At 42.9% G+C, this 144,179-nt stretch overlaps 5 protein-coding genes across 16 annotated transcripts; 4 read left to right on the top strand and 1 right to left on the bottom strand.

The window, feature by feature from the left end:
- The first annotated feature begins 36,329 nt into the window (after window positions 1-36,329).
- On the top strand, window positions 36,330-44,200 carry LOC110985094 (uncharacterized). The gene is made up of 11 exons (XM_022245849.2): window positions 36,330-36,853; window positions 38,360-38,590; window positions 38,996-39,108; window positions 39,594-39,688; window positions 40,084-40,248; window positions 40,808-40,905; window positions 41,444-41,562; window positions 41,953-42,089; window positions 42,564-42,667; window positions 43,289-43,404; window positions 43,871-44,200. The coding sequence occupies exons 1-11, from the start codon at window positions 36,404-36,406 to the stop codon at window positions 43,992-43,994; spliced, it is 1,752 nt and encodes a 583-aa protein (XP_022101541.2). The 5' UTR covers window positions 36,330-36,403; the 3' UTR covers window positions 43,995-44,200.
- A 1,255-nt stretch (window positions 44,201-45,455) lies between these two features.
- LOC110985090 (uncharacterized) lies at window positions 45,456-68,680 on the top strand. Of its 3 annotated transcripts, XM_087144742.1 has the most exons (13): window positions 45,456-45,590; window positions 48,560-48,711; window positions 49,689-49,820; window positions 50,658-51,716; window positions 53,609-53,792; window positions 55,063-55,325; window positions 55,858-55,986; window positions 57,358-57,428; window positions 60,363-60,521; window positions 61,437-61,585; window positions 62,414-62,760; window positions 63,347-64,205; window positions 64,712-68,680. In XM_087144742.1, exons 3-13 carry the CDS (start codon window positions 49,700-49,702, stop codon window positions 66,144-66,146), a joined length of 4,776 nt encoding a protein of 1,591 aa, XP_087000868.1. In that variant the 5' UTR covers window positions 45,456-45,590; window positions 48,560-48,711; window positions 49,689-49,699; the 3' UTR covers window positions 66,147-68,680. The 3 variants fall into 3 exon arrangements, with proteins under 3 accessions (XP_087000868.1, XP_022101532.2, XP_087000869.1); XM_022245840.2 differs by lacking the exon at window positions 48,560-48,711 and having other exon boundaries at window positions 45,493-45,590; XM_087144743.1 differs by lacking the exons at window positions 45,456-45,590; window positions 48,560-48,711 and having other exon boundaries at window positions 49,695-49,826.
- On the bottom strand, window positions 68,542-99,300 carry LOC110985089 (exocyst complex component 6B-like). 4 transcript variants are annotated; one of them, XM_087144744.1, is made up of 18 exons: window positions 99,142-99,300; window positions 92,355-92,520; window positions 91,696-91,834; window positions 87,100-87,145; window positions 84,095-84,299; window positions 82,974-83,105; window positions 82,219-82,371; window positions 80,860-80,906; window positions 80,465-80,585; window positions 79,720-79,791; window positions 78,812-78,909; window positions 78,139-78,244; window positions 77,288-77,509; window positions 75,824-75,903; window positions 74,583-74,817; window positions 73,745-73,886; window positions 72,012-72,198; window positions 68,542-71,433 (listed from the first exon to the last, which is right to left on the bottom strand). In XM_087144744.1, the coding sequence occupies exons 1-18, from the start codon at window positions 99,276-99,278 to the stop codon at window positions 71,295-71,297; spliced, it is 2,427 nt and encodes an 808-aa protein (XP_087000870.1). In that variant the 5' UTR covers window positions 99,279-99,300; the 3' UTR covers window positions 68,542-71,294. The 4 variants fall into 4 exon arrangements, with proteins under 4 accessions (XP_087000870.1, XP_087000873.1, XP_087000871.1 ...); XM_087144747.1 differs by lacking the exon at window positions 99,142-99,300 and adding an exon at window positions 98,921-99,034; XM_087144745.1 differs by lacking the exon at window positions 99,142-99,300 and adding an exon at window positions 96,615-98,060.
- A 2,062-nt stretch (window positions 99,301-101,362) lies between these two features.
- On the top strand, window positions 101,363-117,135 carry LOC110985088 (drebrin-like protein B). Its single transcript, XM_022245838.2, has 11 exons — window positions 101,363-101,852; window positions 103,615-103,670; window positions 104,837-104,949; window positions 105,710-105,784; window positions 106,289-106,507; window positions 108,035-108,186; window positions 108,575-108,629; window positions 109,172-109,234; window positions 110,785-111,109; window positions 111,430-111,522; window positions 112,708-117,135. Exons 1-11 carry the CDS (start codon window positions 101,770-101,772, stop codon window positions 112,845-112,847), a joined length of 1,374 nt encoding a protein of 457 aa, XP_022101530.2. The 5' UTR covers window positions 101,363-101,769; the 3' UTR covers window positions 112,848-117,135.
- A 1,946-nt stretch (window positions 117,136-119,081) lies between these two features.
- Window positions 119,082-143,607, top strand: LOC147796987 (alpha-1,6-mannosyl-glycoprotein 2-beta-N-acetylglucosaminyltransferase-like). 7 transcript variants are annotated; one of them, XM_087145021.1, is made up of 11 exons: window positions 119,123-119,396; window positions 127,039-127,692; window positions 127,999-128,096; window positions 131,892-131,991; window positions 133,131-133,261; window positions 133,430-133,505; window positions 135,554-135,643; window positions 138,163-138,287; window positions 138,756-139,045; window positions 139,796-139,884; window positions 140,253-143,607. In XM_087145021.1, the coding sequence occupies exons 2-9, from the start codon at window positions 127,138-127,140 to the stop codon at window positions 138,985-138,987; spliced, it is 1,407 nt and encodes a 468-aa protein (XP_087001147.1). In that variant the 5' UTR covers window positions 119,123-119,396; window positions 127,039-127,137; the 3' UTR covers window positions 138,988-139,045; window positions 139,796-139,884; window positions 140,253-143,607. The 7 variants fall into 7 exon arrangements, with proteins under 7 accessions (XP_087001146.1, XP_087001147.1, XP_087001145.1 ...); XM_087145020.1 differs by having other exon boundaries at window positions 119,082-119,242; window positions 139,796-143,607; XM_087145019.1 differs by having other exon boundaries at window positions 119,123-119,316; window positions 139,796-143,607.
- The last annotated feature ends 572 nt before the right edge of the window (window positions 143,608-144,179 follow it).

Here is a 144,179-nt window from a genome sequence, read left to right as displayed (position 1 = left end):
CTGGACGCAGACAGTCGGCAAAATTGAACCGGGCTCAGCTTGCCGATCCGTCTGGGGTATGGAACGACAAAGAGGCAAAAACTTGGAGGCAACGCATCGATCGTTCTTCTGTATCAATCGATCGTTCTTCTACATCGATCAATCGTTCCCAACATCGATCGATCGTTCCCCTACATCGATCGATCGATCTCTTTTGATCGATGAAGAAAGACCGATGAAGAAAGACCGATGAAGCTACATCGATGCCAACGTTAAGTAACCTCCTCCAGCACCAAATAACACGTGTTCCCTGTAACCATAGCCGACCAGCACACAAGGCCACCTGTGTTCAGTACCTGTAAGTCTGGTCCCAAGCCAATTGAGTTGTTAGATGGGTGTTTACATCTAGTTTCCTTGTCATGAAACCACTGAGGATATTTCTATTTTCCCCTGGATGGGATGCCAGTTCATTATGGGTCGCTCCCTAGCCACTGTGGGCAAATGTATCTACTCCAGGTGGATACGAATTTTATTTTCCACACTGGTAACATCCTGGCGAAACCGGCTGAACCAGTGGAACTATTCTGTCATTCATCGGCCTACTTAACTAGCTATGCACTTCCATAACACTGATGAACACACAATGCCCGTCTGAATTTAAAATATCTTGATCTAATTTGTCAACCTGTTTCAATACGACCCTTCCTATTTTCATTCCTGATCCCCTGAGACCCCAAGCTAATACCGATGAGGTCAAAAATAACAAACAAAATAAGCATATTGTTACGCGTCAACAAAGAGAGCGTCTAATCTCGGCCGTCTCATCGATCTTAAAAGACTATCGCCCGGATGTTTAGAGAAAACAAAGGATTAATTCGTAGCATTTGGACTACAACCGCTGATACCATCTCTGGACATCATCGTGTGACCGATGAGTGAGTAAGAAAGGATCGAAATGAACATCCAAAGAAACTTCAGAAGTCTTGTAACCTGTTATTATTACAAATTAAAAAAAGAGAAAAACGTGAACGTTTCTTTGGTGCTCTGTAAGCATTAACTAAGATTAAGATGAACTTGCGCCAGATAATGTCGATGAGGCCTATGAGAATTTCTCAAATTGTGTATGACAAAAATTTTCCACAGTGTGAGCACTGAAGTCATATTAATAAGTCAAAACCACCTTGGATAACAGAAGGAATCTATAACTCAATCAGAGAAAACAATCTGCATGAAAATATCTTCAAAATCCTACAGTTCATGATAAATCTGCCACCATAAAGTTTAAAAACAAATTAACATGTGTTATAAGAATGGCAAAGAAAATTACTTAGGTAAACAATGTAATAAAGAAAGACATAATGTTAAAGGTACATGCTCGGTAAAACGAACGTTAAACAAAATCCGTCCTATCATACGTAAAATGATGCTGAAATTGATTTTTACATTGAAATTGCTAATGCTTTCAATGATTATTTCATTAACATTGGCAAGAAAATAGCAAGTGAACTTCCTCAGTCAAGAAGTTCATTTGAACACTTTCTTGATGAAAGATGTGCACATTCTTTATTTTTCGTTCCTGTTACCGAAGCAGATGTGGCACTTAGTATTTCCAAACCTACCTTTAATCATCCCAATCTGCTTCCATTCTTTCTTAATCTGGTCTCAACATCTTGCACATCTGTCTTTAACTGTTGTCTATCCTGCCAGTGTATCAAGCTGTCTTGTCTCGTGTCTCCTGTCTTATGTTTCTTGTCCAGTCTGAACCATTGTTCGTGTAAATAGGGAAAGCCAAAAAGCATACGCTTCTCTTTTCCCTACATGTTGGTCAGAATTTAGACTATGTACAACAGTATTATCAAACTTAATACACCAGTTCCCATTATTTGTTTAATTTAAGAAATTTCACTATGCATGTATGATTTTGAGGTACTTGGGATTCCTAAAAAACTCTACAATTATAGTTTAATTTCCTTTGGCACTGAGCGTCATGAGGGTTTGAGTAGCATTCTGACAGAATAGTTCCGCCGGAATGCTACTAGTGTGGAAAAGAAAATTCGAGTCATTAGGAGTAAGAATAGGTGCCCATAGTGGCTAGGGAGCGACCCATAATGAACTGGCATCCCACAAGGAAACTAGAAATAAACACCCATCTGACAACTCAATTGGCTCGGGACCAGACTTACAGGTACTGAACACGGGTGGCCTTGTGTGCTTGTGGCCATGGTTACAAGGAACACGTGTTATTTGGTGCTAGAAGAGGTTACGTAAAGTTGGCATCGATGTAGCTTCATCGGTCTTTCTTCATCGGTCTTTCTTCATCGCTCTTTTTTCATCGCTCTTTCCTCATCGATCAAAAGAGATCGATTAATCGATGTAGGGAACGATCGATCGATGTAGGGGAACGATCGATCGGTGTTGAAGGACAATCGATGTGTTGCCTCCAAGTTTTTGCCTCTTTGGCGTTCCATACTGGAGCTGGTTTGCGTATGTTATGGTCTGGGTTATTGGCGACACTTCCGTTTGACATGTTCCCATATGTCTGCTTTGCAGTTTGCATCTTGATTGCGTTGCTGTCTGCGTTTCTTTTCGTCGATATGGAAAGCAGGCTTTACTCAAACAGCAGACATGAGCGCTTCTTTTGATGGTTTCTAAGGTTTTTGAAGGCGACTTATATATGTATGTCACAGACTAACAGAACATTAGCGCAATGTTTGCAGTATTGGATGGTATCATTTCTTGTTAAAGGTATTAAAGTTGTCCCTCAGCGTACATTGAAGACCTGAATAACATCACTTATTTTCGATTTTTTTTTACATATCACAAAAAGGTGCACATGCGCCTTACTGATGAAACTTGACACTAATGTGTACGTAAACACTTTTATATATACGGAGCTGTTGTACGTACGCCAATAAGGTACCTTTCCGTAGGCGCGTCAACACTTGTGCTAAGCGTTGCGTTCGGCCCTCAATATCGCTCCCGGGGCGATTTTGACGGACGAACGCAACGCACACGTGTGTTACCGGTACCTTATTAAACGGAGTCGGTTTTTGTGTCCGTGAAAGTGAAAAGTATGAACACATCGTGTACGCAACGCACCCCGGAAAAAACGTACATATGGAAAGGCGCCTTCAGTCAGTTTACCTCTCGGGTATACACGACGCCATTCTTGTCGTATACCTACATCTTTTACTGCATAGAGTGAGTTCACGTTTCTTATATAGTGTGCATGCATGTCGTGTACACAGAACATGATACATTTTTAAAATTTAAGATACTAACGACCGCGATAATGACATGCTGTGTGTATTGTCATGAACGCGGCAAAAATTGTTCGTCATGAGGTTGACGAAATCAGTACGCAGCTTAAAAGGTATTCTGAGAAACGGGTTGTTTTCCCCATTACCTTCCAATTTATTATGTGTTTAAGACACAAAACTGGTCTCGGTAACATCTCTTTCGATGAAGTGTGCATCTCGCAAGAGATGCCTCAGTCTCGCCATTCGCGTCATTCTGTCTCTAGGAGTGCGACGAGAAAGCTTAGTCCATGAGCTTGTCCTTCAGCGCACACACGACATCGTTATCTTTAATGTGACTTAGCTAGTGGTCGGGATATATATACCCTTCGCAAATGACATTCCAGAGACATCGGTAATTCTCATCATCGGGCCCGGATCTCACAAGCCAGTTCACCACGGACCACCGCACGCCCAGTGCTCTCCTGGCGTGTTTTGTTAGCGGGACGAGTGGCCCCTTCCTCCTGGAGTGGGTCGGGATCAACGTTGATGGACTGCGGAAGCAATGTTTACAGTCAAACAGAGCGAGTCTTCGTCCCCGCTCGCCGCGTAACCTCAAAGTGGCCGGTGGAGTGGGCCAGCGCGATTCCACCTGTCAGACGCTCATGAAATATGCACAGTGTGTACTCGTCCTACTCTGCAAAGTCACCGGCCTGCCTCGTCTCTGCCCGTCCCCCCTCCCCACTTCCATTCACAATGACAAGGTTGTTCTGTGCCGTTGTTTTTCTCAATAGGAAATCTGAAACTCTACGAACCTACCACGCCGGGTTCCTGCATAAACTGGTCTCAAGAGTGCCTCATACATAAAGCCTGGATGGAAATATTCCTCAGATTGAGATAGTTCGTCTCCATCTTAAGTACGTAGTCTGGACTTTTTCTCTCTGTATAGCTTCTATATTTGCCCAAATTTCCCAAGATAAGAGCGTCCACTAACCAATTTTTGTGGTTATTTGCATATGTTTAATTTGATTGGAAATGCCATCAGATATAAATGAATTCACTTTACATCTTTTATCATCTGAAATGAATAGTGAATGTTCATGTATTTACTTTTGTAAAAGACATATTATTCTTTGTGTCGTATTTAATAATAATGCTAATAGTTTTGCCATGTACATCTTCCCAGGCATTGAGAAAACTGTGCGGCACGTGTTTGGTTTATTTTGTCAATATATTTTTAAATTGTTCATTTTGTTAATATATTTACATTCTCGGTGCCAGTTGGTTAAGTGATCCTTCCAGCCTAAAACACGCCTCTATTTTGGTATGAACGTGCTTTATTTTCAAGTCTGCAACTACCTCTCTTACTTCCACATTTTGTAGCTTCGATAACGTTCAAAACAATACCGGCCCAACCTAGGCCCATGTAAACGTTGCTCTTTAGGCGTACTCTCGTGCAGCGAGCAGCCCTTATTCGTGTGATAAAGTGTCGTCGACGCGATTTCTACCTTGACGAAACCATCCTATGAGGTATCCCTGGAATGGATCCCTCCCAAACAAATAAAATATTAGGTCTCAGTCTGAGAAAGTCTTGAAATGTGCACTGCCTGTGCACGGCGCTTATCATCTCACTGCCTTGAAATCAGACTCCAAATGATGACGTGTACAGCTTCATCCGCTTGATGTCTCCCCGACGTTGACAGTTAAGAACCCGAGACGCCTAGGACTGATTGAAATCGATTGGAGAGTAAACACTTCTTTTTCTCTTTTCTTTGCACGCTCTGGTACAACCGACCAAACCGTCCGCGTAATGAAAGGTGCCGTAAATTGGCCACGATGACGGGAACAGAATCCCCAACACTTCCGCACGCTTCCCGGCACAACAAGGTGCGTCGGTATTGATTCGGTAAGAAGTCTTGCAGTAACTTGTCAGTTCTGATAAGAAACAGGGTAAGGTTGGGCGCGCGGGTCTTTGACAAGCGGTGTCTGGAGTGGCGTTCCGTGAGCGCTAATGGCAGTCTCTACGGCTATTCACTGGAGTCCCAGAAGAGGCTATGGAGACAGCGGGAGACAATATTCATGGAATTAATATCTTTGTATCAAGGCACCTTCTGCAACACAATTCCGTATTTTATAAAGTGTGATCGTTACCATGAGTCATGTTACATGCTTTGCCGCAAAAGCCATTACGAAGTTTTTGTGTGTGTTTTCCCCAGCCGAATATTTTCAGAAGGATGTCAAGACCAATCGACTGCCAGACAACCATTAATTACTATCCCAGCTTTTTGTCAACAGTAGTCAGTGGGGTTTGATGGTTTCATTATTTGCGCAATGAAATATAACAACTATCTGAATGCAGACGACTGACTGGCCAGGCTTTCTGTGCTGTGAATCAACTCAACTGATGTTCTACATTGTTTTCAGGCCCAGCATTAATATAGCTGACCGCCCTCTGAAATATGTAAAAGAACTAGTCTGTAGGAAAAGCAGCCACAGGCATCTGTTGACCGGTTCAATATTGACTCTCGGCTTGCGAATCCAGCCACGTCACGCATGGCCTGCTCGCATGTCAAAACGGCAGATTTACAAAGCTGGAGCAGAGCGCTCCAGAGACCTCATTGAGCACGAACCGAGCGAAGAACTTTCACGAACCTCACCCAACCTTGACCCGTTGCAAAAAGACGTGACGCTTGGGGCGCAGACTGCACAGCCTCGTTAAACTAGATGCGCGCACTATAGTGCGAGATTCACCACGGCGTTATCCTCCCTCCCCGACGCGACGGAGTGACACGACGGTCTTTCTTCCAAGGGTTGTGCAATTGGGTGGATTATCAAATGTAACGCCGAATCTGACTTCAATACTCCAGATTTAATACTTCACACTCTAAAAAGCGTGATCATTTAAGCAGGTTTCATCTTGGGTTTTCTCCACGAAACCTACCGCTAGGCCCCCTATAATTCGTATGGAATGCTTGTACCAAACGTAACCCTCTCCAAAAACCTGTCTATTGTTGCTTCCCTTATTTTCTAAATTCAGTCACATTATCAAAGTCTGGAAACATTTCTCCTCAAGTCGACGGTATTTCCACGAGATGAAAAAAAAAATCAAAAAGACATTCTGAGAAGAAATTTAATGCATTTGAAAATAATCCCTTTTCACACATTCTCCACTTGTTTGCTTTGGTGGGTTTTGGACATACTATGAAGTTAACATGTGACATGTCCATACATTTTCAGGACCATTACAAGTGTTCTGTCAGTAGGTTTAATCGCCATAGAAAATGTGTACATCTGTGTACCAAATTAGAATGTTTTGACTCTCTGACAAAATGGTATTCATATGAATGGAGAATTAATATGTGCTTTTGGTTCGAGCCATTATCAGCGTCCGTCCTGCTGATCCGGTCTTAAACAAAAATGTAAGTTCTGCCAAGCACCTAGTTATTCCCTTCATAAAAGATGAGCCATATTCTTCCAGCGAAAGTTTACATTTTGAATGCACAAAAGGTAATGATGAATCGGACCAGACACACAAAAACAGTGACAGGAAAGTTGTCGAAATCGTGTTGTGCAGAGGCTTAATACCCCGACTGGGAGATACGGCTGAAGTTACACCGCGAAAGTAACACAAAGCTGCCCTAGATATGATTGAAGACACCCAGCCGATGAAATTTCGTTATTTATACCCGATTGAAAGTACCGAAATTACAGGCGCTCCACTATCGATGTCGTGTAATAACGATTCCCGTGACACGCTTGGTCATGTCGTGGCACCAACCTTGATAATGGCAGCCTCGCCAGAGCTGATCTGGCTCTGACACCCGACCCTGGCCAAGTGGAACGGATATCTATTGAAAAGAATCTCCCCTTCGATGTAATCTTCGAGCGCGATTCCCGAAATGAGGATTGACACTGGACGGCAGAATCGGAAGTATAGCTTTCCAATCCAGCAAGTCCTTTTTAGTGAGGGTGCTTTGGTCGGACCGAAATGACTGGGCCTTCGGTCGCGGGTAATCTGGCCGCGACATAATACACGCCGTCATCGCTCATGTTACGGTCTCAACGAAGGACTAAGGTGTCAACCATGTCTGTTCTACCTTCAGGAAGGGCTGCAGGCCTGGAAACAAGGCCAGGAGAGTGCGCCCCTCTGTCCTCTATCATTTGTTAGTTGACATTTTAACGCAATATCAGTGACTTGCGAGGCGATACGTGGGGCGACATCAGGCTGATTACGTCTGGTAAGAAAACACATTGGCGTAAATTGGAGGTAGCTAGAGTCGTGGCTTCATGATTGCGCCACATACGTAGTTCTTTGTCTAGGATTTCGAATGACTGTTACACTATAGCTTAGCCTACAAATGTTTTCAAAGTTGCTTAAGGAAACAATAGAAGCGATGGAAGTGATGCAACAGTATGGTGAGAGAAACTTGTAAAGAACTCAAACTTTCGAGTTTGAGTTCAAGAAGTTCTAAGAGATTGCAAATCTTGCCACACCCTATTAGTCTTATACGCAACAAAGTTGAGACGACACAAAGAGTGTATATTTGAAGTCTTAAATGGTAGTAGTGTTTTTGTTGACCCTGATTATTACCGCCACAAGACAGTGGGCAATCTACACACTCTATGGTTTTCAGTAGTCGAGATTTCCTGAAAGACAGAGTATTACTGCTTAGGGGGTGAGTTCTACCGCTCTAGTCAGTCACGCCGTTTTCCAGCATTTCCAATCGACCCAGCGGCAATTAATAAAGACTGTGCTCTGACGACAAGCGGCAAATGGGTAAACATAGTTCTTGTTTACATACCAACTTGCAATTTTCAACATAATCATTTAGCTTCCGGGTATAAATGTTGAGGCACGCATCAGCAGCTGCATGCCCGTCACCTGCGCGTTGAGGCCCTGACGAAAAGCTACTTGCAGCTCGTTCAGCGCCGATCGGCGCGCTCCAACGCTGAGCGGACGAGTATCCGATGACTGATTCTCGAGATCCTCCGTGGAGATGAGTTCGTCCGGCTGACAGTGGCAAGTGCATCGACCCTCGGCCTCTTGACAGTGTTGAGGGAGGGGGGGTCTCTGCGGGGCACTCATAGGCCCCCTCTGACACAGATCTCGGTAAGATCGAGAGGGATAACAGCCCGTTGATGCACCGAGATGCTCTCCGATAACTGTGTTACTAGGTTACTGCCATTTGTGGGGCTTGACGTGTAAAAGCGTCATATTCGCCCCCCTAAACAGCTGTACAGAAAGCTACATTTTGTCTGAAACCATGGAAGGCAAAACGTGATACTGAGCACACATATTGACAATGACCGGAAACCTCATTGGAGCTGAGGGGAAGTGTGGAATTCTGTTTACCTCCCGCACTGACTGCATTATGTCTATACACATCATTGAGAAAAACATGATGTGAAAGTGCCTCTTTATAATACTCTCCAAAATATCTACACATTTTGCACCACCTAGTCGGAAATAATCTTTCGAGCTGAATGTTACCCATAATCCTGGGCACGTCTTGCCTTTCTAATTGTTACCATTTATAATTAAAGAAGTCATATTTCAAAGTTTAGAAGCATGCTGGTCTGGATCATCGTTTTAGAGAGTGGGACTGAAACTAATATGCAATATTTGTAAGGCTGTTATATATTTCCATGGTAGAAGAACAAGGTTGATCAGCGGCGTATCCAGCTTTTTTTTTTGGATGGGGTGTAATTCAAAAGTGAATGCGGCTTAAGTTTTATTCAACATTACGTTGAGGAAGAAAAATATAAAAAGCCTTCCTCAAGGTCCCGACATCCTTGGTTTTATTTTATGGGGTTGTTTTCCAATAAGGTCTTGATTCTAATATTTCATAAATAAACTTTTGTTATTAATGTACGTATTTGATAAAAATTACGACGGGGGCAGGCTCCCCCCCCCGATACGCCACTGAGGTTGATCTAGAAGGTGGATCATCTCGTGACAGTTATTTCCAATATTATGCCCTCGGATTCCATTCCACGGGTATGCAGCCGTGTCAGGATACTGTTCAACGTCGTGGCGGGGAAGTCATTCCACCTTCCACGTGCACTGAACAACAACTGTCTGGTTTGAATTAGTCATTTGTTAAGTGACATGCTCAGGAATATTTCAGTCTGAGATAAGTTGAAAGGAAAAGAACATGTATACGCAGAGGATTTGCTGGAGTCTGAAAATGAGATTTATCACCCAATTAAGCAACTGTAATATTGATGGTAAACATGTGAAAGATTTGTGAAACCACAACGCCCCACTGGTGACGTGTTGATGATAGCGTCTACTTGGCGATAATATATTATCGAATCTGCCAATTGGCCAAAAATCTGAATCCGAAAGGCAGTACCGGAAGAATGGTCTAGAACTATTGTTTCCACTGTCGTATACCTTGAGAATCGACAGTGAATATCATACCTATCTCGTCTTACTAAACCACAATGAGGCCTTTGACTTTTTAACTGCACAGCCGATCGTCAGCTTCTTTTCAGGTCTAACCCTAATGTTTCATTTTACTTTTTAAAATGAACCAATTATATGGCTGATATTACCACGACTGATATGCCTCATTTTCCAAAACGAGATGATGCGTGGTCGAAATTAAGTCTGCGGTGACGTTTGTAGGACACCCTGAACTATATCCATGCGCCTCGAGGGAAATAGTGTCCTTCATATTCAATTCCGCATTTATAATCGCCTAGGTTTAGGTGATAAAAGAGAGAGGGATGAGCGAAAGAGGCATTTTAATTGGAGTTTCATGCCGTCGCTGGGCCAAACAACTAGGGCGATAATGTTGCCCCGATCTGCTGTATTGAAATTGTTAGCACGTGCCCGGTTCTCTCGAGGTCTCGTTAATTCGAGTTCCCGCTTTGGGTTCCAGAGCGACTGGCGAGCCGCGCATGTGCTACAGCACATCAGGCGACTGCGCGGTTCCAAATTTGGCGGCCCAACTGACCTAATTTGTTGCGGAGGGGCATCACTTTATCGTTACTTTTTCAAAGCGTGAGGTTGGCGGATTGATCTTAAGTTAATTACATAATGCGGCAGTGGTATCAGGAAGAACGTGAGTCATCCCGCTGATTTAGGGTTTTGTCGTTCCTAATGATAATGTCACTAACCTCCACGATATGGTCACAAAAGTTACTTGGTCTTCCTGCATGAGCTTCTTGGCGTCAGAACTGGCAAGCAGTATGCGTTAAATCCGAAGACAGAAACGGGTACTTGCCCAGCAGTGCATTGCCACTAACAATGGCTGATCTGTTGGCAGATTAGAAGGCCACAGCTGAGCGCAAAATCCTTGACACAAAAGACGGTGACAACATAGTGGGGTATACTGTTGGCAGAAAACGTTCTTAATAGGCAGGATTGTCATTTATCATTGACTTGATGAGGAGACTTTCAAGTGCTTGACCGACTATGAGCTTTGGGCCTTAACAGCTGGGAACACAAATGGATTCCAGACTCCGTCTGTATCAGTAGTGAAACAGTTTCAACGTTCAACGCGTGGATCAATAGTTCATGTACTCTATGACACTACTGTCAAATTGAAGAGTAAAAGAGAATAATATCGCACTATATCTTTGCAAATATACTTAAAGTGACACACCCAGGATTTAATTCCTAGATTTTGTTAAATATTATCCAGCACAACATTAATCATGTTTGTATGGTCCTATAACCGATGTAACAAAGAGTGTCGGAGGTGCAAAAAACCTGTAGTAATGATAAACGACAAGAAAGCCTCTGTAGGCCTCGTCATCAATTAAACTTGACAACGGTAATGAAAATACCTTGGTTGAGGGAGTGGTTATTAATCACACTCCCATGTCATGTCTTGAAATAAACAATCTTTTCTCTCTGGAGAGATCATCTAGAAGCCATTATGTCGAGATATTACGCTTCAGAATGCAGCACAATTTTGATGTTCGTTCATCACGATAGTGTTTCAGCGCGCTGCTGTGGTTGAAATATTCTGAAGTAGGAAGTGCAACGTGTTTTGGAAACCTCAACCATGAACATGCTTCAGCTTTGGTGACTGGTTGAGCGTTTTCTCGACTTAGGTTATGCCTCTGTGACGTCACTGTTCCGACAGGCCGACGAAACGAAAATAGCAGGTGCGAGTTGGTTCAATTGTCGCCTCTCAAATGATTAAATTGTACAATTCAACATCTGTTGTTATATGCAGAGAATTCAAAGAAATACCTTCTTCTAGAACGTACGTGAAAAGCTTGACGTCAGAAACATGTTTCTAGTTAGGGGTCACCAAAACACACCCCTTAAAGAACCCTCACACGGTACCATTAACGGAATGGCCTCATTGTGGCGGTACCTTCGGCTGTGAGAAATGCAGCGCAATCGTTTCGTCTCAATCAGTACCGACTCGTTCCTGTCACGCTTTGTACAGTGTTTAACGAATAAGCGCATGTTAGCTTAGCTTCGTTCCCATACATAAATAACTGGGTGGTGCCGGTACACGTGGGTAATGCGTGCGTTCTGCCTGGGGGCTGCCATTATCTGGTGAACATGCCAAATATATACACGCAAAATCAGTCGCAGCATAAGTGCATCCAATTACAAAAGTGAAAACTTGGGATATGTTTTAACAGTAATAATCCTTCATTTGACGCGTCACGAATTCTAGTTTTGTTTTAAGTTCTCTTTGTGGCCTTTTGTCCACAACAAACAAGCCAAATGTGTGCTATCACAGCACACCAACCCTCGTGCAGTTCTACGACAAACCGTACAGACACACCAACGGGCCACCGTAATGTCACGCGCATCGAACCTCCGTATTGCCATCATGCACACACGTACGTTCATATCATGCGCTAGCCGTCGACACAGCATGTATCCCTTCATCGGTTGAAAGGGGCCATGTTGGTTTGGAGTGTTTGTTGTTGTTGGTAGCTACGCGACCGCAACGCACGTAGTTCATAGCAGTTTGCGAACCAGCGAAGTGCTGTACCCCCCAACCAAAGGAGCCTCCGTTGCTAGGAAAATTGCGCCCTCTCCTGGTCCCGCTCGGGGTAATAATTCTTGAATGAGCGCTGTGCGGTGGAGTTTGCAAGCACACTACACAAGACAATGGGCAGTGTCAACGGGTTTTATACAATAAATCCTCGTCATCTGATTTGTGGATCGTGGATCAGATGTCAATGAATTGCATGTATTTGTTATATTCAACGGTACCCTTTGAACTGGTTCCCGCCCCCATTTCACCATAATTTCTTTTCCAGTAGGAAGGAGGTAAATTTAATTGGAGGGTCGGGAACCATGCAATCTAACATTGCACGGCCAGTGCCGTGGCCGCGCTTCAGACACGAATTTGTTTCGCGAAACGGCGGACCGTTTGGAAGAAATGATAAGGGAGATTTATGCCGGTATTGAATGTAATGAATAGGCCTACTTCACTTTCGAGCAATGGTAAGACCAATTTCATGAGGTGACAGACAAAATGTTCCTGTTCACCAGGCGAAGCCGAGTGGAATGGAACAGTAATCTGTCATCTCATGAAATTATTCATAACATTGCACTCATAAACATTCATGAGTGTTGTTACAGGTTTTGCATATACTTACGATAGGCCACTGTTTAGGGGTTAATTTTATCATCGGCGGGTCAACTGTATTAACAAAAAGACGGGCCCAACGCCCTCGTCAAGGTCATGTGAATTTGTGGAGACTCCATTGATGGAGCGACTCCACCGAAGCCGCAGATCATTTGCATAAGAATTCTTTCCAGATGAACTCGCAAACAACTGCACAGCCTGCCTCACTCTCACACACTCTCTATTTTTCCTCACTGACTTCGGACACGGTGGTTGCTTCACTCTCCAGCGTTTACCTGCAGTGTGCTGATATTGTTTCCTCGCCGTGGTGGTCCATTTGGCAGTAGTACACAGCTAAGGGTAAGCCACGGAGACGTGACCTATCAGTGACTTGTATCCTTTTAATAATTTGTTATTATTTATTGTAATTGTTTTGATAAAGAAAGCACGTGGAACTGCGAATAATCCCAGGTGGATCATTTCTTTTTTAAAAAATTTTTATCTTGCTTTCGACATAAGTCTGCCAAAACTTAACCTTCTGTTTCTGGGCAAAGCAGCCCTCAGGGGATACAGACATCACTGTGGTTTAAAGCTAGACCATTTAAAAGTAGTTTGAATACAAATTCATGTGACTTTAGGGAGAGAAACCTTTTGGGAACAAGGAACGATGCGTGTTATATACGTTTCCAACGTAGCTACGACCGTGACCGGTTGCTGATGAGAAAACACTTAGGCCTAATGGTAAATGCATGGAGCCACTGGTCAGCGGCTTCTGTAGGCGCGTGTGTCATTTTTAGCCATAGCCAAGCAGTTTGGACATGGCTTCGTCCATGCGGTATAGCCGCGTGCGCGTGCGAACAAGGGTGCGCACGCTATGCATCCTTCAGCTGGTAAATCATCAGTTTGCCCTGTGGCACTATAGGTAGTCTGTGATCCTCGGTGTAATCTCAGGAGCCAGCGGACTCATCCCCATACCCAGGTCAAAAAAGAAAGGGTAAAAAACCGGACGCTAGTTCAAAGATCGTTATATTTTTTGGAGGGGGAGGGGCTGAAATAATTGGTTGAACGTTGTACTAGTCAGTATCTAATTGTACTTAGGAGAGCGTTTAAATTCTTTAAAACTGCTGATGTTCCTTATAAAAGAGCCTGGAAAGGCTATGTAAACTGTTGTGCTCCTCACCAAAATATACATAAGTTCTTTTTAAAGAACTTATGAAGAAGATTGCTTGTACTCGTCTGTCTTTCAGAGGAAGTAACGTATTTAAATGAATTCAGTAACTTTTCTGCTGTTCCTCAATCAGCCCAAATGTGTACGCTTGATCTCACGACCAGCGCAGATGGGGCACGGCCGACCTAGATTTGGGGACTAAACGCAAGGCCACCTGCTCGCCCGAGAATCTCCCTTCCATGCCCCTTACCCACCTAATCTGGCCCTGGACCGCCTATTAATCACTTCACTAGCCTGGTCACTTTTTGGGGTCTCTGACTTGGAATCCTTCCATCAGGTGCAAGACGCTCAAGTGGCAATTTTCCTCGCTCTTGATCCGTGTAATGGCATTAACTTGCGATCCGGTTATGGAGGGTCTGGGCTTACTCTCGACCTCGCTTGCCCAGTCCACTGTAGGTATACTCGAAAGGTGAAGACAGGAATGAGGACAGATGAGCTTTTGAGAGAGAGAGAGAAGAAACGGCACATAAATTCCACACGCCGAGGAAAACAAGGCGATGCAGGCATGTTCCATTCCCCCTTAGGACTTGAGAAACGTCAGCTCGCCCGACTCTCCTGGGAACAAAGTTAATCAGAATAACTGTCAATGGTGAAAACAGCCCCCGCACTTGAATCCTGTGATTTCAATAGTAGGGCAACAGAAAACTCAAAAATGTGATAAGCACCAGCCGAAATGTTTCATGCAAAATGTACATAGGAAACTTAATTTCTTGTTTTTAAACTTTAGAATAAGACCTAGGAGGATAGAATTACATTTTTACCAACATGAATTATCATTCGTTTTTCCTATTGCATTGGTATGTTTAACTGTGCATTTTGTTTTCCTTTTTTTAATATGGCAATACGGCCGTTTCACAATAGCGCGCCACCAAGAGTTTGCAATGCGTTGGCCAGTCACAGTGCGCGAAATTTGTCGACCCAATGCGCGTTTAGAAAGGGTTGACAAATTTCGCGCGTTACGATTGGCCAACGTGTTGCAAACTCTTGGTGGCGCACTATCGTGAATCGCCCGTATTGGATTAATTTCTTCAGGAGGTTTTAAACCTCAGTCAATATCTAAAAGTATAATTTACAAACTCCCGGCCTCTGTGTTGAGGCGGCGATTACAGCTGAAACGGAAATGTTCGTGAGTTTTAGTAATCCCGTTTTATTTCAAAATTTGCCTCAAAAATTTCCATGCCACGACGATCAATATTTCACAGACGTACACATGCCCTAAATGTTTGGAGTCAGTTCGCTCGATAACCAAGTGGATCAGATAAAATCTCATTTTTCAAACTAGGAACGTTCCCAAGATTCCAGACATATTTTGTGATTGTTTCAAGTATCCCTTCACCAAGGCTTTCGTTGACGTTCAGCGAAGTGGTGAGGCCCTATTCGCTCCGAGCGGAACAAAAGGGTGTGTTTTTTGGTACTCACCGCATATAGGCGCGCAACAAGCGCCCAAGTATATGCATGTTTGACGCGGAGCACGCTGAGTATGCGTAACTAATTTATTCCGGCTTGTATGGTCTTTGAGTACACGCAGAACACGTGCTTGAACGCAGAGCCCGCTTGTAACCACCTGTCTTTCGTTCGCCGATTTGGGGCGCACTTCAGCTCGTGGAGGATAAGATCTCTCGTATACACCGCTAACAGGTGCGCTTGCGCACAGTGTGCAAAATGTTCAAAACTTGCGCGCGTGCTGATCAAAATCTGTTCGAAATACAGCGCGGCCGATGTTGGTTATGAAAATTGAAACAAAAAGGTCGATGCACGTGGCAATCTGTAGGAAGTGACGTCATTTGAGTACCAAAGTGTGAGGTCACTGTGAACGAGAAAGTGCAGTGCAGGGTCGCTCTATTGCCTTTACAAACACACCTGTACGCAGGACGAAGTAACTTCGGTACCCTATACTTTAGGCAGTTTCCCTATTCAACAACGTGCAACGTCACGATTTAATTATTAACATTATTATCTTCCAGCAAACTTGATTTCTCAGTTCTGATTGGTTGATCAATGGCAACAAACAGTGTGCCATTTAACTGTTGCACGATCTAACCCCAAGTAATGCGCCGTTCTCACTCAACGCACTGCGCTGTTTTTTCCCCACAAGCAAAACGCACAACGGCAGCAGTTACTGTAAATTCAAAGGTGGTGCGTCTACGCTCAAAGGCCCCTGTAAACTCTTAACTGCGCGTTCAAGTTTTACTGCGCGTCCAAGAAGATAAATTCGTTTGCTGAACGAACCCAAAATCCCCCTCTTAAAAAGATAATGAATTTTAGCAACTTTTAATACAGTGAAGATCTGTAATTCTGATGCGTTTGCCACACGTATTCCTGAACATGGAACTTATTCTTTAATAGCATTATCCAGTCAGACTGGCCTTAAATTCCACCCTTCATGCAAAAAATATTGATGTGCAGTTGAAGGAATGCTTAAAATGCTTTTAAAAAGTTCTGATACACATCTTTTTGAAAATGTTGGGTATACCACCGCTGCAGTGAGAAAAATTGTTAACACTCTTAACTCTTGTCGTGCATGTATTGCCCTCAAAGTTAGCTGGGATCAGATAAGAGAAACATTTCCAAACACCTGCTTTAACTGAATACATGCTTGGATATTTACTGCAAAGACGGCATAATTTGTCAGGATTTCTCTAATTCCATTGCATTCAGCGACTCGACACCAGAAGTGCTTCGTGCGATTCGACGGCCATTCGGGACCTAGGGAACACGACGTCCGTTAATAACGGTCAACGGCTTAACCCACGACACCCACGCTGCATCGGCCGTAAAATCGATCGATGTGGCAACGGGGACCGGGGTTGAATCCTGGCTTTGAGACTTCTGACGTCCCTGCACGGTGGCAGTGAACTCCCGGTAGTGAACTCCGTGCGAGGCGAGTGAACCCTCCCAAGTTTGCATTTTTCCCGTTTCCTGAAGAGCCCTCTGCTATTCTTTGTGGACCAGGAGAGATTTGAGAGCTCCATCTGGGAATAAAAAGGAACGGGTCCTGTAGAAAGTCGCCGGATTATAACATGATTTCCCAGATGAAAGCGTGGATGCCTCATTGGAAGGGCTGGAAGATTTATACTCACTGGAACCAATTATGGCATCTCTGCAGCAAAGTTGTCACCGGCAGATTACCTATATGAGGACTGTGCCACACCGCATTTAATTCCACTCATATAGCCCTTGAGTAGAAGGAAAATACCACTCATTTCCCAACGGCATCGGGTCTTATTTCTGGGTTGTTTTTAGAGTCGTTTTGACATTATATTGCCGAGAATCGTTGCAAGGCCATTTCTTTCGCAGGAGAAGACTTCGGACATTGAACTGTCCAGATCCGTCGTTGTCACTCCGTAATATACACCGACAATTCATCAATCATGTCACACCAGGTCATTCCGGCCTGGAAAATGGTGTAACGTAGATGTCTTTTTTCGGGGGGGGGGTTGGAGAAGGAGCAGAGGCCGATGTGAAATCTTCATCTTCCCGCCCATAATGGTTTGAGATCTAACGTCAGTTCGTCGGTGGCATTTCAGAAAAGAGGTTCCCTGTGCGAGCACACCAATTTCATCAGCTCCCCGGCAGTAAATCTGTCCCAAGTCTTGGGAATTCGTGCAAATGCCACTAACGTGGACATATCAGCTTTAAAATAAAAAAGTTTCCCTTTATAGTCAGCTCCTTTAACATGAGTCCACGTTTTTAACTCACACAGAGTGAAACTGGTGGTTTGAGTACGTGCATGAAAGCCGGAAATGAAGGACTGGGGATAAGACCATACCAAAAAGCATAGTGTCAACGCCAAAATTGCAATGCAAACAAGTCTGAAGCGCCTTTGCGTTTCTGCCATTCCAGCTATCAAGTGTCATTTTTATCTGAAAATGAACAATTGAGAAAGCTCTAGAAGAATAAAGTAAAAGTAAACACTAAATATATTTCGCGTTGGATATATAGGTCAGAACGGAAAATAAACTGAACTTCCATGCCTTGAAGGTGAAAGAAAGGTTCTTGCACTGCAAAGAGGTTGGTCAACTTTGGGTTGCTATTTTGCCCAATAATGGTAAAAATATCAGCTCAGCAACCTTAGGCAAATTATTCCAAATATTTCACCAATGTCTGACTAACTGTGATGGAAATTGACCTATATGGTTACTTTTAACAAGGTTGGGCAAATAACTGTTATTTGAAGTTAACACAGTAAATGGTCGATTTCGGATATAATAAATGGTAATCACCAGCTGTTGTTTGAGCGTCGTTGCTGCAGAAGTAAAATATGCTACTCTTTTTGAGAATGCTTGGGAACAGGTTGAGCAAGAATTACAGATATATTGAGGGTAAGTTTTCAGGTCAAATTGATGTGACAATACGGACCTGTCGTTGTGATTATTTTTAGCTTTCGGAAAAGTTCAACCTTTAAATCAACTTGAACCTTACCCCTATGGTATGCAAGCACACTCTTGCTGAAGGTGATCAATGAATACTACAAGACGTTTTTCTTCTCAAAGATTCCATTCAGCCAATTTGGTGTCATTTGACCAATCAATTTGGCGTGCAAATCTACTGATGACGTTGCCCCTGTATGCTCCCCAAAGTGCTCTTCTGAAAAAAATCTAGCGCCTTGATCCGGCCGGACCTTCTCCGGTCGTTTGAAGCAAAACAGGGAAGCACGCGCCGTGAAAATGGCTCACCCAGCGGGGAAACAAACGTAAGCCAAATATTTTAGCGTGTGTCCCGCCTTATTATCGATTCATCGGAGTGCATCTGAGAAAACATGCCCGGAGTAATACCACTTCGTGAGGAGTGCACAGATTGTGGAGTACTGCCCCCAAAGTCCCTGGAGCTTCATTTTTTTTTTCACTTTTCCCACGCAACTCCTGCTTCAAAGCCTCCCTTTAACCGATGTGGTCTCCACCTAGTCTAGCCTTTCTAACGACTGGGGATGGACGGGGTGCTATGCAAGTTGTAGCTTGAATGTATCAATGATTTGGGCCGGCCGGAGGGGCGTCTGGCTGAAAGAAGCAAAATGGCAAAGTGTTCATGGGAATTATTCATTGATTTTGTTATCTACAAATAGAATCGTGGAGCCTTTTCCGTAAACTGAGACCATCCATTAGCTCCAACATACACAAATGTTCCTTGCCTATTCAATGATTCCATTTCCATAACTGTGCCAGTCATTGCCTTTCGTATACACTGTAATTCATGCTTGATATACCGAACCAAGAACGTGCCTTCCTAAAAGACTGCTTTTAAAACGCCTGCACACTCATGAAGAGAATATCGAACTCCAAATATCTTTTTCCCTTTTAAAGTTCTCTTTCCTTCATATCAACACATTAAAGGCTTTTAGGGCCATCATATTAACATATTAAAGCTTTTCGGTTTTTTCTTTCCATCTTTTTTCACTAGCGTTCCAACCGAAAACTGAAGAGGGCGGATCGATTGAGGCTTTGTACTTTAAACAATGCCAATGACTAATGTCTAGCAGAGAAATTATAATTTACCAGTTTCCACTTAGTACTTTTCTGGTCAAAAAAAGAGAACTATTTATACAGTTGTGAAAATGGTGAAAAACGTGATGGCCCCTAGTGGCACGGCATAAGATCTTTGCGTTTTCACTCGTACAAGACTGAAAGACCAGCAATAACTCGATCCAGAAGCACGATCTAAAGAGCAACTCTAAGGAAAACGTGTTTTCTTTATTTGGCATGCACAAGGGTTTATCCCCTACGCACATAGGGCGAGGTTTCCCCTCGTTTTCCCTGCTTTCTTCGAATGACGCAGTCTACATTCAGAATTCGCATCTTGGCATGAACAGAAATAAAACCCTTTTTAGCTTGTTATATAGTTGAGCTCTAAAGGCAAATTACACTGCGTTCGATTTGGATGGTTCTAGATTTATTTGCACAGATAAAATCAGAGAAAACATGTTTCCCTTTGAGTTGCTGCATGTGTAAGAATGCTACTACTAAAAGAAACGAATAATAAACTAAAATCACACATGACGTGAATCTCAAAGTGCCGGTAACACCGAAAACCTCTTGTTGAGAGGTTGAAATCTAAGGCCTCATATTTTATATCTTCTGCTTCCACACTTGTTTTTAAAGACTCGTCTCCGCCCATGGTTATTGTATTTGGGACGGCGCACAAAGGAAGTCGCATATCGTCTTACTTTGTCGACATTTTCCCCGCTGCCTTTTTGCAGCATGGGCCGCAGTGCTCGTCGGCTTGAGTTTCGCTCGAATCGAAATTGGCGGCAAACTACATTGGGGAGGGTGAGACTTTCGATTTCAGATAACTGGAGTGTTCTCAGCGCGCATATTTATTATGTAATCCTCCAGCGATAGAATTCCGTTGGGTGAATGGGGTATCGTTTTCGGCATTCGGCGTGCGCAGGGCCCCACACAGGTGGGCTCCTCCGTGTGATCTCTTTCTGTTTTTTGGAAGGGACCGGCCGTGCCTTCAGGTGTTTGCTTTGGTATCGCGGTCACATTGAAACAAGAGAACTCCTGCAGACAGCGTGTTTGCATAGAAACAATGCACGTCGCCACCGTGCCATGACGGAATCATCGTGCAGAGTCGTGAGGGTGCTAGACGTGACCACGAGTGCGACACATGGCACGTACGGCCCTCCCCATGGTGCCCGTCGGTTCCGCGCGTCAATCAATGAATTCGGTCTTTTTTTATGAGGATTCTTAAAACCTTTGCATTTTGTAGCCACGCAAATCCATAATTTGCAAACTGGAGAAAGTTCATTTCCTGCAATGAGAACATTAAATCGTTCCTACTTGTACGTTTAAACCAACCTGAATTTATGCAACATATATGTACATACTGTACGTCTTCCATTCTGTGAACAACGGGATGCGGGGTCTTCAGGGTCTTCAGATGAGAGTAAAGGTAAAATCGTGCCGATAATGCCACGAGAAGTTACGTTGCCGCCCCGACTTGCAGACAGACGGCCATCAAAAACAGGAAGAACTTACTGCCGTGATGACGATAATAAGTTGTACCTACAAATGTCATGGCAATGTGCACAAAAAGCGGTCGTGCATTCCCTCAGTCAATTTGGGCCAAGACTGGACCAGACAGCTCATTACGCGCACCGTTCAACGCACCGTTCAGTGACTTCTCCCTTCGGATATCAAATGTCGCGGGTAATTCTCATGTCGACTGGACGTTAATTGCGGCTATGCTGTCTCCCCGCGCATTCGAATTTGCTATGACTATAAGCAGAAGTTGTGTGGATGCGTGTGTGTCGAGACCTGCGGTCACCACGGCTCCAGAGTGTCACTGCAAGTTGTCACTTCATCCTCGAAAGTTAAGGGTAGTGGCCATCAACATAAAAACTGCACACGATTTCATAGATTAATCGGATGAATGACCGAAACATTTCTACCTCGATGACTGAGGTTAACCTTTTTTTCTCGCTAGTAGGTTATTTAGTCAAATGCATGCCTCAGACTTTAATTTTCTTCCCTCTCAACATTTGACGCCCAAGGCTTGCACTCAGCGCCAACTCTTGCGACCAGTGCAAAGGAATGGAATCAAACGTTTTGAGTAAGTTCAACAGTCATTCAATAAGTTCTGGGTCATTGAACAGTTCCAAGTTAATTTTTGTCCTGATACCCTGATTAACCTGCCACAATCTGCTATACTTTGAGGTGGTCCTTTTTCAAAGTAAATACAGTTTAAAGCTCTTTGTCTCTTGCTCTTTTTTCTCAGATTCATCACGCGTGTGCGCACATGCGTGTTTTGCCCAAGGGCAAACTGAGAATGGGGCAGTCTCAGAACGGTATAATGGGTTCCCCTGCTGGTTCGAATCCAGTGCCGCAATCCCTGCCGCGTGAACGTAAGTGCTTTCCTACCTTACAGCGCACTCGCTTTGGCCTCGTCAGAAATTGTTTGCCGGAGTGTGTCTACGTGGATGATCCCCACGAGTAATTATTGCGGATTAAAAGAGAATGCTTAGGTTACATGGGGCAGCGATCGGCGTATTACGTGTTTATGTACTGCAGCTGCATCAGATTTTCGAGTTTGCAGTTGCGATTTGAGTCGACGGCTATTTTATGACGGGATATAGGCCTCAGGATGAAAAAAAAGAACTAAAGCTTTCATCAATATAAAACAAAATGCTCACACCAAGTTTCACCATTGCTTTGTTTATTTTGTTATTAATCATGAAAACCTGAACGTTAAATATGTTTTCATAACCAATATTTATCTGCATCATCGATATCATAAATGCTATTTTTCCACCGTTTCCTGTAGTTATTATGGTCATTATGAACGCGCAAAACTTTACCCGTTCGCTTAGAACAGTCTTCAAAACTTTGAAGAGGGGCGTTGACCGCTCTGCCAAGGAAATCGTGTCAGGGCTGCCAGTAGCCAGCGGTCGAATTCATCGGACGAGTAATCCGATTGGTACGAGTTGATGACCGTCAGTTTGTCTCTAAACTTAGCTTCTCTTCCCCCTCCTCCCGAACCAGAACAAAGAGACGTAAATGAATTAGTTCCAGACGATTCAAGCCCGTAATGTTATCTGCTGAGCCGACGGCCGCGGGGCCCAAGCATGACGGGGGCGAGAGAAAAGAGTTGTCGGTTGTGTAAACCTACATTACCAATAAAATGAATTTGAAGTCCCGGTATACACCGAACAGTTAAGGACACTACGACGCGTCAAATACGAAAACGGGGAATCGGATATAATCAAGAACCAAACGTTATACGAAACGTGCCGCTGCAAAATCCAGCGCGCACATGATACGCGAAGAAAGGAAGGTTGATATCCATTTTAAATAACCCGTAAGCAACACTGGCGCCAGGCAACATTTATAAGCGCACTGCCGGCCAACATCACACAGGCTGGTCTTTCCGTGATCTGTGACAGGGGAAGCCAGTCTAATCAGCTTAATTAAGGTCTTTCCATTTAATGGACAACTTGCGTATTTGCCCATTGAAAGTGATCCCAACAAGTCAGACCTACACACCCTGATTGTTTCATTGTTCAGTTAAATTGGATGATGCGATTAATGGATACGGCGTAAGTAGCTCAGTGTCCAACATACTCTTTAGATGATTTTCGTGTACCGACCTGCAAATTCCTCCATTAACCGTCGCGATCGAGCGCGGTGTAGTTAATGCAATTAGGTATAACTTTGAGCTGTTTCCGTCGCTTATCTTTTCACCAGTTTTCGTTGCCGATAAAGGGATTGCAGGAATTCGTTTGCAAGTAACAAATACACTGAACCAATTCGCTGATGTACAATCTCTGCGTGTTCAAAATTCAGGAACGTGTGATGTATTGCAAGCACAATGGCTGAAACATGCACTTCAACAATATACAAAAGCAACCGAGGCAAAACAAACCTCTCGTTGTCAAAAGAAGATTCTCTCCGTAGGAATGTGCACGTGTTCGCTGGAACCGAAGGTGTTTTTTTGTTTTGTTTTTTTGTTGCAATTGAGAATGCGCCATTTAATGCGCCTATACACAGTTCAGACTACAGTTGTGCATCCTCGACGTGGGGGGGGGGCATTTATATGGTGTGTTGATTCGTATGATCACATCGTCCTTTCTTTGAGGTTAATCCGGATACCGGCTGCATCGTTGAGGCAGAGCGGTAACCAACAATTCCAACTCACTTATACCCCCTTGCAGTCAAGGTTCGCGCTTATATGAACTCGCTGGCGCCTGATACCGCCTCGAGCAGAAGCAACCCCCACATCGGTTGAACAGAGACGTTGGCAATGTCGGTAGCAATGCTCCCGTGACGCGTGTGTGTTTTAGTCTTTCGTGAACCAGCGAAGTTCGGTCCCGACCAAAGGAGCCTTCGTTGCTGAGAAAATAGCGCCCTCTCTTCGTTTAGCTCCGAAGTCCAGACTCGCTTTGTTCATAGTGTTAGTATGAACGCTTCGCGTATCAACACAGACATTTTCCCCGGCGGAAATCGCCTTCTGTCTTCTCACTTATCAATTTGTCGGAAAAGCGGGCCCAGGCAGAATCAGGTTTCTCATGAATCTGAAATTCGGGGTTTATGCGCCCGAGTGATTTCTAGTCACACGCTCGGTCGTGAGCGGGAAAAAACCGGCGATGAAGGGACTCTGACGTCGACTGCGGTAAAAACACTGCGTTGTGCCGTGCATTGGGCGAACAGGCCACTTGCCGCTCTCTGCGAGTCTCGATAACAAGAGTGCATAATTAACGGCAAATTGCATCTTAGGTTTCCAGCGAGGTCCTCGGCGCTCACAATCAGCCGGTGCGTGACAATGCCATGCAACTGGGTCGAGAGGGCGTCCGGGCCGCGTGTAATGAAACTCAGGGCTCCAAGAGATCGCTTGAATAAAGCCTCGGCAGAAAACGATAAATGCCGGACTATACTGGGTACGATATATTTTGCTCATCAACAAACCATATGGGGAAACTAACGAGGTGCTTAGGCCTACAGGACAATCAGAAAGAAGAACAAAGAAATTGGCCGGAGTGGGGTAATTATTTTTCAGGAGACACGACGGACCACGATAGCGGTTCAAGTCAACAATAGGCTCGCCGCTGATACGAAATTTCTATTTTAATGAATACTTTGCATTTCTCCAGCATTTTAGGAGTACTTCACTGTGGACATGGTACAAGTTTTGGACATCTGTCAGTGGACAACAGGTATATTGCTTCAATTTTCCGTAAGTCCGAGTAAAATTTTATATTTGGGCAAAAAGTCAACCTAAATTGCTCCCCCTTTTTTAGAGACAGAGAGAGAGCAAGGCTCAGTCCAGCATCTACATGCAGACGGGCAAAACAGTCACGAATATAAGCCGAAATGTTTGAAACTGATTTTTCAATCCTACCTGAACAAACGTCGCAATGTTAATTTTGTTCATCTGAATCTATGTGATCATATCTCGTTTACTATAGATGTTATGCAAACCCAGGAATTTGAGGTAACATCGTTTGAGGATAACGCATCTGGTACAAATGCGTACATCAGGTTGGGTTGTTTTCACCGAAGTTGCATTGTCCCTTTTAAAACGACCAACCATCATGTGTGCTTCGTTCCCTTTATTCAAGAGAATCTGCCTGTCCATTAATACCTGAATAAATTTCTTGCCCAGATCTCTGTAGCTGTGGGAGAGTAAAACTGCGTCAAACATGGTAGTCGCTCAAGGGGAATGGACTGTGTTGAATCAGTGAATCCATCCATATGCCCGACCTGTTAAACTTATTCTGAAAAAGAATAACAATCACTTTGCAAACTGTCACCTCCAGAAAATCTCGAAATGGCCGGTGTAGCACCTCAAAGTTGACGGCTATTTGCCCGAGGAGAAGAGTGAATGGGTCCCCTTATTTACAAGTCTTGCGTGTTTACGTCCGTGCTTTCTCGTCGCAGGTTGTGCTCCACGCTTCATTGGGGAAAACAAGAAATCGAGCGTCAAATGGAGCACTCCTCTTGACGTGGACATTCCATTTTTCGCCCCCCCCCCTAAAAAAAAAGACAGAAGCTTCCTTGTGGACTACTGGAACATGAATGTGTTTTTCTCCACTGACAAAATGCTGCACGCGTATTCCCGATCCCCCGAAAGACACACGGCAGCGATAACGACAAACATCATCTGTTAAAAAAGATGACAGCTGCTCCTCCATTGATTTTGCTTCTTGTGGGGAAGAAAAGTTTTTTTCTGATCAGATCAACGACATTATCACGACAGAAGTAGGAAGCTGAACACTAAGTCCTTTACAATATTTCCAGTTCATCACGGCACTAATGATGGTAAAGTCGTGCGCATCAAGTTGTCAAGTCATCAGACACAAAAGCGAAGATCATCTGTCAAAAGCCTCAACACATTGCCTCGCTCACAACTTTTCATTCCACTCTTATGAGCAAAGGGAGTGCGGAGACAAAGACACAGAGGTGGTAGCAAACCAATGTTCGCAAGTCCAAATCAAGTCAATTTTGGCAAGTCTAAGCTAAGTTATAAGTCATTTGGTCCCCTGCCAATGTGGCAAAGTGTACATCGGCGAGACCGGAGGGGACCTCCCTATCAGACTCAGTGAACACAAAGTCCATGGCAGGAAAGGGGAATACGACAAGTCTGCCATCATCAAGCACTCCTACATCGAAGACCACAAGATCGACTGAAGCAAAGAGCAAAGCCGAACTCCTCACCCGCATCAAGCACTGGTACCTGCACTGCATCAGAGAAGCCATCGAAATCACGAACAACACATTACCACAAGACATCGGTTTCCACATCAGCGACATCTGGCGTCCCATCCTCACATCCCAGTCCAGTGGGTCCCCTATACCCTAGAGCATTTCTACCCTTGGCTACCTTCCCCAACACTTCCCTCCCTCACACTGACACGCCTCACTGGTTTGCCAGCAGCCCAGTGACTTCAGTTGGATCCGGAGTTAGCACCTTTTTCACACCTCACTCCCCTGCTGCCTCATCACTGGACCCTCTGCAGCCTCCTGACAACGTACAGAACCCACTTCGTTTAGTTTAGTATCTAGTTTACCTGCTACATCCACCATGGAAAGCTTCAAATCTCATCTAAATCTCTTTGTCCAGGTACAATTCAAGTTGTGCGGCGTGGGATTTCAAGCCACAACCAGGTGATTTAGACGTGGCCTTAGGAAGACAAGATCGAAGTAGAAGTCTCGAGCCGAACGAAATCTTACCCTAATTATTTTAAGAACGCAAAGCGTAAGTTGATAAGCCTAATTTAAAAATTTAATTGAGTAGTGCTCTGAATTGCGTTGGTAGCAAGTCATAATGTGCAAGTCAAGTCAAAAGTAAATTTTGTGAACGTCCAATTGCAAGTAAAAAACTGATAGTTACAAGTTGGGTCAGAAGTCACAATAAGGGCGACTGGATTCCAACTCAAGTCCAAGTCAAGTGAGTGAGTCTACAACTCTGCAAAGAAAATAAAAAAACCGAACGACATGTATCAGAATCTACAAAAATGGAGGACTTTCTGGTTGGTGTACAAACCAACGTAACATTGAAGCTTCATTCTTTCTGGCATGACATCACAGTTTTGCTTGTGAATATAGAAATATACGTGAGCATAAAACCAAATCAGCAGTAAAATACCCTTTGAAATAGTGAAACACAAATTTGGAACAAGGCTAACTGAGACACGGAGGCGTATTCTGAAGGTTGCATGTATTTTTGTATTTGTTTAGCCTTTATTTTACTTTCAGCAATTCTCTGACATATGTACCGCGATCTCACAAAATGAATCTTGTGGGCACTTTGTTTTTCAGGAAGTTTACCTTAGTTTGTAATAGAGAGAGGGTGGGGGAAACTGAAATGAGCACTCTGGTTTGGTTCCTGCTGATTTCCACCGTGCAAGATTATTTTAAATTCTTTTAATTAACCCAAAGCTGGCTGTATACTGACTGGACACCCATTAATTAAAGTGGGTCACATAATCAAGTCTATAATGATGCAACGAAAAGAGCGTTCAGATCGAAGACCGCCCATTAACCTGTAGATTGCAACCAGTTAACAGATGTCTATAACTTATCGTGTATATACCTATGGCGAGCTGATCACGTGACTGGGTAAAAATGGCGCGCTCAATTTATCAGGGAAACCGGTAATACTTTCGCCATGATATATGGAGATTTGAACGAGCACGCAGCGCCCTCATCAATAGCAACAGCCTCGGCTAGTGGTCTTCCGTGCTTCTGTCAATGCTGAGGAATTCTGTATATCACGCCAATTCCATGGCGAAAAACGAAAAATCTACCAATCTACTTATAAATTTAGCATCTCTCTGTACAGGCCACGAGGTCACATGACATGTGCGTAGGTCAACTGACACATTCCAACCAGTTCGGCAGCAATTATGGTGCTGTTTTCCACCAAGCCGCATCTGTTCGAGGTCATGGTCCGCTGAGCTGGAGTATGTGGTGCGCGGGGGCCGGGGGGGGCTATGTAAATTATCATTTGCAGGCATGTCCGAGTCAGACGTTGGTGACAATCAAACAGGCACCCGTAGGAGGGTGATGAATGATAATACGTGGACAACACCTTAAGGTTTGACGTTAGAAAACAGATATGGTCATATTGTAACGACCTATTCCTTCGCAAATACTCAATTTGAAAGGGATATGGTTTCTCTATACATGCTTTAGTATAATTCCTACAAGCTCTCCGTGGGAAAAACCCCAAAAGACTGAGAGAGGATCAATCAAATCCCAGCAATTTTATGCCTCATCTTCTGTTCATCACATTGCCAGTAGCGCCCCCTTTTGAGCACGTGTGGCTTTCTTGCGTGCATAATCCCCGCCGCGGGCTTCTCGACTGGCTGACGTAAGCCACGACGCGTCAGGCGCACTAGTTACCAGGACCTTGCCCCGGGGAGCGTATAAGAGAGTACAACCGCCCTTACCAAAAGTGACGTTTCAAATGCAAAGCGAAAGGGTGAGATTTAGTCTGGTGCGTGCATAAGGCACTATTAAACATTACGGTGTGTGTGCACATACTGGCAGTGCATTTCCATGCCTAATGTTTGTTTCCTTAAGACACAAAACAGCAGTTGTATTGCTATAGCGTTAAGGCTTCACTCCCACATGGATTGAAACTATGAAATTCAAAGACAAACCAACGGTGTCAATGAACTGTCTGATGTACAATTTTCGTGCCTGAATACAGAGGGGGGAAAGTTTGCCACAAAAGGGGTGAGCAGGAGCTCCACTTACACATGGGAATAAACTGCACTGAACACTGCTGTAACCGAGTTACACTGACATTCGATAGCCACGTAATACAATCCTGGAGACATTGTGGGTCGCACACATGTATATTGTCCCAGCGAAGATATTGCTCATCATGTAAAATTCCTGCTGACACAGAGGTGGCTTGCGGGCGCACGATATCAAATATTTACCCGTTTTTCAAGAAGGGCGCTATTACTGATCGTGAATTGCTCTTACCCAAAATATTTCACTGCACGTTTGTTAATGAACGCTCAGATGCAAGTGCTGGGCTGTTAAAAAATGCACTTGCACAAATGCGGTGTTATCTTGAAAGGCGGTTCGTGCAGGGGAAATATGCGGTGATACGAATGTGCATGCACATTTGTAATGTTTTTCGTAATGCTTTTCTCTATGGTTTTCACTCTACCAAGGAATTTGAAACCCAAACTTGCTAAGTAGAGAATTAAGGCGTAGCTGGCAAACTTGAAATGCGTCCATATGGAACTCTTAAGCCAGACACGAATTATTTGACAAAATAATCCCTTATGAGAAGGTTAAAGAAATATATATTGCAATGGACATCAGTCAACGCAAAAGATGACCAAGGGATGTACGATTTTCCTAAGTCAGTCATCATTTGAAATGATGAAAAAAGGCAAGAAATCAAGGACTTCTCATCACCTCATCAAGTCACATCAAAAATAAAATTCACTGAACGAGGGAATTTGTAACTATGACAGCCCTTACTGGTGTCATAGTACAGGATTGATTTAGTATTGTTATTCTAAAATTTAATGTTTCACTGAAAAAGGGTCACATTTGAATGTTTGAATATTTGAATGTGACTGTGAATTTCTCCTGCACCCTTACATCCAGCATTGTGGTTCATTGTATCTTATTTTACATCTACTCCAAAAACACGTGCGCGATTCACAATATAGTCTGGATACCAGACCCGATGATTCTGACTCCTCTACGAATCACTCAATGTCCACGTGACCAAGACTGGAGGAATTCCTCCAGTTTTCTAGAAATAGCCAAAATATCCCGAAGTCGTCCCATCTATATTCAGCATGTTCGGATGGTACCGTTGATGTTCGGTTATTCCCGGCCAGGTAGGTTGGCTAGCTGTTGAACGTACTCCCGTATCCCAATGACAACTGCTGATCCTTCATTTTGACTTTATACACTGAAATCAAAGGTCGCCCTGGCCAAAATGCAGAATATAACTTTCTCAATGCAGGCTTGTGCCTGAAACATGCTCTCAGTGGGGATACACTTGCAGTTTTGCACACTGGATACGGGAAAAGCATCATTTTTGAGATGTTGCCACTGATGAATCCGAAACACCTGGGCTCTCAACTTGTAACCCCTGACCCTTGCGTTATATCTATTTATATCCGTGGGTGATGCCTGACCTAAGATTTTTTAGGTCGTCAGAGTATCTTTGGTCAGGGACCCAGACTAATCACAATAGTGCGCTTGCAAGAGTTTGCGACGCATTGTGATTGGCCAACGCGTTGCAAACACTTGGAGGCGCACTATTGTGAAACGCCTTCGGTTGCACTACACCAAATATGCGCCCATAGAAAACAGTGCAAAATGGGACCGAAATAGCGCAACCTGTTGACTTTGGTGAAGAGGTTGGCCTCCGTTTTTTTTTACTGGAAATTCAAGATTATGACCAGAAGATCACTTTTCCTTTCAATTTCATGGGGGTTAGCCACGAAAATCTTTTTTTATTCGCCTTTCAAGGAAGATACCCCCAAAACAGCAGTAAAACTAAGCGCTCATTTCTGAATGTAGCCGCCCGTACCTGTCTCAAATACGCCCGCAAGTTGGGGATTTTTGTGAAAGAAATACCCTCAACTGGAAAATATCAGTCCCAAATTCGAAATTTAGAGAAATATTTCTATGATGCCTCCTGATTATGGCATGTCTTATTGTAAAAACCCCGTGGGATCACAAAATATTAATAAGCTCGCGCGCAGAAATACAACCATTTGGTGGAATGCACCCTTAGGTATTTTGGTATCAGAGGAAGCTAAAGGTCATCCAACACATATTGCCCTGTAATGCAGTCGCGTCTTAACGGAAAATATACGATGAATTAAGTCGCGAATTTCCACGCCATCACGTCAAGCCAACTTTTGTATCTGTTTTAATGCCAATATGACTCTGTATAGGATTTGGTTGTGCATGGGGAAAAAGTACAGGTAATGGTTAAGAGTCTGTGACACCAATATCCCCTATCCCTTTAAGACTTGTGGCTTTGAGAAGGTTTGGGAAAGACGTAAGGGTCTTCTAAGAGGTGCACTTCTCCAAGAAGACGATCGATGTTCCACACCGTGCTAGCTACGGCAAACACTTAAACTTTTCTGGAGCAACCCACCTGCACTTATCTTTACCTAAACGATCCCTGTGCGTATACGTGTTCTGTTTCTGTGAACAAATCAAGTTAATAATAGGTAGGAGGTTTGCGGAGACACCATGTGGACTATCTCTTACCACACACCACACATACGAAAGAGATAATTCACATGGCGTCTTCGTGAACCGCAAACCATGCAAACCTTCAATCATTCTCTCACAAAACAATGGAACACCCTCTTAGCTTGGAACAAAAAACAATAACCACACCATACCAATTCTTGTAGTGCCAATTTCTAATCCTTTCTCGTGCTCACCGCTCCTACACAGGGCATTGAGAGGGGATAATCCCTCTACAATTTGCATTGTGAGTCGTTTCTTAATCGCTGTATGTCTGTGATGGATGTCATTTAGCATGTTCTTGATACTCACATCCTGGTAATTACGCACAGTATGTCACGTGACCTATTCTGGGCATCAAATATCGACAAACATGGCGTCCTCCTACGCCAAAATGTTAAATGAAGTGTCATTTACCAAAAATAAAGATGACAGCCGGTTCAGTGCGCAGACTTCTGATGTGCTGGTGCTGTACTAAAAATCAGCTTCATATTTGGTGAACCCTTAACACACACTTTGCTATGGGATGGGACGCCATGTTTGTTGATACCTGCTATAGGTCAAGTGACTCATTGGGCTCAATCGGAACATTATTCATAAGATCTCTACCCAATTAGGGCTTGAAGAAATTACACCATGTACTGTATATGCCAAAGAATAAGGTCGGTGGACCCGAGTGAATTTCCAGTCTTGGAGTAGCCACTTGTTTCGCTCGGCTTCCACGCATGTCTAGATGATGGCTAGATAGTCGACCAGACGCCATCATCCCGTGGAACATCGGGGGATCATAACCTCCCATTCAGGTGAAGACAGACAAGCTCAAGTCTAAACCCACTCGAGACGTAATTGCCGCTGGACTCTGCCATGCTCATAATACAGTCCCGGCGCTGAGCCTGTGTCCGAATGTTTGAGATTCAACACATAATCTGTTTGTCGCAATCAGTGCATAATTATTGTTGACCGTCGGCAATTGGAAACTCTTAGGTACGGTTTTCAATCGTAATGTGAGGAATGATAGTCAGAGTGAGGCTGCAATGAGCATTTTCAAATAGTGTTAGAATATTTGAAGTCGAGTCAATTCCGAACCTCAAGTATATATATATAAATTTAAAAAAAAATTCTGTATACAAATCAGTGCAACATTGAGGCCTTCGATGACGTCATAGCCTTGCTCATGAATATGCAAACCTGCATTAGCATAAAACAAAAAAAGCTCAAAAAGATGGGCTAAAATGAGGTTAATTGAAACCGAAAGGTGGAATTCTAAGGGTTTTATTAAAATTTAGTAAACTATTTCTATTCATAGTCCCTTTGAGGGATGCTCTGTAAGTCAACTTTGAGTCAGCGGCTGTTAACTTGTTGTTGCGAACAGTTCTATATCGGTGGCGGGTTCAGTCTCGGTTTACGGTTCGTGACTTCCAATGTTGCTTTTTAATCAATGGATTTTCAGACATTGTGAGGAAACAGAAGGCTCGGGGAGATGGAAGGGTGGTCGCCCTGCCACGAAGGATAACAAAAACGTGACTTGATCCAGAGTTACCGGATTTTCATCGGGTTATGAATACTCCCGTTACTGGCCAACAATATTAGATCTTGGCTTTTGCGGATTTTTCGACAATTTCAGTTCATCCTGGTGTTTATGTATATGCCCTAAAGTTAATTTGTTCCATCTGTCAGTGCGTTTTGCTATCAAGACAACGGTCATAAAAGGTTCTCATGCCTCGTACCTAAGGAATGTACCCAAAACCCATTCTTAGGGGGGGGGTTAGGAGGTATATGCCACCCAGCCAAAGCAGGAAACAAAGGGGAAACATGTCTAATTCATGTGTTGAACGGAATATCCTTTAGATTGAGTAATCCGTCTGTGTGGGTGACAAAATACGAAATTTCCATTTGGTTCGCGGGTTGATCGCCCCAATGGCGTGGCTCGGCAGATGTGTTGGGTGTATTTTGTCAGACCCTTTGGGACTGCAGAGGTGAGAAACTCGGCGCGTCTCTTTCGTCACTTGTTGCGGCCTCTCGGAGCCCATGGCCTGATCGCGGAATCTTGCCGATGGATGCTTTCTGCATCATCCGTACCAGGATCCCCGGATCTTGGATGAGTTACTCTGTCAAAGCAGATACATTTTTCAACAGACTGTTTTAAATAGTGACTTTACTATCATCACTGGGTCATTAGGGAACTCGAAAATGGATGTATTCTTGTCATTGAGCAGCCAGTTTGCCGTTGACACAATCACCTCTCCTAACTCGTGCCAGTTTTATGCCCCAAATCCGGATGACCCTCAACGCGTCATCATCTGACAAATAGAAAGCGTCCAAATCAAGGGACTACGGCTATATAAAACTGGGAGTAACACATGCGCCTCTGTACGGGACGGGGCTTCAGTCCATAGCTTGCACGGGCGCACCACGGACGTATATTAAAAAAACCTGGACTTGCAACGCCTTTGTATGAAAAAGAAGCCAACCAGCGGCCATTTTACCGAGCCGAATACAAAGGCGTGGGTTGGCTCCCTACTATTGACGTCAGGAAGAACAAAGGCGGGCATTACCAGGAAAGCTTTGTATTCGGCTCGGTAAAATGGCTGCGAGTGGATTCAATGACTCTATAAGCTGATTAAGGGCATTGCGAGTCCAGATTTTATTATACACGTCCGTGGGGCGCACACGTTAGGCCTACATCTAGCCGTAGCCTTAACACTCAGACGCAACTATATTTGAAACTGGGACATATACTGGCCACCGTAGTATATCACTGTGCATGCACGTATTGCAAGGGCCGGAACGCCAACCTCGTCTCCATGGAGTCGAGTAGTGCGTCCCCACAGCTACCTGCTTGTACTGGATGAAAGGAAAGTTTCCTATAAGCAGTGTTACTATTGGAAGCAAGCTGAAAATAAATTAACCCCTGGGAGCGAGGTTGAGGGAACAGCATCTCAGCCTCAGAAATCGTGCTGGTTCCATTGAAATATGTGAGTTCATTATTGTCAAACTGTGGCGTGCCTTGTTGGGCATGTGGTGTTGCGCCCCCTACATACTGAATAGTCGGTGACGATTATTAAAACGGAACATTTAGCTTGGTCCAGCAAAATACTCTGGAATAAATTGGAGCACTGAGTACTTGGACTGTAGTAACAACGACCACTTAACACTTGAAATTCTTGTTAGATTGTTTGATATTCGAGCCTGTGGCTAGAAAGCTGCATAGCAAAGCTATCACCCGCCTGTAATCACGCAGTGCATCGTTTATGCAGCGTGATCAGCCTACAGCTCAGAAACGACTCAAGTATTAATGGACGATGCCAAGCACTTTTCCCCTCCCTGTGGCTTTTATTCTGCATTAAGAGTGCATACATTAGCATCCCCACAAACCTTGAATAAAGATTACACAAACCAGACTGTTTGAAGTGGGGACATTAGATCATCAGATTGACTCGGCGCCGGCGCAATTTGTAAGAAAGGAATAAGTGCTGTGTAAAGTAATGTTAAAGTGATACGGCGCCTTATGCCCTCTGATGCACAATCATGTTTTTGAAACACCGTCATGAGAATCTTCACCAAGCGGAACAAAAAATGATATTGACAGTCCCTTTGGTGCCAACTCACCGCAAGTTTATGCGCGTTTGACGCTGAGAACGCGTACATGGTCTTTGCGTACACGCAAAACGTGTGCAAGAAACCGGTTATAACCACCTGTCTTTCTTTCGCCGATTGGGGGTGCACTTCAGCTCAGGGCAACTACTACGATAAAGTCGTACATTTTACAACTGCTCTACTCTTAATGATACCGTCACACACAATAACAAATATTAGTGAGGTTATCTACCTCCACCGGTGCATGGGTGAAAAGTTTTATATCGTTTGTTCTCCAAATATAGGCATTTTGGGGGTTGCTCTCAAACTGCGTGTGTGCTCAAATAATGACCCATACCCAGTAACGATAGGAAAAGGGACAATCGGGACAGGAATCGGCACTCTGTTCCCTCGGACTGGCCGAGGATCAGAAAAAAATTACAACCACGTCTCGTTGATAATTCGGCTGCGAAGAGCTGTGTAGCCTTTCAGTTGCGGAAATAATCAGCAGCAACACGTCCTCGAGAGCAGAGAAAGGAGCCCCCAGGAACACCCGAGCGCGTCAGCTTTCACGGAGCCAATCACGAGTTTTGCTGGCACACCAGGGACTTCATTAGCGCTTTCCAAGGTCTCAGTATTTTTCCAACAGTAATTGTTATCCCGGGTCCCTACGGTAATTGCCATAAAGCCACACGATGAAGGAGAGCCATTACATGTGCTTTCAAAGGCTACTCGAGGGCATGAACATATATTATGATGACCCAGTATGGACGTGAGGAGTAAAATTGTACGAGATATCGCATGTTTATTATTGGTTTATATTTTTTTAAATTATATCTTTTTTATTGAAAGGGCTTTTTTCCCCTTGTGACGAATGCATTGGTTATGAACACATTATTTTCCAGTTCAAACTTCCAAAATATTGACAGAAATTGCTTTAACAACCTGAGACACAGTTTAAAAGAAGCTGAAAAATTAGGGACCCGACAATAATTTAATTTGTGTTCCAGAAATCTCAGGGATGTTGGTATGCATGTTATTGGGCCCTGAACAGTGCTGATTTTACACTGTTTTCAATGGGGGTTGAATTAGTGCACTGTACCCACAACCAGCATCACATGGGCCTCAGTATAGGGAGGATATCAGGCTGGTATCCTGCGCAGTGTGCTTCACCACTCTCGAGCATCATCGCGGCATCATATCACAGCGTTAAGAAACCAGTGGAAAAATAGCAAAGGAGTCACCTCAGAACATTGTTTTGACTTATGTACGTGGTGTGGATGTAAATTATAGGCATTTATCAAGAAGTGGCCTTACGTCAAGTCTGACTCCTACTTGTGTTTAATAAGCCATTTTCACAACAGTTTCTCAAAACAGAGATTTTGCACTAGAAAGCTGTACAGTTTTTCCAAGAATCAAAATCACTGCAAGGACAACTTATAGGTCCAAGGGGAACATATAATTGTAACGCTGTTTATGTTACGTAATTATGTTTATATGTAAACAGAAGGTCTCTCGGTTACGCGCTTTGTTGATGCTGGTGCGATAATCTTGCGAGAAAAGATTATATAAGATTACTTAATTGGCAAGTGCGTATCTCGCTGTTGGCTAAGAGCTCATCGGTGGAAGTTAGAAGCACTGAGGGGGAAGATGAAGCTTTCACAACTTCTTCTTGTAATTCTAATCATCTGCTCCGTGGCGGAGGGAGCAAGGGTTAGAAACCACGACCAAACCCGCCGACAACGCCGGCGCCGTCCGCCAAAACGCCGGCCGGCCGTCCTCATGACCACCGAGCCCACAACAGCGGCGAGGACCACCATCGAGATGCAGCCGCCGCCAAACGCCGAGTTGAAACACAAGCCACAGTTTAGCATCAACGGCCCCGTGCCCGAAGCCCCGTCCCCGGTTGACCGGGGAGCAGGGTCCACGAACCGGCGGTCACTGGAGCCAGGTGGCAGCCGGACACGCGGCTTGCCAGAAGTGGGCACCAGGAGAACCGGATCGAACCGGCTGAGCACTGAGCAACAACTCATCCTACTAGAGGCGCACAATGACTTCCGAGGCCAAGTCAGGCCTACTGCGGCAAACATGGTGGCACTTGTAAGTATAAGTCTCGTAAGCTCGACATCCATTCACTGGTGTTGTTTCATAAAGTTCACTGTTAAAATTTCCGACAAACGCGACAACTCCCCACACACGGTTATCATTAAAAAATTACACCACCCGAAAGATCGGACCGAGTCAGGCCACGTGCAACTATAGCAAAATTCCAAGAGTACGCTTCTGTGCTTTAATCACCATGTTTACACCTTTTCTCACACTGTACCGTAAGCCGTTTACTTACTCGCAAATCCCAATCCATCTGCATACATATAGGCCAAGATAATGCAGTCTTTATCGGTGGCACTTGCCGAATAACCCCTTGATAATTCATATTTCCTGTAGAGCAGAATGCTAAATGAATGTGAACGCTTTTGTGATAAAACTTTAGGTTCGCGATGAATTGAAGCTCCTCTGTTGAAAACTGTATTGTTCAGTACACAAGCTACTTGTGAAATTCACCTCGTTCGTATTAATGTTTTACTATGTAGGCCTAAGTCGTCGCATCGTCACAATTGATGCCGTGTTCAGTTTTTCTTTCTTTGCGCTTACTTGACGAGGTTGAACCGAATTGCCGAAAATCCTGTGAATCTACAGTAAGGAAGAGGCAATATGAAATTCAATTGTATCATTCATTCATCCCTTCATTTCTTAAATCCATTATTTTATTACGTCAACTTAATTGTACTGGGCCGTTGATCATTTTTATGGAAACGCCGTATTATAAATTTCCAATTATTATGATTAGTAGTACTAGTAGTAGTAATGAAATCAAATCTAGGGATTTCCATCTTTAAAAAAAATGAAACCAGAAGATGGAAAGAAGCATTTGATTAATTATTGATTTGTTGATTGTCGATATTGTAGACCTCTCTCAACCGATGGGCATTGTGAGGCTAAAAAAATGAAGAAAAAAATGAATGGAAAAAGAAACATAGAGGGAAAGAAAAAAATGAAAAACGGGAAGAGGGGAAGGAAATTACCAATTCGTTTGAAAAGACATGTACATAACAAGTGAATCGTGGGTATCGCCAGGATTTTTTTTTCTGGGGAAACCACTTTTTATGGGGGTAGGTTTCCAGGGAGACAAGCACTCATCTGCTAAAAAGGTAAACAGTTATTAGCTGCAGTGGGCCAAATTTTTGAGATTCTTTAAGTGAATTGGAGATTTTCATCCCCTTTCGTCTCTTTTTACCCATTTCTTCCACTTGTCTTTGTTCCTTTTTCAGTACTGTAATGGGAGTGGGGGGTGTAGTGCCACCCCTTGCCCCAAAATTGACCCCCTCCCCGTTAGAGGTTTGCCCCTTTGCTACCGATGAGTGCTCCCCATCCACACCCCTCCTTAGAAAAGTATCCTGGCGACACCCCTGCCTTAATCCTCAACTGCATGTCCAACTGTAAAGCACATCGTCTGCATTGTGCATCGGAACTCTTCTAAACTTTTTAAATTTGCCCAGACAGGCTAACCTAGATATTGTCACACTCCTCCATCGTTTCCGTCCGTAGCAATGGGATGACGATCTCGCCGCCATGGCCCAATTTTGGGCAGACCAGTGCCGGTTCATGCACGGGGGCACCAGCGGCAGCGGACGGTACGGCTGGGTGGGCCAGAATCTGTGGGCAGGTAGTGGGACCGGCTGGGATCTCTACGGTATTGTGGAGAGTTGGTTTAACGAAGAGCAATATTACACGTACTCCAATGGCCAGTGCAGTGGCGTCTGTGGGCACTACACACAGGTATATGCGGCACTCCCTTGAAAAAAAGTTCATTCCTTCGTGCCAATACGGGCGTTTCACAATATTGTGCGCCTCCAAGAGTTTGCAACGCGTTGGCCAATCATAATGTGCTAAATCTGTCGACTCAATGCGCGTTTGGAAATGGTCGACAAATTTTGCGCGTTGTAATTGGTCAACGCGTTGCAAACTCCTGGAGGCACACTATTGGGAATCGCCCGTATCAAAGGCTTGGAAACAAAACGTCCGGCTTGTGTGATTTCATTTTCACAATTGAATTAAACAAGGTAGCGTCTGAACATGTGCTGTAAATATTGCTGTTTTGTTTCGATTGTGTTCTCACTCAATAAACTCTCGGTTGGAGAGTTTGCGGCAAAATGACCAGGTTGGTTCCCGTTTTCTCTACAGGTTGTTTGGGCAGAGAGCAAATTTGTGGGGTGTGCGTTCCGGACATGTCCGACCATACAAGGTCTCAATGGCTGGTCCCCTGCTTCCATATTGGTCTGCAACTATGGCGAAGGGTAATCGGCTCATGTCAAAATTCTGCGTTACATTCATACAATTAATTTGATTCATTTTGATTGGACTCAAATCAATTCCATTCTGTTAGAATAGATTTGCGCCGATTTCATTCGATTTTGCCATTTCCAGGCATTACAAATAAAAGTAGGAGGATACTCGATTCGATTAGAAAGCTAAAGAAAACTTATTTACGAAGAAACTTAAAACCCTACTTTGCAATTTGAGTGACAAAATACGCTAATATTCTGATAAACGATTCCTCCTATTATGTTCTAAACTATTAGTTTTACTTAGGCCCCCAAATGTTCATTTTGTTTGAAACTCATGTCGGGATTTAATTCTTGCTACCAATTTATACATGCATTCTTTTTATTGGAAATACATGTACCATGTTGTGCTGCATGGAGTCGCACTGTATAATATTGTTCGAAGCCAAAAAATAACCTTTGAAGTTTCCTGCCAATCCTTTTAATTGCTTTGCTAGTGGGAACTACATTGGCATGAAACCATACATAAGCGGTATTCCCTGCAGTCAATGCCCGGCCGGGTATACATCGTGCATTGATGGCGAGTTATGCGGTAAGCTTTCCGTTCAGCAGAGTATTCGTGAGGACATTAATTTGTGGCACGCACAAAAATGGTTTTCACCTCACGTTGCACTTACAGCTAATGCGGTGAGACAGCTAGACTCAGCTAATTTTTGTGGATGGTCAACGTTTTTTTAAGATTTTGGAATTTCCGTCTACTTGGAATCATACCCGGAACTTGGCTGTAACGTCATTGTTTGAGACTCCTTCGTCTTCGCCACACTTCCATTTTCCACTTTCTTCAAAATGGTGATTTTCAATATTATAATTTCCTGTGATGTTCTAAAGGCTATTAGGGCCTAGTATCGTTCTGTTCTCGAGTTAATGGACTACCAGATGACCACGGCTGTCGTATCCAATACAAAGTAAATGATTACTTCCAATCAGCCTTGCCAGAGCAAGAGCTCGCCAGCAGTGACACCGATGATGCGTTTGAGGAGCCAGAGACATCTCTAGAAATCCCAAGCCTACCTGACTTGGGAAGGGCGACGGACGGGCCTGAAGCGGGAGGCAACGCCGGCGGTAGCAGCGGCAGCTCTAGCCAGCCAAACAGTAAGTGATTTCGGCCAGTGTCCTTCGGGTATACGCATGTACATGTATAACGTTAGAGGTTGCGCATGGCGACCAATTTCCGGTGAGAGCTGTTGCTCCACAGGGATACACATGAGTAGACCCTGCACTATCCCTCCGTAAAAAAAGAAGTTACTGGAATGATTGCTAGTATGTATAACCGCTATACTGCAGAGGATGTGGGTCGATTCCATTCCATCGTTCAGGTATAGGATGCCTCATTAGAAAATGGAAAATTTTTAGTAGTTTATCAGTAGTGGTTGCAACATTGTGCATGAAATCAGTAAAAAAAAAGTTTAAAAAGTTAAAAGGGAATATCGACAATGTTTGTATTGAGACATAAAGCTGTATTTTTTTAGAAAGTAGTATGAAAAATAAATCCATCAAAGAATATATTGTGTGTCAACTTGCTACCAGTCTACATCTTTTGCTTGTGAAAATAATCTCAACCACTTTGCACTTTACATTGTCTTGAATATATTTTTCTGTTTGATCGAGTGAAGGACAGAGTTAAAACGATTTTGTCCTTCGTTTTTCGAAGCATGTGGCGGGACTTCAGACGCAAATTCTGGAGAAATATCGTCCCCCAACTGGCCAGCTCCGTACGGAAGCAATATCCACTGCGAATGGGTGATACAGGTGAGACTTCAGGGGGACAGAAATAATAAAGCTTTAATCGCACTTACCGGTTTTAATTAAATTTAAACCCAAGATGTTAACATTTCCACTGTAAGTAGCGTCGAAATATGGCTGCGCTGTTGTGCGAATGGGCGGCTCGACGATTGCAGAGCTCATTCAAGAAATGATGACGTCACTCAGTTTTGTTGGTATGGCATGTTGCCCGTGGTTAGGCTGGGCGTGCATCTTAATAACATAGTTAATATGCTTCAAAATCCCCAGTCTGAATGACCCCCCCTCCTGCTAAAAGTACTGAGTAGCAGAGAATGTTTGTCTAAATCATTAATGTTATGAGGTCGTCTCGTCCTTGCCGTCTTGGGTCAGGGGAAGCGCTCTTTTTAACCGACCACACACTCCTTTGAAGAGATCAAAATATCACCTCCGACGTATTTTGCGCAACTTGACGTGAACAGTATACAGGGAACACATTAATTCTACCCTCCGGAGGTATTCATCTAAAGCCATAATCCCCATATCTCGCCATTGTCGCTTGTTGCAGGGCAAGAGAGACCAGACGGTGACACTTCAAGTGACGTACATGGACATAGAGGCAGAGAGGAGATGCCTTTGGGACTACCTCCAGGTGAAGCCGGACGGCCCAATGGGCCCTAGCACAAAGTGCGTCCGCGGTAACTGATCTCCCGGTGCTAATATTTGGGTATCTCGTAATACGTACACTTAAGTGTTAGCTCTGGTTAAGTCGACTTTTCGAATAGTTCTCTGTTCGTCCTTCGAGGCACCAGCTTGTTTGTCTTTGTAAATTGATCTATGATGTAATAATTGGTGCACCGCTGCATTGTGAAATCTTGTAAACATAAACAAATAGAGTGGTATGATAATTGTCATTATGCCCCATCTCTAAGACAAATAACTGACGTAACAACGATACGCACGTTGTATGTCATGCACCTTGATTTTCAGGCGGTTTTTTTGGGGGGGGTCGGACACGGCAGTGTTTTCGAGTTGTTGTATGTCGTTGGGAATTGTTTTATTTGGCGACATCAACAGGTACTGCGGTAACGTCAGCCCCTCTCCGATAACGTCACAAGCAAACGAAATGAGAGTGGTCTTCCACAGCGACGACAGTGTCAACAAAGGTGGCTTTTCTGCTTCCTACCGGCTGAATGGTGGAGAACAAGACTTGGGTAATGCGGATCCAATTTTTGAGATCTTGAAAAATTATTGTTCACGATTTTAACAAGAAATTCTTAGAGTACGCCTTGTCCGCTTTGAGCAGAGGCACCCCCCATCGGTTGAAAAGAGCCATGCTGGTCAGGGTGTTCATTTAGGGGAGCAATACAAATCAATACGTGCATTTTATAGTCGTCTGTGAACCAGCGAAGTGCAGTTCCGACTAAAAGAGGCCTTCCTTGCTGGGAAAAATGCGCCCTCTCTTGGTCCAGCTCGGGGCTCATACTATAAAAAACTGTTTCATAATGTCTCTGTGTCAAAATATTTTTGTGGTACATGTACCTGTCATTGTCAAGAAGACGACTGATAATCGCTGTGGAATATCTCAGTCAGGCACGGACAAACGCACTTTGACTGGACCTATTTTGTTCTGGACATTTTGCCACCGATAACAACCCTCTTATAACAACTTTGTCTTCCCGTTGTAGCCACCGCCTGCGGCGGTAAAATTGGCGGGAAAAAAGGCAGCGTTAAGTCGCCGAATTATCCCAGGGACTACGATGGAAATCTTGACTGTTTGTGGACCATAGAGGTGAGCCCTCAATTGAAATTACTAAAAGGTTAATGTGTCGATCTTTTCTTTTTGGTCCCTCGTATCGCATACGACACAGATAGAGTAGGCGTGGTGCGACAGGGTTTATATTCCTGTCGTTTTTCTAAATGCACTTATGACTGAGCGAGACGCTGGGGCAAGTGAGGTTTGTAAACAGGTTTAGAGTAGAGAAGGGATGGTTGTAAAACGGCTATTTTTTCTATAAACGTTTGTCCATTATTCATCCTTAAAAGAACCCTCACCATTTCTCCAGAGTCAGATGCTGGTGCCCCCCTCACTTTGATAGGCAATACGGGGGATTCACATTAGTGCGCCTTCAAGAGTTTGCAACGCGTTTGCCAATCAGAATGCACAAAATCTATCGATCCTTTCAAAACGCGCATTGGGTCGACAGATTTCCCGCATTGTGATTGGTCAACGCGTTGCAAACTCTTAGAGGCGCACTCTTGAGAATCGCACGTATTATTTGGAAAGCGAATGTTTGAAAATAATATGTGCATTTATATCGAAAATGCCATTCAAATATGCCATTTTACGAAAGAGGCTTGTAGGAAATCATTGTCACCTTCCTCGTTTCGTCCGTTCATTTGTACTGCCTAGGTACCAGAAGATAAGAGGGTTAGGTTGACCTTTAAGGTCCTGGTAATTGAAGAACATGCTAGCTGTGACTACGACAGAGTTACCATTCGTATCGGCAATGAGCGAGTACCAATGATGTAAGTGCCCTCTAATATATTGTGTTAGCCGATGTCCGTCGCTGATGGCAAGTCATTACGCCCCTCGGTCTGATGTGGCATCCTGCACGCTGTTAATCTTGTGAAAAACTAGTATGGCCAAGCTGCACTGCAGAAGGAAATTGTAAAATGAAGTAGGCCGAAATGTCTTCATTCCAACCGATGACTCAAGACGAAGACTCCTGAGTCCTTTTGAGGCTGCAGCCTAAATGATGGGCTACACGTCACTTAGCTTTAACCGAACAGTTTATATAAAATTAACCCAATTTATATAAAATTAACTCAATTACTAATGATCATTTGAAAAAAAAAAGACCAGCGTTTGGGATGAACATGCTCGAAAGAGTGTCGGCAGTTCGCATTTTCACCAACCGTTGCTGGTTGATATTGTGCTATTCTGGTGTTTATATCGTGCATTCACATTAACATTTTTATTCAATCTCCGCAGCTTTTGCGGGAACGAGACACCGAACGGCAACATCATATCACTCAGCAACCGAATGGAGATCCGCCTGGTAACGGACAAGACCAACAACAGAAGGGGCTTCTGGGCGACTTGGAGGGCCATTTGACCATCATGAACAAGACCCTATACCCCCTTTGAAATCTTGGAAATTATCTTGATCAGATCTGATTTATTAGCCTCTGCGTATAAAAACAGTTGGGTCACTTATAACGACTTAACGATTCTCTCTTAGTCTTTTCTTTTAAGTGTGACGCATTTAATCGAGATTGGTGCACTGTAAATGAATAAAATGTTCGTATTGGTATAATTCAACATGAGTCCTGCTGTTGTGTGCATTGTTTGGCGTTTTTGAAGGGGGGTCATATAGAACTCTTGCCTCCGCCTTTGCCATTATTCTGATGTTATTACAAAATTAAGAAAGAAGAAAGTATCCGCCTCGTGTTGACGGAAGTGCACCCCAAGCGGCAAAAGAAAGATAGATGGTAGTAAGTTTTCCAAGCGGGTTCTTGCACGCGTTCTGCCGGTACGCAAGGACCATACGTTAAGGAATAAATACGCGCACTCAACCTGCTCCGCGTCAAACGTGCCATTGATCTCCATTATAAATGCTAGCTTATACGGTGAGTACCCCCCCCCCCAAAAATACGACTTTGGGCTCAACGAGATGTTGGAGGAGAAAACAAATCAAAACCTTACTCGAGGTATCCTTGCTTTTATGTCAAGGTGTTGTTTTCTCAGGTTTTTGTGATAAATAAATATAACAATTACTTTCTTACCTATGAAATGTTCTTTGTAAGAAAAGCATGGGGGGAGGGGGTTACCCTTCCCCCCCGTTGGATACGCAACTGCTGAAGCGTGTTGATAGCTGGAACACTGATAAACCACGAATCCCAATGAACGTTGCTATAGACCATTTTGGAGGGGCTAGGCTACGAGACAAAATATGCCGCAAGACCACGTCTCGAGAAAAACGTACCGCGGATTTTTCTTGAAACTTTGTCAACTGCAAGAGGTTAATGCCCTGAGAGCGCATAGTTCAAGCAAACGGGACACACGGGTGTCACAGGGGGGGCTTGTCTGAAAAAGGATAAAGTACAATAAGAGTAAAGAGAAAAAAAGCGAGAGAACGGAAAAAGTGGAGGAAATTTGCAGAGGATCAAAACAAAGTTGCTAGAAAAAACCTTGGACGGAACTGACCTCCTTCCTCCGTTCTGTTCTGGTGAATGCTATACCCCTCTGCGCTTGAAAAAAAAAACTGGCAGCGCCCATGACGCCCAATCATGACTTTTGGGCAAAAGCAATCGAAGTTTAAAACACAACCTCCCAACCATCATCACCTCTTCGTGAATAAAGACTCTTCATTAACTATAGGCCTATACCTACTGTACTGTTACGGCTAACTTTTATGACACCGTGTATCAGTGAGTCTGTACCTGCCAGACGCTCCGTAGAAAACGTGGTATCGACCACTCTATTTCGTGCATTTTCAATTTACGAATTGAAAAGCGCTCGGTTCCTGGCCTCTCTTATGTGCTGAGCTTACACATAACATGCAGTTTACCAGTCTCTGTTACTTCGGCGTGGTTGCGTGCGCGTACCGTGCGTCTCTCGGGGAATACCGTGCAGTTACGTAGGCCCACATGTAGTTTTTCAATTTGGCAAACAAGTTCGAAACTCAGGACCACACGTACATGTGTACAGGGTAAGTTCTGACGTAAAGCTTTCAGAAGTACAAGTAACATGAGTAAGCCTTGACCTAGTTTTTGATGACCTGTAAATTGCTTGCTTCAATTGATGACTAGACATGCTGGAGCCACATTAATTCGGCATGTTTGGGTCAATGGACAGGACCAGGGACAGTATGGTCCGAGTAACCTGGACACATCATGTACAAATTGCCATGTGTAACATAAATGGACATGGTCGGGCATGTAAAGTCCGAGTACAGTAGGCCTAGGCCCTACCTTCCATAGATTTTTGTTTCCATAAGGTCTAGGCCTAATTCATTTCACTCAAAATAGCTCGTACCCTGAGTCAAAATTCACCTCTAAAACTCTCCTTAAATTTTCTATTGTGCCTATCTATGGAGTAGCCTGAGTGAGAATCGGAGATTCTAATAATAATGGTTTAAGCCTATTCACATAGCCATAGGCCTATGGGAAGAAAAGAGAAATTTCCCTATTCAAATCAGAAGCGCTCTTGTCAACAAGCTCGAAGATGCCATCTTTCCTCAAATAGCTGAATAATGATTTGAACTAGGCCTAGATCCTATATGTTTCCTGTGAACGATGTCACGGCTCGCCGGGCTAGTGTACCATTCACAGAATGCGTGCTGTGTTGGCACACGTATGTCAACGACTGTTTCCTGAGCGGTGCAAAGTTTGGTGGCTGTGACCAAATCAAAACTGTACACTGAACATTACGCTGCTCAAGAAACAGTTGTCGGCGTGCCTGTGCCAACACAGCTTGCTTTCTGTGAATGGTCCGCTAGGCCGGCGCCCTTTGACGTCGTCAACAGGATTATAGTTCAAATTGCTGTTTGACTAATTAGAGGAAGGATGGCGTCTTGGAGCTTGTCAACAAGAGCTTTTCCGATTTGAAGGGGAAATTTCTCTTTTCTTCCCACACATACATGTATTCATGTGAGTAAACCATATTATCCTTATTGGAATCTCTGATTCTCACTTAATCTATAGACAGGCACATTAGACATTTTAAGGACAGTTTTAGAGGTGAATTTGAAGGATTTTGACTCAGGGTACGAGTTATTTTTAGTGAATGAATAAATAAAAGCAAAAGCCTATGGCAAGTACATGTACTTCTTGGACCCTACTATCACCCGACCATGTCCAAATGTTAAAAAAAGCGATTTGTAGGGTTCAAGTTACTCAGACTAGGGCTACGTGTGCACAGGAGCTTCAGACCATAAGACTGTGTACCTACAGAAAGCCCTTCTTTGAAAAATCTAACTTTTTTACTCACCAATTTGTCGTTTCCATCCAACAGTGATCACGATGATCACACCATTGTTATAAGCCGTTATGTTTATCACATTGCCCATTGGTCGGGCTGGCCAATGGCTGAGCACAAGATTGCACCGCATTTCGGTTTGACCATTTTCAGAGGCAGGATGATAACTACATGTACATGTAAGATCTTACAATCTGTCTCAGGCCGTGTCCGTAACGGGCTTCCAGAGCTACAGCTAGTTCCATTGTTAACGTGTCATCATGATGTATGTCCAAGGGGTGAATGCCTAGACCATGTAGACCTAGCCCTAGACAACAGATTTGGATGCAGCATATCGCGCCTCCTGATGGTATCACTATCGGCTTACAAGTAAGACGGTCGCAAGATGCCGTCGTTACATCGTCACGACCCTTTGAAAATTCTCGGAGCATGCAGAGTTTCTGTAACCATCGAAGTAACTATCTTTGATACAGCAAGGCAAGGCGTGTCTCGAGGCCATACATCGGGCTTTTCTTCTGGATTTGTATGTCGTGTCTGAGTAAATCATGACTTCAGCGATGTTCAGTTGATGTGCACTTGAAAAATCTTCCTTGTCATGCTTGTTCTCACCCCGAAACATGCCAAAACAACAAACAAACAAACTTCTGTGCCTGTGGTTGGGTATCAGATGTCAGATGACTTAATTAGGCCTATTAGGGAACTGCCACAACACTTGTCCACAACACTTTTTCAGGGGAGGGAAGAGGAATTTTGTTCACATACATGCATGGAATTGCACAAAATAATGCCCGGTTAAGAGTCTATAAGAAGATATATCACAGCTAAACACCGCCATCATAAATTCCAAAATGAACGTCTAGTGTGAAGCCTACAACTTTTGCTGGCACCACTGCTGTATCAAAGATGGCTCCAAATAACATTCAGTACCGTTGGGTCTGGGAACCAGACTAGCAGTGGCTGTACATTTGCGTTTGTGAGGGTGCATGTATGCGCATACTTACAATGAGCCAGTCGGGTAATTTTAATTTAAAAAGGCAAGGTCTTTCGGGAAAAAGTGCACGCGTGGGTTGGCGTATAGCTGTGTTGGTAGGGCAGACAGTCGTGTGGGTGTGCTGCTGTTCCCCAATAACCTTGGACGTATTTCAGTCTGGGCATGCACTGTTGGAATACCGAACTGGCTCATATACAGCACAAGTCTCCACTCAAGAAGTTTGTTTTGGATGATTACAGCATTGTGTAGACTGTGGAACTGTGATAAACATTTTCTATAAACATGGAGCCTACACTGCTTCTTCTTAACCTAGAATTTTTTGCTGTTCCAGACAAATATGTGCATGAAATGTCAATCTCCTCTGGTAAAAGGGGTGAACAAGTTTGCTACACATGTGAATTAATACCCTGGAGGTCATAATGTAATGAAGCCCTTGGCTAAGCCTACCTCAAGTAAACCTTCATGTGTACCGCATTCATGTAGGCCATGACCATGGTGTAGATTTACTGAGAAAATGATGGAAGTATTTTCTGTAATTAATTGACCCTTCTGTTATTCAGCCAGTTGCAGATTGTATTATTTTGGGCCAAAAGTTTTGACTGAAATCAAAAGATGTAGCAGCCAAAAAGAGTACACTATTTACAAATAAATGCCACAAATTATGCTGATTTGCAGGAGTCATTTAAGCAATATTTGTTTGATCTTTCTAGCCACGACCTCCACTTTCTAACACTCTGAGGTATGCCCACAGAGTGCTAGTTGCTATCATGACTGGCCTTGCACAGTGGCCAAGTTCAAAGTTCAACACATGTCCCTGTTCCACAGACTTGTCGGACTGCCTGTGTTTAAACATTGGCCGGAGGTGAGTCAATGCGTGCAAGATGTTTTAACCAGTCAGCCATGCCTGGGTGTTTCTAGCTACATGTACATAGCATTTACAGCTCCTCTGGTGCCATCTACAGTGTACATTGTACACCTGTACATGTAGTTAGGCCGAAAAAAAGGATAAAAAAATGGCCTCCTCTATGCTGATCTACCCTATTTTGATGCATAATCTTAAATTCTTGGGAGAAAATTTTGGAAAAATGTGAATTGGAAATGAAGAAAAAAATGTTTCTTATGTGAATTTGAATGTGGTGCAGAAAGGTTCAATGGACATATTGATAAATGCATTCAACTAGTACCCCCGAAAGTGTTGTTCACTTCATTTGAAGCAAATGCCACCCGATCTCTCTCGCTGTCATTAATTTTAATCAGTAAAAAACTCAGCTGTACACTTAAATAGCAACCGTTAAAAGTGTGGCCAAAAAAAGTTTTGTACATGTACCTTCCTGTCAATCTCCATGAATCTGTTAAACCTATCTACCCTGTTTTCAGATGCCATGTAAAAGAAAACTGAAAACAACGCTTTTGGGGGGAGGGCCCGTTGAGATGTTTCAAGATGTACGTACTTTGTGCTGGGGAGATGTTAATTTACGTGTAATTACGGGTTTAGCTCTTACACTGATGTGTATTTGTGACACTCTGTAATTAATGCTTGTCTGAGAAGTCTTGAAAAACTTCACAAAGTTACTTGGGTGGGACTCGAACCCAGGACCTCCTGCTTACTAGTGCAGATATCTTAACCACTCGACTACCAAGCTTGCTAGGGGTCGGCTGGCCGGTCCGAGTCAGATGTACATGTAGCACAGGTACTGCAGACAAGATGTACAATTCAAGATGTACAATTACTTTGTGTCGGGGAGATTTAACACCGATGTGTATTTATGACACTTTTGCTTATTGTCAGTTTCCCTGTCAAACATTTATAAGGAGTTGCTTACTTGTCTCTTGTAACAGGTCTGTCCACGATGCAGAGTACACCTGGAGTGGGGCGTGGAGTGACTGTGGATTTCAGCGAGCATGTTCCTTCTCCCACCTCCCGGCACGCAAGCAGCCAATCAGCAGTCAGTCCACCTAGTCAGAAACTAAGTAATTGTCAGTGTTTCCATCAGTGGTTGAGAAGTTCAATCCCTTTCCATGATAAGATCGATTCCAAGTACTGTGAATACAGGGCGCCAACAAAATGTTGCATTGATGTACATGTACCATAGAGGGGTGGCGTCATGGTGGTTTGACATCCGTGCAGCAAAAGATATTAATAATTTACTTTTGCAAAAAAGGACCAGAAAGTCTTTCATGCATTTGTTGATATGCGTGAGTTGAGTCAAGTTTTTGTGAATCACCAGTGAGCTTACCCCTGTGGCTTCCAGATGTGTTTCCTCATGTACATGTACATGTACAATGATTTACATGTACACGTATCTGCAGGGTATGTACAAGTTGCCAGTGGTGAAGTTGAAAAGCATTTGACCTCTTCAAGACATGCCACTGGTTGAACACTGTTCAGCATGTGTCGTGAATTGCTTGCATAATGCATGTGTACATGTACATGTGTGTGGGTACGTGCACATGTCCACAGCTCTCGGAATCAGGTCTGTCAAAGTTTTGACCAATCGTGGCAGGCTGCTTTTCCAATTTGCTAAGAGGGGACATCCTCAGTAGATACATGTACCAAGCAGACACGGTCTGACTTGGCTAGTAAATGATGCCAGCAAGAATTGAAGCCCCATGTCAGCCTGGGTTACCCTGGATTTTATTTCAATTGATTAATGATCTGAAACCTTCATAGTTAAAGTATTTTTCGTCGTGAAAAACTGTTATTTTCAGAAGAGCAGAAGAAATTTTACTTGAATAATAAATAGATGTTAAGAATACATGTAGCTGTCAAAACTTCTTGTCATTCAGAACAATTTTTTGATTCCACAGAGCCCGGTCCAGCATCTTCTGACATGTCCCGCTTGAGAGTTGCTGCTAATCTTGGGCCAGGCTTCACACACAGTGAACGCCCCTCATTCAGACCCGACAGCATGGAACCCCCAGGCTCCTTGCACCAGCATGCGCAGCATCAACAGGTGCTTCATCTGGAGTACCAGAGACAATTTCAGCCTAATAAGCCTGCAAAGCAGCCCTCTGCAAACCAATTTGAGCCTCCCGGAACTCAGGGCCATCTCCCTCTTCACGCAGCCAATGAAAAGAAACAGTGGTTTGTAAATTTTGATCAGCAGCAGCAGCAGATGATTGAACAGCAACAACTACATTCACCAACAGCAACCACTGCAGCAACACCTCGACAACAGACCATGCAACAGCAGCTCCACGCGCCTGCACCTGCACCAGTGCCTCCTCAGCAACATTTCCAGCGAGTACAGATTCTGAAGCGCTCGCCCCAGCCCTCTCAGCAAATTCAGCTGCCGTATCAGCAGCAGCAGCCTTCCCCGCAGCAGATGGTCCAGCAGCAGCCGAAACAGCAACCCTCACCATGCTCACCATGCCAGCCACTACCACCCCAACCTTCGCAACCGTTACAACGTCAGCAGCGAGCTTCATCCAGCCAACCGGCTCAGCAGCAGATGTTTTCTCCCACGTTTGTCCCTCCTGTCTTCTCTCCGCCAAGCATTTCTCCCCCACTGATAGATCCCTTCACCCTTCAGCCCATTGACACATCCAAGCCCCCACCCCCAATTGGCGTCCCCCTCCCGGGACCACCACGACATGTACCCCCTTTAGGGCCTCCGACTACCCCTTTCAGTCATGCTAACCCCGTCAAGCTGCATGCTGAGCGTCAGCTAAGCCCTCCCCAGGAGCCATTGCGAGACCTCATCCAAATGCCCCTGAGTTTTCAGCCACGGCCAAAATACAGAGTCCGCCCGGAGAAATCAAAGCCCTCTCCTCGTCTTGGAGGTGACGGCTCAGCCTTCGCTGCGCTGCCAGATGAAGTATGGGACAGCATTCCCCTCGGCGGAGGGTATAACCCATGTGAAGACAGTAAGTATTGCTGTCACACAGAAATACAGTTGAACTTATCCTTGACTACAGACCTGAACAGACCTGAACCCAATTTGTATGATCGGCCATCCATAGCCTTCTCTTTTACTTGTATCTTCCACCATGCCAACTTCAAGATTGTGTCATTGTAACTGTGCATGTACACTCAAGGAAAAAAGAAATGCACCACTGACTTTTTTTTTAGGTTATGCCCGAATTTTGTGAAATCAAATGTATGTGTCAGAGGCCCACATATACATGTAGGTCCTTTACATTTTAGCCCAGTAATCTGCATGTAATCTTTGTTTCAGTTTAACCCAAAAAACCACAAAACAAGTTAGCACCTCCGCTCTCAAAAGTGGCATTTACAGTTCAACAATTAACATGACTTCCATTCGCGTTAAGAACAGCTGTAATTTGCCACTTCATGGATCGGCAGTAATGTTGCAGCTTGTCCTGTGGGATAGCAGGTCACTCTTCCTCCAGTGCCACCCTCAGCTACTGTTGTGTCTTTGGGGGATGATCTTGTTGTCAGATGAGACAACTAATCAAGTCCCACACATTCTGGATGGGGGTTCAAATCGGGACTGAGAGCTGGCCATGGGAACACCTCAACATCTTTCTCCTCCAGGAAGTTGGCGCACACACAAGCCACATGGGGATGGGCATTGTCCTGTTGGAACACAGCACCACCCCCAACTCGCTCCAGTAAGGGCAGTACAATTTGGTTCAGGATCTCGTCGTGTTAGCTGGCAGCATTGAGGTTTCCTTCGATGAACACCAAGTCAGTGCATTGATTGGCCAATATGCAAACCCAAACCATCACACTTTGGCCAACCCGGTGGTTGACTCAAACACAAGCGTCAGTGTACCACTCGTGGCGTCTCCTGTTCACACGCTGTCTGCCATTGGCCCTGAAGCACTGGAACCTCTTCTCACAGAAGACCATCTGCGACCATCTCTGCAATGCCCGGCATCGGTGTGCTGTGCACCACTGGACCCAAGCCTGGTGATGTCGGCGTGTCAGTACTGAGCCCAAATACAGTCGATATGGTCTGATCTCGTCAGCTTGGAGACGATTCCTAATGGTTCTTGCACTCACTTGCCTGTGGTGTGTCCCTATGGTCTCAGCGGCGGTGCGTATAGCGTGCTGGAACCTGTCACGGAGGTGGGACAACCAGTTGGCACAGTCTTGTGCAGCGGTCGTGACCTGCAGCCTGCCAGCTCGGGGACGATCTGCGGAGGTGCCAGCAGTGTTGAAGCACTGTTCAAGACGCACAATCGTTGAGTGGTGGAACGCGATAATTGCTCAAAAATTAGAACATACACCATTTTTTACAATGCTGGTCCTTTTTCCTAAAATATGAGAATTTGTACGTGGTGTGTTTCTGTTTTCCTTGAGTGTACTTCTCTTGGTTGAAGGTACTTGGCAGAAGAAAAGCAACAAAACTTGCACCTTTTAGAATAAGAGGTACATGCACATGTATTGGCAGTCTTCCAAGTGATACGAAGATAGCCAACTCAGTTTCCCTTGAAACTTGTCATGCTGCATGATGAGTGCACAAGATTTTGTTTCTGTAGAGATCTTATTTTTCACTTCTTACTTTTGGTTATTTGCACAACACGTACTAAACAACTCCTAAATAACTACAAAATCACATCCTCAAAACCAGGTGGGAAAAACTAGTGCCTTGTTACGGTAGCTATTGAAAGTTCTTAGAAGTTACAGCATTTTGTACAGCTCTCACAGTCCCAAATTTTACGGATTTCTCTTCAACAACCCCAGTCCGCTGCCTGGTGTTTTCAGTGTGCAAGGTGAGATTATTGTTTTCTTTGCATTTGAGGATGCTACCGAAGAAGACTGGCATGCTCATAAATTGTTTCATTGGCAGTGGGCGTCCAAGGTCCTTCAGCTACATTCCCACCCGCAGCAGGGGATCCATCGTTGCTTACCCAGCCAACCGGCCGAGGCAGCCCTGGCCAGACATGGCAGGACCAGTCGAAAGGATTTCCAAAGCAGAAGAGAGATGGCACGGAGGGGCAGAAGCCATGGGCCAGGAAAGACAAGGCAAAAGGGTAATGGACAAAAACATCTTTCTTAGTTTCCTTAGTTGGGGGAAAAAAAGGAATTTCAGACCAGTATTCCAAATTAAAGGAAGCATGCATTAAAGTTATTTTACTATAGCCTTTGAAATTGCACCTGTTTTTGTTTCAGTTATTATTTTCAATTTTTGTTTGGGTAGTTTAACCTGTATTTTGGAGCATTGCGGTTTTATGCTAATACAAATGTATACATTCGTGAGCAAAATGTGATGTCATCCTGAGCATTGAACCTCAATGCTGCGTTGATTTGTGCACAAAAACTGCTGTAATGTTTTATTATCTTTCTGTCCTAAACATCCGTTTATTTGGCAATTTATTGTGTTAAGTATTTATGGCAATAAGCTAGGGAGCAATCTTTACCCTTAAATGTTCTGAAGGAGCAAATTTTGGATTTGAACTTTCAACATGGAACTGTATTCAGTTTCTTCCCTTGTTACATCTTAGCAACAGCGCCCTCGCGTATTGAGAAAAGCTCAGAGAATTTTGACTGTGTAACAAAGCGCACCTTTCAATACATTTCACACCTGAAGGATTTCAAACAGTTACCTTACGTTGAAGAAGAGTATAAAGAGGCACAAAGAGTGAGTCTAAGAAAAGGCCTTGCAGTGATCCTTTAAGAAGTCACTTCATAAACCTGTAGACAAATGCAAGGGGACAATTCAATTACCACTTACAGCTATTGAGTTCTACATTGTTTTCTTGGATTCACCGGTGATTGAGACCTAAAGGTGCCGATAGGTTGGTCTGAATGCAGGATTACATGTACATGTAGCAGTCTGGGTGTTGCATGTGACATTTTGGTTGAGCACACCTCATCTTCATGAAAAAAGACTAAGGTGAAAGTGATTGATCCACGCCCTTCCTTGTGTACAGTAAGTTCCTATGTGAAAGCATGTGGGTTGTGCACATTCAGATGAAAGTTGGTTTTGTGTATTCAGGGCCCTTGGTGTGAAGTAATGTTTTTATACCACCACATCCTTCAAACACTTGTGAATACGCTTTCTATTGCCATATCATATCTGCTTGGAGTCTTCATAGGAAGGCAACATTGGTCATCTTTATTCATGAACCTTGGCCACATGCAAATTAATGCAGCTTGGAATAGCTCTTTTCATCCTGTTTTTCTCCTCATTGTTGATGCAATTAAAAAAAACGATATGCAGTATTCAAAAACCTTTGGAAATGTTGACTGTTTCCCTGACTGCTTTGTTTTGTAATATTATTTTTTCTAATTCCATAACAGACGTGGCATGACGAGGAAAGACGGTCAAGGCATGGTAGGAACGCCTCCACCCAACAAGCCTGCTGGGGCCTACGGCCCATCAAACCCCACCAGACAGCCCCCAGAGGTGGTGACTTTGGCACTGTCCCAGGAGCAGACCAAGAACGAGTATGAGTGGCAGAGCTTCAAGATCGTCCGCAAGGTCAGGAAGGTCCTGGGCAATCTGAAGGACGAACAGGACGCCGGGAAGGCCGCTGCCGAGATTGCTGAGATCATGAAGGCAGGTAGGTTGTGTGAGTGGCGCCTCCACAGGACGTGGCTGTGGGAACTCATTGAACAACCCTCACCCCATACAGGAAAACAAAATGGAAATATTTGTTGAGGGTGTTGTAACTTGAAACATGGACAGAAATTACATGCTTAACATTAGAATGGGAAACTCCCCTGGAAGACCAAATATCACTTAACATCGACAACTTTGGAGTTTCCTGACAAAGAATTTTTACCTGATACCATTACAAGGCATTTTGTATCATAGCTAGCATTCATTACACTTGTGTCATGGTAAACTTGACACCAAATTTGATAACAACCGGATGTACCATTCTTGCATTTTACTGAGATGAATAGGTCCAATATGCTAACCTGGTCCATTGACATGCTCAGTTTACGGCTGACGTACGGGAGAGTCTGGACCATACATGCCCGTAAACCCCTTTGGCAGATTGAAACGAAACTTCTCAGATTTACCCATACAATTGAAAATACGACCCTCGGGACTGAGATGTTGTTTGCCCTCCTCTCTGTTTGCTCCAGAGTCTGGGCGTCTAGCTTGCTTCCCCTGGCCCAAGGAGCAGTTCGTCGCCCTGGACGAGATCCTGGGATGGGGGATGGAGCGGCCGGAGGCAGTGGAGGCCGTCTGCAAGCTGATTCAGGAGCTTCATGGTAAGATTGTTGACTGAAAACAGGCTTTCTGTCAGGAGTTAAGGAAATGCCATATACAGGGTTCCCCCTGTCAGAGAAAATCCTGGGGAAAAAGTTGTCCTGGAAGTCATGGAAAATTGGGGAAAAACAGAAAATTTGGGGGAAAAAAATAGGGTGTCTTAGAATCCTGTTGTTAGATAAAAAAGCAGTCATAAAAAAGTTATGGAAATCTGGATCACGTAGGGGTTACTTTTGATGGGCTGCTTTGGATAGGATTATGGAATACTGATCAATTTTCAGCCTATAACCCTGTGAGGATAGTATCAATTATCTTTTACTTCATAAGACCTAACCACTTGTTCTGCAAAACGATGTTCAATGTCATGGAAATTGTCATATTTTAGTCCTGGAAAAGTCTTGGACTGAGATTTCTAAATTTCCTTGAGAACCCTGCATTGTTATAGACGTTGAGAGATGTCCCTCTGTACAAAGAATGTGCTATGTGGGCCTTTTTTTTACATTGGTACGTTTCGGAGGATTTTAACCACTTGCTTCCGGGTGGAATTTTCTTGAGCAAGACAAGATGCCTGGTCCTTTTCAAGATTTTCCGTTTTCAAAATTCTTCAAAAATTCATCATTTCATTTAATGGCCGTTTATACCAAAATGAAGGACTCTTTGGGCACTACTCTAAAGCTGACAGGTAAAATTCATTGACTCCTGAATATTTCAGCCCGGCCTGCAGCCTTGGAAAAAGAGCCCAGATTGTGCGGTATTATGTAAGATTCTTTTGTTCCCAAAACCGGCACCATGCACTGCTGACCTCTTTTCAATAGGGGCCAGATTAGCGTGCAGCGGTGCTGTGTGGCTCATCGCTGCGGTGGTGGAGAGCTTTTGTCCCCGGTGGTAATCCGTTCGCTCTAAATGCCTCAAACCGTGGTATACTGTTTCAAAACAAGGCTGGATTATCTCCACTATTGAGAGCGAAAAAACATCAGTAATGCCCAGGAGCTCAGTCTTTTGTGCTGAGCACAGTCTTTTGTTATAAGGCCCAACTCTTTTGTCCCAGTTCCGGGCTCCCCGGCTCTGCATATAAAGCCTATGTACTCGAAAACGGGTCGCCCGGCAGAGAGTGATTAATGGTTCTCAGCAGATAAGTAGAAGGCACTCCAACAAATTCAAGTGAATTTTGGATGTTACATCCTCTACAATTTTGGCATCTTAGTTCTTGAAGCAATTCAGTGTTGTAACATGTGCTCCTTTTTTTTTCCTCGTCAAATGGCTGTGTCGACCGAGCCAAAATATTTTGCATTTCAATAGACACAACTTTCCTTTTGCATAACTTGAAAGAGGAGAATACAACCTTGTTCTACTTTTCCTTCCATTTCCCGTAGGACATCACCCCAAAAACTTCAGAGAAGATCTAACAAACACACTAATGAAGAGGCACATGCAGTACATAAAGGTGAGAGTCGTCTCGGTGGTACAGGTGTCGTTTGACCGAGCAATATGTTCTTGAAATACTTGGGATGCTCGATGCGTTCATCATGTTTGAGATGGAAGCTTAATTGTCGTGTTTTTGGTACATGCAGAAGAGGAAACCACAAGTTTTGCCTCCGTACAAACAGGCAGAGTTTTGTTTTGCCTTTGTCGAAATGAGGCAAACATCTGAAGTTGGCCTCGGTTAGCCTTGTTTTGGTGGGCTCAAAATCTGCAGTTTGGAGGTTGGAGTTCTTTGTTGCTCTTGTCTTTAATAATCAGGCACATATAAAGTTGTGCATCCAAGGACTTGTCTACATGCACACCGCGGTGTTGCGGCTGATGCGCACCTATGAAAGATTTGCTGTACCACCATTCACTGGAAGGACGTTCGACTGCTCCTTGTTCTTCCATGAGAGTATGTTACCCTTGTGGGCTGTTGGGTGAAGTACGTGTATGTAGGCGTGTACCGGGTACCTGCCTCTCGATATCAAAACCCGGTTCCATTTTTTTGGGCCGGGTATCCCTAACAGAAAATAAATCCACCCATAAAATGTATGTGAAGTTCAACAGTGAAGGGCAGAATCGCTGAAAATCGTCGTGACGCTGAAAAACTCAGTCCCGCAGTCATATCATAACTCTGGTTCACAGATCGCCGGAGCTACTTTTGTTACAAACTCAAGGCAATACTTCATTTAATATAACGGGGGGGGGAGATTCCACGCTAATGTTTAGAACAATGTGCTGCTTCCTATGTACAACAAAGAGCCCTGTTTTGGGCACATGGTCTTTTGGGATTGCACGCAATGCCATTTGTTGAATGTTCTTTGTATTTTAAGGGTACTTGGATACCCCGTATTGACATAAAACGGGTAACTAGTACCAAAATTACCCTTAAATGCACACCCATATTAAATGGCCATATTACATGTTGGCTCTCACTGTTACCAGTCGAGTTTGTCGTCGGGCATAAGAAGGACCGCGTCTTGAATTCTGTTGAACCTTTCCAGCCTGTTGTACAGGAGAGGAATAATTACATCCTTACCGGACCGGTACTCTGCACTTTTGTTGAAAAGCTGGGCCCTTAAAAAAGGGATCGGTCGGATACTTTTACTGAGGAGGAATGCCGAGTGAAGGACTTCATCTCACGGTGAAATCAGGAGTCATTCATCAGCTTTTGCAGGTCTTTACAGAAGAAACTCAGGAGGAGGTATTTGCAAATGGAGGAGAGATGTCCGAGATGCAGTGATTGGTTCAATATACCCAGAATGTACATGTAGCACTCTGAAAGAAACAATCTTACATACAGGGACAGACAGTCAGGAAGGCAAGTCTCTTGACCTGTATATCTGTCCTTGTCTGTCCAACCAATCAGATCTTCTCATATCCCACAGCTCATTGCAACCATATAATCTAGGCTGCTGTTAAGGGTGGTAATTTACATTTAATTTGGAAAATGTTTAGAAACCTTTCCCATACCGTTTGAACATGTAAATGATCCACCCTTACCACAGTGTCATTGAAAACTTTAAACACAGCAAACTGTATACAATCTAACTAGTTAATACAAAGTTTTGGTGTTATTCCTTTGATATGACCGAGCAGTAAAGTGTTCCGAAAATAAAATTACATTTCAGAGGCATCGTTTACAATAAAAAAGAACGCCCGACTGCACCTATCAAAAGTCAAACCTCTTAAAGGGGCAGTTACGTTGAAACATTTTGGAAAGTCTCTCAATGGATTTGGAACTTTTTTCATTTGAACGAGTGAACGTCCCACCCTTGGCTGCCGTGAGTGGCTTGAAAGAGTAGGCATCAATAGACCAGCGAGAGAGGACAGAGGGGCTGATGCGGAAGCAGGCTGGAAGCCGGCCACCCTGTGAATGCTGTCTTGGTACCTGACCACCAAGTGGCACGCCAAAGCTTGGCTAAGGATGGGTGCATCCCCTTGCTTGTCAACACTGTCATGGGGATCCTTACCATCCTGGCTGTATTCATAGACCTTGGTGTCGTCACTATGGTACAGAGCTATTGAGTATTGCAGTGTTGAACAGCTAGGTTCACAGATTGAAGATTTTTTTTTGGTAATTGATAAAATGAACAGAAGGAGGGGTTGGATTGGTGTCCCGCGTAAAGGCTGTTAAAAGGGACCATCTTCCCGCAAAAATCCTGTCTTTGCATGGCTAAAGACTTTTCTCGACATCACCTGTGTTGCATCCTCGCCACACTGCCCCAACTTCGATTGTTTTTTACCAATTGAAACTGTTTTATTGCTTGGCTTTTGATTCTTCAGTTACCCAAAGGTGGTCCCACTCTGTCTTGGAGGTTGGAGATTTAATCAATGGCTCTTTTGAGTACTGTCTTTGAACAGTTACTTTTAGTAAGTGTCTGGAACATGTGTTCATAGGAAGAGCACAGTGCTGGCGGCTGATGGAACTCTTGACATGCAGAAGTGCATGTGAGATTTGCTGTTGGCAACATGCTAGAGGTGTCTCAGTTCAGGGATAGCTCTCGAGCATGCTCACTGGGAACAGAAATTCCTAGATGTCCTTGCAGAGGTTTATACCTCTAGCATACACAAAGTATGGATCGCTCGTAACATGTGCCCAATTTGATAATGAGCTTAGCGTCTATAACCGTCTCAAATGAAGCTAGACGGTGAGGGCTGAAGTGTCTAAACCTTCATCTCTCATATCAGACTCCCTAAAAGAAAGTGCAGGGGTGGAGTCCGCTGAAAATTTTTCAGCAGCTGAGTTGCACATGTATGTACCGTAGGTCACATTACGCGTGGCTGTGTCGCTGTTTTCATTTCAAGGATCTTAGACGTTGCGATTCTTTCTAAACGTTTAAGACGCCAGTGTATTTTCTCCTCCCTCCATGAATGCTGTGAAATTAAGACCTTGTGTTGTGATTTGTTGAAGGTATCCACAGCAACCAATAAGGAGAAGCTTTATGCCTCATACAGCAGCGTGGTAGGTAACCTGTTTGTGCTGTCCCGCAGTGCCAACCACAGTTTCCGAGAGATCCTGGATGGGGTGTTGGATTTGATTGTCGCTAAGTGGATCGCATGCAGTGCACAGGTAAAATAAAGTCCTTGAGTTGTAAGTTTATTACCACCAGTAGACTCTCCTGTTAGAGGCATAGATCTATATTAAGTTACGAGAGCACGGAGGAAACGTGATGTCGTCCTGGGCGCAGACATTTTGAATCTTTGTGCGTGCCTGTGGAACATTCGAAATCGGATAGAACGAATATTGAATTATGTTCTTGGAGTGCAACGCGCATTGGATACCAATTAAATCTGATCACAAAAAGTCACGCCAAAATTATCTCCAGTGCATATGCGCACGTGTTTGTGTTTACGCAGAGCGAAATGAAACAGTCAATTACTGATTGTACGTTTAGGTTTTCACATATCGGCCTCGTTGATGCGGCGTTTTAGACGCAGATATGCAAATAGCTGTACAAAAGCTGCTCGAAACTTCTAGGTTTGTGCACAAACATGGATACGCCCAATAGGCATCACTTTGTTCATGAGTCAGCGCTCAGGTTTTGGTATGTATAGCTCTATGGTTAGAGGGTTTCTCCTACCCATCAATTCTTTTAGCATATAACAGATCACATGCATTGTCTGCGTTGATTTTTTGCTGCACACTTGTTTGATGGTCTAACTACATGTATGCAAAAAATGGGGCACTGCCCATGGGCAGTGGTCATGCAACTGGTACCACTTAGATTTATTATGTTCACTCGGTTGTATTACAAACTACTCGGAATGGGTTCACCATTACATTTGAAATCTAGAACAGAATCGCCAGCCAGCTCTTCCTTGGACCATCTTAGGGTAGAGCGGTTCGAAAAATTCAGCCAGACATTGACCCCAAATATTTTTTTTTCAGGGTTAGCTTTTCAGGAGCCTGCAGTGTACCATAAATATCTGTGGAATATAAATTTTAAAAAAGAACTGAAAGTCTGGAATTGAAACATTTTAACAGGATAGCGAAGAGGATCCTGTCATGTTGACTGGTGTCTACACTTTTTGTCTGAGGGCGCTGTTCATTGTCACTGGTCCCCATCTGGGCAACCAAATAGATGAGAGGTATAACACACTGCTGAGAGACCAGGTGCTAGGGAACCAGCCGAGGTAGGTTCAGGGGCTGAACTTGTCCGTCCGTCATTATTTATCTCTCTCAATATTTTTGCTGTCACCAATTGATCCACCACAGTACACTGATTTCTGTTGTAAAGTTCCTTGTCAACATTTTTAAAGTGCTTTTGACAGAGCCGTAAACCAGTGCGTTGGAGTTTGGCTGCCAGATTACTTCAGGGTCCACGCAGTGAATAGTTCTGAGACTCACTTTTTGTGCATCTGTATGCTGTTCAATGTATGAAGACTATTTGAAACATTAAAAATTATCCAAACTTTCTGGATGAGTGAGGGTGCAGTTGCCGCAATGTATCGGGGAAGACTGTAAAGTTTATATGTGTATTCGGGTTCAAATTTTGAGTGCCAAATTTGCTCTCTGAAAATATTTTTGCAAAAAGCTTGCTCACTGGCTTATTGCTGCATACTTGGACAACTGTAAATTGCCAAAGAAATGGAAATTTTCTTCAGCAAAATATGAAAAATTCCAGCAGTTTTTGTGCAAATATCAAAGCAACATTGAGCTTCAGTGCCTGTGATGACATCACGGTTTTGCTCATGAATATGCAAATTTTCATCAGCATAAAAACCAGAGAGGCACCAAAGTACAGATTAAAAATGAAAAACAAAACTGAAAATAAGGTTAATGGAAACACAAAAGTGTAATTTCAAGGGTTGCTCTGAAATAATTGCATTTATACTTGGTCCTTCAAAATTCAAAATCTTCCTGGATCCTTTGGGATGTGTTAGAGAATTCCACCCAATTAAAAAAAGGTAAAACAAGATTTACGAAAGGCAGCTTTTCCTGGGTTTTCGATTCTGGCACAGATATGTGAAGGAGGCCATGCTAGACCTGCTGCTTTTAAGAGCCGTGGGCTGGAAGGGTTTGCCAGAATTCAAGACGGAGTCCTCATCAGATTCCAAGATTGGAAGAGAAACAGGAGACGATGCCGATGACGGACCAGTGCCTGAGGAGAGGCACAGCGCAGTGGAGGGAGAAAAAGTGCAAGAACACATAACCCATCTCGGAGGAAAGGAAATCAGTGAAGATATGGCGCAGACAAAATTGGGAATAACTGGTGGTGGAGATGCCTCATCTGTCGGTCAGTCAAGACCAGCTGTCAATGGTGGTGACAGCATGACTGTAACGGAATGGACATCACCAAGCCGCATTGGTGGGTATTGCTGTCATATACCTGAGCGACATTGCTCGTTCCGTGTGTTTTTATCTCGTCAGTTTTTATTTATTTTGAAGCAGTTTTTAGTAACATATGATGTGAGAGTTACAAGATTCAAATCCAAGAATGTTATTTTCCATTTTGATCTGTCGAATTGGACCGAGACTTTACCTAGCGAAATCATTTAAAGCAATAAGTAAGCTCGGTTTCTCAAAAGGGCAAGGTCACCAGAAAATAAAGCATGTGTATGACTGCGTACAGCCTCGCTGATAGGGCAGACCTAACGTGCGTATTTGCTGTTCCTGAACGACCTAAGACACGCTTTATTTTTGGCATTTGCTGTTGGAACATCAACTGGCTCTTAAGAAGTTGAATTCATTAGCCCTAACTGTCCTTATTCATTCCATTTCACTATGGTATTACATACACATCTTAAGGTTATTCTGATAAAACATCTTGGAGCATCCTGGACAATGATGGGCCATTGGTGGCATGTATCTTGCCAGAAAAAGGAGTTTTAAGGGTAGTTTTTCAACAGATGTTTTGTATTGATTCCTACCTGTTTTTACCTTCCTTGCGGTAGGCTCAACTGCAAAGTTTCAGCTTCCGACAAGAGAGATAACAGAGAGGGGGGCCATCATGCTTGATCAAGCCCCTGTTCATGCACCCCACATTCCAGCGTTGCCCATCAGCGATGGCTTGGCTGCAACCCACCAGACCACTTGGCAACAGTCTGGTTGGGGAGCACCCATTTCAACCAGTGATAGTTGGTCTCCGGTGTACCTAAATCGGCCTCAAGAAACCATGGCTTTCAGCAGTAGAGGCTCTGCGGCAAATCATGCCCTAATGAGCAAGCCCAAACTTCGCGGATGCGGACAGCCAGCACATGCGGACATTCCCCAAGGAGCAGAACAGAATTCTCCTCCTGTGGCTCACCCGTACCAGGCCAGCCTCGAGCTTTCCAGCAGGCAACCAACAGATGGGAGTCCCACATCCAACTCTGCAGTCCCAGCGATGCCCTCATCAGGTTTTGGCCCTGAGACCACCATCCCAAGTGACACCTGTCCTTCCGCACAAGCAGGAGCTGCTATGGAATTATCATCTACCTGTAGCCCGAGACCAACGCCTGAGGACCAAGCGATGCCTTCCACCAACAGCAATCCGTCCACCAGCTCAGCAAGCAGCTCGACTGATAAGCAACCGCTATCTGTCCCGACCACAAGTACCGCAGAACTGACCACTGCAACGTCCAGCCAAGTAAGCGTCACCAGCCTTTGCGCCTCAGAACAGCATGCTGAACAGTTCTGCCTCCCCGATACCCAACAGCAAACAGATGGCTCTGCCTCCAGCCAGCTATCGGCAAACAACAGCAACAACAACCGCTCTGAGGCATCTGCTGGTATCAGAGACCAGCAAAATGGCGAACATGACGACGGCAGTAGGTGAGACTAGCACTAGCCCTGCTAATCATCTTAGTTTTTTGTCATACACCTCAACAAGGCTCAAACAACAAGGACCATTACCAAAACAAAGCAATCCAGTGTCTTGTGATGCGCTATTCTGTTAGGAGCTGTTCTTTTGACGAAATTGGATGAAAATTGCCGTAACATAAAGACTGCTGCAGTTAAAAAAACGAGGCGGTTCTGTTGCGTTTATGATATTTCTATGAAGATATGTTCATTTGTTCTCACTTTCCTCTTCCTTTCCTACTTACATCTCATTTACTTGTGTTAATTTTGCAAAGAAGTATATATTTCTTGCATGTGTGGCTTCTTGCACAGCTAAAGCTTGGTTTTACTGCGAGAGAAAAAAATGGACAAGTAGGTATTTTTCAGATAAAGTTGCTTCTCTAAATCTTCCCGACGTCTTCTTTATTCATTAATGATATACATGTATGTTTAAAAAAGCTTGCGGAACAGTGCCAACATGTCTCATGTCATTTTCCTAGACTGCTTTCGGGTGAGGAACAGACCTCGACGGACGGAACCGATTTTCCGACTGGGACAGAGAGTGGTGCTGTTCACAATGCCACAGAAGAGTATGGACACCCAGAGCGTGCGAGTGCTGGATACAGAGAGCCACCATGCCATCACGAGAACTTTTGGGACGAGGAGTCGGACAGCACCAGCGATCTGGAGCAGCAACCTCCAGCTGCCTGGTCATTGGGAAACTCTAGACCCTCAGAAGTCCTCTTGGAGACCCAGGGAGCGGGAGAGAGTAGATTAGGCAGGCAGAGTGTCCCAAGTAACCTGGATGCCACCAAGGACCCGAGCCAAGGAGCTCTTCATAGACAGGCAGGGAAGGGGTTGTCTAGCCTCTTGCATTCGGCCGCAGGGCCGCAAAGAATCAGTCCCATTGCCTTCGGTAGGGGCGTGATGAGGCTGGAGCCGTGCAGCAGAACCAGCGGTAGGGGCTCACCTGCCACTGGCTTCATGACCTCCCCGCTGGCATTCATTGAGCCAACCACTGCACCCCAGAGTCTTGCCGCCAGGAAGGGCACAGGCAGTAAAGGGAGAGAAGGTACCATTGAGCAGTCAGAGAATGAGACAGACACAAAGCAGGTACTTCATGCTGGCTTGCCTCAAGAGAACACTGTATCATCCACAGTAAGTCTTGTTTCAAACTCTGGACCAGGAGGTAGTGCTGGCAAAATTGAAACACAAAACTTGGGACAATCTCAGGAAAACGGAGTGGATGATGACCCAAAAGCACCACCGGATCTCCTGGTTGGTGAAACAACTCCATCAGAGGCAATTTGTGTGGATTCAGTTTCCCGACCAAAGATGAGCAATTTCCAAGAAGTCCTTCAGCCAGCCGTCGACATCACTGCTGATTACTTTGAGGAGACAAACACTCAAGATGGGCAGCGCATTCAAGACATCTTCAGAAAGACGGGGTTCAAAGTGCCGGAGTCTGAGAGAGCAGAGCAGGCAGTGGTTGTCGAGGGAAACCAAGCTGCAGAAAGCAACGTGGAACCCGCTGATGGCATTCCGGACACAAAAAGCCAGGGGGTTTCCAACCAAGGAGCGACCACAAGGGACCTGCTTCAAGATGTCACTTCACCATCACTGGGGGAAGAGCCACTCTCAGGTTTGCCATGCCAGTCCACCGAATCTGGCGAGCAGTTAATAATGTTGTGCCCTCTGTGCGGCAGTGACAAGCACCGGACCCGCCAGTGCGCCGTGTTCAAGAAGTACGCCCCGCGGGCCAGTACGTCCGACGGACAATCGGACCCCGAGGAAGAGACCCCCAGTGTTCAGAAACCGAAGAGGGAGTCCCAATTTGGGAAGACTTTCTTCTGCAGCAAGTGTGGCAAGGAGGGTCACCTCACCTATGACTGTCCAGTCAAGGGACACTTTAACATCTTTAACCAGTTCCCGTGACCGATCCAATCTTCCTTCCCCCAGTTTCATCCAGCATTTCTTATTAGAGATACTTTACGAGGGAACCAGGGAAGAAAATGAAAAACAAGACCAAAATGACCCTGTCACTTTTTAATGGCATACTGGCTTTCCGTGAATGTGGAGAAGAACCACTCCAGAAATATGCTTGACAGCTAGCCATGTGTTGCGGTGTACTATGACGGGCAGCACAAGAACCAGTGACCTCAATAGAGAGTGTAGCCAGATACCCATTTAAGAAAACAAATTAACCCATACTTTGAAGAAAAAGTTTAAAAAGCATGCATGAAAAAGGCATTTAAGTTGCCAGTTCTGTCTCACCCAAAACAAAAATTCTTTTGGGCACAGACTTGAAAGGTTTTCGGTGCAGCCTGGCTTTTATTGTAAAGGTTTCCAGCAGAAACCTTTTTGAAATCTTTCTTTGTCACTTTCTGAAAAGTCACTCCATGTCAGTAATTTCTAGAGAGACTTGGTTATTGGTCGTATGTCCCATAGCTTGACACTGGTTCTTGACATAAACAGTCTGGTACCCAGGTACTGTGTCCTGATAAACAAATGTACGTGGACTCCCGTACCGTAGTTGTGGGGACATGCACTCGACATTTCACCTATTTTGTGGGGACCCAAAACGTTGTGGGGACTCCCTCCCCATGAGGATAGTAACACTTGAGCTTTCGTGCAACCATCACAGCTTTCTGGAGAGTGTGCAGCTCGATGCTATCACTGTACATGCAGATGGCTAAACGTGGTAGCCATGTCTGCTCGCGTTGGTGCCCATCTGCATTTTGATTCAATGGAAGCATGACCAGTGACCTTTATAATGAAAATGGGGGACAACTGAGCTCCAAGCTACACCCATGTAAAGCTCTAATTGGCATTTGCAGAAATCTTTCTTCGAAACAGCTAAAAAAGGGACTCCAAAGTATTCATCTTGACTTTTATTATTTTGTTACTCAATGACACATGAAGTGCTTAAAATGATTTAAAATCACAGCAGTTATTTTGCCAACGGGAGAATGGCTATGAAAAAAAATTGAAATTTGAGCACTGTTTCAAAGGGCAGTGTGGAAGTATTGTTTAAATTCAAATGAAAGTACAAATGAAGCCATTAATTTTAACCTGAATTTGTTTCCAAATCTGATGGTTTTTTTGCAAAGGCAATCAATATTCTTCTGGATTTGTAAGGCTAAGAAAAAGGCTGGAATTATCACTTACATGTACCTCTGGTTGCTACACACTTTGCATCTTCCCTTGATGCGCTCCAAATAATCCAAGAGTCGGTTAGGCGAAAGACCTCAGCACACTCCACACAATCTTGCCAATAACATGGTAGCCAATCAAAGCTAATTTGTTTTGCATTTCAGTGCCAATATATTGCCACAACGTAAAGACAACAAATGCATCTTCTTTTGGGGACACAGATTGTCTTTAGTATGAACAGTTATAGATCACATGAGTTATGGAAGGTTATTGAAAGTTAAAATGATCTTTGGTAATAGTGCAGATCTCTGAATACTTGTTAAAATCAAAATACGTGTATACTGCATTTGGATATCGTTACATGTACCTATCTTGAAGCAAACTTGAATTCTCAATTCTGATCCATGGCAACAGTATGACCTGTAACTGTACTGCACAGTTCATATCAAACCCCGATGATGCACTATTCTAACTCTGTGCATTGTGCTGTTTTCATGCGAAAAGCAGAACGCGCAGCTGTGAAGTTGACTGTATATTCAAACCTGGCACTTTTGCATGCATAGGCCCCTGTAACATCTTCACTGCACATCAAGTTTTCTTGAAGATAAATTGTTATCACGCTTGTGTGATAACTAATAAGTACGTTTGGGCAAGATTGAAAGATCAACCAGCAATGGCATTCAGTGAGAACACCATCTTACAAAATCTGGGTCTTGTCAGCCTATATTTCTATTCCTCATAAGATAACTGAAATATCTGCTGCATTCCCAAGTCATGAACTGGTGAGAACTAATTGGGCTGCAAGACGAGAAGTCTTTCTGAGCAGAAAGGCTGTAAGACGCCCAAGCCTTATGAAGCACGTGTGCAAATAACACAGTGCCAGTCTAGTCTTCAACTGCAGTGTTGTTAGAGTTGCCAGGTTTGGGGCAAAATTCTTTGACAATGTGTATTTACATGTAGGCATCTACAGAGGCCTTAATTTCAGGCTCTGGACTTGAACCCAACTGCGTGAAATTGTCAAAAACAAACTGGATCTAGATTGTACTACTGTGCAATGCACATGTACAAATGGCTTTTATGCTGGATTTTGTACACTTGAGGCTACAATATAAGCTATAAATAAGGTGAACTCAAGCAGTTCCTCTGCTTAGTTGAGTAGACGAAGAATGGGGGGAAATATGTCACTGCCATAGTTTAATTTAATGCCCATGAAGTGTTTATCACGTTGCATACTGTTTCCATACTTCTGTGTTCATTCTTATACAATTGTAGTTTTCAATAAAAAGAGGTTTATTTACGGTAGTTTGTGAACTGTACAGTCTTTGATGCTTTGATGTTGTCTCTTTGGCGTCTGAGTGGAATAACAGTAAATTGCTGTAAAATCAAATAATGTAGTCAAATACAAATGTTAACCCCTTAGCGACGATGACGGTAAAAGCCGCCATAAAAATTGAGATCCTCAGCCCGCTTTTCAGCTATTATTCTCGGCCCACGCTCGAGCAAACACGGTGAAAGAAGGCAGACCCTGGCTCTAGTATATATGGTGACTGGCCTTTGTGTGTAGCCCAGAAATGAAAAGACTGGTTTTGCATCATAATTACCAGCTTCACAATAGTCCCCACTTTGAAAATAGGCAACGGGAATGTGGAAGCGTGAGTAGAGCCGAACGCCACCGAATAATGAGCCTTTTCACTGTGTAATTCAAAGCGTGCAGAGCACGCAGGGCCAAAAACCAAGAATTTGTGCTTGGCAGGCGGCCTTCGTGGCCAAGCGAGGCTGGAATTCTCGGAGTCGGCTTTCAGAAAAAAGTTCCCGTCGCCAAGGGTTAATACAACAGTGTTCAATCTTACTGAAACTACCGGCGCCATGTTTACTGTATACATACACACCACGCAAAAGAAATAATGTGAGCATTTCCAAGAAATACAGTGTGCAGTTGGGTTAGTGCATTAACATGGTATATTAGCATTTCCTTTGTGCAAGTACTTATGAGCAGTGCTAGATTTGCATACAGGTCATATCAACCCCGCCTTTGCCACCGACATGTACATGAATGTGTACTCCTGTTCTATGCAATTATTAAAATCTGCAGTCTCACTCACCGAGCATGAAGGTTAAGGCCACGCTTTTTTTCACTTTTTCAGTTTGCAGATCTGCTGATGTCATTTTTCATTTTATCCACCCATCTTGTGAGCTGCAGAGGAAGTGACACCAAATAGTAGAATGGAATTTCCAGCTAACGGTGTCACCACACAACTAGAAGAATCATGCCAACTTTACACCTGTTGAACTCTCATACGAATGCAAGACTGCAAGTTCGATTTCATGTCATGAGCCACTCTGTGTGTAGACATTCTGTGTACATGTGCGTGGCGTGTTCTTGTGTGTGGGGTGGGGGCCCAAAGTTACCTTTTCCCCCTCCTTTTAAGTAATCAAAAGCAAAGCAGCATTTCACAAACAGAATTACCTCCTTTCTTATGGGGGTTAGGCTCCTTTTCACGGATGAAAAATGCTGGACAGTCATTTAAAAAACCCCAAAATAAAACAAAATTTCCCCCTCAAGATCCAGATACATCACTATGAATGGGCGTGCTGGCTCCCTCACACAAATACATGTATGCTCTATGTGACAGTCTGCACCCAAATTGTACAACGAAATACTATGGAAATTTGAACACTGAAATCGGTCAATGTGTCGTTATTTTGAACAACTTTGGACATCACTGTTCAAACTCTCACAACATAAGCAATGTCCATCTACACTCAGGAATGGCCTCTTAAAGTCCACCGGGGTACCGGCTCTACAAGTACAATAACTCAACTTTAAATACTGGAGTATGCAAGCTGTCAAGTTTCGTCAAGAATACAGTCCCTAGAATTATCGGTATTTCTACTGACAAGCGCATGTCACAACTTGATCGACCTAATTTTTTTTTTTCACATCCCCTTGCCCACTTTGCAAGTACCAACAAAAATTGACTGGCATCTTTTTCCTACTGCAATTTATAGTGCATTCCAAAATATAAATCATATATTCTCTTTTTTATCAGAATGTACACTTGTACAGCTTGATTCATGCATACAGCGTTCATGCATTTCTGTACATGCAATAAAATAAAAACTTAAAACTGAAAATCACAGAATGGCCGTCTTGAGAAGATTTTAAGTAGAAGTGTCCTAAAAAAGTTTCAGAGTGGAGCCGTGCATCCTTTGCGCTGCTTGCTGACAACTCCGTCCAAGATCGCTGGCGCCTGGCAATCTGATTCACAGGGTTTTTTGAACGAAGCATTTACAATTTTCAAACACTACGACCAGCTTACTGTCACAATGGATGCTTACACACTGTGGCAGCGTGTGTTGTTAAAAGCGCTTGCAGACCAGGCAGAGGGTACCAGCAAACTGAAGAATCTCCGAAAGACTGAATGTCACACAGAGTGTTTTGTCTCACAGAGACAACATGTGTTCACTAAAACATCACAGAATTGCCGTGCTCTGTAATCCAGACAGTACATTTTCACACTTGATATTAAACTTCTACACTCAAAGAAGTCCAGTGATGTCCTGTTACTTCCCATCAAGAGAGGCTAACATTTAGAGTCAGTCAAAACTATTAACCACCATACTGCAGTCTGTCATAATTTTGTCTTTCAAAGTCTCCAGCATAAAGAATCTGCAACGGTTCATATCTGTCGACAGTATATTCAGGGATCACAACAGACGTGACACTCTAGCTGTTCTTATGGCATAAACTGACGACCGACGGCCATCCTTCCATAAGCGGCTCCACGGTGCCTATCACCTGCAAGATCATATCCCTGGGCGCTGGCTCTGGCAAGAATGGTAAACGCACATCCTCGGAAGCATGTCCACGCTAAACAAGGCAAGGGAGAAGCAGTGGTGGATGGCGGAGGGGCTGTGGGGTGTGTCCTCCTAGCCCCTGAAGGGTTGCTCGTTGTTGACCAGTGCCCTCAGCTGCTTCAGGACCATGTCCATGAGCTTCTTGCGATCTCGGTCGTTCTTCTTGAAGTTGGTGAACAGGTTGCTCCGCTTCTTCTCCGAATCTCTCATCCTGCCGAGGAAGAGGCAGCAGACAGGTCAGAAGAGCAAGGTGGCACTTCAAAGGGCCTCCTCCGTGCCGCAGGGTTAATGGGGAGGTAAAAGCTAAAAGCAAGTGCCTGGTGTGGAAAGTGGCAAGCACTTGGAAACTGATTTTGTTTCATGCGGAAACAAAAGACGGTTTAAGGGCTATGGTGTGGATGCCCACAGGTTTGTGGATATAATGCATGGACTGAGCATGACTAAATTTCCTCAGAATGCGCATAAACCCATGCCTCTGTGCTCATGCCCGAAAGCAATGATAATTTTTCCCAGACATTCATTTTGCATGGACAATTGATACCACGAAAACTGGCTCATTACAGCCATGACAATTATGACTTCAAAGAGCCCTAATCCCCAGGGTGTCTGTACAATTGTATTGAAAATGAAGGATTGAGGACTGCTGGAGTTAAGGCAATGTGAGGACACTCAAGCATTATTGGAGATGCCCTTACACCCTGCATTTGGTTTCAATGAACTGTAAGTGCTATCGACTGAACCCCTCTGAGCCGAAGCAAATGAAGAATGGATGGATTCTGGCAAACTTACTTCTCCAGGATGGTGATGGCGGTATGGGGGTCCACACGGCTGTACTTGCTGGTGGGCTGGTTGTAGTCGGCCAGGTAGGTGGACCAGTCCCAGACCATGAAGAGGTCCAGCAGCTGCCTCAGCTGAACAAAGGTCATCTGAAGGGCACCCTCCCGGAAGCCTGGCACGGGCTCCGAGTTGGCAAACACTGGTGTCGTAATGATTTAACAAGACGTTGTTTGAAATTTCTTCATTATCAGAAAGTGCTTCATGCATTAATTGGTCGTTACAAGTCTCCTTTTTGAGGCAGGATGTTTTCTGTTTCCAAACTTTCTATAAAAAGGGGTACAACATTCGGTTTACCCTTGGCAGACTTGAAAAATGACTGCAAATGATCTACTCTTACACCGGTGTCCAGTGTTGCAATCGAGACCTCTGAAGACCATCACATGACCCCACCAGACCATCGCAAGATCAACACAAGACCTCCGGTCTAGATTCAAGTCACAAGCCATTCAAATGAACTGCAACAAAAGCGTTCATTGTCACTGCTCACTGTCACTTGTGACTGGTCTTGTGCAAGGTCTTCGGATGGTCTAGACTATAACACTGTCAATGTTTAAACTGTTTTTTGGGGTCCTTTCAGGCTGGATTACAAATGAACATCATTTGGCAGACTGCATGATGCATTTAACCGCAAAATGTACCCTCAGTCACTGGCTGCAAATGGGCGTACACACTGATCGCCAATATATTTTGCACAAGCATGCAAAGTTTGGAAAGTCTTTTGGAGAGGGTCCATGCATTGATTTTGAGCTTGGCTGCTGTGCACAGCTTGTAACAAATATCATTCGACAAAAGTGCCCCCGAGTGCTGCAAAATATGAGTCTGGGCCAAGAAATATCTAGGGCTGAGTCAATTAAAAAAATTCGCTAGTCGAATATTCGATCTTCAATTCAATCGAATATCCAAATATTTGGTTGTTCAAACAGGCAGATTGTCGATGAACAAACCATATATAAAGTCAATTGTAATAATGCACACAATTGTATGTTATGACCAATGTAATATATCTCCAGCCATGATTTAGCGGGATTAAGAGACGAACAATACTCCAAGCCCTGTTGAAAATTTCTATTCCTTTTAAATTGTGTCATGAATAATTTACATTTTGAAACAAGCCTCCATAGTGCAATTTTTCTCATTTAAAACGGAGGAAATTCTCCCTGCCTTTTCATGAATTCTGCGTTCGAATATTCAAACTTGGAAAAAAATATTCGAATATTCAATAATCGATCAAATATTCGGCACAGCCCTAGAAATAACATTCAGGTATTGTCCCAACTGTTCAGCTATGTATCAAAAGTTGGCTGTTATATCTTGCCTTTTTCCAAAGTCAAAATTTTGAGCCAAAAATTAAACTATCCACCAGTGGTAAAATAACAGAAGAGTTACCAGAGAAAATGTATTATTATTATTCACAATACTGTCCAAAAAGAGTTAAAAAATATGTAAAAATTTTGCTGAACAGAAATAACAAATTCTCCAACGTTTCCTAGCTTTCAGCAATACTGTACATTCATCTGACTCAGACCACAGCCGTGACGTACGGTGCCATGGCACCACACCCGAGTTCCATCATCTCAGTCAGAGGAATCAACATGTGTGCCTCACTGTGTACACCTCTGCCCATGACTCATGACAGCCCGACACTATAAACTGGGATACCCTGACCAGTCCTAGCCAGGACTTACGTTCACACTGTATAATGTCAAAGCTGAACTGCTGTATGGCCCCCATGGTCATCATGCGGATGTTGTTGTCCAACAGGAAGTCCATCAGTGCCTGTGACAGGTGCTTGCAAGCCGACAGGCAGGCCGTCTGGGCCACTTTACCCTGGAAGGAGATGGTACAGGCGTGGTGTTAGGACAAGTCAATGTTGAGGCCATCAAGAGAACAGTGTTACACTGTTCCATGTGACCAAACAGTAGGACTTTGGGCTCCTTTTCAGGTTTTGTGAAAGTCTTCTGTGAATCAAAAATGAGGTACTCACATTTATGACAACAAACCAAGAAAGAGAATAAAAGCATTTTTAATGCTTCTTTCTATGGGATTTATATTTTATAAAAAAAAACAAAAGAGGGAACCCAGGATCACGCACAAGAACAAAGCCACAATTTAACTTGATGTGCATTCTCATAATAGCAAGTTTTAAAACAAAGAAACTATTTCAAGAGATACCGGTACAATGCATAGAGACAAGTCAAGCTGTGTGATATTCAACATATGATGCACAGATGTCAAAATGCAAGAAAATGACAGATACTTAAATACAAGAACACCTGAATTCTGTTTTGGAATGTTCTTCATGACTGAGGCGTTCAACAAACCCCACTTTGGTTTTTTGTTTGAGGTGACGTCTCTTATCTTATGGAAAAAAACAGGGAAACGGAATACCCAACTTCAAGATTCCCATCCTCATAGCTGTTTCAAAGAGAACTCAAGCCTTATAATAAAGCAATTCCCAACTCCTCCTCCTGGACAACCTGCAGAGTTCTCTTTCCCAAGTCAACCCCCCCCCGAATTCCTCACCGGCAAGTGGACAAAAGCCTTGAAGCTACCCTCAAGGAAGCGGATGATGTCCATGATGTAGCCGCTGGCATGGCCCTTGGGCTCGTCCAGCGTCCAGTCATAGGAGGCCAACTCCAGGAAGTCGTCCACCTTGGCATTCAGCCGTTTGTAGATCTCCTGCTCCGCCTCGCTGCGGGCGTCGCGGAAGATGTTGGAGCTCTGCAGGCCAGCAGCGTGGATGTTCTCGCCCGTGGTTCTACCCACACAACATCAAAATAAGTTCTTTTTGCCTATTTTTGATTTGTTCACAGTTTAAATAAACTGGGATGAACAAAGTTTCATTAGGTGAAAAGTTTTACAACTTATACAGCCGTAAGAAACACTCCTTCAGCACGTCTGTATTGCATACCAAGTGTGGGCATTTCTTCCATTTGTTTTGGATGTAGTTTAAAACCTACAAAAAAAGGACTTCATTTTCCTTGCAATGTGAACACTCTTTCAACTTGAATTTTTGATTTCCTTGAGTGTTCCTCTCCACTGTCACACAGGTAACCCTCTGTACCCCAGAATGCCCACAAAACTAATGCCATCCTTACAGTGGGAGAAGCCTTGTGTAGACCTCGCAGAGTCAAAAACGACCTTGTTAGCTGCGGTTCGTGAACCTCTTTCGGTTCCACACAAGAAATACCATGCCTGTCTAGTAGGGCAGAAAAGCAAGCTGTATCCCAGCGTATTTCTGCTACACACATTTGATTTTAGCTGTTACACGTGCATGCCGGTTGCCGCGGACGTCGGTGGATCACTTCAAAGTCACTTCCAATAACAGGGCTAAGTGGTCTATCTTGCATCTTTTCAGCACACAAACGTTAACTTGCTAACTCTACATCGCCTGAATTAGAGTTGTTGTTGACGATGACCGTAATGTAATTGCTACTGGGCAGTTCTACTCTGAAGTGGAAACATGCTTATGCTCTGACCAACCGTGTTGTCATGGGTAATTCTTAAAAGCTTTTGACCCCCCCAAAAAAACAGACGGTGAAAATGGCGAGAACAGTTACCTTTGATTCCACTTACTCTTCTTTTATGGAAAGCTTCTTTTTGTTGGAGAATAATGAGATTTTGCTTATTTATGAAACAGGTAACATTGTGAGTAAATTTCCACCTTCACGTCAAATCGCCCTACTCCCAAAATAAGATTGGAAAAGAAAGTAGCCTGCTTTCATTTCAAAGCAAAGTTTGATGCCTTGTTGTCAGAGACTCACCCAGTAATGTTTGAGATGAAGTCTTCCAGGTACGTGCAGGAGCTCTCCAAGTGAATGGTGTTGACTGTGACCTGTACAAGCTAAAAGAGGTAGGTCCAATAAAAACATCAACAAGTGAATGGTGTTGGCTGTAACCTGTACAAGCTAAAAGAGGTAGATCCAATAAAAACATCAACAAGTGAATGGTGTTGGCTGTAACCTGTACAAGCTAAAAGAGGTAGGTCCAATGAAAACATCAACAAGTGAATGGTGTTGACTGTAACCTGTACAAGCTAAAAGAGGTAGATCCAATAAAAACATCAACAAGTGAATGGTGTTGGCTGTAACCTGAACAAGCTAAAAGAGGTAGGTCCAATGAAAACATCAACAAGTGAATGGTGTTGACTGTGGTAGGTCCAATGCAAAAAGAGGTAGGTCCAATGAAAACATCAACAAGTGAATGGTGTTGACTGTAACCCGAACAAGCTAAAAGAGGTAGGTCCAATGAAAACATCAACAAGTGAATGGTGTTGACTGTAACCTGAACAAGCTAAAAGAGGTAGGTCCAATGAAAACATCAACAAGTGAATGGTGTTGACTGTAACCTGAACAAGCTAAAAGAGGTAGGTCCAATGAAAACATCAAGTGTGAAACACGGTTCACTTTAATAATAATAATAATAATAATAATGGAGATTTGTAAAGCCCATGTATCCACCTAGTGAAAGGCGCTCAAGGCACTAGATACACAGAAAAATGACAACAAATACATATTAAATATGCAGTAAAAGATGCAAATACTGAAAATATACTAGAATTAGTCCTACATAAGCAAAGAAAAATTAATGAAACACTAATTAAATGCCTGAGCCATAAGATGGGTCTTCAAGGATGCCTTGAATGAATGAATGGAGTCAGCACTTCGAATAACAGCCAAGTCTTAACAAAATGGAGGGAAACGACCTTTCTTCTCATTGCATCCCATTCCTGTGGGTGGCCAAAGTCTGCAGAAACCTCCCCCTTGCTTGGCAACAAGTTGTGCCTCAGAGTGCACATTTGGCCCATTTATAAAATACAACAGAGGGAGAAAGATTTTGAGGCTATTACATCCGAACCCGCATACCAATAATAACCCTTGTACAATTTCATTTCCGTAACTTTTCTGTGGGCTTTTTCCTCTTACAACGGCATTCCAGGGCATCCTATTTTCCCCAGCTTTCCCTGGCTTTTCCATGACTTTCCTGGACAATTTTTTCCAAGGAGTTTTCAGGATTCTCCATGACTGTGGGAAGTTGGAAACTCTACAGAATGCCGCTACTGCCACTATTTCGGGGGAGAGCATGGATAATTGAAATTTTATCACACACTTCAACACAACCAATAAAGGTGGGTAGAATCATCTTCATTACGTTCATGAGGGGCAGAAAGTCCCTCAAAATACATTTGATACAAAAATCTTTGACGGACACTACTTAAGGTTTTCTACCTCGGTTAGTCCGAGGCTCTGCTTGCGTATGAGCGCCATCAGGCAGCCGCTCAACGTCCTCATCAGCAGGACGTTGGTGGACTTGCGGATCATGTCGTCTCGCTCTGTCTGGGTCAGGTGCAGGTCCTGGGAGAACTTGTGGCAGGCGTAGATGAACTCCTTGATCTGCCGGTAGACCTTGGGCACAAACTCCGAGAAGGGCAGCCGCTTCGGGTAGGGTTGCTGTGGAGAGAAAGAGGGAGGTTCGGAAACGTTGAAGAATCACACGCGTGGTAGCTTCTCTGGCCATTCCTAGGTACAATTTTCAGCACTTAAAGTCCATGCCAGTCGAGTTGGGGGTAAATCAGATGACAGGAGATTACATATGACAAAGGAGTGCACTGACTTTTGAACGTGTGAGGTAACGTCATGTGGCAGTCTCTTTTGTAAAGATGTGTGATTCTGAAAAGAACCAGTGAGTTGACACTTGACGTTTCAACAAGTACGCCTTGATCATCTTGGGGAAAGAGATGCCTATGTAAGAGTCCATCCAAACAGCCTCTGCCTTGACTTGGACTGAATGACTTTGAATGGACTTACGAGGACTTGTGATTCATTAACGAGTCTTTACTCAGATGTAAAAATGCTGCATGCAGCAATCACACAAAGAAATAATTTCATTTTGGAACAAAGTCTGAAATATCAATAAGAAAAAAGGACTAGGTCGCGCTGTTTACTATTAAACATGCAATCGTACTTCAGGTTCCCTGACATAGATAATAAAAAAATTTCTGACTTTGTGAAACAAACTTCTGTCTCATTCGTGTCCTGGAAATTAATGGTCTTTTATACTACCGAAAGGGCAATTTTACCTTTTCCAACTCGGCACTGGTGAATGGAATGGTTCTGGTAATCTCGTTGTACTCTTGTTCGGTTTCCACGATAATTGCAGTGTAGTTGTCATTGTCAAAAATCTCACTGAGAGAGAGAAAATACAGAAAACGGGCATTAATTTACCAAGTCACAAATGCATTTGTGAATATTCACGTTTGTTGGTCTTTGGATAGAATTACCCAAATATATAGAACAGATAGAGAAATTCACTGGAGCTCTATTAGTACCTGCAAACCCTGGAATACTTTTGTCAGTGCTCCGCAAACTCAGCTGTCCAGCTCTGAATTGACAGTTCTTCAAATTTTCAAAAATCACAATACCAACCGTAGCAAAGCTGCATACTTAGAAAAAAACGTGATTGAGGAAAGTTCAGAGGTTACAGCCCTTCAAATAAACCAAACAGGGAAACTGACAAATAGAGAAACTGACTGGAGTAGCATATCAACCTGCAGCCTCTAGAAACACCGCGCTGGCCCCTTTGCTGATTGAGCTATGAGCCCATACTGTCAGCTCTTTCTATTTCTCAGTATCTCTACATGTAAATCGCTTGCCTGGGGAATGTTTCTCCCGCCACACCTTGTCTGCTATTCGGTCTCTTCCTCCTCCCCCCACCCTATCCTGTTTTCTGGTCCCCTTCCCTGCTCGACTTACCTGAACACCTGCACCCAGGTGTTCATCAGTATCTCGTTGTACTGATCCTTCAGGTCCAGCAGGAGCTCAACGATGGGCGTCGAGTTGAAACCGTAACTCTGCAAAATTGAAGGCACAGAGAATGAACAACTCACAGACAGCTCACAGTACGGGAGGACTATGGTACAGTATATGAACATGAACTACATCATGCACAGATGACGTAGGGAAGACGGTGTAATAAGCTGTTGCACGAGTGTCAAAAGATTAGAGAGTCAACTTTACGGGGAGAGTGACTGCATTGGTCTTGCTCATTATTTTAGCAACAAGCGACTCTGTCAACGGATGAGCCTGCTGAGTGTAACAAGAAGTACTCAGCATAGACTGCAGGTTTTGGTGAACTAAGGTACCGCACATATGTTAGTATGAAGTAGTGTGCTATTTACAATCTTTCAGGGTGGGTTCTGTTTATTTCCTTCAATATTTTAGCTAGAAAACAGTTGTCATACTGAGAAGCCTGCTCAGTGTACGTGTAGTAAGTTGCATTCAGGTGGGTCAGGGTTGACACAACACTACTTGCAAAGCTATCTTATTTCTTCCCATGGGGATCTCTTTTCAGAGAGCAAATACATGGAAACTTCAAATACTTTTCTTGCTGTCAGAAATCAACTCTTTCAGGGGCTGAAAACCATGTTTTGAGGATAGCAGGTGGCGCTTCTCAAATTTTTGTGATACTGTTCGAAAACATACTCCAGGGACTTTTGCAATATTATTAACGTTTTTGCGTATTTTTTGGGAGGTGGGGTTGTTTCACTGAATATTATTTTCCATAACCCACCCATTCGCATTTCACAACAAATATTGAAAGTTAGGAACATTGGTTAGTATGAAGGGCCCCTCATTTCACAACTAACTGACTCCTGCCTTACGTTCAATGTGTGCGTGAAGAGCACGACTTGCTCCTTGATCTGAAGAAGTAATGTGGCGTCAGTACAGTAGGCCTGGACGAAAAAGAGGAAAGTGTGAGTTCTCAGACAACCAATCAAAGTCAGCCATCAGAATCAAACTGACGTCTGTACACCTCTAGAGTCTTTACAGAATTGTGTGGGAAATGTTACAGCAGCAACTGTGACTTCACAGAGCCTTCTTTAGTCCAGTGGCATAGAGGCAGCCATATGTTGATGGTCACTGCTTGATGTAGAATCAGTAAAATGTATTGACAACTACATGTCTGTAGAGATCAGAGAGGGTGTAAATGACACAGAATTACACGTAGGTACATGATGAAGTTGGCAAAGCAATAGGCCACTCTCATTTTGACTACGATTTGAATGGGAGGCCACAATTTGCTGAAAAATCATCCTTTAGTTGGTTGACAATTTTACCTCAAAGTCGTTCAAAATGCACATTTGTTTCATTAATCTGAAGAGGGTTGTATTTTCATTTATTACGACTTACATGTAGCACATGTACTATTATCTGGTGTTTTGATAGGTGCATGAGATTTTTTAACATTTTATGAATTATCTTTTACATTTACTGACGGCATGCCATAATTTTAGCGGCCACTTGTAGGAAAAACACAACCGTGGTGCCGAAAGAGCAGGCCCCTGTTAATTATTCTCTTGAATTTTTAAAGCGCCTTTGAGAACTGCATGAATGCCGTTTACTCACTGAGTTGTTCCTTAACGTTGCCGCTATCTTGGAGAGGGCGGTGTTCCACAAGTCGTCTAGGTACTGTCTCGTCACGAGCCCCTCGGTCGTGTTCAGTATGTGGTCTTCCACCACAAAGAACCTGGACGGAAGTCACAATGCAGACATTGAACTTGAGCCAGGGATCACACTCAAGCATGGGGTGGAGGGCTTAGGAAGCACAGCCGCCATCGCATTCTCACCCCGACTTGGGGCTTGGTGCCCTTGATGAACGACAGTGGTCAAAGTAATCTACCCTCGAATTTTCTCCACACACTACAGCACTTTGGAGGATTCAGTACAAGTGCCGAAAACAAATGTGCCTGACAGTATTACTTACAAAGTGTTATGGATTTGGTACAAACTGTACGACTTACCCCAAGATTTGATAAAAGTACTTCTTGTAGTGGTTCAGGTTTTCATACTGCAAAAACGAATTCATTACACAAGATTACATAAGGCTAGATTTAAAAAAAAAAGAAACACGAATGAAAAATGTGCAAAAAAAATGCGTATAGCGGCAATCAAGTGCATGTAACTGTACTGCTTAACCCTCCTATGGCTGAAGTCACTCTTTGGGTCAGTTGGTAAACACATCAAAGAAGCACAGCTGTGTCGCATTGTGCACTGCACCAACAGTCCCTCACAGGAATATCAGATTGCACTTTTGTGCTGCCCACCAACTGTGCTTCACTGTGCACAATTGTGCAGTAAACCAAATGCAGTGAAGAGGACTGCACAAAAGACCCTGTGTCAGTTTGTGCTGGCAAGTTTGTGTTGCCAGCTGTGTACACACTGAACCTGTGCATGTTAGAAAACACATGCAAGAGAGTGACTGTGGGCACTCGTGCATATTTGTGCTGTGAAACCAAAGGAGGGTTAATACAAGGAACCATACAGCGGGGCATAGAGTGTAACGTACCCTCACAAGGTGATTTCAAAGCCACTCTCATTGGATCATTTGTGCATGACCTAAAGCCGAGGTCAGAATAAGGTGCAACTACAAGTGTCCGTAATCTTCATTCCCCCACTTTTTCCACTTGCAGTCACCAACAATCCCCTGCATTTTTATTTTGAGATACCATGGTGGCTGCATGAGACCAGCTGGGCCTTGTGTCACAAAGCGGTTCGCTACAGAAGTGTGCTAAACCTACCTATTTGCCTAGCAGAAGTTGGTTACCAGCTAAAAATGATAATATAGTGCAAGCACATCCATGTATTTTGTGATTGGTTCCTGTCTGGTTTAGCTCAGCCCATTAACATGTCCAGCGGTATTTCAACGCTGTGAAGCTCTGTGCAACAGGAGTGATTCACAATACGGTGCACCCCCCCCAGTTTCTGTCCTCCAAACCTACTGGAAACTTTACCACCCTGTACATCACATAATTTGAAAATGGTGGACATGCTGTTTGTGGGCTTAACTGCAGTCGACAAATAGAAGACGTTTCTTTGTGTGGCATGTGGCAAGACAAGGTGGGAGTGGGGTTGCAATATCTGACTGAGAAAGTACGAACAAGGTGTAGTGATTTTAGAGCTGCGTAACTAGGTAACAGAGCGATGCCATGTTGACCTTTACCCACAATGCAGTGCAAGCATTAGATTTTTGAGTCCTCTAATTACAGTTGAGCGATACTATGAATCTCTCAGGAGAATATCATTTCCATGTGTGTTCAGAGAAGTGGCAAACCACACCCTGACAGTCATAGAGAGTGGAGCCTCGCTGACAGGGTTCTTACCATGTTCCCATGGGGCTGGATAGCTAGCTTGGATTGCTTCCCTCTCTGCTTCCGATAGTAAGCCTCAAAGGTGTCTCTCATGCCCAACACCGAGTAGATATGCAGGCACCGATAAACGGGGGAAAAATCCACCTTGTCCAAGGGGCTGATCTCCTGTCAAACAACACATACAATGGCTGATATTTTAAAATCAGCCCTGACCATTCTTTGGCAAGCGCTGCTTCTAAATACTTCCAAACAGGTTGCACCGGTATCTACAATAGTTGCAAGGTAATGAAGCTTGTCTTATGAAATTATGGAGGAACGCATGAAAAATCATGAAACTTGTTTAGTGTTGAAGAAAACCCCAGAAATTTAAAACTGTAGATTTGCTTGCTCACTCGGGAGTGTAAAGGCCCCCGTACAGTATGGTCACTTTAGGATTGGAGACCAACGTCACAGCAATGCCGTCACAGACTTTTCGTTTGATACAACTATCGATTTCAAAGAGACTGTACAAAAAATGTAGGCGCATACTTGCAGTAAGCAGGGCCCCAAATCAAGCAGAAATTGAAGGATAAAATGTCCTTACTGGCTACATGTCTACATGCATGGACTATAAAGCCTGCCTCAGTAGGTCCCCAATGCAGTGTCAAAGCAAAATGGACTTTAAACTTCAATTGAACAACTTTAAAACAGGTGTTAGTCAAAGCCCAGGCCAATTTTTACATGTAGGTCATCCAATTTAAGCAGAAAATCTATTTTTCCTGTCCAACCTCTTCTTCTTCTTCAATGAAGTCTTCACTGAAGGGGTTTGTGCTGTCGGCTTCTGCCAAGGGAGATTCCTTCTTGGGCCCAGCGATGCCCTTCAGGAAGACCGAAGACTCCATGTTACTGCGCTTCTGCACCTGGGGAGAAAGAAGGAAAATGTAAACAAACTCAATTTGCTGCTCCTTTGTTTCACTCAACGACCCATGTGCACAGTGTTCTAAATCTGCCCTGCGTACGCGTTGTATTCTCAAAAGATCGTGCCGACAGACAATCTTTGGAAAAAAAAATTAAAAATTTCTCTTTTCTCGAAAATGACAGCAATCCTGGCAGTAAAATTCCACAGACTGTCTGACACTATTATGCACTTAGTTTACACTAAGAAATTTCAAGATAATTCATCGGTCCCATTTTTGATATCTTGCATATCCTATACAGAGTCTTTAAGTTTTTTTTTTCAGTTAACCACTTCATGCCGGGGCATTTTTCAATGTTGATGATGCTGGGCCGACATGACTATCATTTTCTCTGTTTTCAAAATCCTTCAAAAAATTCATCATTTCATTTAAAGGTCGTTTATAGGCACACAAAGTAATCTTTAGGCACTACTCCAAGTTGACAGGTGACCTTCATTGATGCCAGAGTATTTCAGCCAGGACTGCAGCCTTGTAAACAGAGCCCAGATTGTGCGGTGTTATATAACTGTCTTTTGTTCACGAACCTGGCACAGTGCACTGCTGACCTCTTTTCAATAGGGGCCAGATTAGCATGCAGCAGTGCACTGCTGTGTGGCTCATCGCTGCGGTGGTGGAGCGCGTTTGTCCCCGGTGGTAATCTGCTCGCTCTCAATGCCCCAAACCCTGGTATACGGTTTCAAAACAAGGCTGGATTATCACCACTTTAGAGAGTGAAAATTGTCAGTAATGCCCAGCAGCCTGGTCTTTTGTTCGGAGTATGGTCTTTTGTTACAGGGCCCTGTTTCCTTTGTCCGAGTTCGGAGACCCCGGCCATGCATATAAACCATACGTCTCCGACTCTGGATTCTGGAGTCCCCGGCAGGAAGTGGTAAATTCATTTGGTACGGGGGGCCCTAAACTTTTGCAAATGACTGTAGAAGAACTGCTGATACCTGTTTCATGGCCTCCTCCCCTATCCAGTCCGAGTGCTTCCTGATGCTCTCCAGAAAGTCCTTAAGGTCGCTCATGGAAGCCTCCATGATGCTCTCTCTCAGCTTGGGGATGTTCTTGGCCATGTTCTCGCAGAACCGGTAGCGCTGGACCCTCGGGAGCTGCGTGTGTTCCAGCTGCTCTAATGTTTTCAGTGCATTGTAGTATCTGAGGGTTGTAAGTGCATAAATACACGTACATTAGACCTCTGTACCAATGCTGCCACACATGTACATGGGTGATTCCAGAAATTAGGGGTCCAAAAGTATGACATTTTTGTGTCCCTGTTACATCAGAACTTTGTTTTTTGACATGGAAATATCACCGAAATTGATTTCAAACTATTATTATTTGTTTGGCAAGTAATTTGCATTAATTCATCACTCTTGGAAAATGTGTTCTGAACATATGTCAGATGCGATAGGGACACCGAAAAAAAAGGACCCCTAATTTCTGGAATTACCCATATGTACCTTCCTATGGTGCTCACCAGATGGTTCGCTTCCACAAACTCCACAAGGAATTGTACATGTAAACAAAGTGTAACGTCTGTAGTACATGTACATTGGCCTACTATGCACTGCACATGCCTGGACAGTACACATATACATGTACGTTTTTGTACCGGTACAAGTTAAACTTGATTTTGTTAAGGCCAAACCAAAAATTAGTTGTGTTTCCTATTACACTGAATAATAAATTAGGGTGGTTGGTTGGGTAAAACATTTTCTTTTACTCTAAATTTGTACAGCCAAAAAAATTAGGGTTGGATGATGGATTTTTTTGGGGGGGACAGTGTATATTTGTAGCAGGTACATGTACTAAGTCAGTGTCAGATTAATACGGTACATGTGCGTGTCAATATTACATATCAGCACCGTAATTGAGTAGTAAAGCAGCTGGTTATTGAAATACAAACACACAAGAGCCGTCCACCTCAGGGGAAAAAAAAATTAGAACAACACAATGTACAGGACAATGTACACAAAATTAGGCTCGGGGCAAGGCATCATAAGTTTTTATATTGTATTGATTTGTCGAATAAAAAGATAAAGGTTGCGCATGATTTTCTAGGTTGGGTCGGGTAACCGGAAACACAGCTATTTTTTTTGTTTGGTCTTATATGAATTTTTGTGTTTGTCGATTCCATTCATCAGTCACTGCAAACGTCAGCCATCACTGACACAAAATTAACAACCACAGCATCTGCTATCACCATGGCAAGCACAAAACTACAGAAATCGATATCACCACAGTGCATTTAATCACCACCTTGTTCATGTCTACCTTACATGTACAGTGTACATGTACATGTATATACATTGTACATCACCATCAATATACTTGTACATGTGCACTGTTTTCTCTCTCAACACCAGACCATTACAAAATACATGTACCTGTACACAGTACATGTAATGAATGCAACCACAGTGCACCTTGTTTAAGAATACCATCCCTATCAACATACATGTACATGCACTACTTGTGTTTTCTCAATCATCACCGCTCCGTTTACCACCATCAACCTTGCATTAAATGTAGACTACAGTATTCCGCAACCCTCCCCACCAGTTTTCACAACCAGCAACATCATCATCATCACCAATGCCACTGTCATAAGCAATGTGGTCATTTAGGCCAATAAAATGTGAAAGATTTGCACGCATGGCTTCCTCTGCTGCAGCGAAACATGATCCCAAGGGCAAAATATGTCATTTCTACTTTATGCCCTGGGCAACTCCCCAAACTGAGCGACGAGATGGCACATTCTTTGTGCATACCAGCTACACTTGGGTACATGTAATTTTATAAATTCAGGGTCTAAAAATGTGACATTTTTGTGACCCATTTCACCTTGCCAGTGTAATTTGACATTGAAATATCATCGAAATTGAATTGAAACTATTTCTATTTGTTTCGCAGGTAATTTGCATTAATTCATGACACTTGGAAATTAGAGAGTGTGTTCTGAATAACAAAATCATATGTTGGATGTGACTGGGACACACAAAAAATTGGACCCCCAATTTAAAGAATGGCCCATGTACCCTGTCCTTTGTTCTGATTGGTCTCGGAGGGTCAAGGTTAATGTACATGTATCTTAGTAACAGTGCCCCTACTACCGTACATGTGGCTGATCTAGATGCAAGAACATGTACAATGAAATGTACATGTACGTGTGTCTGTGCATTGTACATGTACTGGGGGGCTGCCGTTCACATTATCAGGGTTCCTGCACCTAAAGGACAATTATAAAATTCCGTGACCAAATTATGAAAATCCACAATCAAATAACAAAATTTCTTGGACTTATCGGCCTTTTAGGTTGCAAATACATATACAATCACAGATTTTATGCGCTTATTTCTGATAACAGTAATCACACAGTGTTTCATGACTTCCATGACAAAATTTCATAACTTTTCCATGACTTTAGTCAGTTTTACAAAATTCCATGACTTTTCCAGACCTGAAAAAGGAAAACCAAATTTCCATGACTTTTCATGACTTTTCCAGGCCGCAGGAACCCTGCATTATAAAGCATGCAATGTCATCACTGTACAATGTATATATGTATTTTGTGAGTTGTATAATGTCAAATATGAATAACAAAATATTTTTCAAATTCTCTGCATTTTATTAATCCCAGTCATTATTCAATCACTTCGTAATCCAGAATACTTGAACATATATGTACATGTACCCAGAACGTCAGTCACAAAGAAAGGAACAGAACTATTGAAGCAAATAACACAACAGATGTACATGTACCAAGTACTGATTAACGGTACAGCCGCCTCTTTTTTATAATGTTCCTGGGGAGTACACTACAGGTATTGGTGTGTTCATGTACATGTACAAAGCTACATGTACCACACGTTGACCCTATCTCCATCTCGTCTGCATGCTCGTCTATGTTTCTCTTTCTCTGCTATCTCCTGCTCCGAATCCTTTGAGAGTTTACCTCTTATTCTCCATCTGCTCATTCAACTTGCAGTACATCTGCAGAACTATGGACGGGAAGAGGGGAAAAAGAGCAAAAGACGATATTGGTAACCGTAGAAAAAAATCAATAATTTATGCAGTACTGTGACCATCTACTGTAAATGTGCCTGTACATTGCTCGAGCCTTATCACGCCTCTGTTGGTTTACGCTCGATTATCACTGTGGGGCCACTGCATGAATATGGACCAGATGAAGAGCGAGATCTGTGTTTTTTTGTAACTGGAAGCAGAAGCACATAAAATTAAATATTTATGTATATATATTATAGTAAATGTATGGTACCGGCCAATAAGTGTCCATAAGCTCAGGCGAGATTAATGCAAAATTCCCTGGGTACTGGGGGTACTGGTGAACATGATGTACATTGTATGTCAACAAGTGGTCATTCACATTTGTTCAATAAACACTTCATGTATGTTCACTCATTAACCCAGAACTTATATGGACTTTAAACCCTGTCTGACAAAGACGCTAGACATGTACCATGGGAGATAGCGGCAGCAGAAATGAAACACTACATTTTTTATTTGAGATTTATACATGTACAAATAAACAACTGTGCACATCATTGTACATTATGAATGTTACAACTCTAGAACTTGGCACAAAACTGTAGATAATAAAGTGAAAAAGTGACCTTTTTTGATAACCATTAAATTTCTTGTCTTACACATTAATAAGAGATATGTACATTGTACTGTATGTATACGTTTGTTCAACAATCAAACAACACACACTGTCAAAATTTTGGGCGAGAACAGGCAAACTTGTTCAGATGCTGAATACAAACACGTACATGTATGTACGGGTATGTACATGTACATGTATGAGCTAATGTACGGTTCAGGATAGAGTGAATGTCCTACTATGTATGCAGATGCCCAGTTGTCAGCGGAATAAATCATAGACCTCCAAACATGACTGTAGTGTAGGGCGTATACATGTATGTACCCCACCCATACACTGTACTTACAAAATCTTACCCCTGGTACATGTTCACTAACATGTACATGTAATTCTTAAATGCCAAACTCTATTTACTCGGTCAATCATTAATTTGTACATGTACATTTTCAAGAGACATTCTGTGTGCAAATTTTTATTCTGCACTTGTTGCCATGGCAACAGCTCGGTCAGGAGGCAATCTCCCCACGTTATCAAACGGGCAATGTTTGTGGGTCACTGTCAACTTCAAGATGAAGCACGGGCATGAGTGGAAGCCTGCTTCAGGCAAGGCTCTGAACAATATAGACACAAAGATTAAAGTGTAGAACACAATTTAATAACACATGTAAATGTACGGGTACATGTACATGTATAACTGTACATGAATTGGTACATTGTGCAGATGTACGTATTCTGAGAACACTGTGCATATTTCTCTCATAACCAGATACGTGTAACTGATGACTATGTAAACTCGGCTTTAGTGAGGCTCCATCAAGCATCCCTGAACTCATACAATTACTATACCCGTATTTCCCTAAATTTTCTTTGGGGGGAAGGAAGGGGGGCTTTTCCTCATGCCTTTCTTTTTCTAACGTTGCAGAGCACGAACTATGGTATCATCGTGATAGTGTAAACACTGAATTCAGAAATCTGTCAAAAGACAAATTCAAAGGCAAATTGTTCATAAGAATGTTCATCTGTCTAGAATATCGGTATATAAAAATACATGTATATATTGGTATATATAATTCTGAGTACCCCATGATGTTGCCCATACATGTAGCTACAGGGACTTACAGCACATGTATACTGTACATGTATATACAGTGTTAGACTGGAATATTGAAGGCGATACATGTACATGTACCGGTATGTGGCTTGTCACTTACATGTACGCATCAATTATTTCTTCTACACTTTGGCTTTGCGCTCAGGGCTCTTCAAAAGCACAATGTATGAGTGTGCACAGTAGACGACACATCCATCAGTGCAAGTGCCGTACCCAGCAGTGTAGTTTCATGTACTGTATATATGTACATGTATGTGTGTTCATGTATACCAATACGCTGCATTTGCAAGATTAAGAGGCTCTGTACACACGGTACAGGAAACAAAACCAGCCATCGATATACATGTATTTGCCATGTTTAAAGTTACGAATTGTTTTGAAATAGCACAAACAGATGCCACCAGGAAGTGAACTCTACTTCCCCGTAGCAATGCACATGTGTACATGTACAGCTACATGTTGATGTATGCCAACAAGTGCGTGTAAGCAAAATGGCATTTCATTTTCAATGCTTGTGCAAGTAAATCTGCAGGAAAACAGAAAGACCACAAGAACCAGTATGTACAGAAGTATGGATTTTAGTCATTTTTCACATATGTACATGTACCCATATGATTTTTTTATTCACAATTTACAGTGTTCCTCAGTGAATTCACATCAACATGTAAATTGTTCATCCAGGGTAATTCCAGAAATTACGGGTCCGGTTTTTTTGTGTGTCCCTGTCACATTTGACATATGATTTTGTAAGTTCAGAACACGTTTTACTAATTTCCAAGAGAGATGAATTAATGCAAATTACCTTCCAAACGAATAGTAATAGATTGATATCAATTCCGGTGATATTTCCATGTCAAATAACACAGGTCAGATGTAACAGGGACACAAAAAAGGTCACACTTTTGGACCCCTAATTTCTGGAATTACCCTAATGCAGTTCCCAGATTCAGCTCAGTCCAACAACCAGAGAAACTAGCACTGAAGTATTCTGAACCAGTTTTGCTTCGCCCACATAATCATGTATGCGCAAGACTCCGCATGCTGCAGCATAAAGAGGATTATGTGCATGCACGCCCCCTGCAGTAAAGCGGCATGTGCAAACTACTCCATCAGTAATGCAATTCCCACTCTCCCTGAGGGCCAGCACACGGTGCTTGGTTGAACCGTTGGCAGGCATGCGATTATCGGGGACAATCTCTCTCCGTACATGTGTACACTTTGTGGATGCTGCCTTGCCTAAATGTCAGGCTGTCTTGCGCCACAGATATGTGTGTGTCAGTCCAAACGCAGCGTCTTCTTTGTGGGGTTGTGCTCATTTGTCATCTGAGATGTTTACATATCGTGCCAAGTGCTGCGCTTCGTATTCTGAATGGTGACACTTGGAATTAAGCACAGAGCTATCCTAGAATCTCAAGCACAAACAACAAAATACCGGTAAACTAAACAATGAGTAAGATAAAGTACATGTACATGTAAGCATAGACATAGGAAAAAGTTTGCCCATGGGTAATTCCAGAAATAAGAGATCGAAAAGTGTGACATTTTTATGTCCCTGTTACATCTGACCTTTATTACAGTATTTAACATGGAAAATATCACCGGAATTGATTTCAAACTATTACTATTTGTTTGGCAGGTAATTTACATTAATCCATCACTCTTTGGAGATTAAAAAATGTGTTCTGAACTTACAAAATCATATGTCAGCAGTGGCAGGGACACACACAAAAAAATGGACCCCTAATTACTGGAATTACCAATGTACATTTCAGCCTGGTTTCCATATCAACCCAAGAAATGCACAGAGAAACGTAATCAACACGCAAACTGCAATGCAGACATATAAAAACATGTCAAACAGAAGTGTCACCAATAATCCAGACCATAACCCATAACATACGCAAACCAACCCCAGACGGATTGGCAAAGTTGAGTCTGGTTCAACTTTGCCGACTGTCTGATTTGAGTCGCCGAGTAGGCCTATACAAACATGCATGCCAGCATTGCTAGCATACAGGAATGCCCCTCTCGCTTAATACGTATACATGTACAGTCATTTGGTCCATTGTTTCCGTATTACTAGCATATGCAGCCCCAACGGTCAACAAAATAGCTGATCACTAACAAAATACATCAAACTGGAGTATCAGTTTGGCTTCAAGAGGAAACATTGCCAACTAAAAAAGTTCGGGATGCCATTTTGTTTAATTTTTGGATGGAATGACGTCGCGCAGCGTCTCTTCCACGACTGTCTGTGTCTTGACTTCTTGCATGCCGTCGGCGTTCGTTACAACCATATGGAAACCAGGCTTTACATGTACAATGTACATATGTATGTATAATGTACTGGGCAATTTTACTGGCTATAGAGGGTTTGCATGGCTGCCATCTTACAGGCCAGTCCTTTTGTTCCACAGGGTATACACAAAGGAGGTTTCCCTGTCATGCCTGTAAAGCAAAAGAACTGCCCTGCTAGATGTCTACCATGCAAAACCTTTATACATTAATATAATGTTTCCAACACTGTAGCATACCAGAATTCCATGTACATGTATGCACACTCTGTTCTCTCCACTTAATTTATGTACGGTGTATGTACATGTAAGATACATCACTATGCATTTACGGTTACGCGTATGTTTAGGTACATGTGTACCCTGTGCATCCTCAAAGGAGAGATTCAGCTTTCAATAACCTCAGCATTCACCTCCTTGTAAAACAAGGCCAATACAGCCCCCTGGTCTTTCCTAAAATGTGACGCACTTGTCTCTTTCTTCAGGTAATGACCTACATGTACCGTACACGTCAGTTCTTACCAGGCAGGCAGAGCTGTAAGAGTTCCACTGTGGCTACGATGTTCCGGTGCGTCTTGCGGGTTTTCTCCAGATCCTCTGCTTGCTGGATCACGGACAAGCCTGATCGCTGAAGAGATCGATTTGTGGATAATACCTCCTCCTGAAACCAGAGTAAGACGATAACTTCACAGTGAACTTTCATTTTTAAGTTGATACCGAAATACACACATGTACTGTGCTAGTACGTAGTCGAGTCCATCACAAGTCCGTGTACCGCAAGTCCACAACAGGTCATTCAACCCTCAGCCAAGTCGTAAACTATCCCCCCCCCATATTCCAATGAAGGAGTTCTTTCTCGTTTTTACCCTGTTATTTGAGACTGGTCTTATGACAGGGCTGGTGAAGTGACTTGTGATAGACTAAACTATGTAAGTGTATTCTTCCACATTGGGTATCCCTTTAACAATAAACTGCAGGATTGCTTTGAATATTTGAACTGCAATATCAAAATTTCACTGCTCGAGCGGAAAACCATTGATGCAACATACATGTAGCCAACTCGCTCGGACACAGCCTTGAGCCTTGTGTTGACAAGGCGCTAAAAAAGACAATGACTGTGACCCGACTGTGCCCAGCTGCTGGGGCACTGACCGGACCTTCATGACCTTTTGACCGCTCACCTTCAGCCTCTCGGCGATGGCTCGGACCTTGAGCAGCTGGCCGATGCTGTCCACAAAGCCCTGGTAGTGGAAGTTGCACATCCTCTCGATGTCGCGGTCGTGTTCCTGGATGCGGGACTTGAGATGGTACATGAAGCGCTCGTGGTCGTTGCCATCTTGGATGGCTCTGAAACAACAAGGAACTCAATGTTGAAAAAACAAGTTAAATTCACCAAATGACCAAAAATGAAACAAGTTGAATTTTTTTTAAATGACTGAAATCGTAACACGTGCTGTTGTGCGGCAAATTTGAAACAACCTCACAGGCATGGTTGCTGTCACAGGAACCTTTCTGAAAACTTCTGAAGTCCCCCTTTATGAAAGAAACAAATGGAACATTTTTCTAATAAAATTAAAGACATGGACAAAATTTCTATGGCAATGCAAGTATTTTTTAGACTTCCTTCCGACAACGCACAGATGTCTTAAACATAACAAAATTAATGTACAGTCCCCCTAAATATGCAGACAAATTTAACTAGTGTTAATACTGCAAAATATTTGGGAAAAATCAAGACTGAGTGAGATTCCTTCCATTACTACGCACGATACCGGTAATTTAAAATACAAAGTGTTCATGTACATGTACCGTTATACTGGTACAGGTGCATGTGTAACGCAGCTGCAAATGAACAAGTAAAGCTGGGGAGCAACTACGTTGAACAATCACACAGTACATGTACATGTACATGTAGGCCTATCCTTTCACTTTTGAACTCGTGGTTGATTCCATCACAAGTCCCTGCTAGTCAGTCATAAGACAACGACGAGCCATCTGGCCAGCAGAGTCACAAAGCTGTTCAATAGTCACCCTGCCACTGGTCTTGTGGCAAAACTCGTGAGAGCTACGGTTTGTGATAGACTTGACAAAACAGCCATCCTGCAACTGAGATGGTTCAGTTTTTCAATTTTTGAAACCACATGTACATACAGGGACGTACATCTGGGTCATTCCATGAGGTTGGGGGCACAATTTGTCACCGTGCCCTTGTTACATCGGTAACTTTTACCACCTGTCGATCAAGACCAGTAGAGTGGGCCATTTACTCTGTAAAAATGACACACACACCCATCTGTATTCAGCCTTGCAAGATATACGACGATGTCAATTGGGAATCCATATGCAGGGAAATACCTGTTCATTTTTATGGAGCCCATGTACCGGTAACAATTGACACCGTCACAAATTGTGCCCCAACCTCATGGAATGACCCATCTACCAGTTCATGTACCGGGTACGAAGAGTGCAAATCATTGTGTACCAAATCATGAAACTTATTACATGTAATTACATGTAGTTTCTGATGCCATAACATACAGGTATTATGGGTGATGTCCTGATATGTAAAGAGTCATATATACAAATGCATGTAGTTTAAGCCAGCATAAATACTGCTGCATGTACATGTACATTTGTGCAATGTGCAAACTTGATGCAATTTCAAAAAATGCACGCATGCATAATGCCTGTGAGCCTCTGGACCCAAGGGGCGTGGGTGGGGCACAGCATCTTGTAAGTACTATTACCGGAGGAGTTGGCCCGGTGTCTCATCAACGGCTGAGTCTCCCTGCCACAGCCCCAGGCCGGATATTTGATGACTCAATGTTGCTACTGAGTCAACCTGCAGCTGCAGTGCTCACTGGCAATATTCCCAACCGAAAATCTCACTGGAGATTTTTGGCCTTTTCTCAAATTTGAAATCAGTCAGACGATACAGCAACCAAACCAAACAGCGGAATGGACAAAATGTTTACTCAACAGTGTTTAACAGTCGCCCTGTGCATGTAGAGAGAATATACATATAACAGTTGTCAAATTAATTAAGGAGGAAATAACACAAATTATGTACACTAACTTTCCTGATGAGGAAGCTACTACATGTATGTACATGATGTACAGTATGGTACATGATACACAAGTATGAAATGTACATCTTGGATGCATGCACGCAATCAAACTGCATGTGGCTGTCTAAACTGGATGACGCACACTTAAACAATAGGGATACATACACATACATGTAAGTATATACATGTACATGTACAAGTACACTGTACGTGTACAATATTTAACCCTGGCCAACTTCCTTCAGCCATGCCAACTGGTACAGCAGCAAACAATACTCTACATGTAGCAGTTTCAGGAGCGTAGGGTACACATCATGTGTACTTGAATGTACCATCACGCATCTCATTCATTGTCATTTTGTACAAATATTTGTATGCGGCACATGCATGTAATGGTACAAGTACACATCATTAATTAACGCCTTTGGTCGAGTTCAGGCGGCAGGCCTGTTCTCAACACGGGTTTCTTGCGTTCGAATGGCGGGAACACGACCCAAGAACATTGCTCTGGGCACAGGATCCCACATCACCTCCTTGTCAGGGTTTTGTACGAAGGCACAGGGAAACAGGATTTTGATTTTTGTTGAGCTGCAAAAAAAAGTGAGATGGCTGGCTATGCTGGACATGATGGAAAAACTTTGTAACATGAACATAAATAATTATGCATACCAGAGAAACGAATTTTCCTTTTTAACTAGGAAACAAGGCAGCCCAGAAATCCACACATTAACCCTTGAATTGGTACATACAATGTACCGGTGCATGTAGATTCCACCCTGTTGCATGTCACTGAATACAGTGCATGAGACAGCAGCAAAAACCGATTGTAGTGTTGTGAAATTATACCGCATATTAATTATTGGTTATTAGTTAACAATTTGCAACATATACACTGTAAATGACTACCTGACAGTGCGCATTGCGATGCTCTGTGCGCTTATGCGGTGAGGCATCGCCATGCTCCTGTGCACTGACAATGCGTGAATGAGAACCTCTTATAAACAGCGTGAGCCTGTTTTGTTGGGCTAGCGCCCTCTTGTGACAAAATGCGTAAAGTTGTTAGTGCCTCACAAAACACTACAATATATTTGCTATTTCTTATGGATTTTCTTATTTTGATCAAATGTTTCTTTACTCTCAGTAAAAAGTATAAGTAGGCGTTAACTTCAAGATTGACAGTTGCTGTTCTGGCTTTGGAAGAGTTGGGCCTGTGTACAGAATAAACCAATACAGTGTTTAAATCTGTGTGATCACCTCTTGTCCCCTTTGCATGTACTTTGTCGTGTCTGGCAAATAAACCCACTACCAGTACAACACAGTACAATCCCTGGTTCCCAGCATTTGACATGTTTGAGCAACCGACCCACGAACAACCACTGGAGCTGTTCATATACATAACACTGTGCGAGTTCAGCCTTTAGAATCACCTCATTATTTATGTGCCACTGCATGTGCATATGCATGATATGTAAATGGTGTCAATGCCAACATGTGATACATGTACTTGCATGATGCCCGCATGAAATGATGACTTACATTAGGACCACTCCCATCATACACAATTGTCATACATACATACATGTACATCTGTCTTGGATACTGTTCGTTTGTTGGCCCAGAATGATCACATTAAAGGGCGATATATCTGCAGACCGGTATCACACTCACCGTGAGATACATGTATCTCATTCTGCTGGTGTGTACATGCACATGCACACACACGAGACAGAAGCGCTACGGGAAGTTTGAGAGCGAACGTTCCCTCTCCTTTGGCCAGTTTTGCATGGTACTCATGATACGTTTTGTGCACAGGCTACCAGGAAACTCATTCATAGATCACGCTCGTTCCAATCCCCGCAGCGTATAAGGTAATGTGGGGACCGCTAACCAGACTACAGTACATGCACTCACTGGTACCCACACTACTTTCACATGAAAGTTTACACACTTAAAGAAAGCGAGAAAACAGTGCATTTGCAGATGATATTGTTTACGTCTGTTTTAGGTTAATTATAGAGTTTGACAGTCGGCCTATCATCTTCTGAAATTCAGAATTTGTTTCTTTGGATAAATTCCTTAAGACAGATGTACCGGGTACGACAAAACAATTGTTGACCACTGTGGTGTGGAATATGACGTTTTGAACACCCGAGGGACGCATAGTGCCCCAAGGCGAATCAAAACATCCTATCCCACACCACAGCAGTCAACAATTATTAAACAAAAACACTATCGATACCAGTGTACATGTACATGTATATGTGGACGTATTATACAGATGGTCCATTTAATATGGGTTAAATACATGATGCACAAAGGTTGTTTAGAGAGCATCATGAGCACATTCCAATTCAACATCTCATCACAACCAACCTGAAAATTTGGCAGACAGAGGTAGAGTCCGATTCCTCAATGATGCTGACAAGCCGGTCAACCTCCTCATTTTTCTCCACCGGCTGACTTTTAGAATACGGCGAGTCCATCATGACGACAATTTTCCATCAGCTACAAGTTTTCCATGTATACAAATGAAGGTACTTGTATGTTGTTACTTCCTGTTATTCGAAAATCCAGTCAGGAGCTTGGGGTATACATTGTCTCCTGGGCTGGCTCCCAGCATTAAGGCTCCACCAAAGGCAGGGAACAATACTTATTGATCCACAGTCGAATGCACAGTTCTCTTGATGCTACATGTACGTGAGGCAAGTGGGCACAGTACAGTGTACTTCCTGCATTTCAGATCCCATACAGAAGCTACGTGTACAAAGACTGCTTGACGCAAGCCGTTGTTCTACCCAAAGCAGGTACATACACAAAGTGAAATCAGAAATCATACAGCAGTCTAATGCCAACCACACTGCAAACGGTTTGCATACATGTAAATTTGTGCATGAGCATGATGACAAGGCAGCTTGTATGGTAAAAGCTACCCACCATGCCTACATGTACATGTATACTCTACGTGATGTGCATGAATACGATGAACATACAGGTTTAATTACCTGTGCACAACGCCTTTGATCTCTGACCAAAGGTCCAAAATTTCTCAATTTGGAGATCCCTATCCAATAGCAACTACAAAAGAAGCATATCTATAGATGTAGATCACAAAAACAGTGACATGTAACTCATGGCCTACATTCCGCTTGTGTACAGAAGAGACTGCTTATTTCCTTGTGAGCTGGGTAGGTTATCATGAGCCACTCTAGCATGTCTAGTGCACTGACCGGATGAGTGAGAACAGCACAATCCGAACCATTATCGGTGTGATCCATAGCATCCGTACCGAGATATCATCCCCAGGATCTAAACTGTGAACTTGAAGCCAATGCAATCACTGACACAGCAGGGGCTGTTGTGTGCACACAGGTTCTACATTGCAGGAAGGATCTCTACTCACAGGTCAATGCTTCCAATGCACAGTGCATGGTGACAGCCGTTCCTTCCCCCAGTACACATAAATAACCTGCCGGGACATATCCTTTCAGGCAACAAGTTCGACAGAGTGTAATGCAATCGCCCGACCTTGGCCTTAACCTTCCTCATGTGATCATCATAATGGCGAGGAGTGCATCGCCTGCTGATGACTACATCCAGTTCTTTCAGCCCAGCAGGTGTACGGCCCTTACGCTGTGTCAAGTACATGTACCACCATTGTCAATTAAATATCAAGGGCATTTACATCTAGGCCAAAAGCAATTCTTGTAATGTATATATACATCTGTTAAGTTAGACAGAAAACTGCAGTGCCACCATGGCCACTGGTATACACAAACAATCAACGGCTGATGTACATGTACATTGTACAGGTACATACATGCAGTATGAACTACATAGGAAGGGAATTTTCTGCTGGTTGAATATACATGTAAATTATTTTATTTAATAATCCCCACGGAAAAGAGCAGACCACCCAGTCACGACAGCTTATTAACACATTTGTACAGTGCCACACTGTCAATACAATGTGCATACAATTTAATAACAATGTCCATGTACATGTATTACATGTACATGAGGTAATAGGCCTATAAAATTAACATGATAAATATCAAACTACATGTATGCGATGTGCAGGTAATTGGTGTAGGTCTGCATAAAAATACATTTGTAAAATGCATGCACAGGTCACCTATACTATAGTATGCATGTACATTGTACCCGGTCATGTCAAGATTTTAGTACAAGTGACAAGGCTAATGAATGATGCATAAGAAATGCATTATGATAAACTGAGACATTGAATTGGGCCCTAGGCTAAGCTACATGTAAATAATGTGGGCATGACTGTTGTACATACCTGTACACACAAATAAATGACATCGTGTGCACGGACATAGGCCTATGGCTATGCACAAATGACAGATGGCCATGATACTTGTGTAAGAGAATTATATCTGTCCTTTCAAAGCCCAGCACCAACAATACTCCATTGCCATTTCTTTCCCATTTTAAATAAGGGTAGGCATCACGATCACCGTGATGAACATGAAAAAATGGCTGAAACTTCGAAAGGGTCTCCCTAATAATGGGCGTGCCGAACGCAATGCATTAACACTCATGACACTAGGCCTAGCCTACTCGATGATTGATCATTTCCTTGATGATTCTGTCATGCATGTTACTCAGTGTTAGATGTACTGAAACAAAATAAACCATAGAAACTGAAAGAGTTTCACCATTCCTATTTTGTCAAGAATAGCCTGATCCAAGTGATTGGCTCAGCCTCAGGCACTTTCTGGAGTGATGTTTGTTCTCAGCCTCAGGCACTTTCTGGAGTGATGTTTGTTCTGCCTGCCGCGCGCGGTGTCGGACGCAAATGAGAGTTGCCGACCTTTCCGTGACCCTCTCGGCTTAAAACCAAACAGTATTGTGTGGGGTAAAATCACCAGGGACATACCTCAAAGTTGGGGCTACGGGTTCTTCAGATGTTTCAATTTCTAACACAAGATTTTCGGCGTGACTTTCGGCTGCCTCTTCCTTCACCATCGTGGTAAAGGCAACGGCCAAAGTCGCTTTCTTCCACAGATCCGCCATGATGATGGTGTTGTTAAATAGCGCCCTCTGTTCAGACATTTTATTTTATGTGATTTGTTTTATTTGAAGGTGGGCGGAACCTTGAAAGTTGAAGTTACGTAACATCCTTTTCACGCATAAGAAACATAATATTCCGATGCGATACCTGCACCAAGTATTTCTACTCTTGTACATTTAGTGGACACCATTCAAACCTTAACTTGGGCTACATAATTATGTTCTACGACGAGAAGTGTAGACGCGTCAGTGGAAAAACCCCTAAAGTTAAAGCAAATATACCCTTTTCTATACTTGTGGTTTGTTTAATTTCCAGTGTCTGCCTTTACCACTTTTCCTCAACTTTTTGCCAGAGAGGTGGGCAATTCATCCCATATTTTTCTTTATTTTTTCCCAATTCTTTGAATTTTTTTGTCTCTTTGTTTTGTTGTTGTGTTTTGGGGGGGTTGTTTTTCGCAACCGAGCTTTGAAACAGACTGTCAACTCCTCAGTGCACGACGTCCTAGTGGGACAATAATTGCAGCTAGTTGTAACATCGGTATTTGCTTGTACCTTCAAATGCATCAGACCAGAGACAAATCTAGACCCAAAGATGTGAGGGCCAAGTTCCATTATACATGGAGATCAATGATGCCATTCTAGTTAGGCGCAGACATTTTGAATCCACGTGCGTGCTTGCCTTTGTACAACATTAAAAATCTGAGATAGAATGGATATCGAATTATGTATTCTAAATGCATCTCGCAAGTACAACATTCGCGTCGTTTGAATAAGATGCACACGTACAAAAAGCAATGGCACATGTTTATTAACAACCATAGCTGATTGTTTTAAAACTAATGTTTCCTGACATTCGAACAAGATCGTCCACTTTCGTATGCAGTTCTTTCAAAGGCTGCCTTTTGATGAATAAGTTCAGATAAATTTTTTTTCAGTGTTGAGTTGACGGCCCTGGAGCATATGCATGCAGCAGCTGTCGGCGCGCGGGTCCGTCGGGTCCGGGTACCGATAACATCCGATAAAAAGTCACGGAAAAATTCGATGCAGCGCGTACGCGCACATGTCTAGTTTGGTTGTTGTTTGTTTTGTTTTGTTTTTTGCGTTATTTCTCTTTAATGCAATAAAGTGGATAGGTTTCTTTGAATGGGGCGACAGGAGAGTTCTGAATTACTTAGAGGATGAACGGTGCAAAAAGTCGTCACGGTTAGATTGACCCGCGTGGTCAACAGTATAATCAGGAAATGTGTATGTGTGTCTTGAACAATGAAAGCTGTCTTTGTCCCTTTTAGTTCACGAAAGCATTTCAAAATAATTTTCAACCACTCTTACAGTTTAGATTATTCGTTGGGTGTTCAATCAAAGAATTTTTCCTGTGATCTGGGGCCCTCACTAGTGAAGTCAAGGTGAACTTGAATTTGGAGTCCAGATTATGCATCTATTGGGGGCGCTGTTCACGTTTAACAGAGGCTTCAATCGATCGCGGCATTCGTGCTGTACTTTTACACATACCGCTAGCGCTCAGATGTGGTGGATATCGAGGTGATGCGACAGAGCACTGCAAAAAGACGTATCTGCGGAAGACGCATCTGTTTGTCTTTTTAAATTGCCTTTGGTGAATGCTGCCGTCTCAAGATAATCGTTTCACCACAACAATTCTTTTCAGTGTATTTTTGATAAGTTATGCAAAAATGGTGCATTAAATTGTCTTTCCGGGTTCGAAACCTATCAAGACAAGAAACAAAGTCATTGCCTACCGTAGTTTACAATCAAAACAGAACTGTTATAAGAATGAGTTCACTTTATAGTAAATAGAAAAAAGGGCCTACAAGTCATTGAACTCTCTTCTCCCCCGCCTCCTTCAGTCTTCAACATAAAGTTCAGTACTGTAGTCAATGTACATGCTAAACCTGGTTCATTTTTGCCAAAGCAGAGAAACTGTTGTGTCCAACCAAACGCGAAAACCTGGCCAGGTATGTGACCACCCTGGACGTCGGACCGTGTCTGGCACCAAAACCATGAGCAATGGTAACGCATTGATATACTGTACTTGTAGAACATTTTCAGCGAAACTTTTTATGCACCGTCAACTGTTCTTTCTCAGTGCTCCATGTAATTTGGCGTTTGCGCAGTTCGCTTGCGGGAAGCCTGAATCTGAATGCACAGTCGACACACAACCTGTATCTTAAATAGGCGTGTTATGTAAAGAACATTTTCGCAAGTAAACCACCTTAGGGAGACGTTTTATCGTACCGGAGTTTGTGCGTGCGAGAAGGAAGCCAGTAGCTGTATGAAAGTGGACCTTTTGGTGTTTCCCACGAAATGCAATGCGCGTAAACACTTGTAGTCTGGTCCCCCACGAAGCGTTTTAAATACACTGTGAAGATGTATTATGGTGTGTGACACCACTATAATCAATACACTACGAACAGTGCCCAGGTCTCACACGCCCGTTTTCATCTTGCCTGCTGACGGAAGCTGAACTTGGGCCGCCAAAATGTCCGTTAGTTTTTTAAAACACAAAGATGCCCTGGTGACAGCCTGGAATGATGTGTCTAATGAAAATTCCTCGACTGACTGGTAAGGGCGCTCGGGTTATTATGTTCACGATGTGCACATGAAGTTGAGAAAAAAATGTAATTTGTAAAATTGTTGTAGCGTACTGTACGTGTGTGACATCTGAGAGCTTGCATTTCCGGGTTCTTGAAGAATCGACGATCACTAATTATGTAGCCTTATACATCATGTAGGGCTTGAATTTCAGATCAAAATCTTCCCTGCTTAGACTGAAAACTCTACTGTAGCATAAGTTAACAGTTTACCAGAAAAAAACGATTGTCATGATTGCTGAACCATGGCTAAACAAAACATTAAACAGTCAGGCATGACGTCAGGACACCTCATCCAGTAAAAGAAGCATTTGAGTTGAAAGTTTTTCCTGTTAACTGTTAGGCTAACCCAAAACACAGTTCCCTTTCGATTTCATGTTTTTTATACATTTAGTATTATTTTAATTATTATTTATTCATGCCAATTTTCATCACATACAAGCATGACAAGATGGGCATTGGAGAGGCAAAAGCCGGCAAAAGCGATAACAATCACTGTGGCCAAAGACCTGCCACTCCACATCAAATTGTGTATAGAGTAAACAGATATAAATAAACACACTAATATATGTTTGAAGCCAAAAGTATGAACTTAAAAAAATGTAAATATAAAAAGGAAAGGAATTACTGGAAATGAAGAAAGATAATGTAAGCAACTACATATGAAATTAAATAAGTTAAAAGTAATTAATGGTAATGACACAGTAAATAAGGGCATAATAAATAGCTTAAATACAAAATAATACATGTGTAAGAAGCAGTACCTGTAGTAAATGTATGATTTATTCCACATTTTGCTTGCTCAAAATGTGGTATTATTTCAGGCTGCAAATACTGACTTTTTGAAACAAGATTCCAGAAAAATAGTCCGTTACTAATTTGGACTGTAGAATTCTCGCCCTTGGACCTTTGTCATGACATTAATTCACTTTGTGCATTGTCACATTTTCAATGCTCTGATACTATCATTGGGTGATATTTGCTACAATGCCCAGCTGGCCTTATCCAAATGAAAGCTGAGCTGTGATTGGTCATTGGAATGGCAGGAGTTGCAGCAGTCACAATGCAGCTTTCATCTGTGGGTGACCGGAAAACAGAAGGAAAAAATAAGAGTTGTGTTGCTGTTGGTCAAGCTATCACACATCTGGCAGTTACTGAGGGTACATGCTGCTGATTTTCTGTCGTGTGGATAGGCAAAATGCTCAAGAATTTCAATAGTTTAATGAGGATATAAGGTGAATAAACCTCCCCATCTGACATCCAACTTCACCAAGAAGACATGTGTGAAATTTGGTTGCACAAATGGGTGTGATGGAAGGGCAAGTTGGCACAATCAAAACAGCCATAATGTGTTTATGGGATTTCGTACATGGCTATCTGTGAGGTTTGTATGAACCTTACAGTTCTGGAAGTAGTCAACCGCAGTGGACTACGTCGAGGGTCTGTGTGTACCTGTACGGTACAAACTCTGTGAGGATCACCCAACCGTGTGGACCATGTGGATGAGTATACATGTACATGTCACATGGTAATCTGATGAATGTACATGTAGTTAGGCCCTAAATGTCCTCTCTGCATTTTGACACAGGGAATTGCTGTGCATGAGATGTCATCCGGTGTGAAGTGGTTAATTGATACACTATCTTTGCTAAACTTTAACATGGTGTGGTTTTGTAGCAGTCTGGAGCCTTGTGTGCACTTAACTCATGAATTTGTTCTTTTTGTTTAAACAGGGCAGTATTTGGATATGATGGAAAGAGCTTTGAGCTGAAAGTGGTAGACACTGGGGGTAAGATTGTATATACTATGGTTAACTATAGTTTGGACTGTCCCAACTATAGTGGACAGTTCCAGTTACAGTGCTGCGGTTGGGCTGACCCAACTACATGTACTGTTGACCAATTTCTATAGAAAATTTCTCAACTGACAAAATTTATGCATCTTCCACCTGACACAATTCATCTAAAATATGGCACTTTATGACATGACACTGTGAACAATATGACTTGGGAACATGCCGGGCACATGTACACTCAGTCTGGACCTCTGTGCTGTACTAGGTGGGCCGGCCCAACTATAGCACTCTAGTTGGGACGGTCCCAACTATAGTTGGGACTGATGCTACGTGTATAGTTGGGGCGTAATATAGTCGATCAGGAAATTGAATTCAACACAAATCACATCTACAGGTTGCATCAACACCAATATTTGTGATGTTCTCGACCAAATGCACTGAGTGACACCTCTATGGCATCATCAGCCTTTGACGAATTTCGGCCTTTTGCGTTGTTTTCAAATTCGTCATAAATGTCCCGATATCTGGATACTTTAGTCCAATTAACTGAATGTGAAAAAGAAATGGTTTGAGAAGAGAGAAAGCCAGGATGACCTATCTACAGGTACTTAAAAAAATGTGTCCCTCTCTCGATGTTCCAGTTATACATGTATATGTGTGCTGAAGACCCTTGTGGCAGCCCAAGGCATCAAGGGCCCACACAGGGATGCAAATTTGGCTTTGTTTTTCAAACTTAAGGTAACTTACAAACCGGTCATGTTGAGACTAGGGGAGCTACATGTAGTCTCATTGAAGAATGCCACTGTTGGATCTTGTGGTGACTGGCAACCACAGACTCCCAGGCTGTTTGGCCTTGGGGAGAGTTGACCTGTTGGATCTTGTTACACTGGGCAGGCAAGCAACTTTGACAAATGATGCAGACTGATATGTCTGGCAGGGTTTTCAGCCAAAGTACCCAGTAGGGTTAGGGTTAAGGTGTTTTTTTTTTTTACATATGCACGTGTTTGTACCTGAAATATCAGGGCGAGAATTGTCAGACCCCATATCCCTCGGATTTGCCAGCCCTTTTACACCTTGTCGCACTGAGCAGGGTCAGGGCTGAGAGAGGAGGTTGGCTCACATGTATCACTTGATTGCATTCATGGGCATGTCCTATTCAGAAGATGGACTGGAGGAGATGGTGGACAGCCTGAGTGGCAGCAAGATCCTGTATGCCTACTGTCGTGTCCTGGACCCCAACACCAACCTGCCCAAGTTTGTTCTGATCAACTGGGTAGGTGCATGCGCATACATGTGACACAAAACCAATACCTTGAAGTTTGACTTTTATTATATTCGAAAACCAGTGGATTTGCCCACTGGCGTCTCCTTAGGTTCATCTGCATCTCTGCGGGCCTCAAGTCAAAAGCAGCCTCTACCCTGCGACCGCAAGCCCCGATCGCATTTTGTCTTGTCCTTGAGAGATCTCGAGTTTGTGACATTGCAAACGATGATGGGATTTTATGTAATTATAATCTCGATTATGGCTTTGTCAGGTAATAATCATGTTCATATAAATGTATCTGCACTCCGATGATGCATCTTGACTAGATGGTCAATCCACTCAGATTTCATGAAATTTAAAGTGCATATCTCAGGGGCTAGGGTACAGTTTTGGCATGTGGTAAGTGATGAGTATTCCAACAGAACGCTGTGCGTAATCAAAGCCTGCCTCATGATACATGTAACACACATACCGGTATGTATGTAAAGATTTACCAGGTTTCAGATTTCAAACAGGAAGTGTCCTGCTCTTAATTCTTACCACATAGGCATTTAATGTCTTAACGAGTGGTGCATTTTCTGACAACAATTACTGGGAGGATTTATAGAAAATGCAGCGTTCTTTTACACTGAAGAGAATAAAGCTTTCTTCCCCAAATTACTGCAAACAAATCCAAGTTTTTTGGAAAACCCATCGCAATGCTATTTTGTCTCTGAAGTCATTATGAAGGCTTACATGAATGTTTAATTTCTCTTCTCCATGGTGTCAGCAAGGAGAGGGGGCACCGACTGAAATGAAGGGGAAGTGCTCCAGGCACACGGCTGATGTTGCCAAGCAGTTCAGGGTAAGTCTCTCAGCTAATGTTGTCACTGCTTTATTTGGCACTCTCTCCTTACGGTAATTGTTCAGAGTGAGATACACTTATGTCTTATGGCAAAATCTTTCAATGAATGACCCGAATTGTCCCCGAGTGTGGCTGTTGTATCCCTTAGGAAGTATTACAAGGATTTGATTTTTCAGGATTATTTTCCTCAATTTCAGCATTTCTACCTGGAAATTGTGATCTTTTGGAGATTTAATTAGTTACATTTTGATACTTGTTAGCACTTTGGAAAATAAACACCAAGCATAAGATTCATTTACTTATGACCATTTGGGAGATAACTCCAGCCTTGCTAACTGTTTGAAAGACTTGAAGCGTCACAGTTTTAAGTATTGTCTTTGATGTAACCCCACTGCTGGATATTCCCTGATTCTCTTCTTTATCACCTAATCTCACCCCTGGTGTCAAAATGTTTTTCCTCGGTTAGTGCTAGTACCCTCCTTTTTTTAATCCGCACCCTCCCAGGGAGCCCACGTGACCATCAACGCCCGCACAGAGGATGATGTGGAGCCCGAGGACATCCTCAAGAAAGTGGCCAAGGCCTCGGGCTCCAACTACAGCTTCCACAAGGAGAAGGCCGCCCCCCAGCCGGAGATTGGCCCTGTGGGCTCGGTCTACAAGCGAACCAATCCGCAGGCCGAGATCAAGTCGCAGAGGAGCGACAAGTTCTGGTCCCAGACAGAGGTATTGAGGGCCATTATTGGCTGATGTAGTCTCGATATGAGTCACCACTTGGAGTTATGATTTTTTTTGATAACCAAAAAGCTATTTGCAAGTTAAATTGAGTAGTATCCATTACCCCTGGTTTTAGCAATTGTTTTTGTGTAGAATTCCCCAGACTAATACACCGTTGTTATTTTTGGGCAAGCTGTTGCTGAATTATGTAAGAGATGATTGGCTCTCTTTTTATTTCATGGGTAAGAGACTGTCGCAGAGACACTGAACCACTGCAGAGCAGTTGGTTACTTGTGTAAAGCTAGCCCAAGTCATGCAGTATAGCCAAAGTTGATTGTTGTTGGGAATTCTCACGTGATAATGAAAGCCTAATTGTGAAACCAAAGAGTGCATTTGATGTAACCGTTGACCCCTCCAGCCGTCAGCCCTCCAATTTCAATAAGATTTTTTAAACACCCTGGGGGTTAGAAGTACATGTATTTTTGACCCATGCACAGTGTTTTCGCAACAGTTGATAAAGTGAGAAGCATGCCCAATGTTGCAGGATCCAACAGGTCAACATTCTTGAGACCAAACAGAAACTTGTAGCCTGCCAGTGCTGGCTTTGACACTGGATGGGCAGATCCATCCTTAGAAACAGTTGTTCGCGGTACCCGCTGCTACATCTGACCGGCAAGCTTGGTGGTCGAGTGGTAAAGATGTATGCACTAGTAAGCAGGAAGTTGTGGGTTCGAGTCCCACCCGAGTATGCTTGTGTTTATTTTCACAAGCTTTGGGGGGAAACACTGAGAGTACAGTCTTGTAACACACATCGGGCAGGGCAAAAATCCAAAATTAAATTAACACCTCCCTGACGGCAATCCATCCTTAGAAGAATAGCAGAAGTCGTAAAGATAAGGGACCTGATCTCACAAAGTGCCTTTCCCACTTTCCCTTGGTGTATACAGCACCTTGCAGCCATTCCAGGTGCAGCATTCAGCATAGTGGCCCGATCTTTACAGGTGTTGCACAGCTCTGAGTGCAGTGATGCACTGTGCAATATCGGAATGCACTCGAGTGAGGTGTGCAAAGAGTTTGCAGAGCAGCTTTGTGAATCGTGCCAATATATCCCATCAAACTCTGGCAGTGCCCTAGCTGGACCAAGAGAAGGCAATAGCGACGGAGGCTCCATTGGTTGGAACTGCACTTTGCTGGTTCACTAAGGACTGGGAAATGCACGCATCATGGTCGCGTTGCTACCAGCAAAATGAACACTCCTGACCAACATGATTCTTTCAACCGATGAGGGGGCACATCTGCTTGAGGCAGATTGTTTTGTTGCGGTTACCATGGTCACTAAAGTAACAAATAAATGAGTTGAGATTTTTCCTGTTGAGCTAGTTGTTAACAAGGGACCCTCAAAGTAAAATACGCATGACAGAAACAGTATTTTAAATCAGGCTTCAAAAGTTGAACCTGAATTTAAAAAAAATAGAACAGTAACAAGCGTAAAAAAGAGAAATGAACAAGAGAATTTGTTGCCATCCTGTTGAGCAGCAAGAGGAGAAACGACGCCAAACTGAAGAGAAGGCCAGGAAAGCAGCCGAAGTGGAGAAGTTGGAGAGGGAAAGACGAGACAGGGAAGAGAGGGAGGCTCAAGAAAGAGATCGGAAGGTGACGGAAAAGATGCGATCTGTCGATCAGCAAAAGTGAGTAGACTCTTGACAAACTCTGAAACTGACCACTGCTTTTGGACCAGAGTGCTGACTGTGGTACACACAGAACTGCTGGAAATGTTTATATTCTGCACTCGTCAATTTCCATTTCTTTGCCAGCCAGCAACCTTTTCTCAGAACCGATTTCAAAGAGCCAAATTTGGGGTTTGCAATTTTGAGCCTAAAACATGCAAACTGAACAGTGTCTTCCCTGATGAACATCACAGCAAAATTGCCCTTGCTCCTCCAGAAAAGTTTAGACAATTTGTAATGTTTAAAAAGTGCACTCTAAGTACACTTAACTCCAAAAGGGATTTGATGGACAAGAATATGAGTCAAGAATTCATTAGAGCATGTTTCTTTAATTATCCTATCTTCAAAGGGTACAGGAAAAGCGCGCCCTAGAACAGCAAAGACAAGAAGAACAGGCCAGATGGGTAAGAATATAGTACATTAGAAAGTGCACGTAGTTATAGTAATACCATTGGGCCCACCCAAAAAGTGTTCAGTGTAGCCGTTAGTATTTATACTAATAACTGGTGCCAGAGTTCAGATTATTCCGAGATGACGTCCGTATTTGAAATGCAGCCTGTTTTTTTTTTATTGAAGACATACTTCAATGCACCCTCTTGTCGCAGGTTTTGGAGGGAAAACTAGTTGAGACTAGCTTTTAGGAATAGATAAAGTCTATGTGAAATTCTGCAGCCTTAGCCAGTATTCATTATGCTGAATGTTTGATGCATTGGTGTTGGGTTTGACAAGGTTTTACTGTAAGTGTACCCATTCCTTGTGTAAAAGCTTCATCAAGAAATTTATCCAGCATACAGTCCAGTTGATCTGTTGTCAAGTTTTGCCTGTGCGTTAGCCCAGTCCTTGTGGCAGGTTGGTGGAACCTCTCTAGAAACAGAGACGGGACTGTGAGGGACGGAGGTTGCTTCAGATTTTGAGTGAACATGGTGAATGGCCCTTTTTTCCCCAGGAGAATAAGCAAAGGCAGATGGAGGCTGAAACCTCACCCACCAGGCGACCGGACCGCACCAAGGTAATATGAAGCAGGCATGCCAGTTTTCAGGCAAAAACCCGATTTCAGGCTTTTGAAGTTTCAGGCTCTTGAATTGTCGGGCCAATTTCAGGTCCAAACAAAGTATGGTTTTTTAGGCTTCTGTGGGCTTCACTGTGGGCTCTTGACAAGTGTCTGGTTGGTATCCCTGATGAAGATGTTGAACCGCCCTCCAAGTGTATCCGAAGGTGCAGTCAGTTCGACTAATTAATTATGTAAATATTCCACCTCAATCCAGTACTTGGTTGCATTGCACATTTTCAGTCAGCAAAGCCTCTAGAGAAACAATTTTTTGTTACACCGAATAACTATAGTCATTACGATAATGGAAGAGCAGTTGGTACCTTAAAATGGAAATTCCCTTTTGTATCATGCTTTATGACATCACAGTTTTTACTCATGAATATGGAAATCTCATCAGTATAAAAACCAAAAAGGTGTTAAAATACCCTTTGAAATAGTGAAACCACAGTTGAAAATAAAATTACTTAGGCACAAAAGTGCATTTTACAGGTTTGTAATGAACAAAATTGATTGCGACTACCTTGTACGTCAAAAGAGACTGATTAGATTGTTGGACACGTTTCACATCACTACATGGCCTTCTGTCGTGAGATAATGTTATGCGCTGTTTTTCACAAAGCCATGGTGTGTTATTGAGCATTGTTTGCTATGTGCTTATTGTGACAGAATAATGACATTTATTAATTGTTGACCGCTGTGGTGTGGAATATGACATTGTGAACATTCGAAGGACGCATAGCACCTTGTTCCAAAGAAACAAGCTCTGAATTTCAGAAGACGATGGGCCTACTGTAAAACTGCACAATTAAAGTGCGTAAAAGATATCGTTTGCAAATGCACTGCCCCCTCCCTTTTGCTAATTGTGTAAATGCTAATGTGAAACTAGTGTTGGTACCAGTGAGTACATTTATATAGTCTGGTTAGCGGTCCCCACATTACCTTATACACTGAGGGGACGGAAACGAGTCTGTTATACAAGCGCAATCATTGATTGAATTCCCTGGTAGCTAACGCACAAAACGTATAATGGGTACCACGCAAAACTGACTACAGGATTGCCAATGTTCGTTCTCGAACTTCCCGAAGATCTTCTGTTTGAGAATGAGATGTCTCACGTTGAGCGTGATATTAGGATATGTCTTTCTGTCATGTGATCATTCTGGGCCAATAAATGGACAGTATCCAAGACAGAGGTATGACAATTAAAAATGTTACTTACAAAAGCTTCTGCCAACTGCTTGCTGGCTACAGTGACCACAAATACAATCTACGAGGGCCTGATGTTTCAATCCCAGCAAAATATTTCTGAAAGGATTGTCCCTTTAGAAAGATTCTGTTATGATTGAAGTGGCAGACCTTCTGAAGTAATATTGGTTCATTTTGTCGAATCATTGGAATTGATGATTGAAGACGAGTATTTTTGGTTAGTATTTTGTCTTCCTTTTGCCCTTCAGAATAATGGACAGCCTTGACATTAATTTTTGTCATTGATATTTTGGGGGCAATAGGAGGCAGCGGCAATGATCGCCCAGCGAAGTGAAAACCCTCGGGCCACATTTGAACAGAGGGGGTCTGCCGGCCCGCCAGCCCCGGCTTCCCGTCCCTCGAGGGCCCTACCCAAGGAACCAGAACCCGAGCCTGAACCTGAGCCCCAGTACGAACTGGAACCAGAGCCGGAGCCGGAGCCAGAACCGCAGTACGAGCCCGAGCCAATTTACCAGCCAGAACCAGAACCCCAATTGGAACCAGAACCGGAACCAGAACCGGAACCAGAACCTGAGTATGAGCCCCAACCAGAGCCGGAACCCATTTACGAGCCAGAGCCCCAGCATGGTAATGCATTTTAATTTCTTCTTCTTGTGCTGTAGTCAGGTACTTTCCTAGTAGTTTTTATTATTTGTTGGGAACTCTGTCATAGATACACTGGCAGTAGAGATCAGTATAAGAGTAAAAAAAGAAAAAAACAGGGACTTCGGATAAATAATAAATCTTATTTCCCAGTAACTTTTGGAACGTAATTATTCAAAATACCTTCACTGGAAAACTTTGGCCCCTCAAAACATTCCAATCATCCAAAGTTCTCATTTTTTCATCCAGTTACATGTATCCTAAATGATTTAATTCAAGTTTAGCATATTTGGTACATTGCCCAGAGCCTCCACCAATGGACAGTTATGATGATCAACCAGCAGGAGAAGAAACAAGCGGTGGACTGACCGCCAAGGCTCTGTACGACTATCAAGCAGGTAGGCAAAGAAATATGCAAGGTGAAAGTCGCTCCCACCTAGCCTCAGAAACAGGCTCAGAATCAAATCAGAAAGAAATGCTCCTCACTTTGGTGGCTCCTGGCTAACTTGCCTGGTATCACATCATCATTGTTGTGGTCCACACCATCACAAGACGCGGGACCAGTCACCAGGAACAGGGGGAGACAATAACAAGAGGAGTACTTTTGTCAGAGTTTGTTTCAAGTTTCAAGAGCTTGCGAGTTGCATTTGGAGTGGATATCCAGGGATTGTCAATCTGGCCGGTAAAGAAAACTTCGATGAAATTATTCTGGCCACGGTCATCAAGGAAACATGGGACTTTACAATGGTGTTGCTAGGCTATCAACTTAGAGCTTTATGGCTATCAACTACATGTTCATGTAACCAGTCTAATGGTGGGTATTACGTACACCACTTGTTAGAATGGATAGTGTATGTGTCTGTGCCGTTACCTCACATGTAGTATGCTCTTTTGTTGTATTCGCTCACAGTGAAATCTGGTGTCGTGACAAATTGTGCACTGAGTTTTCCTGTTTCTTTGAAATGTCAGAGTTTTTGGACATTCCAAGTGCTTCTGATCATGTTGTCATGAAGCATGCAAGTATGACACGCCCTGTGGGGCTTTGCAGTGTGAATGACCTCAACGGTGCTTCATGTGAAATATCTGTGGCTTGTATGTTTCGAAGTCAAAGATGGCTGATCATTTTTGAAATGAAAATCATGAAGTCCTGGGTTTTCATCAGGCTATTGATTCATTGCTCTCACTTTTTTGTGATGAAAACAAAAATGCAGATTGTGAAGAATTTTTCAAACTTCCCAACAATAAAATGTATTCAAAAGAACTGAAACCGGGGAAAGAGTGTAAAATCTTCAACTCTGGCATTTTGTTGTAAGGTTAAGGGGTTAAGTATTTACATCTGTATCATGAACAGTGCCCTCTAGTGTCATGTGGTGTCCAACAACCTACGCCTTTTGAATTTCTACAGCAAGGCAGTTTCATCCCCCGTTTCCCCCTAGTCCCCATCCATCAGTCGGTAGCACAGATTACGCCACTGGTTTTTCTCATCCCAAGCCCTCTCCCCTTTTTTTACTGCAATTCTCGATCTCCTGCACATAACAACCCACGAGTCCTGAAGTAAGGTTCTGTTCAACTTTCTCTTTCAGCGGATGACACGGAGATATCTTTTGACCCTGACGACCTCATCACGAACATAGAGACCATTGACCCAGGCTGGTGGCGGGGCACCGGGCCCGACGGCTCGCACGGACTCTTCCCAGCCAACTATGTGGAGCTCATTGAGTAATCACCCTTTAAAATGCAGACTGGTGCCTTACCATCCGTACTATGCTGTAATCATAGATCAGAGTTGTAGTCGAGTACATCACATGTAGTACCGAGTACCAAGCTCACTGCATGAAGCTGTATTAAAGCTAGTGCTGGCTCCTCATTTCCTGTGCAAAGAAACCTTGGCCTGACCTGAGCACAGGCATTCTGAATTAGTGTGTAGTTTATAGAGCATAATGACATAAGATGGAACAAAGTTTGCATAATGGTCCCTCAACACAACCTATCAGCAGCATTCTTATGATTTACATGTAATTTATGCCTTAGCAAAATTCATCTGCAGTGTACATGTGCATGCGTTCTCATCCTTACGAAATCGTGCCGTGTGGTTACTTGGCTTTTGGCATATCAACTGTGTTACATTGATGCATCATTTTAGAATGCAGGGGCAGATGTGCGAATAGCTGCTTGATAGCCGTACAAATGTCAAGTCTTTCATAGGTTTGTACCCAAACATGGATGTGCCCAACATCAAGGCTTCATTTTACATGGAAAGTTAGTGCTCCTGTAATTTAGTAAAGCTCCATAGTTGACTGCCAGATATTGAAAGATATTTTGGTGTTGCCTTGGCTGAATAGCACATACATACACTTGGTATGAAATACTTGCCACAAGAAGTTCAAGTCTTTGCACAGTTAACTTGTAGGAATCAAACAACTTGGGGAACCAAAATTTGCTAAACGTACTCACTGAGTTCTTTGTAAGACGGAAAGTCCCCTTATTTTTCCGTCCTCCTCCATTTTTCACCATGTTGGCAGCTCACAATTCAATGTGGCAGTGGGAAAAGGTACTCGGAAAGCTCCGGACTACAACTGTGTCTTGACAATTTTAGTTCTCAAGAATGGCAGAAGAACTGTAATGGAATCAAGTTTGATCAAGGCATACGACTGCATTAAATTCTTCTCTCCTGTACTTAGAGTACTGAGCATACTTTTCTATTTCGTGTTTATTTCCAATATAATCCGGTTCGTAAGTGACTTTGTTATATATACGGATGCACCGCTGATTGCAGGCTCCCATTGTATGAACACTCAAGATGTATGTTAACTGCCAGTTGCACGGTACAGTGTAACTCTATGTGCAGTGGCCGTGGTTTAAACTGAAATGACCGCACACTTACAAATCGGGTAAGACAGAGTGGTACATGTACTCTGATAGGCCAGTCCATTGAGCTCTGCCTAGTGGCATGCTGACCTATCACACCCATGCTTCATATCGTTGCCGTTTTTACGAAGAGACATTTTTGACCCAAATCATGATTTTTTCACATTTCTGGTTTTTTTTGGCAAAATTAAATAGGCTTTTCCATGCCTACATCTTGGTGTAAATAATTTTTACCAAATCTACCGAGATCAGCCAAATCACGGAGATCTACATGTACCTTGGGCAAAATTCAACTAAAGTGCATTTTTGCATTTTCATAAAGAGGCGAGTTTGTCTTCCATAGATATAGTGTTGGCAATAAAGGGCAAATTCACAGGCAAACTCATAGTTGTTTCGCCATTTTCACAAAGAAGCGAATTTGACGATAGAAATGTATACAAATGTAACAATTTTGCACCTGGCATGCGCTAAAGCAAAATAGCACGTGTTTTCATGAATAGACAAAAGTCGCATAAATATTAGCATTTTCACGAAGACGCAAATTAGTTTGTTTACAAAATAAACAATTTGTATTGTCTTCTATAAGTATTATTTGGTAGTTTTGGTCATTTAAGATCCCCTCTTTCGTGCAGTAGCAAAGTCAAAGGCATGCTAAATACTCAGAAATAAGTGTTGGAAAAAGAGACCAACTTCAAATGCGATTTTCTCGAAACTTAGATTTTACTCTACTCCCTGGTGAGAAATTTGCCTCTTCGTGAAAGCGGTGACGATATGTTGGACCCAAATGCACAAAACGTTCAACGTGAATGCACATGTGAGTGAGGCATGCTGCTGGAACATCTAATGTAGCACTGGAGAGGAACAATTGTTGATCGTCCAGGCACAGCATGTGTAGTAGGCGAGGAATTGGTCTATGAATGCGCTATATATGCAGTATTTGAGTCAAACAGATTTTGAGAATAATTATCCAATAAGAACACACCACAGAAAAAATCCTTTGCATACAAAGTTGTGTTTGCCAGGAGTGAACATGGGGCTGCAGCGTACTAATTTCAGTAACACATTGTCATGAATAGGTATGAGGAACATCAATGATACATGCAGCTTGACAATTGCCATTTGCCATCTGGCTTGTATGAATCTGACCTCTGCGTTCCATTTTTATGCCGAGTTTAGTGCTATACTGTGTAGTTTTAAAATTAATACTGTGGATTGACAGCACAATGGGGATCACAGTTGCATGCACACACAAACGTGAACTTGTGAAGATGTTCCATATCATATCTGCTCAGAAGATGAACATCGGCCATCAGTTCTACTTGTACATCTACATTCGCTCATGCTGATTGGATGTCTATTTCTCTGTGCACTGAACTCATGCCATGTCCTTCACAAGTTCTTTAATCCTTGGCAACAACAGGTCTGGCCCAAGTCAAAAAGGTTCATGTACTCTCTACAGCTGGTGTTTGTTTCAATATTGTAGGCTAAGTTACCATGGTTCCAGAACTTTTCCTCTGCCATGATAGAAAGCAGCAATATCAGATGCAACAAAAGGGGGAAATTAATACCAAAATTTCATGATGGACTCTTTGTATGAAACTCCTATTTGTAAAGAATTTATTATAAAAAGGACCCAGACTAAAGGTGCTTGTTAAATGGAGGGCAAGAGTTGATGGGGGGGGGGATTGCAGGCTCCACACTTATCATACATGTGCTTGGGATGTCATACATTATTAGGCGTTTTTGAAGAAGACATTAATCCTGAAAAGTGAATGTTGATTGATAGAGTTAGCAGTGTTGTTTTTGAGTCCATCACAAGTCCCTGCAAGTTCACAAGAAGTTCTTTAGTCTTTTATTACAAAAAAATGTAAATCGTTTTGCGTCAATATTTGTTAGTTTGGCAAGCCCCTTGACAAGAATTCTTTCCTTTTGGAAATTCTTCTGGAGCTAATTAGATAATTGGTAACTTTTGTCCCAATCATATGTTCTTTGTGTTTGCTATATTTCCCGAGAAATGAAATAAATAAATAAATAAATAAATAAATAAATAGAATAAATAAACAAGTAAGCAAAGTCACAAACTATTCAAGTGAACATTGATAAAAGCATTCCTTTGTCATATCATTCACCCAGGAATATTTACTCACAAATGTCTGACTAGCTTTGTGATTGGACTTGTGATTTGACTTGTCATAGGCCTTGTGAAAGGACTTGTGATGGACTCAACTACAGCACATGAAGAGTTAGATTTTGATTCGCTTGGTTTATTTAATGGAAATATTAATTAGAATCATGATGATATACTCTGAAACATTCCACTGATGCATCTGACCATCCGAATGATTATTTCACATTCAAAGTTTGCCCATTTAGCAATCTTTTTACAAGCTCAAAAATAGCATTACAATTTAACAAAGTGTATCAAACTACATTGAAGCTGATAACTACTTGAAATATTCTTTATTTTTTATATAATAATGTTTTGATTTGAAGCCTGAAGTTGGTGGTAGATATACCTGTGTATGCTATATCGCAGTAGTTTCAAGACACATGTTTTTCTTTCCTTTGAACTGAAGTATGACCATTTGCTAGAGTGTAAAGCTTAGAACAGTTCAACTACACCAATCTGCGGGGGGGTGGCTCTTGTGTTAAAATAGGCTTTCGGTCAAAATTGTGCTTTATGAAGATCAGGCCCGTCACTGAGGGGCCCAAAGGGGAGGGGTGTGCTTGCTGGAGGCCCCCCTCCCTGGGAGTTGCTGGCCCCCGGTTGGCAAAAACCTTAAGCAGCAAAATAGTTTCATTGTTCTTGTGACGTATCTCCCGTAGCTGGTACCATATATGACCTCCAATGCCTGAAGTTGGAAAGGGGGCTGATAAGGCGAAACAATTTTCTATATATGTAGATCAGATCAAGAGTTAAACCCAAACTTATTTTTAATTGTTTATAACCATCAACAAGCATGAGGCGTTCAGTGATTAAAAATACGTTAGTTTAATATTAAATTTAATCGATGAAAGAATTTCAGTCTATTTTCATCTGTTTAATCCACATACTTTGCACTTCATTTTATATCGATACCAAATGTTATGCCAGCTCATCAGTTTGTACATCTTGGAGTAATAAAAACTGCATTAAAGTATAATTAACTTGTTTTATGACATGCTTTGAAGTTCTTTGTGTTGGTATAGACTCTAATATTTTATTTAACCTTTGTTGACAACAAAGTTCCGTTACTGATGTCAAATCAACGGAACATAGGACCTATCGACTACAAGTAGGTAAATCTTTATAGAGTTTTACTATCTTAGTCACACGAAAAGCACGGGGAGTGAAAACAAATGTGCATAGACAAGCAGTAGGTATGATATCGCCGGACGTGAAATGTCGTTGATGGAAATAAGTCGTTTTGTTTACCCATCTCCAGGTCACTTTTCCTATTGACTGAGAAAGAGACTGAGAAAAGTTTAATTCCAACATGGGTGTTTCATGGGGTGGTTTCAGTTAAAAATTTTTCTTCCATAAAATGTTTGAACGTGATAGGAAGGCTCAATGTAGTAAAATCCCCATAGGTGGACCGCGCGAGGGTTCCAGAAGCTTGCTGCGAGACCTTTTACTTTCAGTGTCTATTCCCTGATATTAGCAAACAAAACAAAACCGAGGTTATGTACATGACGTCTGTGGCGATGCTACTTATGGTGAAGGGCGCCGCTTTTGTTGGGCATCGAAACTTTCTCTCAACCCGCACACGGAAAACACCATTAACTGGTCAAATAATTAAAGAAACCCCCCCCCAACTCCTTTTACCGTTTTCCGAGAAAAAAAGAAAGATAAGAGTTGTACTTATCAAGAAAATAAATAAACTAGAGAAAAATTGTGAATTTTGTTGATTTTTCTGAGACGGAGGTGTACGTAAGTTGTCATCGGACGATTCGGGCCCCGGCATTGTCGTTTTGTCATTTTTTTTTTGGTAATACAGTGGTTAATTAGAAAAATGAGGCCTAGGCCCAAATATAGAAAGCGCTTACCTCATTAGTAACCACCACTCGTTTTCATTGTGTCATGACTCAAAATCCTTTGATCAAGTGAAATAAAATCCAGTCATTTCTTTACCACAGCCATCCTCACTGACGTACATGTACATGTACGCAATAATCCGCCATCAGGCCGGGGAGAGTATCTAGTAGCGACTTTTCGCTACTCTCCCCGGCCTGATGGCGGATTATTGCATACATGTATGTCAGTGAGGATGGGGGGTATTTGAGGGTTAGACCTTGATTCCCTCCTCCATGGTTGGACTAAACTTTTTGGATTTCATCCAAAATGTAGCCACTTATTTATTCATTCATTCCAATTATAGTTGGTTTCGTAAATTTTCTTTAAAAAATTTAATCGAACTCCCTGTACGTATACAACCAGTGTGGCACCACGGCGTTTAACCATGTAAGCGGAGCCCCTCCCATCCCCCAAACCGGAAGGACCGACACCGCTGTTACAACACGTCCTGTACAATGCTGTACATGTACATGTACAAATTCCGCTCTTCGCGCTGCTTAGATGTTTGATGTAACCATCAGCTAAAATGTGTAGCTCTATCGAGTTGTTAAGTCTAGTTCACTAGAAATTTGTGTCAACGTTTTTCCCCTGGGTATTCACATGTTAACTTTTTTGCAATAGCTAACGTGCAAAGGGCCAGGGCCGGCCCGGGGTGTACCTGCCACTTGGTACCTGTACCTGCTTGATTATTTGAGAATGAGGTTGAGTCAATCTCGATCGGATCGATCGTGCAAAGCTAGTACGCAGCGCGTATTTGCAATGAGCACGTTTCTGCGGCGTATCGATGCTGCGCTGGGAGCGATCGGTCGATATGCGCGACCGCCCGATTTTCAATTTGCGCGAACATTCCATAATTGCTTGATATTTCAATAATCCAGCCATAGGCCAATCGACATTTCTTTGTACTTTATGGTTTTTAAAGACTGTTTTTGGAAAAGGGGAGTTGAGGTGTACTTCGAGATTCATGCAGGATCGACCATGGATCGACCAACCGCGCAGGGCGATTGAACGATCGCGCAATTCTCACAATCGCGCACAGCATTTACCCTACCCGTACGCACGTCGTGCACTGATGTATCATGCACATATCATGTACATAGTGTAGGCCTAGCCTAATGACAGTCGGCCACGATCTTGACATCCTGGAAGATAGCGGGAATCCAGAAAGACTTTGTCGCTTTGTCTTCACTCAGCGGGTAAAGCCAGTGGTTCAATGGAAACTTTAAGATCGTTGCTCTCTCCTCCATGGTCACGAATACCTCACATTTGGGTATGATAACCAGTTATTACTAACGTTGATGGTACTGACTACTGTCACTGTAGCAGAACTCCAACTTCCTGAGCATGGAGGTAAAACGGTTTCCCGTAGAAACTACTGTACTGTACCGGTACATACATATACATGTACATGACGTGTACCATGCATGTACATGTACGTACCTCCATGTCCTCCATGTTCTGAGTCAGTCTCTACTCTACATGTACCGCCGGTACCGCACGCTGTCATGGCTGTATGTTATGTATAATGTAGCCTAGGCCCTAACCCCCAGAACTGTGGGGTCTGCCCCGCTCCCACCATAGACTAGAGCAAGGAACAGATGCTCCCACGTTCGCGGGAGCATGGGCGGACATCAGACCCCACATTTCCGGGGGTAAGCCTAGGCTATACTCTATCATTTGTCTATGACTAGGCCACTTAAATTGTTTGTAACGCTGTGTGTTTTTTAACGCAGCCCGGTTAAATGAGTTATGTCAAATTGGGGTAGGCAGGCCTACATAGGCTAAATTTGATGACCTGTGGTTTTTAAGACGAGGTCTATTTCTTGACAAAAATTGGAGCTTTACTCACCACCTTCACATTCTCTTGACGACATGAGATCGAAACACATCATAACTTAAGTTGGAGATGGTTCTTAAATGTGGAAAAGTCGTTTGGGTACCAGTCCGCTAAAAGAGAAAATGCCTCCTTAAGTGTTAAGGGAACTTTTCTTCAAGTGTGCTGGAATAAAAAAAGTCCATTTTCTATTATCAATTTTCCCCCATATTCCCTGTTAATACATGTACAGGGTTCCGATACATGTATAGGCCAAACATTAAGTTGTTTTTATGAAGTTTGTACAATATCACTACTACTAGTACTAGCTTGATTTACTGCATGTAAATGATTGATCAGTTGTTTTGATGCAGTAATTTTCCCACCCTATATGTTCCATTGCATACTCCTGCTTGTTGCAATCCTAGAATTGCTTGTCCATGTTCAAATAGTAGAGTTTTTAATGGCAGCCTTGGGTGTTTTCTTCTGCGCAATCCAATTACGACATTTATTTTCCCCAGGGCAATGGTACATGTAGGTTCCCCAAGCTACATGTACATGTATATGTACATATATAGTACATGTGAAGCCCACTTCAAAAAAGTCTGACTGTTTAACCCCTTGACGACAGGAATTTCTTCCCGAAAGCTGACTCCAAGAATTCCAGCCTCGCTTGGCCACGAAGGCCACCTGCCAAACCGCAAATTCTCGGTTTGTGGCCCTGTGTGCTCTGCACGCTTTGAATTACACAGAGAAAAGGCTGATTGTTCGGTGGCATGCGGCTCTACTCACGCTTCCACATTCCCATTGCCTCTTTTCAAAGTGGAGACTATTGTGAAGCTGCTGATTATGATGCAAAATCGGTCTTTTCATTTCTGGGCTACACACAAAAACCAATTACCATACACACAAGAGCCAGGGTCTGCCTTCTTTCACCGTGTTCGCTCGAGGTTGGGCCGAGAAAAATAGCTGAAAAGCGGGCTGAGGATCTCAAATTTTATGGCGGCTATAGCCGCCTCCCGGTGCGAAGGGGTCAAGAGATATTTGCACTTTTAAGGGGGACTGATTTTGTCCCTTAATAAAGAGACTGTCTCCGAGTTTAGAGATTGTCTCCAAGTTGTGATGTGTACCCCTACTGAGAAATGTACCCCGATTTGACAAAGTGGGCTGCAGTCAAAACCCTGTAGGCTGTAGCATTATGCATCCATTTAGTTGTACATGTAGGGCCTTAAATCACACAGAGTAGTGACAAGCGGTTTTGTACAATGCACACGTACAGCTTGGCCTATGCTTGCTTTCAAAATGACCTTCGTGTGGTGACCACCAGTCACAAGGAGTGCCAGTGTGAGTAATAGTGACCAGTCTTGCCTTTGCCGGCAAGGCTGTAGACAAACTTATCACTGGGCTCAACTACCTGTACCGGTACATCGTTTAGTGCAGAGGTTAGGTTAAAATTCCGTCCCCCATAGTAAGGCATGTCTGACGTCCTGACTCCTGACAATGACGATGGTGCTTGCACTGGTATGCTAACACGCTACAGCACACAGTAGCATTCTGTCATCAGTTGGTCATGTACAGGTTGGCTGACCTAAACGTAGCTCTGTACCAGTACATGTACATTTATAGTTGGGACTGTCCGTGGACAGACACTATCAGCATGATCGGTAATACATGTACGGTACTGTAATAAGGGTGTAACAACTGCACTGCTTGTGCACAAGATTTAGCATTGAATGTTGGCCTCTGTCGTGTACATGTTACCTGACATTATTACATGTACATGTACATGTATTTATCACACGAGGGTGAGTGGAACACGGAATAATGTATGTAGAGTGTCTGTGTTCCGTATACCACAAGGCCGATACGGGACACAAAAATGGCCTTGTGGTACCGGTACTGTATATGGGACACAGTCGCACTACATGTACATGCTGATAGATTGATCTTCAAGTAAACATGGCGTGGCCGCAAACGCGTCATCTTTGAATTTGCAGCATTTTTCAATTTTTTGCAGATATGCATTTTGCTTTTTAGCTTAAAAATAGTGCAATGTGTTTATTTTAGAATAGTGCATTACACGGGGTTTGATATGAACTGTGCTATACAGTTACATGTACATGTTTACAGTGTACATACTTTTTGTTGCCATGGATTGACCAATCAGAATTGAAAATTCAAGATTTTTTGAAGATAAGTGTTGCTGTGTACGGTAGCCTTTTTATGAGTTTTGTACATATTTACTTACATGTACATGTATGTGTCATGGTCTAGGCTTGTCAACTTTTTGTTCCAACTCTCCATCCTGCTGAGAGCTCTAGAGGTAAATCAAATACTTATCTTACCATAATGTTGGCTGTGACATACATGTAGCATCACCAAAGCCCCAAAGCCAATGCGTTCCAGAATGACCTCGGGTACACTTCATTTTGGGCATGCACTGTAGGGTCTACTGACTCACGCTGTACATGTACATGTACTAGTGTTTAACTTGAATTCGATTTACATGTAAAACACCCCCAAAACATGTCCTTCAATTTAGGAAAAGACTTGGATCTTTCCAGTAGACCCTTCTCCCACCTACACTACTATGTTTACATGTATGGTATTTGTACATATGGTAATTATCCAATCCACAGTACTCTGCTTTCTGACTTGCTCAATTAGACTAGGGACTGATAAAGTCAAAGGGGAGCACTGTTCAGCATCATTCTGCTTGTAACAAGGAAACTTTGGGGTCTCAGTTCTTTGTTCGTCATCGTTTTTATTCTTGATTAAGGTTCCTAATATACATTGTAACAAGGTACATTGTGACTGCAAAGTATACAGTAATCTCTTATTAACAAGATTCAACGGTATACATGTATACAGGTCTGTACATGTACCGGTACACATACTGTACAGGTGTAGGGCTGGTTCATACTTGCCACGTATTCACTGTGTACACAGCGCGAAGTTCTCTTTTGAGGTGTCTGCAGTGTGTGAATGAAAGTGCACTGCGTATTGAAAATGTGCGCCCTTTTACGCAGTTTGTGAAAATAATGGATCGTGCGTATGCATCAAATATATGTGTAGTCGGACAAATTGAAATTTTTAAACTTTCGTGGGATACACACACGCAGACTTGAGAAAAGATGAAAGTGTGAATGTTGAATGCGGCGTTCACATTACGCACTGCGTGTATGCAAACGCAGCGCGTATGAACCAGCCCTTACACACTTCATAGTGCTGAAAGGTTTTTGGGTACAGTCTCCCTACGTTTGTGTTCAACAATGTTCAACTTGAGACGTACATGTACTCATGCCAGCTGTGTAAAAAAAGATGCTCTGGAACCTGGATACAAGACAGTTTACTCTGTCCTTATTGATCAAGAGTCTGTGTGCAACGTAGTTATCATATATTGACTTCTTTTGACTCTGACTAAAAAAGAGTGAATGGGAATAAATACATACATGCTTGGCACAGGAGAATTATCACTGGTACTGCCTGAGCCGCATTAGTCACATCCATTCTCATGAGGCGGCCTTAAAACGTATTTTTAAGACTGGCCAAGCACATTTATTACCTAATTATAAAAATGGAACAGCCATACCGGTGCAAACTGGTTCCAGTACTAATCAAATGTATGTACATGTACATGTATTTATTCACGTTTTTGATTTAATACGTGTACCTTTTCTATTTGCTCATAAAGCCAACATTCTATGTGGTTAACTGCTGAGTTGGGTAACGGAAAACATCTGTCATGGACCTCCCATTGATGCACATGTACAAACATGTACACGTATACAATTGCAATATGCCAAGAAAACATTTCATACATGTAAAACCATGTTGTCATTGCCCACCGAGCTGTGGAATTCTTTTTGTGGTCAAAGCTGCTGGCTGTTTTTCCTGGGAAAGCTGGGGGGACCATTCTCTAACAGGAGACCAACAGTGCTGGCACAGCTTTCACAAGTCTGTTTTGGGGTTGCTATAATCTGCAGTTGGAACTTGGAAGGAGGAAAACACATTGGGGACACTACATGTACATAGCCACAGAGGCCTATGGTCTGCACCAGTGACAAAATTCCTGCTACATGTTCTACACAGGTTCACTTGTATATACACTGTACATGTATGAACTCTTTTATGTACATGTATACTGTATATACAGTGCCTTCTCACAAACTGCATGTGGAACTTGATCAATAGGATCTGTTTTATGTCACAGTCGCATTTTTCCTACAGGTGGCTGCTAAAACTACATGTAGATCAGTACAAAAGTAAAACAATAGGCCTAATTCACAGTGTTAAACATCCCGTACAGCTACATGTACACTATACTACATGTATTGTATCAGAACACCTGATAATGTTATACAATGTACCAGTATGTACATACAGCACTAATGAATGCTTAATGAAAACCCAACCCTGCTTAAAATTAATAGGACAAATGTAAAGTTTGAAGGAATTTAAGGTAAAGTTAAAAAATAAAAAAACCAAAGGATTACACGTGACTTTGGCCGCCCATACACACCCGTGTACACATGTAAATTGGAGACAAACTGAGAGTGGTCTGTATTCATAGTCAGTCAAGCACCAATCATATCCTGAATTGCTATTTCATCATTCATATTCACGGTTGGATGAACGGACATTTACCGGTATAGTAATTTAACCTTGTACTGCCCACTGATCGCTGTCACACACATGTACACAATATGCATGTAATGATGTACATGTACTGGTAGATCATACCGTACGTGTACATGGCCATGCACAGTGCATGCAAAAGTTCAGTCTGCTGGGTCTGAGTACCGTATTGTATTGGTCGGTCCTCTGTGAGGACTTGAGCAGATGGTGAGTTTTGAATGGTACTGGGTGTGTGCAGGTACGTGTACATTCAATTACATGTAAGTGTATTCCTTTGCCATTATATCTTCAGGCATTAGAAATTCTCATTGACATGTGTGCACCGTGCATACCGGTACATGTACTTGATTCATTATCTTTTTGGCAATGCATAATGTGTAATGTACACACTGTACATGTACATATAAAGTTCTACATGTACACGTACACGTATGGACGTGTACATGTACATGTAGGGTGATGTGTACACACAGTACATGAACATGTTCATGTACATTGACCTACATGTACTGGTACATGTCTTTCCCCCAGCGGAAGTTTTACATGTACTACATGTACATGTACACATGTAGTACTATGTACGCATGTGTGACTTGCTTGGAGATCCAAGTGTGCATGTCAGGCACATAGCGAAACAGTGAATGGAACACTGAGACTTAGACTCTGGATCATATGCATGTACACATTCACGTACATGTATATCCATGGGCAGTTTGGAATGATTTGGATGTGGGAGGTTGGATGGCAGCAAAGTGTGGCCGACTGCAAAGGGTGCATTGTGTCAAGGGTGGACCTGGTGCTGTTGACATGTACATGTACATGTACCTGTACCGGTATGCTCAGCCAAGCACAAATTGAGGCCTACCATTAGATTAAATGTGAAATCGTCCTCAGTGCTCCAGGATGGATGTGTACTTGTATCTGTCCTGCCTCAACACGCATGCCACGTACGACACGGATTGCTGAAAGATATTGAAGGATTAAGGCAGGTCACCCTTCTAAGGACATCATTCAAGAGAAAAAACAACGGAGGATTTTGGAGGACTGATGAGGCTGTATCCAACTTTTCCATGGGGGGCAGTTGGAGGATTTTTGAAAGGACTGAGGCTCATAGGTGCACCCTCAACATTGGCTTTATTTTCTTTAAATTTCCTGGTTTTCATTTTGCTAAAAGCTCCAGCTTTTAGTATGCTGTCCCAACCTGACATTTACCATGTTTACTCTGCAGAGGCAAATGACTAATGAAGCCCTTGTTGTCCAAACACTCAAATCTGGAGGCTGTTTTCATAACCTTGTTATTAATTGGCCAAGATGATGTACTGGCATGCACATGCACCCTATGTGCACGCTATTTTGCTATTTTGCCCCAAGCACCTGCCTATCATCACCAGATCCTGATGCAGGTACCAGTACATTCAAGAACATGTATGCTGCATACACAACAGGAGAACTAAATTTAAGTACATGTACATGTATATGTGACCCACTCTGCCAAAATGAGTCTTAAGTCGCCAGAGCTACTTTGGAGTAAAAAAGTGTTTTAGAATAATTTTGAACAGTGTAAAATCAATAGAAACCCACAGCATTTGTCACCATGGTGTGTTCACTTTCATTAGGATGCCAAACTGAGTGATAGTGACTGTCATACATCAAAACAAAAAACTCAATTTGCTCTTTCTACAATGTTCTACTACAAATGATAACTCAAAAAGTGGCTCTGGTGACTTAAGACTCCTTTTCACAGAGTGGGTCACATATGTATCTGCAGTCGTTTGCGCCATGAGTTAGTAAAGATCTGTTGTCTCAATTCTGACGTAAATTTGTAACATTTTCGATTAGAAGAATTTTGTTTTACAAGATAAGCATATGTACATGTATGTAAGGCATTAGAAAAATCCGTCGCGTTCATAAGCTTTTTGCTTTTTGTTAAAGTGTCATCCTGTAAAATATGCACCTATACGACACAGATGCATGCACCTGTACATGTATTAGATGTGTATAGTGTACGGTCATGTAGTAGTGCAGTGTTCAGAATATTCAGATGCACAGTGGAGTTGTCAGTGTACAATGCACTCACATGCATTTGAATTGTCCCCTCAAAGCTGGGCGGGCAAATCAGCTGAGCTTTCCAGCTGAGCAGTTTGCAGATTGTCATTGTCAGGTCCATTTGCAAGTGTAATATCCTGCCTGTCATGATCACATCTGAAGCCATCTGCTGCTGCTGTGCCTTGCCTTTGCCCCGCCCAGGTGAATGAATAGCCAGAACAGAGGAGAATGGAGACAGTGCAGTGTTGGCATTGACAATCTTACACATGTATGTTTGCCATAGAGCAGTGCTACTTTAGCACTGCTAAAGTGTTAGACTGATTGTTTCTCAGTTTGTGATCATATTTAATATAGACCAATCAAATTTATTGTTTTGTAGGTGATAGAATAACACCTTGCCACAAATTGTAATTTTTCATTTTTGTGTTGCATATGTACATATTGTTGATCTACTGGTACATGTATTTCTCTGTCTTTCTTTCCCCCACCCTACAGAGGTAGCCCAAGCACAGCTACATGTAAGTTTCAGGTCAGGCCCATTTAGTGATCGAGTGCCTTCTTGGCAGACCCGGGAGAAGGAGAATTGAAGTCAGTATGAGGTTACGAAGAATCCACAAACTGGTGATAGCTGTCACATGCCTCCTCATGTACACCGTGTACAGGGTCACCAATGATGCAAGTGACGGGAATCGGCATGATGGGGACAGCCGTGTACAGCAGGCTCCAAATGCGGCAAACCCGGTCGAGCCTGTGCGGCCAAAGATGGAAGACGCCAGGGTGCCTAGACTTGAAAAACAGGACAAGTCGGTCGTGGCTGTGCAGCCTCCGGTCAAACAGTCCGACTCCGAGATCCCCGTGGTCAACCCCGTCAACGTCGGCACCAACAGGACTGGGCAGGCGGAGCGAATCAGGCAGGCCATCCTGGAGATCAACAGCCGGGAGGAGATTCACAACCTGGCCCGGTTCCCGTCACGGTCCAATGCCAGTGTCGTCATTTTGGTCATGGTGCACAAGAGACTGGAGTATCTACGTTACCTCATCGATTCCTTGCGGGGAGTGCGGGACATTGGTGATTCCCTGCTCATATTCAGCCATGACTATTACTCAGAGGAGATCAACGCTCTGGTCAAAACGGTTGACTTTTGTCAGGTATGCATGTTTAACACAATCCATGGTCCATTGCCTCTCCATTGTTGTTTTTTTTTGCATATTCCCTCGTCATTTAAACTAACAGTACATGTTTAAAGACTAAGTAATGTGAATGTACATGTAGGGAAACAGAGTTGACTTCAGTCTGTTGCATGTTACATTGATACCGGAGGGTCAGTGGTGAGGGATTAGCTCTTTAAGAAATGGAATTGAGCTGCCAGTGAACCCAGTGGAAACATTCTGCAGAGATCCGTCATTTATTCAGTCAGGAAACCTACAATGATTTTGCCCTCTCTTCTGTTGCAGACTATGCAAATTTTTTATCCGTATTTATTGCAAATCTACGAGAATGAGTTTCCAGGAGAGGATCCCGGTGACTGCCCTAGAGACATGAAGAGAGACAAGTAAGCTCCCCTCCCCCCCCACCTCCCTGATCTAAGTTGGAAGGGCAGGTTGCATGTGCTGCCACTGTGGTAAATGTACATGTACGTGTACACTGTACGGGTACATTTATGACACTGAGGTGCAGAGGCTGGAGCACATTATGCAGGTTTCACCTTAGCAGTGTTTCCCCATAGGTTATGCATCATTTATGCTTTAAATAGAGCAGTCTGCAGCCTTCCCTCTTCTCATGCCCCTGTGAGTTACTAGTCAGGCCATGTGCATGTACACTGTACCAGTACTGGAATGAAACTACATAAAGAGTGCTTTCTGTTTTTTACATAAAGGTCTATTTGTCGAGACTGACATACATGTATGCGGTAAATTTGGTTCCGTCCATATTTGACTGCAAAAATTGAATAACAATTCTGTCTAAAGCAAGAACAATCAAGATTTTTTTAACGTTCGGAAAGTGCAGTGCACTAGAGTCATGGAATTTTATTTTCATTTCTGAAGTCTGCATAATTCAGTAGAGTTTGTTAAAATGGCAAACGTTGTGGGTTTTCATTGTTGCGTTGTGTTCTCTGATTGCAGTACATGTACATCATGTACATGTTCAAACACAACATGTACATGTACATTATACATGTGCCTACAGTACATGTTGTGTTTGGTTTCGATGTACATTTAATTTGTATTCGAACATGTACATGTATTTTATTTATTTCGTTTTTCCCGAACAAAATATCCCAAACTGTGAACCCATGTACCTGTACTTGTACATGTACACTCTACATGTACATGCGTACCATCACTACCATGGCATATACTTACATGTACAGTGGTGGTGTACCGGATATTGAACGTGTCACAGATCAATGAAATGTGTGACACCTGTGTTCAAATTGACACCACCAATTGTCAAACAAAAATTGATTGATAAAGAGCTATGTGTAAAATCGGCAGGGTGTTTGCGCATTTGGACAGTAAGGTTCCACGATTTTGCAAACTTTGTCGATGTTTGTTATAAGAATACAGTTTTTGCATACGGATATGCACACTGTATGCATGTACATGTACGTGTACATGCTGTCAAAACCAGTTGGTATTGTACATAGCTATGAATTAAAAGATTCATAATTTTTTTTATTTTTGGAAAATTGTGATGCCAAGTGTGTGATATTTAAAATGTTCTGTAATTTTTTTTTCTCATCTCAACATTTATTTCCATATTTGAAAGTACACTTAGTAATATACACAGGATCGAAAAACAAAAGATGTTTGACAAAATACAAGAAAAGTACATGTACATGTACATACACATTTAAAAACCAGATCAAAAGGGTGCAAATACAGATAGAAATGCTTTATTAAGACAAATTGACAAAACTATGGGTAACTACATGTGGCTCATACAGAAACCGTACATGTACCATATCTGTACTTACAGACAAGGAGGATTCTATGCACATTCATGCACTTTTTGCACCACTTCACGAATGCACACAATAGAAGCTAATACCCAAATACATGTACATGTACGTACATGTATATCTTGAATATTTCATTGGAATGAAGGAGGGAGAACAACGAATGGAGAACGATGAGTACATGTACATGTTCAATGATAATGTATAACATGTCCAGGTAGGTCTACATGTACATATACATGTAGGCATTGGTGTGTTATGTACAATGCATGTGGACATGTATGGTACTGATATACAGAGTCCAATCAACGGCTTCCATTGTGGAGTGAGTCAGAGCAGTTTGATGTACATGTACTAGTGTGTACTCCTGTGGAGTATGTGTACTGTACATGTACTGTACCAGTACAGTGCAAATGTACCTTACCAGGATACTACCTACATGTACATACGTGTACACGTGTATACAGTACAAGTACATGTACAGTCATGACAGTGTTGATTACCCGACAGGGAAGGGAAGATCCTTATGACTTAGCCAGTGAAATGTCACAGGTGCCTGACCTTGTACAGGTACATGTAGGTCCTCATTAGACCACTTCAGGGAGTATGCTCCTGTCATCACCGACACCACAAAATAAATCCAAGTCCAGTCCATTATGACTTTAGGAAAACTGCTCCATGAGAAATTTTGGTTTCACAAAGTGTGTGCATGCTTGCCAGACATTGGTGTGAACGGTTTCTGTTTTCACAAAGTTACAGAAATCACACTGTTACAGAAAAAAAAAATTGGATAAAACTGTTTTTGAAAACGTTTGATAGAAACATTATTAAACAGTTAATTAACCCGTTTCTCATGGAATTTCAGAAACAGTGAAAGCCTTTAAACTATTGAAATAAAGATGGGTGACAATGTGCATACATGTACCGAGTGCGCTAACCTTACATACATGTACGTGTACATGTACCTACATGTACATGTAGTGTGGACTTGTGAACAAAAGATGTCTACACGATGTAGGAAAGGAAGACATTCTGTGGACTTACACATGTCCACAGGACGTTTCGCCTTCTCTGAAAAAGAAGTTTAGTGGCGTTTTGGGGTTGTAGTCATCCGTCGGTAAAGGAACAGGAATAGTCGAGGAAACCTTGTACAAAAAGCCAGCTGAAAATGGTGCTCTGAGTTCAAGAAAAACAAGTATTTTCACTGAGTTTTCTTAACTGCACAAAAAGAAAGGAGTGTCCACTCTAGGTATGTAAGGTACATGTAAGTGTATGTGAGTACACGCACAGTGTACATGTACTTGGATGTTACCTCATGAAAACAAAAATCACTCAGTTCTGTAAAATACGGTACACAGGTACAGTACATGCATAGCCCTGTTACTTTGGGGTATTGCTGATGGTGAACAATCCGTTGCCTCTTATTCCTTGGACAGTAATCCTCCTCCCCATCAGCTTACATGTGTATGTGAGTTGATGTACATGTGAAGTTCATACTTATGTACATGTACCTGGACATGTGCTTATATCATGTACATGTATAATGTTAATCCCCGAGGAGTAGGCCCCCCCCCGATGAAGTGATTTCCTACTGTACATACTGATACTCATACATGTACCGGTACATGTACATGTATATTGAACAACAATGTGAAACATGTACATGTACATGTATACAATGTACATGTACACAACCAGCACATGTACCGGTACAGTAATCCTGCTGGACGAGCCAAAAGACCAGGTGTTTCCACATTTGCATGTACATGTACACACGTACATGTAAGTCTGTGCCGAATATCCGAATAAATCCAATTATTCAATTGGTTATTGAATATTTAAATTTTTTTTTTGAATTTGAATATTTGAATGCAAATTCATGAAAAGGAAGGGAAATTTTTCTTTTGTTTGAAATGAGAAAAATGGCACTATGGAGGCTTGTTCCGAGCAGATTCAAATGAAAAGCGACAGACACCTTACAACGACTTAAAAAGTACATTATTCATTCAAAATTTTACAAGGAATATACACTTGCAACTGGACAAGAAGTATTGATCCTTCTTAAATCTTGCACAATCTTGGCTGGAGATACTCGAGAAGCTATTATAGTGATTATAATATACAATTGTGGCCGTTATTACAACTGATTTTCATTTTTGTACATGTGTATGGTTTGTTCATCAACAATCTGCCGGTCGGCACGACTTGATATTCAGATATTCGATCAAATTGAAGGTCGAATATTGGAATCGTATATTATTTGAATCGACGCAGCCCTGTTTACTTCTAATGTACCAGTACCATCAGATGTCCGACATCAGGAATATCTGTTTCACTTTAAAGTCTGATTGAATTGGTTTTCCTCCATTTTATTTTTCTTCTGGCCAGAGCCAAAGAGAGGAAATGTAACAACTGGGAGCACCCAGACAAGTACGGTCATTACCGAGAGGTGCGATTTGTCATGACCAAGCATCATTGGTTCTGGAAGGTGAGAGCCAGGGAACTAGCATGAGCGTCTCCCCCACCCCCCTCCTACATGGACCTTAAACCCACCTCAATCCTCCAAAATCCTCCAGGTTCCGTTGTTCACTGCTGCTGGTCATAAATGACACAATCCTCAACTGCAGTCTGTTATTAACCCCGTGACAATGGGAATTTCTTTCTGAAAGCCGACTCCAAGAATTCCGGCCTCGTTTGGCCACGAAGGCCACCTGCCAAACCGCAAATTCTCAGTTTGTGGCCCTGCGTGCTCTGCATGCTTTGAATTACACAGTGAAATGGCTGATTGTTCGGTGGCATACGGCTCTACTCACGCTTCCACTTTTCCGTTGCCTCTTTTCAAAGTGGGGACTATTGTGAAGCTGGTGATTATGATGCAAATTCGGCCTTTTCATTTCTTAGCAACACACAAAGGCTGATCACCATATATACATGTACAAGAGCCAGGGTATGCCTTCTTTTACCGTGTTCGCTCGAGCGTGGACCGAGAATAATAGCTGAAAAGTGGGCCGAGGATCTCAATTTTTACGGCGGCCCTAGCCGCATCCTGGCGTGAAGGGGTTAAACAAAGGCATGTGTCCACTGTGTTTGTGACAAAAGTAAAGCCGTTAGCCAACTCTGCAAAGAAACACCTTCAGCTCAGCAACACACCTGATGTGCCCAACCCTCCCCCCCCCAAAAAACAGAGTAGGGCTATGTAGGATTTTGGAGGATTGAGGATTCGGGTACATTTCATTTTGTTCATAAGCCCCAAAACTGGAGGATTTTGGAGGATTGAGGATGAATGCAGGTTTTGAAGTTGGGCAATTGGAGGATTTTGGAGGATTGAGGATGTGCCCTAGTAAAAAGGTCCGAGTGGGTTAGGGTTAATGTCCATCATTTTAATAACCAGAGGACCAAACTCTCCTTTTATAGTTATGAGGCTTTTTTTGGCTTTCGTTTCAGGCCCAAATAATCTCTGATACTTGGGGATTGGATTCTATATTTGGATTTCTTCGTGTCATTTAAAGTCTTTTTATTTTCCATTTTTAATTTTTTTTATATTAAATTCTAGTTTCCTGCATAAAAGCTCACATTTCTGATGATGTTCTGTCTTTCTTTCCCATGTTCACTAACATGTCTTCACAGCTCCAGCATGTGTTTGGGGGTCTAGGCGTCACCAAGAGCCACAAAGGTCTAGTCTTGCTCATTGAAGAGGACCACTACATGACTCCCGATGCCTACTACTTGCTGCAAAAGATGTATGAACTGAAGGGCAGGTGAGTGGTTGGTGTTCTACTGTTCAACTGGCCTGCTGGTACCTGCATTGTACGATTTAATCTGATTGTCCATCTCGATGTCTGTTTGGAGGTGTCTGTGAACAAATGCAAAAAGTTATTTGTTAAATTTATCCCTTTGAGTTTACCGTCTTTTTTCTTTTATTGCAGCAAATGTCCTGAGTGTGATATTTTCACGTTAGGGACATATGAGAAGAGCAGACGATACAAGGAGAGGGGAAATGTGGTAAAACTTTGTTGTTATGTTTTTTAAAAATATGTGTCAGATTTGGATTAGGGAATCCGATCCGACAACTCCAGGTGAAAGTCTGAATCTGGCAACCTTCGGCTCACCCTGATCGAATCTGATGGCCTTTGTAGCTCAGTCCAAATCCGGTCCAAAACTGTCAGCAGGTGCTGAGTCTGATCCGAACTGACTAAATCCAAAATTTAAAAATTTGTGCCTGGGTACCTGGTTTCGGGAACATAGGCTTTATATACGAAGCTGGGTAGCCCAAAGCCGGACAAAAGAGCTGGGCCTTGTAACAAAAGACCGTACTCGGAACAAAGGACTGAGCTGCTGGGAATTGGCAACGTCTTTTCAGGTGTCAATGGCGGAGGAAATCCGTTATTGTTTTAAAAGATTATACCACTGTATGTGGCATTTAGCGTGAGTGGATTACCACTGGGGACAAAAGCACTCCAGCGCGCTCCAGTGATGAGCAATACAATACCGCTGCTTGCTAATTTGGCCCCTATTGAAAAGACATCAGCAGTGCACTGTGCCAGTTTCGGGAACAAAAGAAAATTACATAACACCGCACAATCTGGGCTCTTTTTACAAAGAGGCAGGCCTGGCTGAAATACTCAAGCACCAGTAAATGTTGTCTGTCAGATTAGAGTAGCCACCAGAGAGTCGTTCGTGTGGGTGTAACCATCCAGTAAATGAAGTTATGAATTTTAACCCTAACCCCCAAGGGTGTATGTAAAATTGTATTGAAATTTGAAGATTTGGGACTGTTAGGGTTAAAGAATTTCTAAAACAGAACAAAATGAAAAGTCACCTGGCCCAGCAGAATCAACATGGATATACATGGGCCAGGCGCGAAATGATTAATAGTAGGACATCCCCCTGAGGTCGGGAGTATGAATAAAAATGCTTGACTGTGGCAATGCGTCACCAAAAGACCTTCCTGCAGGGTCATAGAATACAAGGGTTGATGTCAAATTGGGTAAGGTCTAAGCTGCTTTGTGTGGTGAAAAGAAAAATTCTCAACCCTAACATTATCCCTGCTGCATTTAATAACAATGTACTAGCGAGGAACAGCAAGTTCATGCATTTTAATCAAAGCGAAAACAAAATCGGATTTTGCTAGAGATGATCAATTCCATCCCTTCCGGTGTCTTACAGGATCAGCCTGAGTCCGATCCAAATTTTACTAGATAAGCTTTATTTTGATCCTACATGGGATTGACTAGATTCAAATCAGATTCAGATCAGAAGTGCTGATCTTTATAGCTACATGCAATTGACACACTACCACATTGCGCCGGGGGCATTTATGAATGTTAATGATGCTGGGACGGGATAATTTTTTTCTGTTTTCAAAATTCTTCAAACATTCATATCTTCATTTACTGGACACTTACACCCACATGAAGGACTGTCTGGCACAGTGCGCTGCTGACCTCTTTTCAATAGTGGCCAGATTAGCGTGCAGCGGTACTGTGTGGCTCGTCACTGCGGTGGTGGGGTGCTTTTGTCCCTGGTGGTAATCCACTCGTGATCAATGCCCCAAACAGTGGTATACTGTTTCAAAACAAGGCTGGATTATCTCCACTATTGAGAGTGAAAAAATGTTGGTAATTCCCAGCAGCCTGGTCTTTTGTTGTGAGTATGGTCTTTTGTTACAAGGCCCAGTTCCCTTTGTCTGAATTCTGAGACCCTGGCCACGCGTATGAAGAAAACATGTCCCAAACCGGAATCCCCGGTGGCAAGTGGTTAAGTTTGGTACCAGTGAGACATGTCTTGGAGCAGCAATCTGACTATAATTTATCACAAATTGCCAACAAGATTGTTCTCAAGTTTCATGTACTGCCTTCATCGTCATGTGCCTGGCTTAAGGGCACCCAGGCAGGTTTCCTTGGCGCAACGCACAGCTTGCTTAATACTGTTTGTGCCAGGCAGCCAACAACAAATCCAGACATGTACATGTACACTAAGTAATGTTTCATGTTTTGTATCCCACGTTGTTAACTGTTGGAGTTTTTTTTTGTTGGCTCCCAACCCTGTAGGTAGACGTGCTTCAGTGGTACTCTTCCAGGCACAATATGGGCATGGCCCTGGACAGGAGTACGTGGGAGAGACTCCAACCTTGCGTGAAGGTGAGCTTGCCAAAACACAAAAGGGTTCGTTCTTGCTGAACTTCAATATCTTGAGTGATAACGTGTAGTTCCATTTTTTGTCGCAGAAAGTTGACTGAGGCTCGGGAGATACTGCACAATTCCTATGCCAAGGAATCTCAGCGTTATGGACTTAAATGTGCTAGTGCTCACCTAACTGGTGACAAATTGTACCAAAAAACCAGCAGGCACACATTCAGTGTCATTGCCACTGTGCTGCTGGTCCTCGAGAACGACTGGGCACGTTTAGAGGACAAGGCTCTCATTTCTTCCACACTGTATGGAACGCTGCTTTTTACTCTGCTAGAGCCCAAATTGAAGTGCTTCTTGGTCAGTTTTTCATTGTAGTTTTTCATGTTTGTTTTGGCTGAACCACAGATCTGTTCATTTACCTACATGAACATGCAGTCCTTTTCCCATTTTATACATAAATTGCAAGTTTCAAAGGATGATTGGGATTGTAAACCATTAGCATTGAATGCACAAAGTGCTCTATAAGAAATGGTGATTGAGTACAGTGGCCACCTCTCCAAAACTGTAAGGAGAATTTCAACAGACACAGGTCCCGTACACGTTGACTGCCAACTACGAATATTCACTGTGTACTCGTAGTCACAAGTGTACTGGATTCCGCCACTGTGAGTCTACTCATAGCAAATGCAATGCTGCAATAGGTGGAAAGGCTTGCGGTAGCACCGTGCAAAGGAATATATCTCTTATGAGTATGTGTGGTTCTGAAAAGAACCAGGAGTATACTCGATGTTTGAAGAGAATGTTTTGAAGAGATGCTGAAGATGGAGCTGTTTATATGAGGTGACTGGATGCAGTGGGGTGTGACGAGGATGCTAGTGGTGGATTCAGCTGGGCACCCATGCGGGACGGGGTCCAGCAAGTCAGTGAGGCATGTCAGTTGGGCACAGGTTGGGGCGGGGTGAGGTGGCCGGGGAGACCCATAGGAGACCCATAGGCGGGGTCGGGGTGTGCCAGGGTATAGAGGACCCGTTTGACTGGGAGGTGAGCAGGGGTGGCCACATGTCACTAACGGAAAAGCCGATGTCTTGGGGAAAGGTGTCGTGCTTAGGGATTTCCAAGGCTTCTCTGTTGCTGTCTTTCACCATGAATAGCCTGAAATTCCAAATGAAAGGCTGTTGTAATGTAAATTGAATGGGCCGACATCACCGAGGAGCACAACAAATAGGCTGCTGGCAGCGTGGAGGACATAACATGTAACACCTGAAAAATGCTCTTAAAATAGACAGGTGAAAGGTACTTGTTAAATATGTGCGCATGCGTACAACAATTGGCAAATGGGAATGCCCCTTTGAAATCATGCGTGGCAGTCAACGTATTAAGCAGAGAATTATAACAGCCCATTTTCACACAAAGTAATTACATACAGAGACAAACCAAGCCAGGTTGGTTTGTGGTTGCAGTACCTACAGATGGCGAAGATGTATTTAATGCAAAATTTGATGGATCCCATGCTTTTGGTGTTTACACACTATTTTTTAATCAATAGGTAGCTTGCCTGAAATTGCTGTTGTTGACTTTGGAGTCTGCAGCTGTGCGGGCCCACATTTAATCATTTGTTTGAGCATTTGTGGAATGACAACATTTTGAAACCATTGCCTGAACTGAAATGAGGTGCACGTGCAGTATGTCATTGACAGTGGTGATTTTTCTGTTCAGGTTTTAGCAGAACAAGCAATAAGAGTGAATAACTTTGTTTTGTTTGATGCTGGTGGCGATAACGTTTTGCAGTTACTAGAGTACCCCAGAACATGTTCTACACGTGTAACTGGAATGAAGCCTTGGAGCGGGTTTCGTTTTTAACCCCTTCGCTATGGAGGACTGCTACTACCGCCCCGTTATGTGAGGATTAGTGCATACCACACATACAGTCTATTCACCATGCAGCTGCTGGTTCAATGGGGCCTGCTGCTGGACAAAGCCCTCCATTCAGGGCATACCACAGCCCAGCAGTCGCGGTCAAAATAATCCCGTCGTGAACAGCAGTGTTTATTTTGTAAACAGATTGATAAAAGAGACAAAATTGTCTGATTTGTCCTTATGTTACTTACAATGACACATTTAATTTACATTAATTTTCAATTGAAAAAAGTTATCTTCCATTCCAATTATGGATGTACGTGTACGTGTAGATGTACATACCGTACATGTGACATGTACAGACTGCGTTCCTGTCTTGTCTCAAGGAGTGTAATGAGTTTGTGCCATGATCTAGCAGTCTGCAGACACGTACATATATATACAGAGTGCCTGACTAAACTGCTCCTAGCGAGAGATATGCTGGGAATTTCTCAGGAAGATTTTCCCAATTGTCAAGACTGGGCTTTCGTTCCTCACTCTTCAATCTCTGCCTTGCGTATTCGCACGGCTTACCAGCACTGGTCGGGGGAATTAAAACAGGGTTCAGTCTAGGGCCAAGAGTGCAGAAAATTATGTAGTTTATACGTTACTGTTTGGTTGTGTTTTGTCAGGAATTTTGCAAGTACGACGACTACAACTGGGACTGGACATTACAACATGTCAGCCTGACCTGCCTGAAGCCTAGCCTGACAGTCATGGTCCCCAAAGCACCACGGATCTTTCACATTGGTGAATGGTAAGCATTGGTGCATTTATGGGTAGCACTGGAACCAGGTACCCTTTAAGTGACAGGCACTCTGCGAAAATGAGTCTTTAGTCGCCAGAGCTACTTTGGAGTAAAAAGTGTTTTAGAATAATTTTGCACAGTGTAAATCAGTAGGAATCCACAGCATTTTTTACCATGGAGTATCCACTTTCATCAGGATGTCAAACTGAGTGATACGTCAAAACAAAAAAAACTCAATTTGCTCTTTCCAGTACAAATGAAAACTCAAAAAGTGGCTCTGGCAACTTAAGACTCATTTTCACAGAGTGGGTCACACATTTCCTAGTCTCATACAGCTCAGGCCCCCATTTTGTCCTGGATCTACTCTTGGATCCCGACTGACGGCATATTTCTTTTTGTGCTGTGGGAATACTGAACTGGTTCATTCATATAATTGTCTTTAATATAGTGTACATGTATGCATTCATTTCCTTGCAGCGGCATTCACCATAAGGGCAGGTGCGACGCAGCCATGCTAGTCAAGCAGCTGGACAGCACCGTGGCAGCCAGCGCCGACTACCTCTTCCCTGGCAGCCTGGCTGTGACGCCGCCCACCCGTGCCCTGTACAGGAAGCTGCCCCGCCCCAACGGGGGCTGGGGGGACGTGCGGGACCACGCCCTCTGCAAGGAATACGGCCAGATGGGTGCCGCCGCCAAGTCGAAGTTATGATGAACGGCCGCGTCGGCCACGCCCTTGTGCCTTATTTTCCTCTAATAGTCCCTCTGAGGTGAGTACCGTCTTGCCGTAAGATCTGACAGTAGAGCTTTCTCTCGTTGCCTATTTTTATGTGGTCATCCAAAGTTTGAGGAAAATTTACCAGTGACAGGTTTTGCTTTGAAATGCACCATTTGTCTTAAAAAAGGAGTTTTCCCTCATAGTAGTCGTGAAAAGTATTTGTGTTTCACGCTTTGATAGATAGAGATATTTTTCAGACTTGGTCCATATAAATTCTCATGTTTTGTTACTTACGGCTAGCCATAGTTTGCCAGCCAAGTTGGGCAAAACGGTGATAGTTAAATAAGAAAAGTCTATTGAAATCACAAGTCATGAACGTCAGTTCTTCAAGCTCCTTCAAATACTAGGGGATAGTTTTTCGGAGGGGCTTTGTAAAATTTTACAGTAGCCCCATCATTGTTGGTCTTACAGTGGGGGGCTAGATACAGCCTGAGGTAAGGCAAAGAACATTGCCATGGGTACTGTGCAAAGTAGTGGCCTCTAGACAATCCAGGAGGTTTGAAGTGGGAAGAATTTTTGTGGGAGTTCTGGTTCACTGTTTAACCGAGCAGAGAGTGTAGCTCCAGTCTTTCTCCCTCCCCCCACCCAGGTGATGTGTGCTACAGTGTCTGTCAGGGCCCAAATCATTTCACCTTTTTTTTGATAGTAGATCCATCGTGTTTGTTTTCTAAAGTGTATAAATATTGTGTACCAGGTCCTGATTAAAGAGACCTGATTTGTTTGAATCACTTTTTTTTCGCAGATGCTGAACTACACGATTTTTACAATTTCTAGTGCAAGAACACTGTGAGTGGTAACCAGCAGTACACGGCCTTTCTTCAAAGCAGATTCGTAAGGCTGGATTCCTCTCTTTTATTTCTAGGGAAACCCAAATGGCTTTCACATTGTTTCACCTATCTGACAATTGAGATTTAATCCCTGACCAGTTATTTTTTTCTTCTTTTGTTGTGGCAGGTTTTCTGTCGTTTATGAAATCAAATGTTAATGTATATAAAGGCATTCAGAGATGTAATTCTTTGCTGAAGCTACAAAAGACATTATTTAAGAACAGACTTTATGCATTCCTTGTGTTGCCCTTAATCATGATAAATTACTGAATTCCCTCATAGTCAGACCAAAAGCAAACTAATGTTGTTCTTTGACTTGTCACATTTTGGTTCTGTCCTGTCATTTTAACTTTTACCATCATTATTCAACAGGTCTACTGCCTCATTGAAGGAGTGATCAAGGTGTTGAATATGTGGTTCAGTTAAGATATGAAATCATGGACAAGAAAGAGTGAAAAAACACGTTGGATAAAAGTGAAATTGTGAAAAAGTGAAATTCAAAAGAAAAAATTACGAATGTTGAAAATTTAGGTTTAAAAGGTTGAAAAAGGGATTCATTGAATGTAAAAATGTGGGAGAACATTTCCCGAAGACACCATATCATTTGATTTCTTCCTCATTTTGGCTCGAGTGCTGAAAGTCTTTCCTGTGTAAATCTTAAACATTTTGACGTCATGCTTTCTTTACATTTGTGCTCTTCTATGGGCACTTGAACGATCATGGCCCACCTCACTGCCATAGGAAAGCGATTGATATCGGTTACTCCAAAGAAACTATCAGCTAATTGCACTTGCTGAGATTCGGATTCAGGCAAACAGAATTGCATAACCCGCTGGGCTATTTCTAAAGATCTCCCCTTTACACGCTTTAGAATCGAAATTACACCGTGATATAGGGTGAACATTCCACATAGCATGAATTCACCTTGAGTAAACGTATTTCAGATCTGATTTACAGGTAAGGTAATATCATTTGACCAAGGTACAGGGGGTTTAAAGGAAGAATGCTTTGTAAATGTTCGATTGTGACAGAATGATTGTGGGCTTATTTGGTTTGGTAGCCAATAGACTTCAGTAAGGATGACGACTCACTTTGCACACATTGTGTATAATGCGTGTGTACTTTCCTGTGGGTGGTCAGTGGACTGTGGGCCCCTACTGGCTCCACAGGACAGTGTACATGTAATGCTCAGTGCAAGAATTGCTTGACTTGGTTATACCACATATATACTGACTGGATAACCTACATGCCTGTATGTCTGTATATCGCCATGCCTCATACAAATGAGGACTCTGTGGCTGGAGCTCCTTTGGACCTCAGCAGGTGGCTGGCACCCCGTTCTGTGCAGCCGAGTGCGTTTATAGTTTGCCAGGTTTTTAAACATCAGGGGTGAGATTTCTCGGCTTTTTAGCTGATTTCAGCTTTTTGTTTGGGACTTCAGCTTTTTTTCTTCACTGGCTGTGTACAAAAGTATAGAAGATGTTTACAGTTCAACTTCTTTATGTCTTTTTCAGCTGTTTTCAGCTATTTTTATCATTGGTCAATCTCATCCCTGCATTGTTTAGCCATACCCTAATTATTCTTGGGTTAAAATTATAGATATTATTTTTTGTATCCCTAGTGTAACTAAAACTAGAGTGAGCACACATACAGGTGTTACAGTCTCCTGTTAAGACTTTATTCAGTACAGAAATGCAACTGGGCTTCCGAAAGTTGAGGCCTGTCGGCAGCCTATCAGCCCTCAGTTCCCAGTCAGCATGCTGATCAGTGACAAAATATGGAACAGTTTGAAGTATGAATACTGCTCTCGTGAAATTTTCTGTTTCATGATGTGGAAAATGGCCTCTTGGGGGCGCTGTTCTCAACATCTGTGTTTTCAACCCTCTACTGACTCTCCCGTTGTCCACAAATTGCATCTTCCTTTTTGGGGGTGGGCCTGTTGTCTTCAGTTTTTAACCAGATATGCTATTTTTCAATTATTTGTAGAGATTGAGAATATCTTTTGAAAGCTACATTTTTTTGCATCTACTTGTAAATGACAACTTTAGCAGTAATGGGTACCTTATTTGTTTTTTTAAAAGGTGATGGCATTTGATTTGTTTCCCCGAAAAGATACAGCTGTGTACATTTTACTTGTACAAAAGAGGAAAAAAGGAAATTGCTTCTGACAGCTGGGTCATTCCATGAGGTTTGGGCACAATTTGTGACGGTGTCCATTGTTACATAGGTTCTGTTAAAATAAACAGCTATTTCCCCGTAGGTGGTTTCGAAATTATACATCTTGCAAGGCTGAATACAGAGGTGTGTGTTACTTTTACAGAGTAAATGACCTATTCTAGAGGTCATGGCAGGTGGTAAAATTTACCCACGTAACCATGACACCTTCACAAATTGTGCCCCAGCCTCATGGAATGACCCAGCTGCGTTCTTTGCATTTTCGTATGGATCTTGAAAGGACAAATTTGGGCATCCCATCATTTCAACCACTTCTCAACACATGGACAAATTGTGGAACAAAACCATGATGCATTGCACCTCGTTAGGGTCCATGCCTTGTTTTATTGGGGCTTCGTTGAGAGCAGTTAAGGTCCTCGTAATTGCATTATCAGAATTCATCAGTGATCAGGGTAGCGAGTTTTTAAGCAGGTTGTAAAAAGACTTTTTTAAAATTGTGGTGTGGGGGGGGAAGCGTTGATTGTCTAGCACTCGTGTATTCCCTTCTATATACTTGTATACAGGAATTTGCATTCGTTGGTTTTGCAGGCCAGAGTTGGAGGAACTTGTTTGCAAAACAAGTGATTATCTTTATAACAAAGAAGAAATTGATATGCACAGCAATTTGGTTACTGAATCAAAAGTCACAGAATGTAACAGAATGAGTCTTCAGTTTTACCGAGAAATCGATGTCACAGGAAATAAAGAAGTCACAATCATTACTTTTCAATGTGTATGCATAGTCAGTAAGGATGGCATCCCTATACAGAAACCACTCATGCACATCATTTTGACAAAATAGGTGTTCACTTTGTCATTGGTTGTTTAAAATGTTGTCCATTCATGGGTCATTTTTGCTTAGTGGAGAGTGCTTTTTTGTGTGACATTTGATTCAGTAACCAAGTTATTGTGCATGTCAATTTCTCCTTTGTTATAAAGATAATAACTGGCTTTTGGGCATGTATTTAGTAAGGGGTATTGCAGCATACCTGTGTACAAAAAATGTTTATTTCTAGGGAGTGAATTTTTATGTGTGGCCTTTGACAGAAGTGGCAAGTTTCTTTTGCTGTCCAGTGTATTTTGTAAAGTGGAGCCTGTATGCACAGGGCAGACGGTAGTTCAGTGCAGAGTCTTACTGTTGTAAATCGCACGTAGAATCAGCATCATTTCAAACGCACTTGGCACGGTTCAGTCTTCAGGAGCACGAAGTGATGACGCCAGTAAATGACCGTGTTTCTGTAACCCGATTTTGTAATTCCATTGTTGGTTTTTCTGCCAAATTTTCAACTGAGAATATTACCGTGAAACGCTATGCTGTTGGGAAAAATCTGTGCCAAAATGTAACAAGAAGAAGGCAAATAGGTGTACATGTATTATATTCGAGGTTCTTCACAGGCTTGGGTCATTTGTCTGGTAAATATTTGCTTATGGATATAACATCGTTGTTTCGTTTTACATGTGTATGTGTCTTCATTGCTAAGATTATTAATACGTCAGTATTTTTGTAAAATAATGTTGAGCTTTTCGGGGTAGCAGTTTAATTACTGGTCTTTGTTTCTGTGTTGTATACTCAAGGATTCATTCAATTTGAAGTTTTCGTCCATTTGTAATGCAGAACCTTTTTTGTCTGCCGCCCGAAAATGTGCGTATTTGTGCGAGGCAGTATAACAGTATCCTATTAGATCAATATGACAAGCAGAAATAGCCCCATTTAAAGGTAAGGTGTGTACCGCAGTGCATAATGGGATAGAATGGGCATCATCAGTTTGTGTACTTCATTGCTATACACTGCTTGGCCGTGTCTGAATTAAGTCTACGTCAGACGTCGTGCTTCTGCCGTGTCGAATTTGAAAATGTTCAATTAATCGCGGCAGAAGCACGACGTTTGACGCAAAAACTTGGGAGTACGATCCTACTGAGCTACATGACGAGCACGAGCTACATTGTGACGTCACACGCAGGGTCTGTTGCTACCGAAGATAGCAACGGGGTTTCACATTTCATGCAGTTATAAGTCTCTCACTCTCTCTTCACCATGTCATCTTCAATTAAATCTGATCATCATTTGATAATTCATTTCGCCTT

Source organism: Acanthaster planci, linkage group LG13, assembly GCF_054643075.1.
Source record: "Acanthaster planci isolate LZ-2023a linkage group LG13, COTS_SCS, whole genome shotgun sequence".
NCBI lineage: Eukaryota > Metazoa > Echinodermata > Asteroidea > Valvatida > Acanthasteridae > Acanthaster > Acanthaster planci.
Note: the sequence above shows the minus strand (reverse complement) of the source record. Positions and strands in the feature narration are given on the sequence as shown.

Bases quoted from the DNA above. Each gene is read 5' to 3' on its own strand.
- LOC147796987 (XM_087145020.1), top strand. From the start codon at position 127,138: ATGAGGTTACGAAGAATCCACAAACTGGTGATAGCTGTCACATGCCTC. The intron at 133,506-135,553 runs GTAAAACTTTGT...CCAACCCTGTAG, and splicing joins ACAAGGAGAGGGGAAATGTG to GTAGACGTGCTTCAGTGGTA. The intron at 135,644-138,162 runs GTGAGCTTGCCA...GTGTTTTGTCAG, and splicing joins GACTCCAACCTTGCGTGAAG to GAATTTTGCAAGTACGACGA.
- LOC110985088 (XM_022245838.2), top strand. From the start codon at position 101,770: ATGTCCGTTAGTTTTTTAAAACACAAAGATGCCCTGGTGACAGCCTGG. The intron at 108,187-108,574 runs GTGAGTAGACTC...CTATCTTCAAAG, and splicing joins CGATCTGTCGATCAGCAAAA to GGTACAGGAAAAGCGCGCCC. The intron at 109,235-110,784 runs GTAATATGAAGC...TGGGGGCAATAG, and splicing joins GGCGACCGGACCGCACCAAG to GAGGCAGCGGCAATGATCGC.
- LOC110985094 (XM_022245849.2), top strand. From the start codon at position 36,404: ATGAAGCTTTCACAACTTCTTCTTGTAATTCTAATCATCTGCTCCGTG. The intron at 39,109-39,593 runs GTAATCGGCTCA...TTGCTTTGCTAG, and splicing joins GTCTGCAACTATGGCGAAGG to TGGGAACTACATTGGCATGA. The intron at 40,249-40,807 runs GTAAGTGATTTC...CGTTTTTCGAAG, and splicing joins CAGCTCTAGCCAGCCAAACA to CATGTGGCGGGACTTCAGAC.
- LOC110985089 (XM_087144744.1), bottom strand. From the start codon at position 99,278: ATGGCGGATCTGTGGAAGAAAGCGACTTTGGCCGTTGCCTTTACCACG. The intron at 74,818-75,823 runs GTGAGTCTCTGA...TTGTGTGGGTAG, and splicing joins TTCATCTCAAACATTACTGG to AACCACGGGCGAGAACATCC. The intron at 71,434-72,011 runs GTAAGTTTGCCA...CTTCCTCGGCAG, and splicing joins GCCATCACCATCCTGGAGAA to GATGAGAGATTCGGAGAAGA.
- LOC110985090 (XM_087144742.1), top strand. From the start codon at position 49,700: ATGCAGAGTACACCTGGAGTGGGGCGTGGAGTGACTGTGGATTTCAGC. The intron at 51,717-53,608 runs GTAAGTATTGCT...TTTCATTGGCAG, and splicing joins GTATAACCCATGTGAAGACA to TGGGCGTCCAAGGTCCTTCA. The intron at 55,326-55,857 runs GTAGGTTGTGTG...TGTTTGCTCCAG, and splicing joins TGCTGAGATCATGAAGGCAG to AGTCTGGGCGTCTAGCTTGC.